Here is a 135,434-nt window from a genome sequence, read left to right on the forward strand (position 1 = left end):
GATGCCGCCTATGTGTTGCAGAGCAAAACAATTACTCATGTTTTCTCATCAAATCAAAGACCCAGGAAGAGGAATATAAACAGTTGGCATGTGGAACTCTCCCTCCATTCCGCTCTTTCTAGAGCTTTTCTCACAGTGCATTTTGAACATCTGGGTCTTGAGTCAGCCAGTTATATCAGATCATATGGCCCCCCCACGTCCATCCAATTTGCATTTGCCCCCGTGTTCTGTTGCAAGGTCTGGACCAAGAAAAGTCTACTGAATCAGGAAACTGTTTATTTAATTAATCAACTGTTAATTGGGGAAATAAGTCTTTGCATTTTGCTCTGAACCAGGATTTCTCAACCTCAGCACAATTGACGTTCGGGGCTGGCTCATCCGCAGATGGGGGAGGGGGGCTGTCCTGGGCATTGTGGGATGTTGAGCAACATGCCTGGTTTCCACCCACTAGACACCAATAGCACCCCTCGCCCGTCCTCTAAATGGTACCAACCAAAAATGTCTCATGACATTGAACTTGTCTCCTGGGGGGGGGGGAGGATGTGTATTAATTCTCTCCTTTTTTTCTGTGATTTTCATGCTTTGACATGTTGGGGTCTTGCTGACCCTGGAGGGAATGCCCATGTCAGGACTAGCTCATTCCTAGAGATAGCAAACAACCTGCCTTTGTGCATGCCTTTTGTATGCAAACCATCCAATCCAGAGCCTACCCCCTCAACCGCCTCCTTTATTAGGCTATTATACCCTGGGCCACTATTTCCCTGTCCTAGTCACCCCAGGGCCAGGTACCAGACAGCTAAGGGCTGTCCCTATGCCGTAGAGTCTGCTGCAGTTATTCAAACTAGACAATCCTAAATCTATTTACCCTGACTCACCCGTTTCTTCCCATGGAAACCACGGTAAGGGCACTTGCCCTGTCTTCCCCTTGCTCCCCTCTGCCTCCTGGTGGACCCTGGGGCTGCGGGCCCCCTCCTCTTGGGATCTGTGACTATAACCCTACTTTTTTTTAATATAAATTTGTTTATTTATTTATCTTGGTTGCATTGGGTTTTCGTCGCTGTGCACAGGCTTTCTCTAGTTGTGGCAAGATGGGCATACTCTTCCTTGCGGTGAGTGGGCTTCTCATTGTGGTGGCTTCTCTTGTTGCAGAGCATGGGCTCTAGGCACGCGGGCTTCAGTAGATGCGGCGTGTGGGCTCAGTAGTTGTGGCACATGGGCTCAGTAGTTGTGGCACATGGACTTCAGCAGTTGTGGCTTGGAAGATCTAGAGCACAGGCTCAGCAGTTGTGGCACACAGACTTAGTTGCTCTGTGGCATGTGGGATCTTCCCAGACCAGGGCTTGAACCTGTGTCCCCTGCATTGGCAGGTGGATTCTTAACCACTTTGCCACCTGGGAAGCCCCAGACCTCATTTTTTTTATTCCTCTTGCTCTTTTTTACTTTCCTCCAACCACACTGTCCATTTCACTCTTTTTAGAGCAAGCCAGTCCCACTCCCACCTGCACACATCTGAACTTCCTAGTCCGTTTCCCAGGAATTCTCTTCCTCAAGGCATTCAGGCCCCAGGTCAAGCATCATGTCTAAAAAGGCCTTTTCTGATCACCTGGCCTGCAGTTGCTGGTGACTTGGAATCCTAAGCCCCTCCTACTCTCCTAGGCTGCTTTATCTTTCTTCATTGCCTTTGTCACTGTCTGATGTCATGGGCTATGCCTACGTGCTCGTGTGGTTAATTATCAGCCTCCCCAGGACTTCCCTGGTGGTCCAGTGGTTAAGACCCTGAGCTGCCAATGCAAGGGGCCCAGGTTCGATCCCTGGTCGGGGAACTAGATCCCACATGCCGCAACTAAGACCCAGCACAGCCAGCTAAATGAATGAATGAATGAATGAATAAAAAAAATATATATATATCAGCCTCCCCTTGTAGAAGAGGAACCCCCAGGAGGACAGGGACTTTTTTCCCTTCATGGTTTTATCTGCAGTGCCCGTAACAGGGCACAATGGACTCTCTAAATATTGGCCGAGTGAAAGAATCTTCCATTACCTCTCCGTCCCCTGCAATCACCCACTGTAGATCACCCACATCTTTCCCTTAAGACCCCAAAGACATTCCCAAGGTCTGCTCTGGCCTCTTCACCTGGCTTTCTGGCTTCACTGTCACCACGTTGCTGTCTTTTCTCCATCCAGCAAGACTCTCTCAAGCACAGAAGTCAGATTATGTCATTTCCAGTTTAAAAAGCATCTAATCGCCTCCCCTTCCTCTCTGAACAAAAGCCAGAGTCTTTATCATGTTCTAAAAACTCCTTCGGTAATCTGGCTCCTGCTAACTGGGGCTGCTTCATTTCCTACATCCTGGCCCATTGTCTCTCTCCAGCGGCCCTGCTACAGTAGCACTGGGGCTGTTTTTCATCCACTTAGGTCGAATCCCTTTTATGTTGGGTTTTTATGCTAATTCTTCCCTGTGTCCAGACTCCCTTAGGATCTTTAGGGGACTGGTTCCTTCTTATCTTTCAGTTCTCAGCTCAGGCTTACTTCCTCAGACGTGGCCAGTGCCTGCCAGGTCAGTCTAAAGTAGGCTCCCCTCCCTCCCAGGACCCCCATACATACTTACGTTTATTGCACTTTTCACATTGGAAAGCGTTTTATTCCTGTCTTTGCCTCCGTATTGTCTGTCTCCTTAGAATGTGGCCTTTGATGGACCGTGTCTGTCTTTTTTTGTTTGTTTCTTGTTTTTGTTTTTTTGGGGTTTTTTGTTTGTTGTTTGGGTTTTTTTGGGGGGTTTGGGGTTTTTTTTTATTTGTTTGTTTGGCCACGCTGCGGGCTTGTGGGACCTTAGTTCCCTGACCAGGGATTGAACCCGTGCCCTCAGCAGTGAAAGTGTGGAGTCCTAACCATTGGACCACCTGGGGATTCCCCCGTGTCTGTCTTTTGAAAAAAATTTTCTTCCAGTTTTATTGAGATATAGTTACTACACGGCACAGTACAGGTTTAAGGTGGGCAGCCTCATGATTTGGTCTGCAAACGTCATGAAGTGATGATTCCAATAAGTTTCGTGAAATCTATCATCTCCTATAGATACAAAATTAAGGAAATAGAAAAAAAATTGTTCTTTGTGATGAAAACTCTTAGGATTTACCCAACAATTTTCATATATAATGTACAGCAGGGTTAATTATGTTTACCATGTTGTACATGACACCCTAGTACTTATTTATCCTATAAATGGAAGTTTGTACCTTTAGACCCCCTTCATCCGGTTCCCCCCCCTCCCCCCCCCATAACCAGAAGCCTGATCTCTTTTTCTCTGAGTCTGTTTATTTGTTTGTTTCTGAAGTATAATTGACCCACAACACAGTGTTAGTTCCTGTTACTCAACATAGTGATTCGATATTTCTATACATTTCAAAATGATCACAAGTTTCGTCACAATATGTCACCATACAAAGATATTATATAGTTACTAACCATATTCCCCACATTTCACATTTCATACCCATGACTCTTTTATTTGCAACTGGAAGGTATTTTGTACCTTTTTTTTTTTTTTTTTTACGGTATTTGTCTTTCTCTGACTTATTTCACTTAGGACAGTACCCTCTAGGTCTATCCATGTTGTCACAACTGACAAGATTTCATTCTTTTTTATGGCTGAGTAATATTCCCTTGTATACAGGACTGTGTCTGTCTGATCCCCTGCCATATCCCCGTGCCTATGACCATTATGCACAGTCAACAAATAATTGCTGGAGGAAAGAATTATTACATCTTTATCAATGTCTGGGATACATGCATTTTTCCATCACAGCCCCCTAGAGAGAGAACTCAGCATACAAGAGCCCTCACGGGACGCAGATTTGCACGTAAAACTTTGCCTTTCAGAATTTCCCTGGTGGTGCAGTGGTTGAGACTCCATGCTCCCAACGCAGGGGGCCCTGGTCAGGGGACTAGATCCCACATGCCGCAACTAAGAGTTTGCATGCCACGACTCAGGAGCCCAAGAGCTACAACTAAGGAGCCCGCCTGCAGCAACTAAGACCCAGCGCAACCAAATAAGTAAATAAATATTTAAAAAACAAACAACAACAACAAAAAACCTTCCCTTTCCTTCCTGTAAGTTTCTTTCCTGAAATAGCCTGCCCCAGACTCCTGCCCAGGAATATGCAGAGAGTGACCACAGAGGTGAGAGACCCCAGGGCCAGCCCTGTCTCTCACTCTCCAGGCCTAAGTTTATCTGGGAAATGACACCGTCATTCTGGAAACCTCCTAGGATCACCATTCCAGGAGAGGAACTGGGTGTGGTGCTAGCCCTGAAGCAGCTCCCGGTCTGCTGCGGTGGACACAGTCTGGCCCACAGAAACCAGATCCCAGTGATAGGTGCTGGGAGAGAGCCCAGATCTGGAGATGTGGACCCTTGGGTTCAAACTCTGGCCTTCCTTCCAGCTCTTCCTTTGCCACGTCAGCAATCACTTTGCTATCACTATTTCGGTCTTTGCGGTGAAGCTCGTGTTTTCTCCCCAGGGGTAAGCTCGCTAGGTCTCCTTCCAGACTCTGGGTGACAGAGAGGCATCTGCCCTCACTCCCAATCTTAAGGCTCCCTGCTGGCCAGATGAAATTATGAGCCATGGCCACTGAGCCTGCGCGTCCGGAGCCTGTGCTCCGCAACGGGAGAGGCCACAACAGTGAGAGGCCTGCGTACCGCAAAAACAGAAACAAAAACAAAAATACATATGCTATGGTGGCAATTTTATTGCAATATATCAATGTATCAATCAACACATTGTATACATTCGACTTACACAATGTTATACGCCAATTACATCTGAAAAAAAGTTTTAAGTCAAATAACTCCACCCCCCACCATCCCGGTTTTCCAGTTTCTCAATCTCCATCCCTTTTTACCACCTTCCTCTATCTTTTTTCCAGAAATTCGCTACATATACAAAAAATGGATTTAATAGTTAACAGGTAGAAAGATGTCACAATTTTCAGGCAGTGTTCTAAATGCTTTACTTGATCTGAGTCTCCTAATTAATATAGAACTGCTAAATGGGTAACACATCTAGGGGTTTAAGAAATCCCAAGAATATGAAAAGGTATACTTTTTAAAAGATCTCATCCCTGCTGCTACACCTAAATATTTGGTCTCCCTTTCTTCCTCAGATGCCACCATTTGATGGGTTTCTTATGCATTCTTCCAATGTTTACACAAAACCCAGGAAATATATTCCTATTTTTCAACCCTTCCTCACACAAACGACGGCGCAATCCTAAGTCACTCTGCATCTCGTTGATTTTACTGGACAACAGATCCTGGATATTTTCCTACACTCTGGTCACACCTTTGTAAATAAAGTTAAACTCTCCTCCAGTTACCCACTCAAGTCTGCTCTGTTTCCTGACTCAAAGGGTCATGGGACGTTGAGACATCTGAAAACCACACAACCTGTGTGGGATATACATAACCTGGAAGCCAGACCCATGTAGCCAAAACATATGTTCCCCCGGGAATGATAAGGCCAAGAAAATCTGTGCAGAGGATTTGGACATGAGAGGTCACTTTTTTTAAAAAAAATTATTTTTGGTTGCATTGGGTCTTCATTGCGCAGGCTTTCTCTAGTTGCAGTGAGCGGGCTTCTCATTGCAGTGGCTTCTCTTGTTGCGGAGCATGGGCTCTAGGCGCGCGGGCTTCAGTAGTTGTGGTGCGTGGGCTCAGTAGTTGTGGCTCACGGGCTTAGTTGCTCCGGGGCATGTGGGATCTTCCCGGACCAGGGCTGGAATCCAAGTCCCCTGCTTTGGCAGGCGGATTCTTAACGCCTGCATCACCAGGGAAACCCAAGAGGTGATTTTTAACTCACAGTTGCCACTCCCACATTCCTCTCAACAGTACCCTCAATCTCTACATTTCTCTGAAGCCTTCCAGATGCCCAGTGTCACTGTAACAGACTCTCCACATTTTCTCCTATTGGGAGAGACTCAGTTTCCTCACTGTCACAGCACCCGGAGATAAATCCCAATTCATGAGGCGGGTCCAGAGACAAAGTGGCTTCTTCTCTCCTTTTATAGCTTCTCACTTCTTCTTCAGCAGTTCCTTTGTGCCACAGTGATCTCCTGGCTCTCATCAAAAGTGACTTTTGGTGAAGACATATCTCAGTCCATTCCGGCTGCTATAATAGAATACCACAGACCGGGTAACTTATAAACAAGACATTTATTTCTCGCGGTTCTGGAGGCTGGAAGTCCAAGATCAAAGCACCAGCAGATTTGCCGACTGGTGAGGGCCTGCTTCCTGGTTCATAGATGGTTTTTTTCCCCTGTGTCCTCACATAGCATAGGGTCCAGGGGGCGCTCTGAGGGGGTCCTTTTTTTATTTTAAATTTTTGTTGGAGTATAGTTGCTTTACAATGTTGTGTTAGTTTCTGCTGTACAGCAAAGTGAATCAGTTATACATATACATGTATCCACTCTTTTTTAGATTCTTTTCCCTTATAGGCCATTACAGAGTATTGAGTAGAGTTCCCTGGTCCTTATCTATTTTATATATAGTAGTGTGAGGGGGTCTTTTATTTTTTTTAATTATTTTTTAATAGATTTATTTATTTATTTATTTATTTAATTTTGGCTGCCTTGGGTCTTCGTTGCTGCCCCCGGACTTTCTCTAGTTGCAGCGAGCGGGGGCTGCTCTTCATCTGCGGTGCGCGGGCTTCTCATTGCAGTGGCCTCTCTTGTTGCGGAGCACGGGCTCTAGGCGTGCGGGCTTCAGTAGTTGTCACGCGTGGGCTCAGTAGTTGTGGCTCGTGGGCTTAGTTGCTCCGTGGGATCTTTCCAGACCAGGGCTCGAACCCGTGTCCCCTGCATTGGCAGGCGGATTCTTAACTGCGCCACCAGGGAAGCCCAGAGGGGGTCTTTTATAATGGCATCCATTCCATTCATAAGGGCTCCACCTTCATGATCTAATCACCTGCCAAAGCCCCCCACCTCTAAATACCATCACATTGGGGGTTAGGATTTCAACATATGAATGGGTTGGGGGGGACATAAACATTCAATCTATAGCAATAGAAGTTCTAGTTCAATTTACTGCTTTTCATTTGTACATGATGCTTCCATGTCCTGGTTGAGAAATCGTTGCCAATCTCAATATCCCAAAAATGTCTGGTTCTTGAATATGTGCTGTTTTATCTTTCTCAGTTAGATCTAAAAACCATCTGGAAATTTATATGGGGATATGGTGTGGGGTAGGCGTCACTGGCTCAGCAGAACCCCCCACCAAAAAAAAAAAACCCAGAAAAAACAAGTTCATCCTTTCTCCACTGCAATGCTGCATGCATTTGTCCATAGATCAGGTGGCTTTCTATGTGCGTATGTGTCTCTGAAATCTGTATTCTGTTTCATCGGTTGGTGTATCTGTCTTTGTGACAATACCGCCTTATCTGCCTCATTTCCCACCACAGTTCTGCTGTCACTCTGGATCCATCCACATTGGCCTTCCTGCTGTTTCATAAACACACGGGTGGTGGTGGTGGGAGGGGTCCATCTCCCTCAAGGCATCTGCTCTTTCTTTTTTTTTTTTTTTTTTTTTGCTCTTTCCTTTTGTCTGGAATGTTCAGCCTTCCTTGGACTCTGGTTTCTCCTCATCCTTGAGCTCTCAGCTCAAATGTCACACCCTCCGAAGGCACTTCCACTCAGCCTGAAAGAGACCCCTCCATATCCTTTTATTGCCCTACGCAAAAAAAATCAAACTAGTGTGGGTGTTTGCTTACTCACTGTCTGCTTGAATATGTGCGCAGAGCAGCGAGCATCTTTTAGGTCTTGTCCACTTGCTCTACCACTGCCTGGAAAGGAAGACAAACGCCCCTGTTCCACTTCCAGGCTGAATGTGCTTAACCCTCACCGTCCGCTAGAAGGCGACCTAACACGGGTGCGCTCCGCCCCCCACCCCGCCCCTCAACCCCGGCAGGGCCCAGCTCTGCAGACCGTCTCGAGTTGTTTATGTGTGTTTTTGGCTGGCCAACGCCTTTTAACTACAGATTTAGAAAGAGAGACCGCAAGTGGTCAAAACTTGGGTTCAGCCCTAGATGACCTGAAACGACGTATTTTTACGGAAACCTCCTGTGTTCTGAGGTCCCACAGGGCCTGCAGAGGTTACCTGGGCCAGGTGGCCGTCCTGGAGGTGACCCCAGCCTCCTAGGGTCACAGAACTCTCTGACACCCCACCATACGTATGGGATAAATCCCATGCCTGAGGGTCATGGACACGGGGTTAAATCAATCTTGGCCTTCAAGCCTTCAAACTGTGGATGTCTGATCCCCACTATTTTTATCTGTGAAAGCGAACTGCGACATTTGTGGTGGGCTTCCTCCAGTCTCCTAGAAGCTCAGTAGAAAAAGGCATCTGTATTCATTTGTCATCATAAGGCTCCTTGCCTGGCAGATTATAAATAGCTCGTTAAAATGCATTCATCGTTATGTGGTTTGACTTGGTAATATATTTACCATGGTAGAGGATTCAGAATATATACCAAAAAGGGTAGACAGTGTTCCAGTTGCCCAGTCCTCCTTTCCCTCTGGTCTGAACCCATTTCTTTTGTATCTTCCCAGAACCTCCCATGGCATGTTTTATATCATATTAATGTGTATTATATATTTATAATAATTACCATGTACTGACATGGAGCCATTGTTCTAAGTATTTTCCATGCCTCATATAATCTATATATAGATATAATTTTAAGTAAGTAATATGTTAATGTGTTTAAAATTTATACACACACAGGAAGAAGTTTCAGTTCCACACCTACACCCTACATCTCGGGTGGTTTTGTTTGTGCAAACACAATAAAATCGGAATACCTATTCTTATTTTTATATTTTCTCACACAGAAGGTTAAATCCTCATACATGGTTCTGTATCTTTGCCTTTTTTACTTAAGACTGTATCCTGGGAAATTCTCCATTTAGGTAAACTAGAGCTTCCTAATTCTTTCTTTTTAGATACGCATATTGTCACATTATCTGGAGGTACCATAGTTTATTTATCCAGTCCTTTATAGATGGAGACTTGGTTTATTTCCATCTGATAAGTACATTTAGCAGGGGAGTTTTACAAATCAGATAGATTTCCTTCCTTCCTCATCCCCCCTCCCTCCCACCAAATGCAGCCTACGTCTTCAAAACAGAAGACTTCAGTCTATTTTGCTTAAGATATCACGATGAAAGTCACCATCTGTTAATCCAATCTGCATCAGGAGGAGAAAGAAAATCGTCTCATGGGCATGAAACCTCCTCTCAGGCCGCAGGGAGGGGAATTCCTGAGGGTCTCCTGCAGTGGTTCTGGTTTGCAAATGACAGGCCTTGCTTCCGGATCTAAGAAGCCAAGGAGGAATTTAACGGAAGGGCACTGAACTAAGAAAATCAGAGAGTGCATGGATGGGAAGGCTGGACATTGTAAGTTGGCAGGAAGCCAAGAATAGACAGCAGAGAGAATGTTCTTAAGTCCCACCCAGCCCACTGGTCACTCCCTCCACTCAACACCAAACCAGTGATTCCTTCGCCCCTTCAGTTGTGTTCTTAATTTCCAACGTCCTTGCCTCTTTCCTCCCTAATTCAAAGCCCCAGGAGGAAGCATTTGGTTGCCTACTCCATACCTTCCAGAGAGTGGGAAGTGCTCCCTTAGTTTTGCTAATAAATCAGACAATAGTGGGACTTCCCTGGAGGTCCAGTGGTTAAGACTCCGCTCTTCTGAGGCAGGGGGTGCGGGTTCGATCCCTGGTCTGGGAACTAAGATCCCACATGTCCCGCAGCAAAAAAAAAAAAAAAAAAAAAAATCGGACAACAATCCCCACCAGTGTGCTTACAGTGGGGAATTACCCCCCTGCAAATAAGCTGAGGGTTTAAATGCTGGAAAGTCCCCAAAACACCAGACCTGGACTATAGTGTTTATATGTGCTGTAGTCTGCAGAGGGTACATTCTGACAAGTAGCAGCTATAAAATTTATTCCAAATTTTTTTTTTTTTTTTTTTTTTTTTTTTTTTTTTTTGCCTCCCACTGTTGTGGCCTCTCCCGTTGCGGAGCACAGGCTCCGGACGCGCAGGCTCAGCGGCCATGGCTCACGGGCCCAGCCGCTCTGCGGCATGTGGGATCTTCCCAGACCGGGGCATGAACCCATTTCCCCTGCATCGGCAGGCGGACTCTCAACCACTGCGCCACCAGGGAAGCCCCCCAATTTTTTTTTTTTAATTAAATTTTGTCAAATACTCTTCTAGCACATATGGGATAGTCACATGATTTTTTTTCTACTTGGCTCTGTTCATAGCATAAATCTCATTAAAGGTGTCTGAATATTAGCCATCCTCCCATTCCTAAAATAAACCCCACTTAGTCACAAAGTATTATTTTTTAAAATACTGCTGGAATCTGTATGCTACTACAGGCTGGCACACTCTGAAAAACTGAGGGTTCCATTCTGAGCAAAAGGAATTAACACATTTTAATCCAATATGATGACCTCCTTGAGTGCTTGAAATGTGGCCAGTGGGACTAAGGAACTGAATTTTATTTATTTATTTTTAAAATAGATTTATTTTTATTTTTTAAAATATTTTATTTTTATTTATTTATTTTTGGCTGCGTTGAGTCTTCGTTGCTGCGCGCGGGCTTTCTCTAGTTGCGGCGAGCGGGGGCTACTGTTTGTTGTGGTGCGCGGGCTTCTCAGTGCGGTGGCTCTCTTGTTGCAAAGCACGGGCTCTAGGTGCGCGGGTTTCAGTAGTCGCGGCACGTGGGCTCAATAGTTGTGGCTCGTGGGTACTAGAGCGCAGCCTCAGTAGTTGTGGCGCACGGGCTTGGCTGCTCACGGGATGTGGGATATTCCCGGACCAGGGCTCGAACCTGTGTCCCCTGCATTGGCAGGATTCTTAACCACTGCACCACCAGGGACGTCCTGGAACTGAATTTTAAATTTTATTTAAGTTTAACTAATCTGTCTAAAAGTGGATACTCGGTTTAGTTAGTACCTTTTAAGTGTGTTTGGACAACTTGGCCGTGTGAATTCACCTTTTCAACTGTACATTTTATGAATTTTACGAACAGCTGCCACATTTCCCTTGAAACCTTAGCATCCGAATTGGGATGTACTCTAAGTACAAAATACCAGGACTTCCCTGGTGGTCCAGTGGTTGAGATTCCGAGCTTCCACTGCAGGGGTCACAGGAAACTAAGATCCCACATGCTGCTCGGCGTGGCCAAAAAAAAAAAAAAAAAAGCACAAAATACCCACTGAATTTTAAAGAGAGTACAGGCCACCACCATCATCATGGCCAACAAGTAGGTCTCATCGAGGAATTTTTTCCAAAAAAATCATGTAACACATATCAATAATTTGGGTTAAATATAATATGTGATTAAAGTTTACTTCGCCTGTCTCTTTATATTTTTAAATGTGGCTACTAGAGATGTGGACAGCGCTGCCCTAAGGGACACAGAAATCCATTCATCCTTTTGGTGCTTGGTGGTCTAAGAACCAGAGACGCCCAATCAGAGGAAGAGGGTTGCTTAGATACGGAAGATTCTAGAGATGTGCTTCTGAGGATGGGTTTTTTGAGGCACAGAGAACATAAGGAACTGAATCACTCTGAGGATTCCTTTTGTTCAGTCCAGCAAGCGTGGACCTGGCAAAAGTCCATCCCAGTGATATTTGGATAATTCCATTAACCATTCTCAAACATTCTAAAAAAAAAATTAAAAAGAGGTTCAGGGTATTAACAATCTTCTGTTTTCCTCTCCCTTTCCATTCTAATCTTTCCAGTCTGTTCCAAGGCTCTATCTGTCTAGCGTTGTGCCAGTACCAAGTCATTCAATTACTTGGCTTCATAAAGAAGTCTTTTTTTTTTTTTTTTTGGCTGCATTGGGTCTTCGTTGCTGCTCGCAGGCTTTCTCTAGTTGCAGCAAGCGGGGCCTACTCTTCCTTGTGGTGCGCGGGCTTATTGCAGTGGCTTCTCTTGCTGCGGAGCATGGGCTCTAGGTACGGGGGCTTCAGTAGTTGTGGCATGGGGGCTCAGTAGTTGTGACTTGCGGGCTCTAGAGCGCGGCTCAGTAGTTGTGGCGCAGGGGTTTAGTTGCTCTGCGGTGTGTGGGATCTTCCCAGACCAGGGCTCGAATCCATGTCCCCTGCATGGCAGACAAATTCTTAACCACTGCGCCACCAGGGAAGTCCCCATGAGTAATTCTTGAAACCAAATAGCCTAAGTCTTTCAGCTTCCTTATTCTACTTCGAGATTGGCCAGGTTCCTCTTTCTTTTAACTTTTGTGTTAAAAAACACATAACATAAAATTTACCATTTTAACCATTTTTGAGCATACAATTCAGTGGCATTAAGTACCTTCGCACGGTGGTGCAACCATCCCCACTATACACGTCCAGAACTTTTTCATCATCACAGACTAAAACTCTGGATCTCTTAAATACTAACTCCCATTCCCCCTGCCCCCAGCCCTGTGTAAATACTATTCTACTTTCTGTCTCTATGAATTTGACTACTCTAGGTAGCTCATGTAAGTGGCATCCTACCATATTTATCCTTATGCGTCTGGCTGATTTTACTAAGCATAATGTTTTCAAGGTTCGTCCATGCTGCAGCATGTATCGGAATTTCATTCCTTTGGGGAAATGTATTACCCAGCAACATGTGACTAAAAAGAGATGTATAGAAGTTGATGAATTTGAAAGAAAATATAGGGGACTTCCCCGGTGGTCCAGTGGTTAAGACTCTGCTTGCAATGCAGGGGGCAGGGGTTCGATCCCTGGTTGGGGAACTAAGATCCCGCATGCCACGTAGCATGGCCAAAAAAAAAAAAAGAGAGAAAGAATATAGGAGGTGATGGGACTCGGTGATAGACTGGATGTGGGAGGGTATGAGAAATGACAGTATCGATGACAAGTCTTAGAATTCTGGCTTATGCAACAGGATGGCAGGTAGTGACATTTACTGGTGATACACACAGTGCACTGGAGGAAAGATCCCCTGTTAATTTTGGATGTATGGAGTTTGGACCTTTGTGACATCCAAGTGGAGACTCAGTAAGCACCGGGATATGCATGTCTGGAGCTCAGAGGAGTAATCTGAGTTGCTATATATGCCTGTGAGTCATAGCAGAGGTTTCAGAGGTTACCAGGAGTTTCCCCCAGTTTCTTCCCTCTGTAATAGAAGATTTTTCTGGGTATCTGTTTCCCGAACTGAAGACTGTATTTCCTTTTTTTTTTGTTTTGTATTTCCTTTTTTTAAAAAATTTTTTATTTTATATTGGAGTATAGTTGATTAACAATGTTGTGTTAGTTTCAGGTGTACAACAGAGTGATTCAGTTATACATATACATGTAGCTATTCTTTTTCAAATCCTTTCCCATTTAGGTTGTTACAGAGTATTTAGCAAAGTTCCCTGTGCTATACAGTAGGTCCTTGTTGGTTATTCATTTTAAATATAGCAGTGTTTAAAAAAAAAAAAAAGACTGTATTTCCCAGTCTCCCTTACAGCTCTGTGTGGCCATGCAACTAAGTTCTGAACAGTAAGATACACAAGGAATATGTGTAGCTGCAGGATCACACACTTAAAAGGGAAGAAGCGTGCCAACCCCTTCCCCTGTCCTCTTCCTGTGTCTGCAACGACAATATAGTGGTTTGATCTGGGTCATATGCTAGAGCCCAAATGCAAGCCCTTGTCAAAGGTGACAACACAACAACAGAGAATGACTCCTTGAGACCGTGGAGGTATCATATCAACCTTGGATTGCCAACTCTTGGATTGCTACAAGAAAGAAAAATATACCATTACCTTTTCTAGACCTGCATTGTCCAATACGGTAGCCATGAGCCATGTGTGGCCATTGAGCATTTGAAATGCAGCTGGTATCACACACTGAAATGATAATATTTTGATATATTGGATTAAAATAAGGTACGTTATTAAAACTAGCTCACTTGTTTTACTTGTTTTACTCACAAGTGAGTTTTACTTGTGAGTTTTAATGTGGCTACTAGAAATTGCTCATGTGGCTCACGTTATTTTCCTATTGGTCAGCGCTGGTTTAGACCGGTGATATTTTGCCTTTGTTATAGCAGCTGGATGAGCATCTTCTCCAGTACATGGGTCATTTACTCATCAGGGCTCCCTGAAGCCAAGGGTGTATGGAATCCCCTAGCGAGAGTATGTCGTGAGAAGTATAGAAGTCCGGGAAAGAGCCTTGAGGAGCTCTAGTATTTAAAGGAACATGAGCTTGGGGGCTGCCCTGGTGATGCAGTGGTTGGGAGTCTGCCTACCGATGCAGGGGACACGGGTTCGTGCCCCGGTCCGGGAAGATCCCACATGCCGCGGAGCGGCTGGGCCCGTGAGCCACGGCCGCTGAGCCTGCGCGTGAGCCATGGCCGCTGAGCCTGCGCGTCCGGAGCCTGTGCTCCGCGGCGGGAAAGGCCACAACAGTGAGAGGCCCACGTACCGAGAGAAAAAAAAAAAAAAAGGAACATGAGCTTGTAAAGGAAGCTCAAAGAAGCAAAAGGAAAGCCAGGAGGATGACATGCCATACAATCCTAGAGGACAGTTTCAAGTTAGAAGGAGGGACTAACAGCATCAGTTACTTGCAAGGTCAAAAGGTTAAGAACTAAAAAATAGGGACTTCCCTGGTGGTCCAGTGGTTAAGAACCTTCCTTCCAATATATCTATTTTATATATATAAGGTATACACACACACACACACACACACACACACACACACAATGGAATACTACTCAGCCATAAGATAGAAGGAAATTTTGCCATTTGCAAAAACATGGATGGACTTGGAGGGCATTATCCTAAGTGAAATAGGTCAGACAGAGAAAGACAAACACTGTATGATATCACTTATATGCGGAATGTAAAAAATACAACAAACTAGTTAATATAGCAACAACAACAAAAAAGAAACAGACTCACAGATATAGAGAACAAACTAGTGGTTACCAGTGGGGAGTGTGTGTGTGGGGGCAGTATAGGGGTAGGAGATTAAGAGGTACAAGCTGTTATGTATAAAATAAGCTACAAGGATATATTGCACAGCACAGGGAATATAGCCAATATCCTATAATAACTATAAACGGAGTATAACCTTTAAAAATTATGAATCACCATATTGTACACCTGTAACTTATATAATATTGTACATCAACTATACTACAATTTCAAAAAAGAAAAAAATGCAAAAAAATGAAGACAAGAAGAAGGATTAGCATTAAAACGTCGCTGTTGTTCAAGAACAGCCCTGGAAATATAGTCACATTTGGGCTTCAGTATAAGAAAGTTGAGGGGCTTACCAGTGAACAGCTTCTGTTACCTCTCTAAATAAAGAAGTAGGTCATAGGCTGAGAATGGGGGCTGAGGGCAGAGGTCGAAGAGCATAAAAATAGTGTGCTTGTCACTATGGGAATGAGAATGAGTTTACCAGATGATTGCAGTGAGATTGTGGGCAGTACTGAGGACACATTTGAGTTTGGGCACCCTGTCTCTATGCCTTATAATATGACTTTCTCCAGTAATGCTTAATCGCTTAAGGGCAAGCACAGGAGGAAAAACAAAAGAAAACAAAACAAAACAAAAAACCCTGATAGATGTGCTTTTTCTTTTTTAAATTTTTTCTTTTTAAATTTATTTATATTTATTTATTTATTTATTTTTTGCGGTATGCGGGCCTCTCACTGCCGTGGCCTCTCCCATTGCGGAGCTCAGGCTCCGGATGCGCAGGCTCAGCGGCCATGGCTCACGGGCCCAGCCGCTCTGCGGCATGTGGGATCTTCCCGGACCGGGGCACGAACCCGTGTCCCCCGCATCGGCAGGTGGACTCTCAACCACTGCGCCACCAGGGGAGCCCGAATTTTTTCTTTTTTTAAAATTTTTATTTTATATTGGAGTATAGTTGATTTACAATGTTGTGTTAGTTTCAGGTGTACAGCAAAGTGATTTAGTTTTACATATACATATATCTATTCTTTTTTCAGATTCTTTCCCCATATAGGTTATTACAGAATATTGAGTAGAGTTCCCTGTGCTGTACAGTAGATCCTTGTTGATGATCTATTTTATATACAGTAGTGTGTATATGTCAATCCCAAACTCCTAATTTATCCCTATCCCCTTTCCCATATGGTAACCATACGTTTGTTTTTGAAGTCTGTCAGTCTGTTTCTGTTTTGTAAATAAGTTAATTTGTTACCATTTTTAGACTCCACATATAAGTGATATCATGTGATATTTGTCTTTATCTGTCTGCCTTCATTAGTATGATCATCTCTAGGTCCATCCATGTTGCTGTAAATGGCATTATTTCATTCTTTTTCGTGGCTAACAGTCCATTGTATATATGTGCCACATCTTCTTTACCCATTCATCTGTCGATGGGACATTTAGGTTGTTTCCACTTCTTGGCTACTGTGACTAATGCTGCAATGAACATTCCAATGCATGTATCTTTTCACATTATGGTTTTCTCCAGATGAATGCCCAGGAGTGGGATTGCTGCATCATGTGGTAGTTCTATTTAGTTTTTTAAGGAACCTCCACACTGTTCTCCATAGTGGGTGTACAAATTTACATTCCAAACAACAGTGTAGGAAGGTTCCCTTCTCTCCACACCCGCTCCAGCATTTATTGTTTGTAGACTTTTTTATGACGGCCATTCTGACCTGTGTGAGGTGATACCTCATCGTACTTTTGATTTGCATTTCTCTAATAATTAGCGATGTTGAGCAAATTTTCACATGCTTTTTGGCCATCTGTATGTCTTCTTTGGAGAAATGTCTATTTAGATCATCTATAGATGGGCTTTTTCTTTTCAAAGACTGGGGTGATACAAAGACAGAAGGGCAGAGGAGCGTTAGATATCCTAACATGAAAAGAGGGTCACTGAAATGATGGACCGTGGAATCATATCTGAAGAAAGAGGAAAGCAAAGAAAAGAGAGGGCTGATGGACTGGGGGTACCTATCAAGTTAAGAAAAGGTCGTAAGTGGCCATTGCTGAGAAAGTAAGATGGAAGGAGAAATGGTTGATGTCTGAGAGGCGTGCAGAACTGAGTGGATAGGTGACTGCTATGGTGTGGAGGGTAATGTTCACGTGGCAGGCCTTCTAAGTCAGTGCTTCCCAGCATTTTCACATCGTGGGGCAAATAAAAACATGATAATATTTTTTGTAGCTCATGGAGATGAACAGATGAGTCTGGCAACAGCCAGAGGCAACCAGGCCACTCTGAGGGCCGGGGGAAAACAATATGACCTGTTCATGGCATATCTGGTGGGATGCTCTCCATAGAATTTCAGGAAACCATGTGGAAAATGAGGGCAAGTGACCAGGAGGTCCATAGATAACAAAAAGGTGTTATGGCCGGAGAACGGATTAGGGGGAGACATCCACTTCAATACAGGCAAGGAAAGAAAGAATACAGACAGTCCCCCGCTTATGACAGTTTGACGTACAATTGTTTGATCTTACAATGGTGCAAAAACGATTTGCGTACAGTAGAAACTGTACTTCAAGTTTTGAATTTTGATCTTTTCCCAAGCTAGAGATATGCTGTATGATACGGTTCCAGAATCACCAAATTCTCCTATAAAAGCAACTTGTGCTTTCAGTACCCCATAGATTCCGTTCTGGTCAATTGCACGGATGACATCATACTGATAAGACCTTGAAAGCAGGAAAGAGCAGATAGATACACTGTATGTATTAATAAAACACACACACACACACATGCCAGAGCATGGAAGACAAACACCATAAAAATTGGGAAGCCTATCACTCAGGGACATTCCTGAGAATCCAATAGTCTGAGGACAGTGGGAATATCCCCTCCAAATAAAGGAGTTATTACATGTTGAACCCTTTACCACTACCAAATGAGATAAAATCTCCATTACAGCAGATATTCCTTAGCCTGTTTTGTTCTCACATAGGAGACACTCATAAATATATTTGTTGATAAATGCATGAAATTTTCCACTGGACCCAGAGTAAGGAAAGATCTGTGTGTTACAATGACATAAGATCTGTACATTGGGGCTTCCCTGGTGGCGCAGTGGTTAAGAATCTGCCTGCCAATGCAGGGGACACGGGTTCAAGCCCAGGTCTGGGAAGATCCCACATGCTGCGGAGCAGCTAAGCCCCTGTGCCACAACTATTGAGCCTGCGCTCTAGAGCCTGTGAGCCACAACTACTGAGCCCATGTGCCACAACTACTGAAGCCTGCGCACCTAGAGCCTGTGCTCCACAACAAGAGAAGCCACAGCAGTGAGAAGCCCACGCACTGCAATGAAGAGTAGCCCCCGCTCGCCGCAACTAGAGAAAGCCTGTGCGCAGCAATGAAGACCCAATGCAGCCAAAAATAAATAAATAAAATAAATAAATTAAAAAAAAAAAATCTGTATATTTGGTTTTTGTCCTCAGTTCCCTGCACCAAGTTCCTAAAACGCTTGTAATTTCCTGAGCGATAAGGGTGGGAGGGTTGTCTTTTGTTATTCATAATAAGCCCCCTTCAACCCTACCTGAGTTTATACTAATGAGATGACTCTTGATAGGCCCCTAGTTAGCTCTGGATGGGGGTTGGATGCACGAAGAACCAATCATGTGATTAGAGGATTGGAACTTTCAGCCCCACTCCCTGACCTGCAGAGAGGTTAGGGAGATTGAGCTTGTTCACTGATGGCCAGTGATTTAATCAACCATGCTTCCATAATGGAAATTCCGTAAACAGCCTGAACAACGGGATTCAGAGGGCTTCCAGCTTGGTAACTGCATCGCGGTGCTGGGAGGCGGTGAGCCCGGAGAGGGCATGGGAGCTTTGCATCCCTCCCCCATACCTTGCTCTGTGTCTCTCTTCTGTTTGGCTGTTCCCAAGTTGCATCCTTTATAACAAGTCAGTAGTACTAAATAAAGGGCCTTCTTGAGTTCTGCGAGCCATTCTAGCAAATTATGGAACCCAGGGTGGGAGTCCTGGGAACCCCAGTTTTCTAGCCAGTTGAAAATGAAAATTTCATTCATTTATCAACAAATATATTTATGAATGTCTCCTATGTGAGAACAAAACAGGCTAAGGAATATCTGCTGTAATGGAGATTTTATCTCATTTGGTAGTGGCAAAGGGTTCAACATGTAATAACTCCTTTATTTGGAGGGGATATTCCCACTGTCCTCAGAAGCATGGGAGGCCTGGGACTTGTGGCTGGAGTTTGAAGTGGGGGTGGCCTTGTGGGACTGAGCCCTTAACCTGTGGGGTCTGATGATAACTCCAAGTGGTTAGTATACCCAGATTCAGAATTGAACTGAGGACTTCCCTGGTGGCACAGTGGTTAAGAATCCGCCTGCCAATGCAGGGGACATGGGTTCGAGCCCTGGTCTGGGAAGATCCCACATGCCGCAGAGCAACTAAGCCCGTGTGCCACAACTACCCAGCGCACGCGCCTAGAGCCTGTGCTCTGCAATGAGAAGCCACCGCAATGAGTAGTCCCCCCGCTCAGCAACGAACACCCAATGCAGCCAAAAATAAATAAATAAATTTATTAAAAAAAAAAAAAGAATTGAATCATTGGACACTCATTTCGTGTCCAGAGTTAGAGAATTGGTGGTTGATGTGAAAACAAAAACAAAACAAAAAACCCAACACATACACACATTTGGTGTCAGAAATGTTGGGAGCAAAAACCAGTTCATAATCTGTACCCAGGTAAACTCTTCCCTCAAGACCCTCCATTACAGAGAGAGCTATTAAGACTTAAGTAGATCAGATGACTTCTGTGGCTCTCCGTCAGCTTCCCCAATCTCCCCAGTACCTGCTTAATGGGCTTTTGAACAAAGCAGCCATGGTGGGCTATGTATGGATTTGCTTCATCAAAGCTATGGAACTTTGTCACTGATGTCGGCCCACCTTGCTGCAAGCAGTGCTGGGCCCCCAGCGTGGTGCGGTTTCCTAGGGAGACCAGCCAAATACCTGGTCGCCCGAGGAGCACATTGGACCCTTTCCATCATGGATCGGACAATGACTTTTTCCTGCCTGGGTTGTAATTAACTCTGGGCTGTATTTGCTTTCCTTGCCTTCCTCGCTCCTGCCAATGGCAGCATCTGTGTACACGTTCAATGATCCTATTCACCGTCATGTTAACACACACAATATTGCTTCTGATCAAGGAACCCAGTTTATTAGGAAGTTAGGGGGCGGGGCCGTGTATTGATCGCCCGAAAGCAGCTACTCTCAGAGAACAGAGGCACGTCCTGTTTGAGACTGGGTTTCAGTGCCAGGTTGGAGACAGCATCTTTGGGGTTGGGTTGCTCTCCTGCAGGACGGGTAAGCACTCTGAACCAGTGGCACATACACGAGGCCAGATTACACAAGACCTGGGAACCCTACGGGGTCACAACTGATGACTCACTCTTTAAATGTTTGCTTCCTGTTCCTGCTACCCTGAACTCTGCTGTTTTGAAGTTTGAATGCCTTAAAGGGGGAACACTTCTACCGGCGAGCACAACTGCAGTAAACTGTGAGTGGTGATAGCCCCTTGACTATTTGGGGTATCTCAGGAGTGCCACTTCAGGGTCAAGCAAAGAGAGTGATTGATTTGGGCAAGAAGGGGGGCCTGACCCCCCGGGGGCGTCAAGGAGGTGTGTGAATAGAACCTGGGGTCGTCCTTGGAGAACCTCCAACGAATACCATGTCCTGACTCCTTCCACATCCTGATGCGGGGCTCATAGAGACCCCCCTCCCCTAAGCAGGGCACATAATGACAGAGAGGGTCTGTGTCTACCGCCTTTGCAGGGCACAAAAGTGGGCATACAGGCTCCACACCCCTCCCACCCCAACCATACCCCCCCAACTTCTGCAGAGCACACAGCGTCCAGGTGCCCCCCCCAGCCCCTCCCACCTCCGTAGGGCACGCAGCCGGGGACACAGAGCTCCCGCATCCCTTCGGACCCCTCCCTTCGCGACGCGAGAGTCTTCCACCCTGGGACTCGGCCTCAAAGCCTTCTCAGTAGTCGGCCTGGAAGACACCCAGCAGTAGCAACGCGGGCAGTTAACGGTCGCCGAGCCTCCGCGGCCGCCACGAGGCCCCGCCCAACGGCAGCCTAGAGCAAGGCCGCGCCGGGGACGACTGCAGAGCGCGGTGAGTAAGCCCGGCCAGCAGGGAGGGACCCAGGCGTCCCGGTCCCCGCCCCACCCCAGCCCCGGGCAGTGCCTCCCCACCTTCAGCTGCCGCTTGCTTCTTGGCTCGTCAATCCGTCTCAGGGCCCCAGAGCCGCCCCTAAAAAAGGACCCCCGTGCTCTGGGGCCCGGGCAGACCAGCCCCTTGGGCCCTCCCCTCTTGCAGGAACCAGGAATCTGGCACCCCCAGCCCCCAGTCTCGTCCTCATTAAGCTTCTGAGCCCCTCCCTCTTTTCAGGAGCCAGGATTGCAAGCCAAAAATATCTCTCCCTTACAGACCCAAGAGGCCTGGCTAGCAACCACATCTGCTCCGAAAACCCAGGAGCCTGAGCCGCAATTGCTCTTTTGAGCCAAGATTCTGGGCCCGCGGCCTCGGAGTCCATGCCCCCAACTCCTATGGCCTCGATCTCAGAAGTCCTGCTACCAACAACCCCCCTCCCCTGCCCCCATCGACAGGGACATATGGGACCTAGGGGTCTGGCCCATCAGTCCCTTACACCGCGAATCCCAGTGTAAATGGGCATTAGGAGACCCATTCTGCTCTTCCCTCAAATTCCTTACTTACAGGAATCGAACCACTGTTCTTTTGGGGAGCCAGGAGTCGGGGACCTCAGCCCAGAAACCCCCTAAAGCCTAGGGATCGGCACACCCTCAACTCTTTCCTATTTCAGGGACCCAGGAGACACAGACCCTAGCAAACAGACCCCATTAAATTGAGAGGCCCAGTCCCCCAACCCACCGCGACCTAGAAGTCCAAAATTTCGTCCATCCTGGAAGAGCAGGGCCAGGAAGGGAGAGGGAGAACGGACTGAGGTGAGACTGGGGTGGGGACCTGAGCTGGGGGGCTCTGTCCTAAACAAAGTCTAAATAGACGGGTTGCCATGGCAACGGCCTTCCCCGGGACTGCTCTGGAGACCTCCAGTGCTGTGTCGAGGAGGGCACCCCCAGGAGCATCCACTCCGCCAGCTGTTGTGTCTTCCTGTTTTGTTACCACGGAAACGGTGACCTCAGCCCTCCACCCCTACCGCTGGCGGGGGCGGGAGAGCTGCTGTGTATTTATCTCTGGGGATGTGGTCTTATCTTGGCCCCGCCCTCGGGGCGGGACTGGGATAGCCCTGGCAGGGGGTGTCCCTTACTCGGCTCCAGCCCAGAGCTCCGGCCCCGCCCCCAGCCCTGCCCGCGCTCACTCCCCGGCCCTCCAACCGCACCCAGACCGCAGACCCTCCTAGTCTGCAGCTGTCGCTTTTGCACCAGCCGCAGCCGCCACAGGCCCGTAAGGTGAGGCTGCAGGACCCCCCTAGAGTGGGAGCAGCGTCCAGGATTCTTGGGTGCAGAGGGATTCCAAATGTCTTCAGTCCCTAGAAAGATGGGCTGGGTCAGGACTCGGGTTCTGGAGAGGAGAGGGCTGAGGACATGAACTCATACGGGTCATACATCTGAAAAAGGAGGGGGGTTGGGGCCTGGACCCCTGGGTCTGAGGGAGGAGGGGCCGGGGGTCTGGACTCCTTGGTCTGAGGGGGGAGGGGCCGGGGGTCTGGATCCTGGGTCTGAGGGAGGAGGGGCGGGGGACCTGGACCCTTGGGTCTGAGGGAGGGGGGGGCTGGGGACCTGGACCCCTGGGTCTGAGGGAGGAGGGGCCGGGGGCCTGGAGAAGCTTGGAACTGGGAGTCCTGGGTTTGAGAAAGGGAGTGGCTGGGGTTCAGAATTACTGACCTCCTCCGCATCCAGGGGGCAGAATCCGAACTTTAGACTCAAAAGGCCAGAGATGGAGCTTCAGCACCCGTGGTCCCAAAGTGAAGATGGAGCTGGGCCCTTTGGTGCTGACAGCACGGGGCGCGCTTCTGAGTTTGCGGAGTGATGGGGTGTGGTGTCTGGCGTGGAGGTGGGGAGAGGACTGGGCGTGGCAGCGAAATCCTCAGCTTCTCCACGAAGCCAAAGGGTGTTTTCCTCTCCCTCCTCGGGTCTCTGGCAGTTCTTTCCTGAGCTCTGACCTCAGGCGACGGCTGGGGGCTCTGAGAGTGGAGACGGACTCCTCCTCTCCGGGTGGTCCGTGCGCTAACTTACCTTCCAGGGGAGACTTAACTGACTGTGGCCCGCCCTCTGCCTCCTGGGCCTGTCCCAACTTCCTCCTAACGGGTCGGGGGAAGCGGGAGGTGGCCCGGGAGGTCCAGCTGTACCTGGGAGACCAGCCTTACGGGAGGTGCTGGGAGGTGTGGCCACTCTCTCTGGACTGGATTCCAACACTGTGCACAGTTTCCCGCCGCGGGGCGGGAGGCGTCCGCAAGGCGAACCCAGGGGTCCGGGTACACAGCCACTCCTCTCTTAGAGACGCTCTTGTGGGGGGGGGGTCCAGGCTCCCGGCCCACTTTATGGGGACCCAGAACTCACATTTTGAAGGACCCAGAAATTCGAACGTGCAGGCTTCTCCTCCTGCGACCCGGCGCCCGGGCTCTGCCCCCCTTCCCCCGCCGGAATCCGCGAGCAGGGCGGGGGTCCCAGCACCGCCTCCCGGCCCCCGCCACATTCCAAATGGCTGGGCTGACTTGAATCCCTTATAAGGACGGAGACGCGGCGCCGCCCGGGCCGCCCGCCCCCTCAGCCACCGCCCAGGGCCCTCCGGCCGCCAGCCCCGCGGCTTTCCTGGCGGGGGCAGGGTTACGATCATACACGCCCACGCCGGCCCGCGGGGCGTGCACTTTGGCTAGGTTCCCTCCACTCCCGTCCTCGCAGTTTGCGGAAAGAGGAGGAAAGAAGGGGCGGGGCGGGGCTTCCCCGAGGTCACCATCCCCGACCTCTTAGGGGCTCCGGGCCAAATCCCCGCCCTGGCTGGGAGGCGCGCCCAGGGTCTGCAGAGCCTCACCGCGCGTTCTGGGCGAGCCCCGGGCAGTAGGCCGGCTGGTCGCCTGGGTCCCGGGAGGGTGGAGCCGGGTCTGAGCGGACGCTGACGTTGTTTCTCCCTCCTGTCCTCTGACTAGCCTTTTCCAGGTGTCTGACTTAATCCGCCTCCAGAGCCGGATCTTTCTCTGGTGGGGTCCTCAGCAAAGACCGCTGGTGAGTGGGCTGGGGGCTCTGACTCTTGGGTCTGAGGAGGGAGAGGTTCTGATGTCTGGACTCCTGGGTCTGAGGGAGAGGGACCTGAGGCCTGAGCTGCTCTGTCAGAGGAAGGAGCGGGCTGAGGGCCCTGAACATTGGGTTCTGAGATAAGAGTTGGGGAGTGCAGTGCTCCTGGGTCTTAAGGAGGAGGGGCTGGGAACTTGGACTCCTGGATCCTGAGACCTGGGACCTTGCGTTCCAAAGGGAGGGGCCCAGACACCTGTGGATATGAGGAAGAAGTATGTTCAGCAGCTGTGGCCTCCTGTGTCCCCAGGAAGCTATTGTACAGGGACAGCTGGGCTGTGACACTGCCCTCCTGACACTGGAAGGAGGGTGTTGCATTGTCTCGGGGCTGAGAGAGGCCTCCTGAGATTTTTAGAGGTGGCAACCAAGAGATCAGCTATTTTAGGGCCTGAGGGAGGACCTGGACACCTGGTCAGGAATTGAGGCCAGGCCTTCATTCCTGAGGGTGTTTAGGACAAGGACATCAAAGTCAAAGGTTCTAAAGGAATAGAAGAAAGAAGTTGATTTCCCTGAGTCTGGTGTGCTCACGGCTGAGGGCCCAGAGCCCTAGGGTCTGAAGCTGTATTTCTGAATGAGGGAGAACGAGAGATTTCAGTGGCACTGGGCCAGCTGAGAGAATCTGGGGAGCTGAGTTTCCCAGAAGTTGGGGAACTAGGGGGCTGGACCTCATGTTGGGGAAGGGGGAGAGGCTCCCTTTGGGTTGAAGTACTCCAGACCGAAATCCATTTGGCCATGGCAGGGGTGCTGCCGAGATTGGTAAGACCCAGTTCCAGAAGGGAGAGAGGGCTCTTGTCTTCCAGGAGCTGGGGCCAGCCTCCTGCTTGGTGAGAGGAGACAGGCTGGAAGGACGGAAGCTCTGATCAGATGTGGGTCCCTGAGAAGGTTTCCATGTAGAGGCTGGACTCCTGAATGTCTGGAGGCTGGCAATGTTTAGGACCCTTAGGTGAAAGAGAGGCTGGGCTGCAGCGTCCTGGGTACCCAAAGGGAGGAAGTGCAGAGATGGAGTTTCTGAGAGGTCACAGAAGACAGGGCCTCTTCTGCTGCTGCTGCTGTTTTTTTTTTTTAATATTTATTTATTTATTTGGCTGTGCTGGGTTTTAGTTGCGTCACGCGGGCTCTAGTTCCCTGACCAGGGATCAAACCTGGGCCCCCTGCATTGGGAGCTCTGAGTCTTAACCACTGGACTGCCAGGGAAGTCCCTAGAGCAGAATCTTGAGTGGTTGGGTTGCTGAGTCCCTGAGGGACGGAGGGCAGCTTTGTGTGTTTGGAGTGGGAAGAAAGATACGTGGTTTCACAGGAGTTGGCTTTTGGGGAGAGGAAAGGAGGGTCCTGGGAAGAAAAGAGATAGGGGACTACACTCCTCAGCTCTGACATGAGGCTGGAGGGAGGAGGAGGCTAGCACCGGGCGACCACCTCGTCCCTGGAGGGCTGGGACTGGCCCAGTATGAAAACTCACATCCTGGGTACGCCTCAGCTAGAGTCGAGATTACGTTGTCCACGCGCCCCCTCACTCCAGGGAGGCAAGTGCTGGGGGCCTGGATCCTCCAGTTTGGAACCTTCTTAGGACACCTTCTTTCCCCTCCACCCAGCCATGCCGGTGACGGTGACCCGCACCACCATCACGACCACGTCGTCCTCGGGCCCGGGCTTCCCGACCACCGTGGGGTCCCCTCGGGCCCTGACCCAGCCCCTGGGCCTCCTCCGCCTGCTGCAGCTGATCTCCACCTGCGTGGCCTTCTCGCTGGTGGCCAGTGTGGGTGCTTGGACGGGCGCCATGGGTAACTGGTCCATGTTTACCTGGTGCTTCTGCTTCGCCGTGACCCTGATCATCCTCATCGTTGAGTTAGGCGGGCTCCAGGCCCGCTTCCCCCTGTCCTGGCGCAACTTTCCCATCACCTACGCTTGCTACGCCGCCCTCTTCTGCCTCTCGGCCTCCATCATCTACCCTACCACATACGTCCAGTTTTTGTCTCACGGCCGCTCCCGGGACCACGCCATTGCCGCCACCACCTTCTCCTGCATCGCTTGCGTGGCTTATGCCACCGAAGTGGCCTGGACCCGGGCACGGCCCGGCGAGATCACTGGCTACATGGCCACCGTGCCAGGCCTGCTCAAGGTGCTGGAGACCTTCGTGGCCTGCGTCATCTTCGCCTTCATCAGCAACCCCTACCTGTACCAGCACCAGCCGGCCCTAGAGTGGTGCGTGGCCGTGTACTCCATCTGCTTCATCCTGGCGGCCGTGGCCATCCTGCTGAACCTGGGCGACTGCACCAACATGCTGCCCATCCCCTTCCCCAGTTTCCTGTCCGGGCTGGCCCTGCTCTCCGTCCTCTTCTACGCCACGGCTCTGATCATCTGGCCGCTCTACCAGTTCAACGAGAAGTACCACGGCCAGCCCTGGCGGTCCATGGATGTGAGCTGCAGCAACAGGCACACCTACTACGTGTGCTCCTGGGACCGCCGACTGGCTGTGGCCATCTTGACAGCCATCAACCTGCTGGCTTACGTGGCCGACCTGGTGTACTCGGCCCGCCTGGTTTTTGTCAGGGTCTGAGGCTCTGCCCTGGAGGGGCTACCGATTCCCTCTTCTCAGTGGAGGTTCTTTACCAAGTTCTGAGGCCCTCTGAGGTCCTCTTCCCGGCTCCCCTCTCTCCTGCGTTTCTCATACCCTTCCCAGCTCACCCTCCTCTCTTTTCTGTTTCTTTCACTCCTTCTGCTCTGTCTCCCTTCTGTTCTGTTTGGTTACCACATCCTGTTTGGCTTCCTTCTCTTTCTGCTCTCTTCTTTTCCACACGTTCTGCTTTGGGGCTTTTTTCTGGTCATCCTGTTTGTTTTCTCAACTGCCTGTTGTCTGACCAGCTCTTCCCACTTTCCTTCTGATCGATCAGGAGCCCTGAGACTTCGTCCTTCTCTGCCCCACAGCCCACTGCCACCTCCAAAGGTGCTGAGCCCCACATCACACACCCCTTTTGCAGCTGTTCATACCCTGGGCCTCCAGAGGGGCCTCATTGCCAAAGCATGCCTGCCCACCCTGGCTGTGCCTTAGTTGGTGTGTATGTGTGTGTGTCTGGGGGTGGGGGTGGGTAGCTAGGGATCGGGCCCCCTTTCTCCCAGTGGAGGCGGGGTGTACAGTGTACCTCCCCTTTAAGTTAAAAGAAAGAAAAAAACTCTGGAGGTCAATAATTTCTAGTGGGCGGGAGGCTTAAAACACAGACCCTCGGTCCCTAGATCCCGCCTGGTGCTCAGCCTCGCCTGAGATCGGCTCCAGAATTTTTGCCAGGCTTACTAAAAACCCACTGCCTAGAGGCCATCTTAAAGGAAGCAAGGGGTGTATGACTTCCATCCCAACTACTCCCTGGGGTATCAAAACACTGGCAAAAAAACTGCATTGTCTTGAAGACAACTGTCTGAAGCATTTGTAAGGGCCAGTGATGTGGCCCTCCCGCCTCAGTGTCAAAAACTGCATCTCCTGCCTTTGCAGGGAGGAGAAGAAAATGGCCACTGCCAGCCTTAAAGGTGATGTTAGCCTGTTTTTTTTTTTTTCTGGTCACGAGAGCAACAATCACTGGGTGGCCCTTTTCTTAAAAGGGAAGTTTCTTTTGAAAACAATTTTGGCGGGGTGGGAATTGCTACTGTGCCATAGTCAAAGGAAGTGCATTGCTTGAGTGTGTGGTGTACACACATGTGTGTTTGTGCGTGCTAGTTGCTTTCTGCTGCTGCTTCCTGCTGCTCTGGGACTCACATGCGTAACATGATCTATATAAATGTATAAATATATATTTTATTTTTTTTAAATTCCCTGGAGCTTCTGGTTCCCATCAGCCCCTGCTGTCAGTCATAGAGAGAAGCCTTGTCCCTTCTTCCACATCCATTATATTCTTTTTTTTAAAACCCCAATATAAAGATAAAAGAATGACTTGTGCTTGCTTTATTCATGGGGAGGGCTCCAAGAGAGAGGGCCAGGCCGAGGTTGCTGGGTCTGGTAGGAGAACGGGGCTGGGGTCAAGACAGCTTTGGCCCCATCAGAAAAAACTGAGTCTGGATCTTACACATTACTCTCTCTCAAATGAGGAGAGCTAGTTAGGATAGAAATGAACAAGACTTCTCCCTCCTTGGAGTCCCACGAGCACCTCAGAAATACCGTGTCCCATTCTGAGTGCAGCATCTTGCCTCCAAAATCAATGCTTTCAGGTTCCCATTTCTCACGGCGAGAACCCCTCCTCCAGGTTCCTTTCGTTTCACCTGAGCTACTGTCCCAGCCTCCTCCTTGGAGCATCCTACCTCCAGCCCACACTGGCCCCAGAGGGGTGCTTTCCTTTTCCGACATTCAGATCTGATCCTGTCCCCCTCTGCTCAAATCCTTCCGTATCCCACTCCACATTGCCTATAGGTAATACCAAAGGCCCTCAGTCAAGGCCTTTGGGATCTGACGCTGCCTATATTCCCACTCTCAGCTCCATTTTACCCTTAGTTCTAAGTTCTCTGACACACGTGGTCAATAAAACACTTCGATGAAGATCACATGAATTACTCCTGCCATGAATCTCTGTCCCACAGAAGGTCATCTTATCGGTTTCTCCAAGACAATCACAACTACATAAACACATGACTCTGGGAAAAATCAAGGATCATGCAACCCACTTTCTGCGTCTACACCCGCAAAAGCAATTGGCAAGATATATTGCAAGGGTCCCGCTGGGAGAGGGGGAAAGGCTAACTAGAGCAGGCGCACGTCTTTTTAGTGAGGAAAATCCTCCTTTCGATGTCTGCAGTGTCCATCCCAGAATTCTGACCTACACCAATCCCTACCTTGTCGAAGACCGTCTCGCACCCCCACCCCTCCCCCATCCCACGCTTAAACCCCTTCTAGAAGGCACCAGGCAGAACAGCTGTAGAACCTTGGGGTGATATGTTGGTGATGTGGTAAAGAACCCAAGCAGAACTAGAATAGAGCGCCGTGGGATTCCTAGGTCAGTTTTCGGGGCCACCCCCGCCCCCTATCCTCTCTCCTGGGGTACGGCGGACGCCTGGAGGTGGCTGGAAAGCCAGTGGACCCCATGTTTTGGGGTTTAGGAGAGTACTCGGATTCTCTTATCTCCCCTTCGGCTTCCAGAAGCTGGACCCCGACCCCCAAAAGTCACAGGATGTAGCGGCCGGCCCGAGTCCCCAGGCTCCGCCTCAGCGGACCATCCCGCTTCGCGGGGCATGCCGGGAGAGAAAGTTCTCGGTCGCGCTGCGAGAACAGCTGAACGGCAGGCCCAGACTACAAGTCCCAGAATACATTGCACCCCGCAGCCCCGGGCGGGCCGTGGTTGTCCTTGGCAACAGCGGGGGTCTACCTGTAGAGCCGGGACTAGGAAGCGCTCGGGAGCTGGGGGAGGGACCAGAGAGAGGCAGAGACTCAGGTGGGGCGACGGAGGGGAGAGACAGGAGGAGACCTGACCGGGCCAACGTTTGGAGAGACCCTCCCAATCACCGGACAGAGATGCACAGAGTATTCCAGAGCCAGCGGGGGAAAGAGGGAGAGAGAGAACTCCAGAGACGAGAGGGATTCACAGAGCCAGAGAGATAAATAGAGTGGGTGAGGAAGGGACAAAGATAGAGTTGGGGAGGGGAGAAGGAGAGGGAGAGGGAGAGAGAGCAACTTAAACATTCCGAGAGAGACCCCCAGCGATGGAGAGATTGACAGAGCCAGAGAGTGGGTCAGAGAGAGCGACAGGCACAGAGAGATACAGAAGGAGGAAGAGGCACGCACGAACGGAGAGCGAGATTCGTAGAGACACAGGAAGGGAGAGAGGCAGAGACAAAAGCATCTACAAAGACACGGACACGGGGAGGAGGGGAGAGAAATCGAGGGAAATAGAAGAGGACATAGAAAATGAGACAGGGAGAGAGACAGAGATTGACTCTCAGAGAGAAAGACACGGAGGGAGGGAGAGACAGATCCACAGAGCCAGAGAGACAAAGAGACAGGGAGAGGAAGAGATTCAGGGAGACAGAAATGCAAGAATTTATGAGATGGGGAGAGACAGAGGGAGACTGATTCACAGTGAGACAGACATGGAGTGAGAGAGACGCACACACCAGGACCCAGAGGGGGTCACAGGATGAGTGACAGACATAAATGGAGATACACAGCGAAGAAAACAGGAAAATAAAAACAGAAATTCTCAGAGATAAGGAAGGAACCCAGACCCACCCAGAGAGACAGAGAGAGCGCCAGGACTAGGGAAAGGAACAGAGACCCAGGGAAATGGACACTCCCAGAGGGAGACCTAGAAGTACAAATTCACAGAAGCCTAGAGAGAGAAATCAAGACTCGGGTGGCATCAGAAAAATTGAGACACCAAGCCTCCCTGCTCACCATTGGACCCCAGCACTAATACAAAGTTTGTGCAATGAAACAGAGTGACACAATCAGACACAGAGATCGGAGAGGAGCTGCAGTGGCCTAACAGGACTCACCGAGGCACCCTAGTCGGGGAGGAAGACGGGGCCGGGCGACAGATTGGGGAGGGGGCAGGGCACGGCTCGGAGGATGTCCCTTCCCTTCAGCCAGCCCCCGGCGTGGGTGTGCGCACGTGTGTGTGTGTTGGAGGGGACGGCATTTGTCCCAGGTCTCAAGGAGGGGGACGCCTTTAAGCCGAAACCCCGCCTCTCGGTCGTCATGGCAACGCCTCCCCCCACCCGGGGCTCCCACATTTCAGCAGGTGCCTGAGCTGGAGCTCCCACCACCGACGCCGCCCGTGCCTCCGGCTCCTCCGCGCCCTTGCCCTCGGCTCTCCGCCCCACTCGCCCGCTCCCCCTGGCGGAGCCGGCGCGCCCCGGGGTGCCGCTCCCTGTCCTGCGCGCTCCGCTTCCGGAGGTGCCTCGCCCCTCTCCTTCCCACCTCGGAATCTCCCGCCGGCTCTTTTGCTCTTCCGAGCTTTCGGCTCCTTGCCTTTCCACCTGTTTCCCGAGAAAGGCAGGATCCTGGTCCCTGCTACGTTACTGGGGCCATGGCAGGCCTGGGCCCCGGCGGAGGCGATTCAGAGGGGGGACCCCGGCCCCTGTTTTGCAGAAAGGGGGCTCTGAGGCAGAAGGTGGTCCACGAAGTCAAGAGCCACAAGTTCACCGCTCGCTTCTTCAAGCAGCCAACCTTCTGCAGCCACTGCACTGACTTCATATGGTGAGGGAAGGGGGCTGGGTCCCTGAGGGATAAGGAGACTAGTGCTAAAGACCCCTGACGCACCAGACCCCACAGTGACGAGGAAAGCGGGGGCTGCAGCCCTGGCTCCTGGCCCTAGGGTAGGTGGGGTCTAGGGGCCAGGGCCTGGACTCCTGGGTCAGAGAGAGGAGGGGCTGGGGCCCTGGACTTCTGGGTCTGAAGGAAGGGGCTGGGGGCCTGGGCTCCTGGGTCTGAGAGAAGAGAGACTGGGGGGCCAGAATTTCCGGGTTCTGGAAAGGAGAGGCAGCTGGGGCTCAGACTCCTGGGTCCTGCAGGAGGAGGATGGGAGGACGGAGGCCTCCTATGACTGGCAGAGGTGAGAGGTCCAGGTACCCTTTTCTGCACTGACCTCAGATCCTTGACTCTTACAGGGGGATTGGAAAACAGGGCCTGCAATGTCAAGGTAAGAGCTGGGGACCTGGACTCCCAGGACCCTCAGGAGGGTGGAGGCTGGGGCCCCACAGCCTAGGCTGCTTGACACACGTGTTCTCTGGTCCCCAGAGAGGCGCGGGGGAGCCCTGGGCGGGGGGGTGTGGCAGAGACACAACCTGCAGTGGGGAGGGTGCTCTGACGGCGGGGCCAACGCGGAGGTGGTGCTGGGGGCCCCTCCCTCGGCCGGCTCCAGGTGGGGACAGATATTTGGAGAATCTGTTGCCATGGGAACAGTGAGATTTTGGAAAAGGGGAGCTGAAGGGAGGGGGGCTGGAGATGCAAAGTCAGAGCCCCCCCTGCCGTTGCCATGACAACACCACCGTCCTAGGCAGGGGCCGGCCGGGTGGGGTCACCGATGGGCGATGGGCGGGTGGGGGCCGGGTGGGGCCGGCAGTTATGGGGGCCGGGAGAGGGGGCCGAGTCCTAAAGCACCAGCTGCTACTTGCTGAGAACTGAGTGAGTCAGGGAGGGGGGCGGACCGGCAGCGGCGCCCCCAGACTCACTTCTGCCCAAGTTGATGCTCTCTGTTCTGTTGGAGGACCTCTCTCTGTGTTTCCTCTCTTCTAGTTGGCCTGCCTCTCTCCTGGCTTTCTTATCGCAGTCTGTGGGTCTGTGTCAATGGGATCCTGTTTTCTCTCTGTCTCCATCTCTTTCTCTGTCTTCCTCTCTCTTTGTCTCTCTCTCTCTGTCTCTCTATCTCTGTGTCTCTGTCTCCCTTTGGCTGTGGGTATGCATTGGGCTCTCTGTGCTTTCTCTTTTTCTGTGATTCTCTGCATCTCTGTTTCTTTCTTTGGGTCCACGTTTTGAATTTCTGTCTCCCAGTGTCTCTGTCTCTGTCTCTCTGCATGTCAAGGTCTCTTTGATTTTCTCTGTATTGAACTCTATGGGGATCCTCCTCTCCTGGTCTTCTTTCTGTCTGGGTCTCCTCTGTTTCTGATTTTCTGTCCATTGGGGTCTCTCTCTGTCTCTGTGTCTCTATGATTCTCACCTTCAGTCTGCAGCTTTGTGGTTCATCGACGATGCCACGAATTTGTGACCTTCGAGTGTCCAGGCGCTGGGAAGGGCCCCCAGACAGACGTGAGTGCCCAGACACCTGGTTCTTCCTCCTCGGGCTGTGCCCCCGCCCTCACCCCCTCGGCGTCCGTCCCAATTTCTCCTGCTATTTTTAAGGCTGGGAGGGGAGGGGGGCTGGAGAGATAGGGAGAGCTAGTCTGGCCCAGATTCCCTGCCCTTGGCCTGGAAAGGGGGAATGAGAGGGGACCAAGACAGGCTGGGGACCCAGGCGGGGGACAAAGAGGAGGCGGGGTGAGGGGACCTCAGCACGGATGTGGACTGTGATCCAGGAGTCAAGAGATTAAAAAAATAGAGAGCTGAGGGACAGAGAGAGAGACAGAGAGACAGAGAGAGAAATCGATGCAAGCACCGAGATCCTGAGATGAGACAGAGAGAGAACCCAGAGGTGCAGAAAAAAACAGAGACCCAGACAGAGAGATTGGGGCAGAGAGAGTGAGAGCAATGGAACAGAGACAGTGACACAGGAGGAAGGAAAAGGGGACCCAGAAAGACTGGGAGAGACAGAGACACAGAAACTCAGAGACGGGGCGGTAGATACCCAGAAAGGGAAACTAGAATAGAAAATGGTAGATAAGGATAACTGCTTAGGAGGTGCTGAGAGAGGGAAGCCCAGAGAGATCCTGTCATACACATGCACATGTGCATTTTCAGACACCCTGCCCGTGTGTGCACACACACACACACACACACACACATATATATGCATATACAGACCCCTGTGTACACACACACACACACACACACACACACACACACACATATATGCATATTAGACCCCCGTGTATGGACACACACGTGCATGTACAGATCCCCCCATGTGCGCTCACACAGATACACACAACTGTTCTCTCCCTCCCCCCGCCCCCCAACATCAGGGGCTTACAAGAACTGCCCACCTTGCATGCCTACCCCTGATCCCTCCTTCACTTTCTTTCTGGCTGTGGGGCTCTTCTCCCTGAGCCTCAGTTTCCTCCTCTATATAATGAGGCTCACCGTCCAGTGTTGACCAATAGAACTTTCTGCAATGATGGAAGCGTTCTGTATCTTCGCCATCCAGCTGCCAGCCACCACAGCTAACTGCCGAGGGACAGAAATTTAAACCCCATTTAATTTGAATTGATTTCAATTTATTTATTTTTTTATTGAAGTATAGTCGATTTACAACGTTATGCCAATCTCTTGCTGTAACTCAGTTATACACATATATACATTCTTTTTTAATATTCTTTTCCATTATGGTTTATCGCAGGATATTGAATATAGTTCCCTTTGCTATACATTAGGAACTTGTTGTTTATCCACTGATTTCCATTTAAATAGCCACCTGTGGTTAGGGCTACCATGTGGGACAGCATGAGTCTAGATGCCCCCAGTCTTGTTTATTTTTAATTTATTTAATCTATTTATTTTTGGCTGCGTTGGGTCTTCGTTGCTGCGCGCGGACTTTCTCTAGTTGCAGCAAGCGGGGGCTACTCTTCATTGCGGTGTGCGGGCTTCTCATTGCGGTGGCTTCTCTTGTTGTGGAGCACGGGCTCTAGGCCCGCGGGCTTCAGTAGTTGTGGCATGTGGGCTCAGTAGCTGTGGCTCGTGGGCTCTAGAGCGCAGGCTCAGTAGTCGTGACACACGGCCTTAGTTGCTCTGCGGCATGTGGGATCTTCCCGGACCAGGGCTCGAACCCGTGTCCCCTGCATTGGCAGGGGGATTCTTAACCACTGCGCCACCAGGGAAGCCCGGGAAGCCCCCCACCCCCCCGCACCCCGCCCAGGCTTGTTTTCAGGGAAGTCAGGCAGGATAAGAGCCCGGGGTCTGACACAGGGCTGGAGGTGGTTTTATGATTAGCAGATGGAGAAAGGCAGAATGAGAGAGAGAGGGAGAGCACCACGGAAGTCCATGAGGCACTTTGCCAGCTTGTCAGGTCGAGAAAATTGAAGTTTACGTAGAGGATGTGACCTCTGAGAACACATATCGAGCACCACTGTCTACGAGCACCTATATACGTTATGATTTGGCTGCCTCGCCTGCCTCCACCACCAGCAAACACTACATCTGAGTCATCCAGGGCTCATTGCGTGCATGCATCAGGTATCTTGTATATAGTATAGGACTGAATCTGCTTAACAGCTTGTAAGGTTAGGTATTGTTCCTGTCCTCATCTGACCGAGGCTCCTGGGCCAGGACACCTGGGCTTGAATCCCACCTCCACCGCGTATTGGTTCTGTGACCTTCCAAAAGTTTATTTACCTCTCTGCATCTCTGGAGTTCCTTGTCTATAAAATGGGGATGGTAACCATGCCCTCATCTTGTAGGACCGTTTTAAGGACTAAATGAGTCAAATACTTGGGACAGCACCTGGTACATAGCCAGACACAAAGTATTAATTATTATCATTGTAAAATTATTACTATTACTGATGAGGAAACAGAGGACAAGGTCTTTCCTCTATATCACTCTGGCTTTCTTTTCCTTTGTGAAGCACTAAGCTTTTAATCTTGTTGTCAGCAACACAGATCAAGGGCTTAAGAAATGCTCAGGGCTCGACAAGCATGATTTCATTCAATCTTCACAAGAACCCTTTCAGGGAGGGCTCATGGCCCCATTTTATGGGGAGGAAACCTGAGTCTCTAAAAAGGGTGGTGTGGGGGGAGGCCACACAGCTGGGTGGTCGGGAGAGTCAAAAATCTGGACCCTAATCTTTCGAACTGGAGCCACAGTACTGTCTCCTCTTTAATAGCTACTTTCACCTTGAGGATAATCGCAACAGCTTCTGTGTCAGGTACCCTGCTGGGAATTTTCACCCACAGCATCTCATTTCATGCGGCAGGAACACTTTGAGCCAGGGTCAGATGAAGATCTTTAGAGGTCCAGCACATGCACCTGCCAACACCCTCCCTCCGTCCAAGTATAATTCAAAATAGAATCCCCACTAAACTGCAAAATAAGTGAAAGCCCAAGAATGTCCTGAATTTTCACCCTAGGGATAACTCTTGCAATGCATTCGTAGAAAAAGGCAAATATCAGATTATTTAACACTCAGACATTGCTGAGGGTGGAAGGAGGAATGCTTTTATTGGTGTCTTGAATTCTTGCTTAATTGGACTCGACATTTAGCATCTCTTCAAGATATACATTGTTTATTTCCACTGTGCAGAGGAGGGCGCTGAGCCTCAAAATTGGGCACTTACTTGTCTGAAATCACGCAGCTGGGAAATGGCCCAGCTCTTTTTTTTTTTTTTTTTTTTTTTTTTTTTTGCGGTACGCGGGCCTCTCACTGTTGTGGCTTCTCCCGTTGTGGAGCACAGGCTCCGGACACGCAGGCTCAGCGGCCATGGCTCACGGGCCTTAACCGCTCCGCGGCATGTGGGATCTTCCCGGACCGGGGCACGAACCCGTGTCCCCTGCATCGGCAGGCAGACTCTCAACCACTGCACCACCAGGGAAGCCCAGGCCCAGCTCTTGATTAAACCCAAGGGTATGTGGGGACTGCAATAAAATCACTAATAATAACCACGGCAGTAATGACAGCAGTAACGCTACTGAGCACATCTAACATGCCAGACACGGCTCTGTTGTTTACACGTAATGTTTCATTTAGGACACCTGGGTCCCTAAAACTGAGAGGTCATATTCTCCATCCCACAGGGGGCTCAGAGTAGGCAGCTCATCAGCGGGTAGACATTGACAGAGGCTGACAGTGAGTGATCTGAGGTTCATGGTGGCCCACAAGTCCTCGGGAGAACAGCTTGTGGAAGGTTGGGGATTAGGGACTATGGGACTTTGGAAGCCTACACTTCCTTCAGGTTCTTCCCAAATGCCACCTTCTTAGTGAAACCTTCCCTGATCACTCTATTTCACAGTCCCCTTCCCTACTTCATTTTTGTCCAGAGCACCTATTACCATCTGTAATACTATATATTTCACATATCGTGTTTATTTTCTCTCTCCCTCCATTAGAAAGTAAAGTCCACATGGACAGGAGTTTTCCTTTGTTTTGCTCAGGGCTGGGTCCCGGCACCAGGAACCGTGCTGGCACACAGGAGGTGCTCAATAAATATTGTAGAGTGAATGAGTGAGGTGGAGCCGCAGGAAGACGGGAGAGCAGGGCGGAAGAGAAAGAGTTCAGGGGGCTGTTCTTTTAGGACGCCCTGCAGACCCCTTCTGACCGGCTCCTCCCTACCCCCAGGATCCCCGGAACAAGCACAAGTTCCGTCTGCACAGCTACAGCAGCCCCACCTTCTGCGACCACTGTGGCTCCCTCCTTTACGGGCTGGTGCACCAGGGCATGAAGTGCTCCTGTGAGTCTACGCTTGCGGCGCCCGCCAGAACTTGGCGCTTCCGGGGCCCCTGCAAAAGTGCAGTGTCTGGGTTTCCGGTAAATGCTGGGGAATGGAGTCTGGGGTTAAGGGCGGGACCTGAAGTGCTACCCTCAGTTCTGTCCCCCCAGGCTGCGAGATGAACGTGCACCGGCGCTGTGTGCGCAGCGTGCCCTCTCTGTGCGGTGTGGACCACACGGAGCGCCGCGGCCGCCTGCAGCTGGAAATCCGAGCTCCCACTTCGGATGAGATCCACGTCACGGGTGAGACCCCGCCCCTTCGCCTGGCCCCGCCCCTTTACCGGAGCGTGAGGAACCGATTGAATTCCCCTGAGCTGCCCACCCCGCCCCGCCCCCCGACTCAGAAAGGCCACGCCCCTCGCGAAGGTCGCACCCACACTCCTGACCCCACCTGCAAAAGCTGAACACCACTCGGCCGCGCCCCTTCTAGCTCGAGGCCCCTTCTCCAGCCATGCCTCTGGCGCCTCTTAATGGCTGTTCTGGGCATCAAGGTCCTGGGGGTGGAGGGGTGGGGGGTGGGGAATGAGAGAAGAGCTGGTTCCGAAGGAGGTTCGGGTTTACTAGTGGTGATATGGCCAGGGTCCCGACTCCTGGGTCCTAATGGAGCCAGGGTCTTTGGGTTTGATTTCTGGGTCACTGGCTGGGGAAAGGGCTTCATGCCCTGTCTTCTGGGCACTGGAGAAGTAAAAGATCAAAAACACCTGGGTCTTGAGAGAGGCTGCGGAGAGATTGGAATTCTTGAGTGCTGGCTGGGGGAAGGCTCGGGGGCTTCTTCCTGGATCTCTAACCCCATCTACCCTCCTTCCCCTCCCCGCTCAGTTGGCGAGGCCCGTAACCTCATCCCAATGGACCCCAATGGTCTGTCTGATCCCTATGTGAAACTGAAGCTCATCCCAGATCCTCGGAATTTGACAAAACAGAAGACCCGGACGGTGAAAGCCACGCTAAACCCTGTGTGGAACGAGACCTTTGTGTTGTGAGCCTCGGGTGCAGGGGAGGCTGTAATTACTGATAGAGAATGATCTGAGGGTCCTGGTGGCCCAGAACACCCCAGAGAGCAGGTGTTAGCATTGGGGGAATCCCAAAAAGGGCAGAAGAAGGTGGTGGGAGAAGAAAATGAAGTGGTTGAGGGAGAGGGACAGAGATACAGAAGGCGAGAGACAGACATCTGTGTGTTTGATCTCCATCAAAGCTCACCGCTTTAGAATGAGACAGGGATCCGAGAGAGAGGTAGACAGACCCTGCAACTCAGAAGAAGAGACATAAACCCAAAGAGAAACACAGAAGGAATGGCGATGGGTGGGTGGCAGGGAGGGAAAGAGAAGCCAACTGACAGAAAGACAGACGGACAGATCTGGAGGGAGGAGAGGGGCCCCGTGAAAAGGAGAGGCCTGGAGAGAAAGGCCGGGAGACAGAGATGGGGAAGAGCCAGGGAGGGAGGGAGACTGAGAGCTGTCTAGGTTTACTTAGGGCCCAGACAGGGAGAGAGACGCTCTTCGGCAGGACCTGGGGTGGCAAAACAATTTACAGAGCAGGAAACAGGCCCCCCAGCTCCCCGGGTTTGCCTGCTCTTCCCCAGGGCGGAAAGGTGGGCAGCCAAGAGCCGGGCCCCTCATTGTGCCACTCCCTTCCCGCAGCAACCTGAAGCCGGGGGACGTGGAGCGCCGGCTCAGCGTGGAGGTGTGGGACTGGGACCGGACTTCCCGCAACGACTTCATGGGTGCCATGTCCTTTGGCGTCTCGGAGCTGCTCAAGGTTCCCGTGGACGGCTGGTGAGGGCGGGGGCGGGGCCGGGCGGGGCTGGGGGCGGGGCCCCTGCATCTGCATCAACTTCCTTGGGTGGTCCCTCTTCTCTAGGGCACTATCTTTTCTACCTCCCTGTGCTTCTTTCTCTCTTTCCCCCGCCCCTCTCTCCTTATCTCACTCTTTCTCTCTCCTTCTCCGTCTCTCTGTCTCTTCCCCCCGTCTGATGTCACTGCCGCTCCCGCGGGTACCCCCCTCCCCGTCCGTCTCCCCTCCTCCTGCCCGCCTCTGGTCTCCGTCTGTGTGTCAGGTACAAGTTACTGAACCAGGAGGAGGGCGAATATTACAATGTGCCAGTGGCTGATGCTGACAACTGCAGCCTCCTCCAGAAGTTTGAGGTACCCAGACCCCGGCTTCCCCACAAGGAGCCCAGCCCAGTCACCCACAGTTCAGAGCTGGCCTTTCCCAAACTCCATCGCTCGTTGCCCACTGGCCCTGGGACTAAAATTCCCAGAAAGCCCTGGAGTTCTTTCTGGTCTTCTAGGGCACTGCTGGAAATTAGAGCTCCTATCCATCCCCCTGGCTTGGGGGTCTGGGGACCCCCATCCCCTGCTTTAGGGCAATCTCCTACCTCTCTGGGGGCTCTGACTCTGGCTTTCTTCTCCCCCAGGCCTGTAACTACCCCCTGGAACTGTACGAGGTGAGCAGAGCTGGAGGCCTGGAATGGAGACAGTTTCCTTTCCTGTGGTCTGTATCCGTCCCCCCACCTCTCTCTCCTCCAACATCTGTCTTCATTTCCACACACATGGGTTGAGCACATACTTGGTGGCAGGTCTTGTGTTTGCTGAGTAATCCTAGCTCTCCAGAGCCGAATCTGACCCGCAGGCAACTCCTCAAGGTAGGGACACAGTCACAGATACTCAGATTCCAGGATGATGTGCTAAATTAGAGGTAGCCCAGGGAACAAAGAAGCATAGAGGAGGCACTAACCCCAGCCTGGGGCCAGGGGGTTGGGGTGGAGGTGGTCAGGGAGGACTTCCCTAAGGAGGTGACACCTGAATTGCTCCTTGAGTTTTTCTGCCTATTTATCACTGTGCCTTTCTCTCCTCCATTGGTTTTTTGACTTACTGAACACCTATTTCCTGAGGTTTTATGTAAACCAAGCCCTATTTTGGGAGTAGAATCAGGCCATTCCCTGGGGAGCTCCTCTTTTCAATATAGGAGAAAGTTACAGATAGAGAAGGAGTGTGTTTGATCATGGAGATGGCTTCAGGCACTAGGGAGTCCTAAGCCTCTGGCAGGACCTGGGGGAGTCAGAGAAAAGTTCGTAGACAGGAAGTGCAGGATTCCCCAGGCAAAGGACAGGGAGACGAGATTTCCAGGTCAAGGAAGGAATAATGCGCTCGTTCTCTCTCTCTCTCCCATTTATTCTTTAAAAAAACATTTTGTTGAGCCCTCTGTGTGCATGGTTCTAATCACTGGGGATAGAGCAGAAAACAAGAGAGAGAGAGAGAGAGAAAGAGAGAGAGAGAGAGGGGGAGAGAGAGAGAGAGAGAAAGACAACCTCCTGCCCTCGTGGGGCTTACACTTGGAAGGCATTCAACAAAATAAAGGAGTGAATGAGCCTATGTCAGAAGGTGATATGTGATTGTGGAGAAAAATAAATGCTAAAGAGGATAGGGAGTGCTGTTTTTTGAGATTTTTTTTTTTTTTTTGCGGTACGTGAGCCTCTCACCGTTGTGGCCTCTCCTGTTGCGGAGCACAGGCTCCGGACGCGCAGGCTCAGCGACCATGGCTCACGGGCCCAGCCGCTCCACGGCACGTGGGATCTTCCCGGACCGGGGCACCAACCCGTGTCCCCTGCATCAGCAGGCGGACTCTCAACCACTGCGCCACCAGGGAAGCCCTTTTGAGATTTTAGTAGCAATAAGCAGAGAAGCCTTCACTGAGAAAGTGACCTTTGGGCAAAGACATAAAGGAGATGAAATAGTGAGCTGTGAGGATAGTGGAAAGCCTTCCAGGTGGAGGGAAGATCACATGCAAAGGCCCTGAGGTGGGCCCAGACCAGCAGTGAGGCTGGAGCAGAGGGAGGGATGAGGGATGAGGGTGGGAAGAAGTAGGAGATGGAGTCAGAGAGAGAAGGGGTGGGGGTAGCCTCGTCATTTATTGGAAGGATTTTGGCTTTTAAACCAAGTGAGATGGGAGGGCATTGGAGGTGGCCTGAGATGATTTCTATTTGGGCAAGATAACTGCCTCTGTGTCAAGAAGAGATGGTGGAAGGGGGAAGAAGGCTATTGTGAAGGCCCAGAGGGGAGTTGCCAGTGGCTTCGCCCAGGGGACAATGATGGTAAAGGTGTTCAGGTTCTGGGTGTGCTCTGAACATAGAACAACAGGTTGTGCATTCAGCACTTATCTCCTGAGACCTTCATCCACTCAACACACTCCTGCTGAGACCCAAGTCATGTGCTGGGTGATGGTAGAAAAACAGAGAGGAGGGAGACACACTCTCTGACTTTAATGGACGTTGATTTCTGGCTCTGTTTTTTACCTGCTGTGTGACTTCGGGCAAGTTACTTAATGTCTCTGTGCCATCGTCTCTAAAATGGGGGGGTGGGGTGGGTGACAAGGGTCTCCTGGAGGATCAATGGCATATAGTAAGCTATCTAAGTGCTAGTTGAATAATAAACCCTCCAGGCTACGGGAAATCAGAGAAAGTTCTTAAGCCAGAGAGGGGGGTGGAGACAACTTTTTTTCTCTCTCCATCTTTCCATCTCTCCCCGTCCCTTTCGTTCTTGGGTGCTGTCTCTCTGAGGGGCACCTCCTTATCCCCTTCTGGGGCCTGACTAGCTTTGGATCTCTCCCCTTTCTCACAGAGGGTGCGGATGGGTCCTTCTTCCTCTCCCATCCCCTCCCCATCTCCTAGTCCCACTGACTCCAAGCGCTGTTTCTTCGGGGCAAGCCCTGGACGTCTGCACATCTCTGACTTCAGCTTCCTCATGGTTCTAGGAAAAGGCAGTTTTGGGAAGGTTGGATTCCTGGGGCTCTGGGAGAAGGGGGAGAATGTCTGGGGGTGGGGCTCAGGTTTCTGGTTCTTAGAGCTGAAGTGCAGGGGGGAGGGAACTAGGCTACTGAGTCCCCAAAGAGAGTTTGATGGGGTCTCTTGAGTTCCTGGAGAGGAGAGGCATAAAGATGTGGCTACTTTCTCTGAGGGAGTAGTTGGCAAAGTCAGGGCATCTGGTCCCCTGAGAGGGAGAGGGAGGACCTGGGACTCCCATTCGTTTGTGTCCTTGAAAGGGAGGGGTAGGGACCCGCACCTCTGGTTCCCAAGATGGACTGGGCCTTTCCCGCCTCTGCCCCTAGGTGATGCTGGCCGAGCGCAGGGGCTCCGATGAGCTCTATGCCATCAAGATCCTGAAGAAAGACGTGATTGTCCAGGATGACGACGTGGACTGCACCCTGGTGGAGAAACGCGTGTTAGCCCTGGGGGGTCGAGGCCCCGGAGGCCGGCCCCACTTTCTCACCCAGCTTCACTCCACTTTCCAGACCCCGGTAAGAAAGGAGGTGGCAGAGGCCGGCTCAGGAGCCCTGCCTCATCCCCACTGGATGTATCAAGCATTTGCTTTGAGATTCTGAGTTTTTGGCAAGGCGGAAGAACCCTGTGAACTCTGATTGGGTGTGGCGGGCTCCTCAGTGGGCGTGGCCAGAATGCAGGTGCCCCTGGAGGGCGTGGCCACGAGGCTAGGATCCTGCGTGGGAGTGGCCTGAATCCCCTAGGTCTTGAGTGGGTGTTTTTTGAGTTAGGGCTTCTGGAGTAAAAGAATTCGTGGAGAATGTCTTCTAAGTGAGCATGCCTGCAAGTGGGCTCTGAGTGGTGAGGTGGTCACTCTTGGATTCTGAGTTAAGGACTTGTCAGAAACAGGGTGTTTCCCGAAGGCTGTGGAATGGGACAACTGTCAGGGGTTAGAGAGAACGTGACTCTACTTCCAAGAGCTCTGAGTGGGCGTAGCCAGCTTCCTGGAGGTTTTGTTTTGTTTAAATTTTTATTCATTTATTTATTTATTTTTGGCTGCATTGGGTCTTCATTGCTGCACATGGGCTTTCTCTAGTTGCCGCGAGCGGGGGCCACTCTTCGTTGCGGTGCGCGGGCTTCTCATCGCGGTGGCTTCTTTTGTCGTGGAGCATGGGCTCTAGGTGCGCGGGCTTCAGCAGTTGTGGCACACAGGTTTAGTTGCTCCATGGCATGTGGGATCTTCCCGGACCAGGGCTCGAACCCGTGTCCCCTGCATTGGCAGGCAGATTCTTAACCACTGCGCTACCAGGGAAGTCCCCTTCCTGGAGTTTTTTAAAAATTAGTACTGTATCGGGAATTCCCTGGTGGTCCAGTGGTTAGGACTCCACGCTTCCACTGCAGGGGGCCCAGGTTCAATCCCCGGTCGGGGAGCCAAGATCCTGCAAGTGGCACGGCACGGCCAAAAAAATAAAAATAAAATAAATTAAAAATTACTATCATTTGCTAGTGAGGCCTGAACAACTTTGGTTCCTAACAGGTGGCCATGATTGCATATGCATGTGAGTGGGTGTGGAAAGAGGTTTCAGTATCCCAGGGATTTCAAGCAAATGGTGGGCCTCAATCCTAAATTCCGAGAATGGAGGACCGGAACACCCGACAGTTTGGAGTAACAGGGGATGGGGTGGGTGGAGATTCTGCGGTGGCCCGTTGAGAATCTTCGGGGCCTCCCTGTGGGCACAGACAGTTGCTCTGGATTTCTGATTGGGTGGATCCAGAGCCTTTGTCTCAAGTGGGCAGGGATGGACGTTTCCAACCCCTGGTGGGCGTGTCCTTGCCTCTAAGTCCCGTCCACTCCTCCCCAGGATCGCCTGTATTTTGTGATGGAGTATGTCACTGGGGGCGACTTGATGTACCACATTCAGCAGCTGGGCAAGTTTAAGGAGCCCCATGCAGCGTGAGTCTTGGCCAAGAGAGGAGGGTAGAGGGAAGGTGGAAGGGAGTGGGCTCCAGTCTCTGGCCTTCTGACTCCCCACCTCCACCTCCAGGTTCTACGCAGCAGAAATCGCCATCGGCCTCTTCTTCCTTCACAATCAGGGCATCATCTATCGGTGAGCAGTCCCAGGCCTTTCAGGGGAGGGAATCAGACCCCCAGAAGAGAAGGAATTTGAGCTTAAGGCTCCAGCCCGTTGAACTGTACCCTTCCCACCCCCAGGGACCTGAAACTGGACAACGTGATGCTGGATGCTGAAGGACACATCAAAATCACTGACTTTGGCATGTGTAAGGAGAACGTCTTCCCCGGGACCACAACTCGCACCTTCTGTGGGACCCCAGACTACATAGCCCCCGAGGTAATCCTGCCTCCACTGCTCTTGGTGCCCTCCCAATTCACTGAGTAGGTGTGGCTGGTCGTCCAGTATTCAGAGTATGGGGACTTGACCCTGGGGTCTTTACCTGGGTCGTGGGGGTTCCGACAGCAAGCAGCAAAGAGAGGCTCTGGCGGAGCGTTGTAAGTGGGCGGAGCGTTGTAAGTGGGCGGAGCTGAGTCTCTAAATAGGCAAAGTGGGGGGACCTGTGGGTGAATGTTCGAAAAGAGAAGGACCAGCTCTAGGGATTCTAGGAGAACAGGGCCTGTTACTGGACTGTTCTAAGAAGGTGGAGATGATTTCTGGTGTACTCTGAGTGGGTGGGCCCCATCCCCCAGAACATTAGGCATGTGGAGGGTGTCCCCTGAATATTTCAAGTGGGCAGAGTATGCTCTGATTTTGTTGCGGGGGGGTGAAGCTAATGATCTAACTGTATATACATAGACTGAGAGCACGTCCTGACCTCTCACTTGATGGAGGAGGTGGGGTTGGTGGTGCCCTTCCTGATCTTTCCTGGCGATTCTATGATAGTGCCCAAGTAACCAATGCCAGTGGTTTCAAAACATAGCTGGTAATCAGAATCACCTGGGGAGATTTTGAAACATACACACATCTTCCTGCCTCTGCCTCTGGCCTATTGTGGCTGGGATTCTTCAGGGCTGGGGACATCTCTCTTTAAACAGTCCCCTAGGAATTCCCTGGTGGCGCAGTGGTTAAGAATCCGCCTGCCAGGGCTTCCCTGGTGGCGCAGTGGGTAAGAATCGCCTGCCAATGCAGGGGGCACGGGTTCGAGCCCTGGTCCGAGAAGATTCCACATGCCACGGAGGAACTAAGCCCGTGTGCCTGCGCTCTAGAGCCCGTGTGCCACAACTACTGAAGCCCTCACACCTTAGAGCCCGTGCTCTGCAACGGGAGAGGCCACCGCAATGAGAAGCCCGCGCACTGAAAGGAAGAGTAGCCCCCACTCGCCGCAACTAGAGAAAGCTTGCGCACAGCAACGAAGACCCAACATAGCCAAAGAATCCGCCTGCCAATTCAGGGGACACGGGTTCGAGCCCTGGTCCGGGAAGATCCCTCGTGCCGCGGAGCAACTAAGCCCGTGCACCACAATTACTGAGCCTGTGCTCTAGAGCCCGCGAGCCACAACTACTGAGCCCACATGCCACAGCTACTGAAGCCCGTGCGCCTAGAGTCCATGCTGCACAACAAGAGAAGCCACCACAATGAGGAGCCTGCGCACCGCAACGAAGACCCAACACAGCCAAAATTAATTAATTAATTTTATTTTTTACAAAAACCAAAAAACAGTCCCCTAGAAGAATCTGATATGTGTCCAGATTTAAGACTCTCTGGTCTCTGAAATTCTGCCCTATGCACCTGATATTGTAAGGAGAGAGTCCAGTTACCTAGATATTCCGGATGCGTGGAACTTGCGACTTGGTCTTCAGATAGTCTTTATATTTGGGACCAAAGGAATGTTCCAAGTAGGTAGAGTTTGTTTCCCAAATTTTCCAGAGGATGGAGCCAAAGTATTCTGAATGGGAAAAGTTTGTGCTGAAAACATTTAAAGTGGGTAGGGTTCCCAGGCGGTGAAGCCAGAGGGGCCCTAGGTTTCTTGAATCACAAATCCTAATCCCTTGCCTTCCTTCCTCCCCTGCTAGATCATTGCCTACCAGCCATATGGGAAGTCTGTCGACTGGTGGTCCTTTGGGGTCCTGCTGTATGAGATGCTGGCGGGGCAGGTAAGGGAAGGTGGGGAGAGGCTGGTTTGACTAAAGGCAACATGGATGGGGTGCCACCTGTTACATGGCCATCATCTCAGGAGGAGCCGGTCAGGAAGGGATGTCCGTCTGTAGGCTAATAAGAAGCTGTGGGGAAGGTCAGCCAGATAGGAGAGCGCTCTCCGTGGTCCTGAAGCATTATCTTCCCACAGGCTAGGGGTTCCTCACTTTTCTTGTGTCACGGACCCCCTTCTCAGAACAATGTTTTTAAATGCATGAAGTAAGATAATAGCATTACAAAAGAAGCCAATCATGTTGAAATATGGTTATCAAAATGTTAAAGGTTTAATTGAGTAATTTAACCAACTAAATAAATTTAAATGTGTACGGTTGTCTAAACATATTAGAATATGGACCTATATGTGATATCCTACTAATGAAGTAAATGGTAATATCTCACAGGAATAGGAAGTAAATAGGAAGGTCTACCAGTAATTTTGAAGTAGAGATGACTGATTTTTTGAGATATTTGCAACTCTTAGGTGCTAAGAAAATATCTGTGATTTCCATTGGTGATGAAGTGACAGTTACCACTATTTGGGTTTGTTTCCTATAATTGCCATGAATGCTGAATTTGTTTTAGATTTTAAAGAATAAAGATGCATGTTTTTTCCCATCCAAATTCATGGCCCCCCTCAATGGTGTAAACAGACGCCCTAGACTTCACATTAAGAAGCTTTGCCTGGGTACTGCTTCTGCTAATCCCAGAAGACTGGAGGCCACTCATCCAACCGGGAGAATGCTTTTACAGCTTTTCCTGCAGTTTTTCTCTCTTCTATTTAAATGACACGTTGCCTAATTAATACCCTGCCAATTTACGTAGCAGAGAAAGAGAGACAGAACCTCAAAGAGGTGCAGAGAGCTGAAGCATCTGAGATAGAAAACAACAGAGTCTGAAAGTGTGAAAGATACAGCTTTTGCGGTTTGGTCAAATTTTTCCCTAGGAATTTGGGCGCCCAGGGGTGGGCTGTGTTCATGGTGGGCAGTGAGGGTGTGGAAGGTGCGGCCAGGTAGTTTGCCAAGTCTCTGACTACCCTCTCTACTTCCTTAGCCCCCATTTGATGGGGAAGACGAGGAGGAACTGTTCCAGTCCATCATGGAACAAACTGTCACCTACCCCAAGTCGCTTTCCCGGGAAGCTGTGGCCATCTGCAAGGGGGTGAGAGACCTAACTCCTAGATTCTCCAGACCCATAAGCCACACGCCCCACTGCTGCTGTCCAGGGCTGCCCACACATTGTCTACGTGCACCTTAGGAAAAGGCACCCGTTCCTCAAGTTGCTTTACTCCCGTCCGCTGAAAAAATTTATGTAATACAGAGATTTTGTTAGAACAATAACATACTGCCCTGCTGCCACCTGCAGTCCAAGGATGGCCTCTATCCTGTCCTCCTGTGCTAGCTCCTCTCCCCAGCTCATGGCAGGAAGTGCTGGAAGGCCAAGGCTTGCCTCTCCTGCACTGGCTGGGTCAGGTGAACCTAACTCCTGCCACTTTTCTTCCTGCGGGATCTCGGTTGGGCAAGTCACCAAAACTCTGGGAGCCTCAGTCTCCTTCTCTGGGGTCGTGGAGTTAAGGCAGGAGGAAGAGACTAGCCTATAGCAGCTGTTCAACAGATGTTAGGACATTTCTGCTTCTAGCTCCCGTCTCCACGTCTCTCTGACTATCTCTCTCTGGGCTTCTGTCTCATCCCGCTGCCTCCATCTACATATCATGGGGCTTTCTGTGTTGCTACCTTTTTTTCTGTGTCCTTCGGGAATCTCTGTCCCCCTTTTGCATCTTTGTTCTCCTCTCTCTGGGTCTCTGTCTCCCCTTTCTCTGAGTCTCCGCCCTCATATGGGGTCTTCATCCCTCTCTCTGGGCATTTGTCTCCTGGGTCTCCATCCTCTTCTCCTTCTGGACCTTTGTCTCCCCCCACCCCTGCCCCTGCTTGTCTCTTACCTTCTCTGGGTATCTGTCCTCCCTCTGAGTCTCCTCCTCTCTCTGGATCTCTATTCCCCCCTTTCTCTGGGTCTTCAATCTCCTCTCTCTCCCCGCTTCTCCCTCTCTGACACTTTCCCTCTTTCCTTCTCTCCCTCCATCCCCCATCTGGGATTCTTTCCGTTTCCCTTCCTCTCTTTCTGGGTTTCTCCGCCCCTCATACCCTCACACCCTAATTTTGCTTCTTTCTTTGTCTCTCCCTGGGTCTCTGGATCCGGGTTTCATCTACCCCATCTCATTTATTCCCCCTCTTCCTCTTTCTCTCTCCCTTTCTTCTTTCCACTCCCTCGCCCCATCTCTGTCCCATCTCCCCCCGCCCCCCCCCCCCCCCCATTCTTCTCTTTCTGGATCTCTATGCTTGTCTCTCTGTTCCTCCTTCCTTGTCTTCCTTTCTCTCTGTCGTTCTCTGGGCCTCCCTGTCCGGGACTCTGTATGTCTGTCCGTCTCTCTCTGTGTTTCCTACAGTTCCTAACCAAGCACCCAGCAAAGCGCCTGGGCTCGGGGCCAGATGGAGAACCCACCATCCGAGCTCATGGCTTTTTCCGTTGGATCGACTGGGAACGGCTGGAACGATTAGAGATCGCGCCTCCTTTCAGACCCCGCCCGGTCAGTCACCTTCTGGGAACGAAATCTTGGCCCCTAGAGGGTGGAATATCCATGAGCTCCAGTACTTCATGTTTCCCTCCCGGTGTTTCCCACAGTGTGGCCGCAGCGGCGAGAACTTCGACAAGTTCTTCACGCGGGCGGCGCCAGCGTTGACTCCCCCAGACCGCCTAGTTCTGGCCAGCATCGACCAAACCGAATTCCAAGGCTTCACCTATGTCAACCCGGATTTCGTGCACCCGGATGCCCGCAGCCCCATCAGCCCAGCACCTGTGCCAGTCATGTAATCTCACCTGCCGCCACTAGGTGTCCCCATGGCTCCCTCCGCCGCGCCAGCCTTACCCCTACCTCACGCGCCCCCTACTTCACCACCCCCTCTCCAATTCTAGATCTTGCTCCCCAACGTTCTGGCCTCTGCCCTCCCCCTCCCTGCCCCGGGTTCCAGATGCCCCTCCCAAGCGTTCTAAACTGCATACATTCTAAACTGCATACAATCTCTGGAGTCTTACCGTGTTCTAGATTCTGCTGGGCTGAGCCCTAGATTCTGACCTGCCTCAGTGTTCTGGATTCCGCTCCACCAAGTTACAGAGCCACCAACACCATCCCAACTCCAAGGAGTTCTAGACTCCATCTTGGTAGAATCTATGCCTCTTCTTCTTCTTCTTTCTTATTTCTGGGAAATAGCGTCACAGGGCGGGCTGTTTCAGACTGGGATTTCAGGACAACCCCCCCCCCCCCGAGGCCCCACCTACCTCCACTCCATTCTGGAGTAAGTGGGAAGCTGTGCCTCTGTGCTCCAGTGCCCCTCTTCTACACTCTGGGGATTCCTGGGATGTATGGAGGATTCTCTCCCCAGCTGTTCTCAGTCAGCTTTTGTCCTAGACTCCCCATCCTAAACCCACCACTGCATGGCTTCTCCAGTCCTGCTTGGAACCCAACCCCTACCCCAGTGCCTGCCACTCTCGGGGTCTCTCCCCACCCCCAATCCTCTGCCTCTCCCACCCTGCCACAGCTGCTGGAGAATAAATTTGGGATGCTGATGCTGAAGTGTTTGGATGTTTTCTTCTAAGCTTGGAGAATGAAGGGGGTGTGCAGGTGGGACAACGACTATACATAGAAACAAACAGAGACAGAGGCTGAGGAAGGGTCTGCAGAGAGAGAGGGAGAACGCAGAGGCCCATAAAGTGAGAGATGATACCCACAGCATGAGAGTAAAGAACAAAGATCTGGAGAAAGCAGAGAGAGAGCGAGAGAGCGAGAGAGCGAGAGAGCGAGAGAGCGAGAGAGCGAGAGCGAGAGAGAGAGAGCGCGCGCGCGAGCGAGCTACACACAGAGTGCCATAGAGAGGACCAAAGTGGACACGTGCAGGAAGAGGCAGCGGTGTACTCATAGACCACTGAGCGTGTCAGGTAGAGATCCCGGGCACAAAGACAAGCACGCACATATTCGCCCAGAGCAATAAAGCTCACACACTGGCACACTGAGACCCAGCGACTGGGAAGTCCTAAGAGGGAGGATGAAAGGCAAGCCTGCTATTGAGAGACCCTCCAAGACAGAGACACCCGTGAGCTTAAGAATCAGAGACTGAGGCAGAGGGCAGGCAGATGCGCCCTCCGGGCCTCTTTCCCCTGACCCACTTGTGAGTGAGGGGCGTGGAGAGGGCAGTCCAAATAGACTACACTTCCCAGCAGACACTGCGGCGGACCCTTCCCCCAAGTGCGGCTCCCGCCGCCAGGGCTGATGGGAAGTGTAGTCCCTGGACAGGGACAGGCCAATGGAATGGTGTGCCTCTGTCTGTATATTTGGAGGGGACTGAGCTTCAAAGCTTCGCAGGCTCCCTCGGGGAACCCCGGCGTCTCTTGGTCCCTGCAGGCTCTTGGGTTTCCGGGATTCGGCCCAGTTGGATGCTGGGGCTTCTCCTCTCTTTCCCAGCACCGCCGCGGTACCCCCATCCGGTGCCCGCGGCCCCCAGCCCCTGCTCCGACCCTCGGCGGGCGGCCTGCCCCTTTAAGAGTGGCCCCGCTGACATCACGGCGGGGGGGGTGGGTGCTGGCCCGGCTCCCGGCTCCGCGGCGGCTGCAGGACCCGGCTCCGCTCTGCGCCCGCCTGCTGCTCAGGGGACCCCGGCCCGGGACGCCCCCTCCAGCTTCTTCCAGCCGCCCAGACCCCAGGCTCCGCCCCACGCCTGGGCAGAGCCCCAGTCTTCATCAGGGTACCCCAGGATTGCCCCTGCTGTCTCTTCTTCTCAGGGTCTCTTCTCTCTCTCTCTCTCTCTCTTTCTCCCTATCTCAAGGTCTCTGGGTCTCAGCATCTCTCAGCCCAAAGGTCTTTGACGGTCTACCTGTCTCTCTCTCTGTCTGTGACCTCTCCACTTCCAGGACCCCAGAATCTCTGAGCCTGGAGGAAGAGGAGGGATCCTAGATCAGATCTCTGCCTCTCCATTTCTCTCTCTGTCTCTTTTAGGCCATCTCTGTGTCTTCTCCAGTCTCCAGACCTGCGAGTCTCAGAATTTCACAGCCTCGAGGTCTCGGTGTGACTCTGGATTCTCTGCTCTGTCTCTCTGCCGCTCTGTGTGCCCCTGCCCCTCTCGGGCTCTCTACCTCTGTTTCTATTCTCTCTCGCTCCCTGCCTCCCCCATTCTCGAGGCCCGTCTCCCTCCCTCCCCGCATCCTTTCCCCTCTCCTTCCCTGCCCCTCCCCTTCTCCTCAGTAGCCAATGAGCGGCCGCCGGTCCCAGCTCCCGGCGTCGTCCGCCGAGTGAGGCCGCGGGCGCGGGGGGTGGGGGGTGGGAGGCCGGGAGGGGGCCGGGACGCCGGGCTCCGGGGCGGGGGCGGGGGGCGCGGGCACCGGCGACCCCGGTGGCGGCGGCGGCGGCGGCGGCGGCGGCCGGGGGAAGCCGCGGGGCCGGTCATGCGGCTGCGGGGCCCGCGGCCCGGAGCGTCCGCCCAACCCTGAGCGAGGTGAGCGCGAGGGGAGGGTCCTGGAAGGAGGTGGGCGCGGGGGGTTCCTCTGGAGGTGGCTGGGGGACGGGGCTTGGGCTAAAAGGGGCCTGAGTGGCTCCGGGGGCTGACATTCTGGCGGTCGGACGCCCGAGTTCGGGGGCAATGGGGGATGGAGGGACATTTGGGCCTAAGGAATCTGGGAGGACGGGGTCCGAGGGTCCCAGAGTGGGGCAACTATACTCTTAATGTCCGAGTCTTGGAGACCGTGGGCACCGGGGAGGGTGCAGGCCAGGTCCTTGAGGGAGGCGGTCCTGGCTGAGCGGGGAGGGCCTGGGCCCAGTAAAGGCAGGCTGGAGTCTGAGAAGGGGTCCCCAGAAAGAGGGAGCACGTCTCCCAAGGTATTGAAGGGAGGTGGAGTTTGGACTTGGGGCTTGGAGAATGGGACCCCGGGGATCCAGAAGCCTATATCCAGGAAAGGCTGGGCTAAAGAAGGATAAGAAGGAGGCTCCGGGCCTGGGGGGGAGGGGGGGTCCCAAAGGAGGAAGGGCTGGAGGCTGGAGGAGAATGAGGAGATCTGGGCGGGCCATTTAGAGTGAGGAGGAATCAAGCAAGGAAGGAGGGGACCTCCAGAGGCGAAGTGAGAAGGGTGACGTTGGCAAGGTCCCAGCTGGGAGTCTGAGAAGCCAATGGGGGGAGCTGAGGTCACCTACCTGGGACTAAGACAGTCAGGGTGACAGGGTTTTTGATGCTGGTTTCCGAGGTGAGTGGACTGGAAGAGGAGCAGACAGCTAGCAGTCAAGCCCTGGAGCCATGGGACGGGGGATGGGAGGAAAAGCTGGTCGGAGCCCTGCCAGCCTCGGATTCCTGAATCCTCCAGGAGGCTGGGGGCGTGGCGGGTGGGCGGGGGGCGCTGGATGCTGCAAGGGGGGGGGGCAGGCGGGATGAAGATTGTCTCAAACTCCAGGGTTCTTATTGGGGTGGTGTCAAGTTTCAAGGCTACAAGAATTCTGGTTCAGGAGAGTGGGGTCTCAAGTCTTGGCTGCATTGTTGGGGGGCTGTTGATTCGGGGTCTTAACCTTCATAGTTAAAACGGTGATGGAGATTGTGGTATTCATGTAGGTTGAGGTCTCTGAGATAGGATGGGGATTGCAATTTGAGCCTCCCAAATCATGAGACTGTGTGGTTTAGGGAAATGTTCTTGATAAAGGGTGAGTGTGGCGGGTAAGGGATTAAGAGCTCCCTAGTTGGAGTCTCCAGACTTCTGACTGGAATTTTGGAGGCCACAGCCTTGAACTGAGGATTTCTTTTTTGAGGGTCCAGTGTTAGGGAGATCTGTGTTCCAGGTTGCATGTGGAAGAGGGTCTGTATTTGGAAATCCTAGTGTGGGAAGTTGGAGTCCAGAACCTCTGGTAGGGAATCTGGGGATCTTGTAATGGGGATGGGGGGAATGGGGATCCTGGGCTTCCTGATCCGGGTTTTAGAGCTCAGAGCACTGATCCCTAGTTTGAAGGAGGGTCACTTGTTTGACTGGAGTGCTCTGATTAGGGTGCTGAGATGGGGGACTCCCAGATCATGGTTTTGACGTTCTGGAGTCTCCAGCCAAAATCCTGGCTCCAGGTCTCTGGGCCCCAATATTCTGGGATCCAGCAACATGGGGTGGAGTTCTAGCATTCCAGGTTCAGGGGCCTGCGGGGATTTGGGATGGGGGGAGGGGGGAATTAAGGTTCTGGAATCTTGGATCTGGGTCGTGGTCCATGATCTCAGACTGGGATACCAAATTGAGGTCAAGACACCATATCAGAGTTAAAAGGTCAAGGTCTTGGTATTAGTATTGGATGTTAAGGGTTTAAACTTAGATGGGAGGTCTGAGGTCAAGGCCAGGGTATGGGGTTAGGGTCCTTGGCTAGCGACCCACTTGGGGGATTTCTAGTTGCTATTCAGAGACAGAGTCCAAAAGAAAGGGGTCAGGGTGTTAGGTCTGGGCCTGGAGTCAGGATTGGTGGCCTAGGTTAGGGTTTCTAGACAAGTTACTGGTTCAAATCCAGGGATGGAGTTGTAGGTCAGGACACAGAGGTCAGATTTTAGAGGGTTCAGTTTGGGGATTGTTGTTTCTGGCCTGGGTCCGATGTCCCATGTGGCTGCACGGGGTCTGGGGACTCTAGTGGTCCCATCAGGGCCCTCCACTGCAGCTTCCCGTCCCTCAGGCCCCGCAGGGCGCCCCCCGCCGCTGAGGATGAGTCACTGCAGTAGCCGCGCCCTGACCCTGCTGAGCAGCGTGTTTGGTGCGTGTGGCCTGCTGCTTGTGGGCATTGCGGTCAGCACGGACTACTGGCTGTACATGGAAGAGGGAACGGTGTTGCCACAGAACCAGACCACGGAGGTCAAGATGGCGCTGCATGCCGGCCTGTGGCGCGTCTGCTTCTTCGCAGGTACAGACCTCACCTGCCCACCAGTCAACTGTCCCTGCCTTGCTTGGGATCCGAGAGTCTTTATCCATAGTTCCATCCCATGGGTGCCAGAAATCCAGAAATCAGTCCTGTTTCTCTCCTGGAGAGTCAAATTTCTACCTGGAGATTCAATTTCTAGCCCTTTATTCCCTGGATCTAAGAACCTTAATGCTCACACAATCTCCAGGTCCCTAATCCCCGTAACCTCCTGGAGCCCCTGGCCCCTTAGAAGCAGCAGTCTAAGTTCAGAACTTGTCTCCTGGACAGTTCCAGAGCTGAATGGGAATAAAAAAACAACAACAAAACTGTGCCTCCCAGCTACCCCAGAGACCACTCCTTCTAGGAATCCTGTCCCACCTCAACCCCCAGACCTTACCTCTTTAGGGATCCAGGAGTCCTGGCCCATAGCCCCTCCTCACTTGGGACTCAGTCTTCCAGCCCTGTCCTCCATCCAAGGGACTCTAAGGCAGCTTGCAATAGGAGCTCTCGGACTCCTGCCCACCCCCTTCTGCGACCCCCTAAGAGTAGTACAGACCATGATCCTTGGGTTAAACCTCACATTCCCATCCTGGGGTCTCTCTACTGTGCGTCCTGCCCCTGACTGCCTCTCCAAAGCTCAGGAGCCTCTCATCCAGCCCTGCCTTCTTATCTTCCCCTCAGGCCGGGAAAAGGGTCGCTGCGTGGCCTCAGAATATTTCCTTGAACCGGAGATCAACTTGGTGACGGAAAACACGGAGAATATTCTGAGTGAGGGGAGGCAGGGGGTGGGGAGGGTCAGGCAACAAGGGTGCAGGGTGGCAGCGCGGGTCCTGGGAGAAAGGCTAGGACCAGAGAAGGGGTGGGGTGGGAGGGAAGGAGTGGAGGCTTGACAGCAGGCAGAGTGGTTGGGTAAGGAGGAGGGGCCAGGTTGAAGGGGTGGGGCCTGGGAAGTGGGTGGAGTCAATAGGCAAGGGGTGGGGTCAAACCAGAGGAGGTGTGGCCTGTGTGAAGGGGTGGTGCCAGCAGTGGAAGTTTCAGAAAGGGGAGGAACCACATAAAAGAGCGGGGTCAGGGCTGGGAGGTGGGGGGTGGAAGTGGAGGGGTCAGGAGAACGGGGAGGTGTCCTCGTGGAGAGTCCCCCCTCACCCCTGTCTTTCTTCTTACCCCTCCCCCAGAGACAGTGCGCACAGCCACCCCCTTCCCCATGGTCAGTCTCTTCCTCGTGTTCACCGCCTTCGTCATCAGCAACATCGGCCACATCCGCCCACAGAGGACCATTCTGGCCTTCGTTTCTGGCATCTTCTTCATCCTATCGGGTAAGCCCAAGGAAAAGACTTAAAGGCCGTGGGACTATTTTAGGTTCCAGGAACCTGGGGTTCCTCTTCCAATAGGAAAGCCACTTCCTTGCTGTGTAATCCTGGAGGAGTTGCAGAACCTCTCTGAGTCCCACTTCCCTCCTCTGTGAAATGGAGCTAGCCGCCAAATCGCAGCGAATGCCTGTTGGGTGCTAATTAGGTGCCAGGCTCTGTTCTGATACTCACAACAACCCTGTGAGATAAATGCTATTAATAGCCCCATTTTACAGATATGGAAACAAACACTCAGAGAAATGAAGTCATTTGCTCAGGGCCATACAACCAGTGAGAGGCAGAGATGGGATTCAAACTCACGCATTTCGCCTCCAGAGGCTGTATTTTTAACCACTCCTGATATTTGAGCAATTAACAGATTACAAGGCTCTTTATGTTCTGTGCATCATTTTACTTGAACATTTTTCAACCAGAAAAGTTGAAAGAACCCTGTGCCCACCACTTACGGTCGACCATTACCATACCACAGATGTGCTCTATCCTGTATCTGTCCATCTGTCTCTCTACCCATCCATCAGTCTATCTTATTATCATTTTAAAATGCATTTCCAAGTGAGTTGCAGGCATCAGTACACTTTGCCCTAAATTCTTCACCATGCGTGTCATTAGCTAGAGTTCAACGTTTGTTTATAGTTCTTGTTTCTTTTGAGATTCAGGGTTCTTTTGCATGAGTGATCTCATAACCTTCTCATAACATCTCTGCCCGGGAGTTATTATTAGCACTCATTTGATAAAACGGGGATACCGAGGCCTGCAGTTGTGCAGGGAGTTGCCTAAGATACCAACATAATGCTGGCTCCCCAGGGACCCAAGTGTCCTGAGCTCCAGAGTAGAGCTGTTTCTGAAGTGCTACCCTCCTCCAAATTTCAGCTCAGTCCAGTCCAATGTGGTCCAACTCAGCTCAGGTCAGCCCAGATCACCTCAGCTCTGACACACTTAACTCCATCAGTCTGGCCCAACTAACCCCAATCTATTCTGACTCATTTCTTCAGTTCAATTCGAATTAACTCAACGTGATTTAATTAAACCCCATTCGTGCCCTTTTAATTCAGTTGATACTTTATGAACAAACCCCGCTGTTGGTCTCGTTTCCGTTCTGTCCCTTTGGGCCCGCATTCGGCTGCCTCTTTTGAGTTGGCTCTGCAAATAGTTGAAGATAGATCTTCAAATATCCTCTCCCCCAGTCTCCTCCCTTTTCCTCACCCAGCTTTCTCCAGGCTAAACCTCCCCCGTGTTTCCAACCTAACCTGACGCGACCTCTTCCCAGGGAAACCAGGGTGCAACCTCTGTGCAAATTTGAATCACAGCATGTAGAGCCAGACACAGAGCTAAAATAAGACACGTAGAATATCTCCATCCCAGAGTGTCAGATGGAAAAATAGTGGCCTAGAGAGACAGAAAGTGGGGCAAGGGTAAGGAGCATGGGAACGTTTATTCAACCCACCTGAAACATTAGAAGAAGGAAGATCCCATTGTTCGTGGTTCACAGAAGTTGAAACAAAAGAGGTGACATAGCTGGTAAATGGCAGCGCTGGCATTAGAACCGAGGATATTCTCTTCCCAAAAGCCATGCTCGTGGACCTGATTTGCATCAGGACCTGACTTCCCAAGGTCAAGCTGAGGATCAATGGTGCCTTCAGGGCTGCAAGTCAGGCCTCTGATGTAATAATAGAGTAATGGGCGGGGATTGAACCCCGCTTCCTGAACTTCATTTCATAGACTATGACCTATGCACCCCACCCAAAGTATCCACTTGTGTGCTTTACAGGTTGTAGGGGGTAGTGGCTGAAGGCACCTGCTCCTGTGAACCTAGAAAGACCTGGGTTAAAATCCTACCACTTACTCGGTGTGTGAGTTACAGCCTTCCTTTCTGGAGCTGTTGAGAGGACCAGTCTTGTTCAGGGGTCAGCAAACTTTTTGCTTAGGGCAAAATAGTAAATATTTCAGGCTTTGTGAGCAAGCAGAGGGGAAGCAATGGGCCTGGCTGTGTTCCAATCATCCTATGTATGGACCCTGAAATTTGAATTCAGTGTAATTTTCATGGGTTATGAAATATTCTTCTTCTTTTGTTTTTTTTCCCCCACCATTAAAAAAAAGTAAAAACCACACTTAGCTCGCAAACCATACAAAGACAGGCAGCAGGACAAATAGTAGTTTTCTGACCCCTGCTCTAGATCACGGACGTGAAGGGCCAACCCAGTGCCTGGTCTATAGCAGTAAGTATTCAACACGTGGTAATTTTAAATAAATACATACACACATACATTCATAAATAGCTGTAGTAGCAACAACAACCGTGATAATAAACACTTTATTGAGTGCCATGGTTTGGGGAAGTTCTAAGTGCTTTGTGCAAAGTAAGTTACTTCTTTTTCTTCCCCTCATAAGGCAGATGCTATCATTATTCCCATTTTCCACTTGAGGAAACCGAAGCACTCGGAAGTTGCTCCATAGTGGAAGAAGGATTCCAAACCAGACTTTCACCCTGGCGCTCTGCTGCCCTACCACAGTTAAAAATCCTAAAGACAAAGGAGATTAAAAGAGAGGAAAGGGGGACTTCCCTGGTGGTCAGTGGTTAAGACTCTGCAGTTCCACTTTAGGGGGCACGGGTTCGATCCCTGGTCTGGGAAGCAAGATCCTGCATGCTCTGTGATGGGGCCCAAAAGACAGGGGAAAGAATGGAAATAGTACCAACAATATCTTAGATCTTGGAATGGAATGATCTAGTCCAACCACCTCATGCTCCCCATGAGGAAACTGAGACTTAGAAAGAGACGAGAGTTGCCCGAGGTCGGGGAAATGGTGAAGTTGGCATTCAATTTTGGAGAAAGTGGTGAGAGGGCTGGGGCAGGAAAGGGATAGGGTCACACCGGGACGTTAAAGATCCCTCAGGGACTTGTGTTTGGAATGCACTAGAAGGAAAGAGACTGGAACTGGGCAAACAGAGGAGGAGGCTTATGCATTGGTCCGGGCAATAGCAGATAAGGTTTGAGCTGGGAGGGGGTGTGGAAGGATAAAGGTGACTGGATGGCTTTGAGAGAGAGGGATATTGACAGAAGAATCAATAGAACCAGATGACTGACTGGATATGGTTGGTGAGAGAAGGGGAGGAGGCTGGAGTGACATTGATTTTCTTTTTCCAGGTCATAAGAGGCATGCTTCCCATGCATGGCTCATATTAACCCCTGATCCTCAATCATGCTCTATGCATCTGCTCATTCATTCATTCACTCATCAAACATTTACAGAGACATCTTACATGCCACGCCCTGTGCTGGGTGCTGGTGACATACTGAATCTTTTTTTTTTTTTAATGTGGTGAAAGTCACATAATATAACATACTATTTTAACCATATTAAACTGTGCAGTTCAGTGGCACTAAGTACATTCACATTGTTGTGCAGCTCTCACCGTCATCCATCTCCCAGAATTTTCACCTTCCTAAACTGAAACTCTGTCCCCATTAAACACTAACTCTCCATTCCCCCTCCCCAACCCCCGCCTGGTCCCTGGCATCAACCAATGTACTTTCTGATTCTATGAATTTGGCTATTCTAGGTACCTCGTATAAGTGGAATCAAACAGTATTTGTCTGCACCTAATGTATATTGGAATGCATGACAGTCTGCAGGCAGTCAGCCACAAAACAGCTCCCAGCTACATGTGCGTCAGTGCTTGTCACACAACGCTTAAATCCCTTTAATGGATTTCCATTGCACTTAGAATACATCCCAATTCCTCATGCTGGCTTACAAGGTCTTCCATGATTTGGCCACTGTTCAGACCTCTGGCCTTATTACCTAACTCACTAACACTCTCTCCATTGCTTGTAACTTCAGCTGCACTGGCCTCAGTCTATTCCTCAAAAATGATCATCTCAGCCTCACTTCCATGTTTGGAAGTCTCTTCCCCCTAATTCTCAAAGACTCCAACTTTCCCTCTTCAGAGTTTCTTTCTCTGACAGTGGTACCCCATGTTGCTTTGCCCCCACTATACTATCCATCACATTCCCTATTTTATATTTGTTTCATAGCACTTATTGCTATTGTCATCTTCATTTTCTGTCTCCTTCTACTGGAATGTAAACTCCAAAAGGCAGGAACACGCTCTTGCTTGTATCTTCAGGGCCTAGATGAGTTGCTGGCACAAAGTCCACAATGAATGTAGAAGGGATGCATGGTAAAGACAGCTCAGGGCATTCTGGGAAAAGCGAAGATGCATTAAGCTGACACAATAAGGTGGTGGGAAGGGTGGGAACGACCACAACTTCAGGAGCAGGTGACATCTAAGTTGACGATGCAGAAAGGGCGAGGGGAAGTTTTTCACGTGAAGAGAGAAAAGTGCCTTGTACAGAGATGGAATTCACAGCATGTGTTAAGACCCTAGAAAGCAGCTAAGACAAGTAGCCAGCTGTGTAGCTCTCCGTGGTCCTGAAACTCTTTGTTCTAAAGCAGCTTGTGCCTGTTGAGCTTGGAATGTAGGTGATTCTTGCCTACTGTGCTCTAAGTATTCTGAAGCAGATGTAGCGGAGGGGGGAGGGAGAGAGTTGGATTACAGAGCAGGGAAGGGGGAAGGGAGAGAGAAAAAGGGAGAAGGGGAAAAAAGGGAAAAGAACGTTATTTTTTAGAGAAGCAGAGCCACTGTAAAATGACCAGGAAGGAGAAAGAATGACAAGAATAACTTACCTTTTGACGTTGTTTTTAGACAACTTTCAATTACTAAAAACAAGGGTGAAAAACAACAACAAAAAGCTCTTTCTCTGTTTCTTTTTTTTTCTTATTTTTCTTCTCTTTGGAAATATTTGTCTCCTTCTCATCACCCCTGCTCCTGACTCTCTGTATGGAGAATGTTTGTTATTTACAACTGAAATGTGAAACATGGGACTTGAGGTGAGGCAGGAGTGGTTAGCAGGTATGGGCTTTAGAAAGAACCAGTATCTAAAACAGGGGGATAAAGATTTGTAGGCAGTGGAACAGGCATAGGGAATAAGCCTTAGCTGGGTCGGAGGACTTGGGGATGCAAAAAGGGGTTTAGATTTTGAGAGATTCAGGAAGTAACATAGACATTACTTGATGATGGACCATCCTTGGATGGGGGACTGGGAATCAAGGTATTGTTTCTTTCTTTTTTTTTTTTTAAAGGATCTTTAAGTATTGTTTCTTTCCTTTTTTTTTTTTTTTTTTTTTTAAGGATCCCGTTTAGAGTCACGCATTGCCTTTATTTTATTTTATTTTATTTTATTTTATTTTATTTATTTTTGGCCATGCCTCATGGCTTGTGGGCTCTTAATTCCCGGACTAGGGATTGAGCCCGGGTCCCTGGCAGTGAAAGCACCTACTCCTAACCATTGGACCGCTAGGGAATTCCCTAGGTATTCTTTTCCTATAAACCTGCCCATCTTTCAAGACCTATAGCAGATGCCTTCACCATGTAACACTTCATGGGCCCCCTCTTCTTGAACATCAAAATTATGGAATACCAGAAGTTGAAAGTGCTATGGAAGTTCAGCAAAAGCTAATGCTTAAAGGAGACAGAGGAATGGGGATTTAGAGTGGATTTAAAAGGGAAAAGCAGCTAACGAGCTCGAAGTTCCAGGTGCATGGCAAGTATATTCATCCATTCAACTAGTATTTATTATCTGCTGACTCTTGCACCAGGTGCTAGGAATGCAGTAGGAAACAAGGTAGACTAGTTTCAAGCATCCTAGAGGAAGTGGAGGAGATTCATGACTAAAAACTACAAATAGATAGAAAATATAATGTTAGGTAGTGACAAGTGCAACAAAGATAAATAAAGCAGTTAAGGGGAAGGAGATGGATGGGAACGTCATTATTTAATCTTGCCTCAATCACTCCAAATTTTTAAAGAAAACTCTGAAATCTGTAGAATAGTACAGTGAACACTGGTACTTCTTCCACCTAGAGCCACATAGATACTTGCATTTTGCTGAAGTTTTGCTATATTCCGTCTCTCTCCTTACACACAGTTTGGTTTTTGTTTGTTTGTGGCTTTACCGTTTGAAAGTAAGTTGCAGGCATCGTGATCGCTCATCTCTAACCATTTTAATATGCATCTCTTAAGAGTAATGACATTTTCTACATAACTACAACACCATTATCAAATCTAGAAATTTTACAGTAATTCCATAATATAATTCATTCCATTTTCAAACTGTCCCAGTTGTTCTAAGAATGCCTTTTATAGCTTTTCCCCCAGAACCAGGATTCAGTCTGTTTACGCGTAGCATTTAGTTAATTCTCTTTTAGTCTAGAATAGTTCCCATACTATATTTTTTTACAACACTGACTTTTAAGATATATTTCATTATAAAAATATACAAAGGATAGTATAGTTTGCCATGTACCCTTCACTCAGTTTCAACAATTATCAACATATGGTGAATCTTTTTTTAGTCATACTGCCACACCTCCCTTCTGTACTTCACTACATGATTTTAAAGTTGGTCTCAAACATTAAATCGTTTTATCCACAAATATTTCAGTATATCTCTGAGAAATCAGTACTTTGTTATTTAACTAGCCACAGTGCCACTGTCATGCCCAAACAATTAAGAATAGCTGCTTAATGTAAATTAATATCTAGTTAGTGTTCAACTTCCCCACTTGTCTCATAAATGCCTTTTTTTTTTTACCATTAGTTTCTTGCAGACCAGGATCCAAATTCCACTTGTGCATTTAGTTGATAGATCTCTGAAGCCTCTTTTAATCTATAACAGTCCTTCTCCTTCTATTTTTTTCCTTGCCGTTTATTTGTTGAAGAAATCTAGTCATTTGTCTCATAGAATTCCCACACTCTAGATCTTTCTAATTGTGTTTTTGTGATTTAATATGCTCCTCCATCCTGTGTTTTCTTGTAAAACTGTAGATCAGATCCAGGTTTGATTTTTTTGGGGGTGGGTGGTGGTGATAAAATACTTCATAGATAGGTGGTGCTATTATGTCCTACTGTATTGCATCAGGAGACCTAATACTATCTGGTTGTGTCGCTTTTTGAGATGTTAAGATCAGACACTTGCTTAAGTATTACAGCTTGGCTCATACCATTGTCATTTTGAAATCTGCAGGACAGGGTGTCTTGTAGAACACCCCACAAACCACATTTATTTGTTTCCTTGTGGCATCCTTTGATTTGTTCCTCTTTCTTTGTATTCTCTGTAGCCTGGAAGTTATGTCCAGGGTAGAGACTTGATTAGATTCTGGTTAAATATATTTGGCAAGATTTAGAGGTGGTACCATGTTCTTTACAGCCCATCCCTTCAGGTAGCAAATAACGTCAAGTTGTTCCTACCGGAGTGGAACAAAGTTTGAACCCTTGGTAAAGGGGGTGATCATTAGAGCTCTCCATTGAAAAGGTACATTTTTCTCTTTACAACGAATAAGTCATTTGCAGGGTAACATTTTGGCACCTTGGGGGAAAAATCCTGTTTGGGGATGTCCATTTTATTCAAAATGTGCTGCTCTGGAAAAATTTTAAACATACAGAAAAGTTGCAGGAGTTATATAAGGAACTCTCATATATTCTTCACTGGGACCAATTTATAACATTTTCCACATTTGTATTTCTGTTTCTTTGTATCTTATGTGTATATATCTATATATGTATATATTATGTAATTTATATTATATTATATTATTATATAACCACCTGAACATAAATTGCAAACACTTCACTCTTAAATACGTCAGCAATTATGTCCTAAGCACAAGTGCATTTTCTTTCCTAACCACAGTACAATCATCAAATTCAGGAAGTTTAACACTTATACAGTATTACAGCTGATACGCAGTTCATATTCAAATCTCACCAGTTGTCTCCACACTGCCTTTTATAGTCAGTTTTTCCCCTGATTCAGGATCCAGTTCTGTTTTTCCTTGCTGTGTCTCTTTCGCCTCCTTTCATCTTTTATATAGTTCCTGTACCTTAAAAAAAAAATCTTTCATGTTGATGTTTTTTTGAAGAATGCAGCCAGTGTTTTGTAGAACACCCCACAGTTTCCACAGGAGTGGATCCATGTTACAAATTACCAGTAGGGACACTACATAAACGAAGTAGTGTCACGATCACATCAGGAGGTCGGGGTGTCCGTTTGCCCCATTATTGGTGATGTTAGCTTTGGTTTCCTGGTTCAGATGGTATCTGTCAGGTTCCTTTATGATAAAGGAAGTTTTCAAAAATCTCTTTGTAATTAATAGATATTCCATGGGGAGATTCTGTCATACAGTGATTTAATGTCCACTGTCGACGATGCTTGCCTAAATCCTAATATTACTACAAGGGTTGCAAAATGGTGTTTTCTTAACTCTGTTGTTCTATCTACATGGATGTCACCGAAAAGAAGAATTTGTTTTTTTTTTTTTGGGCACGTGGCTTGTGGGATTCTAGCTCCCAGACCAGGGATTGAACCTGGCCCCTCAGCAGTGAAAGTGTGGAGTCTTAACCACTGGACTGCCAAGGAATTCCCAAATTTTCTCTTTTCTTTTATTATTTATTTCCTTAAAGAATATATCAGTATGGATTCACATTTTTTAAAAATTCAGTGTATTGTATGTCATTACTTTTAGTATTCATTTTGATGTTCAGATTGTCCCCAGTTGGGCTATCAGGGACCTCCTTCAGATGAGTTCCTGTGTCCTCTTTTGACATGTCTCCAACATTTTTTTTTTGAGTACTTCCTTATTTTGTGGTACCAGTACACCTTTATTGCCCCTGCCTCAGGCTTCAAATGAGCTGTTTCTTCCTAGCTCCTGATGTAGTGGGGGTGATAGTAGAGACCAAAATCTGGGTGCTAGGTGTGCTCATTGCTGCTGGGGTGTCACTGCTCCTAGGATGTTTCAGGATACGAGCTGGGAAATTACATATATTTGTAAAACAGGAGTTTATACTGACACCACGAGGGTCTTTCTTGACTTTACTCCATTCTGATTTGTATCTTCCTTCTTTCGGAATGAGATCTCCACCTCCCCAAAACATCAGTATATTTGCACATTTGCTCAACCCTACTATTCACACAGAATAACTTAAGTACTGCTACCCCTACACCACTCCCAATAAAAATTTATTAAATACAGTTCAAGATTTCTTCACAGACCTTTCTGTCTTTAAACTGAGATATATATTCAAAGTACTTTGTCCAAAAGTTACTTGGATTACTACTTTCCCCACTCCTGTGGTTGTATTATTCATCTGATATAAATTAGCTTCATTTATTTTTGTTTGTATTCAATTTGTTGTTTTCCCCATCCTTGTTTTTTTTTTTTAATACATTTATTTATTTTATTCTTGGCTGCGTTGGGTCTTCGTTGCTGCGCGTAGGCTTTTCTCTAGTTGCAGCAAGTGGGGGCTACTCTTTGTTGCGATGCACAGCCTTCTCATTGTGGTGGCTTCTCCTGTTGTGGAGCGCGGGCTCAGTGTTTGTGGCGCACGGGCTTAGTTGCTCTGTGGCATGTGGGATCTTCCCGGACCAGGGCTCGAACCCGTGTCCCCTGCATTGGCAGGCAGATTCTCAACCACTGCACCACCAGGGAAGCCCCAGATCCTTGTTGATTTTATCTTTTGAATATATAAAATATTAGCATAGTTCCAAAGGTCAAAATTATGCAAAAATATATACTCAGAGGAGTGCCACTTCCTTCCCATCTCTTCCTTCCTATTCTCACCTACCTAAAGTAATCAACTTCATGTTTGTTTCCCCTCCTATGTCTCTTTTTGTAAAAATAAGCAGACGCATATATGTATTTTATGTACCTTTTTTGGGCTTAAAAGCTAGCATTCTGTATAGCCTTTTTAAATAATTAGTGATATGGTCTGGAACTATCACTGAACTGCATATCTGTTCCTAGAGATCTTCCTCATCGCCCTTTCATAGTGGCACAGTACTCTGTTATGTGACGTTTTATAGTTTATTCCATTAATCTTCTATGTAAGGGCATCTAGGTCATTTTTAATGTTTTGCAATTATGAATAATGCTGCAGTGAATTAACTTGTACATATGTGCTTTCATATTGTTGGACAGGTATCTTCAGGGTCAATTTCTAGAAGCGGGATTGCTGGGTTAAAGGATAAATATATGTGTGGTATTGTTAGACATGGCCAAACTCCCCTCCATAGAGGTTGCACCATTCATTTTGCATCCCCACCAGCAATATATAAGAGCTTCCATTTCCCTGCCTCACAAAGAGTATGTTGTGAAGCTTTTTTTGACGATCTGATGGATGAGAAATGGTATGTCCTCATCGTTTTCACCTGCATTTCTCTAATTCTGAGTGAAGGGGCAATTTTTGAAAACAAGGAGAGCATAGAAGTCCTTTCTAAAGAGGTGACAAGGAATAAGAGATCTAAATGAAGTGACAGATACTGGGGGTTAGGATGCCGTGCTTCCACTGCAGGGGGAGCAAGTTCTATCCCTAGTCGGGGAACTAAGACCTCACATGCCATGCGGCCAAAATAATAATAATAATAAATGAAGTGACAGAGAGAGACATGTGGAAATCTGGGGGAAGAGCCTTCCAGTTCAAGGGAACAGGGAGAGCAAAGGCCCTGAGGCAGAAATGAGCTTGTGTTCAAGCAAGAGTGGGACCTAAGTAGCAGGTGGAAGGAGAAATGGCTGGAGATGAGTTTGGCAGGTGACCCTGTAGGCATTGCAGCCCAGGGGTCAGGTACATGTTTCTGTAAAATGCCGGATAACAAACATTTTCAGCTTTACTGGCCATACAGCCTCTGCCGCAGCTACTCAGTTTTGCCGGTACAGCCATAGGCTAAATGCAAACAAATGGGCGTGGCTGTGTCCCAACAAATGTGGACCCTGAAATTATAAATTCATATGCTTTTTAAATGGAGACATTATAATTCACATAACATAAAGTTCATATATTCAGCAGTTGTAGTCTATTCACAAGGTTGTGCAACCATCTGCATGACCTAATTTTACCACATTTTCATCACCCCAGAAAGAAACCTCACTCCCTTTAATTGCTAATCATGATCCCCCCTCCACCCCACCCCCTGGCAACCACTAATCCACCTTCTATCTCTATGGACTTGCCTGTTTTGGACATTTCATATAAATGGAACCATACAATATGTGCTCTTACGCATCTAGCTTCTCTCCCTTAGCACAGTTTCTAGGTTCATCCGTGTGGTAGTATAAATGCGTACTTCATTCCTTTCTTTGGCTGAATAATATTCCTTTATATGGCTATACCACATTCTGTTCGTCCATTCGGTTGATAGACGTTTGGGTTGTTTCCACTTTTTGGCTATTATGAATAGTGCCGCTGCAAACATTCATGCGCAAGTTTTTGTGTGAGCATATGTTTCCAGTTCTCTTGGGTAAATACCTAGGAGTGGAATCGCTGGGTCATATGGTAATTCTATCTTTAACACTTTGAGGAACTGCCAAATGAAATTCATATACTTTTTACGTGCCACAACATAGTCTTCTTTTGATTTTTTCAACCATTTAATTATATAAAAGCCATTCTTAGCTAGTAGGCCACACGAAAACAGGAGGTGGGCTGGATTTAGCCCTGGGCGGTCATTGTGTTTGCTAACCTCGTTTGTAGGCAGTGGAAGGAATTTAGATTTATTCTGGGTGCGACGGGGCACACGAATGTTTATTTGTAGGATTCTAGGGGAAGATGCTGATGAGGATTACTTGGATTAATTTGGGGGGAGGGATTTTTATAGCCTCTTTAAGCCACCCTACGTATGGCTATCGCTCTGCATGGCTACTGCTTAAAAGAAAGTTCAGCTTGAAGAAGTGATAGTTGCCTCTTAAAATTTTTCAAATCAGACCTCTCCTCTCCACCTTCTCCATGTGCCTCTATTTCCTCCGCTGTAAATGGAGATAAAAATGGTACCAATTTGAAAGTGTTGTGAGGTTTGAATGAGTTAATGCATATATAACACTGAGAATGGTGCGTAGCTTAGAGCAAGACCTATATAAGCAGTTGCTATTATTATTATTGTTATTGATGTTGTTGTTGTTGCTATTATGATCTATACAGCTTCAGCTCAGCTTCATCCTCCTTCCCTTGGAATATCACAATATCCAGTTTCTCCCTTCCAATCTCTTCCCAGAACCAATCAGCCCCACAAGGATCTTCTAACACTTCGATCTGGCCTTGTCCTTCCTCTGCTTCAGACCGTCCATGGCTCCCTAGTGCCCTTGGCATTGATGCCAAGCTCCTCAGCCTGGCATTCGAGCCTCGTCATGGCAATGCCCCTGTCCCCTTCTCTGGCCTCATTTCTTGTGGCTGTGTTTCATGTTTTAGCTACGTGGAGGGATCAGTTCATTGTTCCCCCTCCAACTCTTTGCCCATGCTGTCCCCTCTGCCCTGCCTGGAGTGGTGTAATGGTAAACCCTAATTCTTCCCTGGGCCTCATCCTTTAGGACTTCGACAAAGTCATGCTTCCAGGAAGCTTTCCTTGGCTCCCCCCACCCTTGCCCCAGGTGGGCTTGGTGCCTCTTCTGGACCCACAGAGCTCTGTGCTACTGTTTTCTTTACAGTACATGTCACCATGGATGTGACTGTTGATCAGTGTTCATGTTTGCCTGCCCCAATTGCATTGTGAGCTCCTGGATGGCAGATTAGGGGTGGGGGTGGGAGGGAGGAGGAGGCTGTTGATTTACCTCTGGGCTCCCTGCACCCAGCCGAGGCCCAGCACACAAGGAACTTCAACGGATGGAATTTAGTCCAGGGGAGAGCAGGGAGGAGAGGGGAGAGGATGGCGGTGAGATGCAGGGGGCCTGGGGCTGGGGAAAGGGGTCCACTGCTAATGGGCCAAGGGCACCCCTCTGCTCCCCACAGGCCTCTCCTTGGTGGTGGGCTTGGTTCTTTACATTTCCAGCATCAACGACGAGGTCATGAACAGGCCCAGCAGCTCTGAGCAGTATTTCCACTATCGCTACGGGTGGTCTTTTGCCTTCGCAGCTTCCTCCTTCCTACTCAAAGAGGTGATGTCTGTGGGGCCCAGACTCTAGAGTTTTGAATGGGGGGGGGGTTGGGGGGGAGGGCATGATTCCTGGGTCCAGGAGGAAGAGGAGGCTGTGGGTGTAGACTCTGAATTAAAAGGAGGTGGTGGCTGAGGTCCTAACCCCTGGGTCCTGGAGGAGGAGGGTCTGGGAGCTCCAACTCCTGGGATCCTGGGGAGGAGGTGACTGGGGCTCTACTTCCTGGGTTCTGGGAAAGGAGGAAGCTGGAGGCCTGGAATCTTGGGTCCTGGGAGAGGAGGGACTGGGGGTCTTGAGTTTTGGGGTCAGAGGGAGCCCGGGGCCAGCCTCTGCGACTCTGACGCTGCCTTGCCACAGGGAGCTGGCGTGATGTCCGTGTACCTGTTCACCAAGCGCTACGCGGAGGAGGAGATGTACCGTCCGCACCCGGCCTTCTACCGCCCGCGTCTCAGCGACTGCTCCGACTACTCGGGCCAGTTTCTGCAGCCCGAGGCGTGGCGCCGCGGCCGCAGTCCCTCCGACATCTCTAGCGACGTATCCATCCAGATGACGCAGAACTACCCTCCAGCCATCAAGTACCCGGACCACCTGCACATCTCCACCTCGCCCTGCTGAGGCCCCGCCCCCGGAGGGCCCCCCTTCCTCCTCTTCCTCCTCCTCTTCTTCCTCCTACTCCTCATGGGTCTCCCCACAACGCAGCTGCCCCTCAAGTCCTCGGGACTCCTCGTCCCACCCGTAGGACGCTGCGCACGCGTTAGCCCCGCCCTCTTCCCAGTGGCCCCGCCCCGTCACCATAACCCCTCCCTCTTTCCTGACCGCTCCACTTCATTGGTCCCTTCCACTTCCAGATGACACCTCCTTCTAGATGACCCGCCCCTTTTCCTTAGGCCACTCCCCTCCCGGCCTAGTACCGCCTCCCAGGTTCCTCTGCTCCTTGGGCAGAGCGGCCGAGCGCGCCCACCTCCGCGAGCCATCCCTCAGCCTTCCGCCTCGCTGCAGGGGCTGTGGGCAGGAGAGTAGGTTCCAGCTGCCGCCAGAAATGCCAAGCATCCTCTTCTGCTCTCTGCCCTGGCTTCTCTCTTTCCCGGCCCAGTCTCACCTCCGGACTTCCGTGGTCCTCGGGTGTAGTGCGGCCGGGGTGGGGCTGGAGGCCGCAGGTATGGTGTCCCCTCCCCCACTTCCCCACCCACGGGAGACCCCATTCTTTCTCACCTGCTGGACGCTCCTCGGCCTTTTGAAGGTTACCTGCCTTTTCGAGGGCTCTCTCTAACGGCTTTTCTTGCTCTCTCAGCTGACCTTGGCTTCTTTTCCTTCCTCTGTCTCCCGGCCTCCTCTTCACCCGCTCATCCAAAGCCCGTCGGTGCATCCAGCCCCACACACCACGCGACAAGAATGGAGACCCTAGGGTGGAGGGAATTCCTCCACGCCATTTCCACGCCTGTGCCCGCCTCTTCCCCCTCGAGGCCCCGTCGGGGGAGGGAGAGGCAGTAGCGGGGGTCGACGCCCCCCAAACCTCCAAGTCTTCCATTTTCTGGCCCTCCCCCTCATTGAAGTCCCCCTTCCCATCTCAGACCCCCAACTCTGGCCTCTTTCAAGGGTCCGTCCGCCCCCTTGGACAGATGGGGGGGTCACCAGAAACTCACCCACCCCCTTATTAGGGGAGGAGGGGCGAGGTAGCACAGTGTTGTACTCGGAACTAGAAAGGCCCCCTGGGTGGGGGGAGGGGGGCAGGGGAGGGACGGGGGCTTTTAGTTTGCATCTTAGGTGGGAGGGGGGAGGGGGGACCGCAGCAGTTAACCTGTCTTTACGCAGCGATTTTTAACGAGGCTGGGGGGAGGGGGACTTTGGGGGTGGGGAAGGGATGGGGTGGGGGGCCTGGCTCTGTTATTTACCGTGTATCATATGTAAATACCGACAGAAACTTCAATAAACTTTATTTCAAACACGTCTCTGCCTGCCCAGGGGGAGGGCATTGGATACCGAGGGCGGGTCCAGGTCTCCACCCTGGCGGGGTGGGGGAGAGGCTGTGGCTAGAGTGCTACAAAATAAGGTTAGATGGTTGTTTGTTAAATAGCTTAATCATTGTAATTAACAGCCTCACTTTATAATTCAGGCCATGTAAAGCGTGTAAGACAGCAAATGACACAGGTCCGGATCAATAAAAATTAACTCTTGGTATCACTATGACCACTTAGAGAACAGTTACTATTACTCACCTTCCTTGCTTCATTTATTTATTAAAAAAATTTTTTGTTTTTTCTTGGCTACGCTGCGCAGGCATGCAGGATCTTAGTTCCCCAACCAGGGATCGAACCTGTGTCCCCTGAAGTGGAAGGGCGGAGTCCTAACCACCAGACCGCCAGGGAAGTACCTGCTTCATTTAATTTTCTCCCCAAGCCTGCATGTTGAGTTTATTGGACTCATTTTGCAGCTAGGTCCATAGAGGTGAAATGACTCACCCAGGGTCACACAGGTGGAACTCGGCAGAGCTGTGAGTTGGGACTAGGTTCAGCTGGTTCCAGACCTTGAGCTTCCTTCCTTTTGTACCAGGGAGCAGCGGCTTCTCCTAATGCCTGGTCACTCTGTGAAGAGATAACTGCTACTATTTATTGCACCTACTATGAGCCACACACTTTCCTCCCATCCATGATCTCAGGAGATGTTCCCAGCAGCCCTGTAGGTAGGAATTATCACACACATTGAGCGAGCGCGCGCACATACACGTTTTACAGGTGAGGGATGGAGGCTCAAAGTGGTCTCTAAGATCTGTGATCTCACCTACCACACTGAGGGATTGAAAACGGCCTGAATGTTTGATAAACTTTTTTTTAAATTTATTTTATTGATTTTTTATTGCGTCAGGTCTTAGTTGCGGTAGGCGGGATCTTCCTTGAGGCATGCGGTATACTTCCTTGCGGCGAGAGGGCTTCTCTCTAGTTGTGGTGGTGGGTTTTCTCTAGTTGCGGGCATGCGGGCTCCAAAGCACATGGGCTCTGTAGTTTGCGGCAGGCGGGCTTTCTAGTTGAGGTGCCCGAGCTCAGTAGTTGTGGTGCGCGCGGGCTTAGTTGCCTGGTGGCATGTGAGATTTTAGTTCCCTGACCAAGGATCGAACCCGCCTCCCCTTCATTGGAAGGCAGATCCTTTACCACTGGACCAGCAGGGAAGTCCCAGATAAACTTATTCTTGAAATACATTAAAAAGGAAACACAGTGCTAGCTTGGATTCTACACCTCTTCTAGACTTAAGTCTCTTGGGGGCAATCAGAACAACGTCTGAAACCACTACCGCATCCTGTAATGGCCACGGACACATTGATCAAGCTGTTGTGAGGTGTCAGAGACTGCTGAGCCCTTTTCATTTATCAGCTCATTGGGTTCTCCCAAACATCCTCTGAGCTAGGCATTCCAAAGAGCCCCATTTTGTAGATGAGGAAACTGAGACTGGGAGGTAAGGTCACCCAGCTTGAAAGATGCAAAGAATTCACACCCATTCCTTTCTAATCCCAGAGTCTCCTCTCTCCTGCTGCTATATCTGACTTCGAATTTGATGCAAACTCATTCTGTGACCTTGAGCAAGTCTTTTAATCTCTGGAGTTTCAGTTTCTTTTTCTGTAAAAAAGGAGGGGGATGGGCTAGCAGGACTCCAAATCCCTCTGGAACAGGAAGAGAGGTGGGGATAGGTTAGCAGAAGAGAACTAAGAGTCAGCAGGATGAGATTCCCTGAGGGAAATACTCTGAGTCATTTTCAATGATTTCAGGAGTTTCTGTAGGTCATGCTCAAGAACTGGGATGGCAAACGTGTTTCAGCTTCTTTGTCAAGACTAACTGATTCCTAGTGGCTTCTTGGAGCACAGTGTTAAGAAGGATTTGAACATCTGCTCAGTGGGAAGGGATGTCCCCATCGACTGGTGCTGTCTGCCATTCTGATCATTTGGTGCTGTCTGTCTTGCGTGCAGGATGAGTAGTTGTGGTGCAAGTGCTGAGGTATTTGCTGATTTTGCCTGGAACTTAACAACTTAAAATCCTAAAGTCTGTGTTCTTTAAAAAAAAAATTAAGTTAGTGTTTTTAGTGGTTGTTTTGTTTTTTACATTTTGAAAATACAATGGGATTCCATAGTTAAAGATTTATCTTTTTTTTTTTTTGAAGGAATGCTGTGAAAAGTCTGTCCTACTTCTGACCTCCTGACATCCAGAAATACCCTTCGCCCTGAGGTATTATCTTTTAATTTATAATTTCAAGAATTCTATATGCATATCTAAGCATATGTGTATGTGTTTAAATCCACACTCAAGTGAATCTGTAGCACATACATGTTTATTTGACACAGCATTTATCATAGTATGCACATAGTTCCGTACCCTCCAATTTCACATGTGTTATGGAGATCATTTAGCATCAGTTATATAACTCTACCTTATGTTTTTGTTTTTTTTTTTTAATTTATTTATTTATGGTTGCGTTGGGTCTTCATTGCTGCAGGCGGGCTTTCTCTAGTTAGGGCGAGAGGCGGCTACTCTTCATTGCGGTGCATGGGCTTCTCATTGCAGTGGCTTCTCATTGAAGTGGCTTCTCTTGTTGCTGAGAACGGGCTCCAGGCGTGGGCTTCAGTAGTTGTGGCACACGGGCTTAGTTGCTCCGTGGCGTGTGGAATCTTCCGGGACCAGGGCTCAAACCCGTGTCCCCTGCATTGGCAGGCAGATTCTTAACCACTGCACCACCAGGGAAATCCCTACCTTATGTTTTTTAAAGCTACTTAATAATAATAGTTTGCATAAATTAATTGCATAGTGTACTGTTTTCTATGTGCCAGACACTTTGCATTCAAGTCTTGAGCACTTTACATTGAATAACCCAAGGAGGTCAGTGCTTTTATTATATTATCATCCCCATTTTACAAATGAGATCCTGAGGCACAGAGAGGTTAATTAACTTTCTCCTGGTCATACAGCTAGTAAGTGGTCAAGCTAAGATTTGAATCCTGGGAATCTCCTGAGCCTACTGATACTTAACCCTAAGCGTATACCTCCGTGTGTATTGAAGCCACGCAATCGCATCTTTTTATCTATCATCATGTTTACAAAGTATTTTGTACTCATTTCATTTACAGAATAGTACTATGCATCAGTGGTTCTCAAAGTGTGGCCACCACAAGGTCAAAACCATATTTATAATAATACTTAGATAGTATTTGCCTTTTTCACTCTTAGTCTCTCATGAGTACATGGAGTCCAGAGGCTTCTGGAGGCTTCACAATGGGCGAGAACACAATAGATTGAATGCAGAAGCAGATATGAGAACCTAACTTTCTTCTATTAGGCCAAACATTGAATAGATTTTCTTCTTTCTCCCCACTCCCCCACCCTGGCGCTGCGAGGCTTGCGGGGTCTTAGTTCCCTAACAGGGACCGAAGCCAGGCCCTCTGCAGTGGAAGCACGGAGTCCTAACCACTGGACCGCCAGGGAATTCCCGGAATAGATTTTCAAAAACATAAAGCGTACACCTGAAACTGACACAACAATGTTAATCAACTATACTCCAATATAACATATTAAAAAGTTAAAAAAATAAACCGATACCACTATATTTTGGGGGGAAATAGTTATTTTTCCACTAAAATAAGTCTGTTTATGCAAATATGCAATGAATTTATTATTTTACTTAAGTAATACATATTTTAAAATCTTCTCGGCTTCAATTTTGAATATGTTAAATACTGACAGACACAACACACATAAACAAAAGCTCTTTGGGGTCTGCTACAATTTTTAAGTGTATAGAGGGGTCTTGAGGGCAAGAGTTTGAATCATTGCTGCTGCATGCCCTGCAGGTAATGTATCAGATGTAGAGATTTGCCTGAGTTTTTCAATGGCTGTATAGTGGTCCCTTGAATGGAGGTAATTTATTTTAACAATAAACTCATTTTTATTATAAATGTAACACAGTCATGATTTTCAAATTTAAGCAGCAGAGAAGTGTAGAAAGAAAAAAATAACTTTCTTTTCGTTTTTCTCAATCCCAGGTTTGTTCCTCGAAGGGAAAAATTGTTATCAGTTTCTTCTTCTAGATGAGCGGTTCCCTGCTCAGGGTGATTTTGCCCCAAGGGGACATCGGGCAATGTCTGGGGACATTTTTGGATGTCACAACTGGGGAGGGGACGCTACTGGCATCTAGTGGGACCAGGGATGCCGCTAAACACCGTACAATGCACAGGGTGGCCCTCCACCACAAAGAACGATCTGGTCCAGGATGTGACTCATGCTGGGGTTGAGAAAAACCTGCTTCAGATATTACCTATGCATTTATATATTCTCCCTTGCTTTTTTTTTCTTTTTGGCCTTTATTTTTATTAACACAAATGAGATTTCGCTAAATCCATTTATACGAAGTAACTCTTAACTTGTAGGGGATTAGGGATCCCTTTGTGAATCAGATAAAAGCTATGAACCCCCAGAAAACAATACTCATATTCACAAAATTTTGTACATAATTTCAGGGGCTTCACAGGCACCAAAAGAGCCCTGCCAGAATTCCTTGGAAGTGTAGTTTCTGAATCACAGTCCTAGAGCATCCCATCCAGAGGGAGATCACTAACTGCACCCCTCCATCCCTTTTTAGACAAGAGGATGAAGGGTCAGAGAGAACAATGCTTTGGTTCTGGGTCCTTTAGGGAGGCAAGGCAAAGCAAAGATTGGAACTCAGGCCACCTGACTCACCAGAGCTGGAATATTTCCACTTCACCCTAAATGAGGACGTTTTAGAAACGCTGATCTTCCCTTCCTGGTACAGCGGGAAAACATGCCACCAGCACTCTGTTCCTCTCAAGAAGACACAAAGGCCCCAGCTGTTATTGATGAGAAACACTCAAGCACCTGGGAAAAAGCACATTCAGGATGTGAGGCGGGGAGAGTGGTTGGGCAGGGACTGCTGGGGGGTAAGGACCCTGGAATATGTATCCACTCATTCCCTGAGTCATTCATTCATTCCTTCACCCACCCATCCATCCATTCATTCAGCACCTGTAAACTGAAGCTTCCTGTCTACCAGGGCTGGGCTCTGGGGGACACCAAAGTGAACCAGACACATGCCCATCCTGAACAGCTCCTACTCTCCTGGGGGAGACCTACCGATGTGCTGATTGCAATACAGGGTGACTGTGCTCTAATGGGAACCCTATAGGGCATGGTGGAAGCACAGCTGTAATCCTTGATGCAGCCTTGGGGGGTCAGGGAAGACTTCCTGGAGGAGGAAGCATGTAAGCTGACTGTTCAAGAGCAGGTAGAGTGTTTGTCATATGGCTGGGAGATGGAAGAGTCCAGAAAGGGGATCCACACTAAGAAACCTCAAAAGCCTGAAGGAACTGGGCATAGAAGGGAAAAATAACTCCAGTTTGCTGGAGGCTGCAGTGCAGATGGCATAAGAGGAGACTGATGACCTTGACAGAAGGACACAGGTGAGGAGCTTAGATTTTTCTCCTGAGAGCAATAGGGAGCCATAGGAGAGTCTTGAGCAGAGGAAGGAAAAGGTCAGTTCTGAATGTTACAAAGGAGCCAAGTGAAAATTGGACAGTGGTGTGGGCTGCTGGCACAGTCCAAACAAGAGCAGGACAGAGAGGAGGAAATAGATACGAAAGTGATCCAGGAGGGAGAGGGGTCCACATATGGAGCCTGGCTGGTTGTCAGGAATGGGGGAGAGGAAGGCGTTGAGGAGGCATTAACGCAGTATAGCCTGAGTGGCCCCTGTGTGAACTTCAAGGTGCTGTGTGATTTATAGGGAGTATTAGCTATCTACTGCTGCTTTAAAAATTCCCACAAACACAGGGGCTTAAAACAACACGTATTTACTATCTCACAATTTATCGTGGATCAGGAATCCAGTACAGTGTAAGGGGGTCTTACAAGTCTGAAACCAAGATATCGGCTGGCTGGGTCCTCACCTGGAGGTTCAGTTATGGAGAGATTCACTTCTATGCTCCCTCAGGTTGAGTAGAATTCATTTCCTGTGGTTGTATGACTGAAGTTCCTGTGGGGACTGTTTGCTTTTTGTATTTTTTGGCTGTGCCGTGTGGCATGCAGGATCTTAGTTCCCCAACAGGAATTGAACCCCTGCCCCCTGTAGTGGAAGCACGGAGTCTTAACCACTGGACCGCCAGGGAAGTCCCAGAAGTCCCTGTGTTTTGCTAGCAGTTCCCACCCTTAGGTCTTGACCACGTGGGCCTCTTTAACAATGGGGCAATTGGCTCCTGCAGGACAGCAGGAGAATCTCTTGCTTTGAGTCTCTATGACTTCTTGACCCTCTTTTTAAAAATTGAAGTGTAGGACTTCCCTGGTGGCGCAGTGGGGAAGAATCCGCCTGCCAATGCAGGGGACACAGGTTCGAGCCCCGGTCCGGGAAGATCCCACATGCTGCGGAGCCACTAAGCCCGTGCGCCACAACTACTAAGCCCACGAGCCACAACCACTAGAGCCCGCGTGCCACAACTACTGAAGCCCGCATGCCTAGAGCCCGTGCTCCGCAACAAGAGAAGCCACTGCAATGAGAAGCCCGTGCACCGCAACGAAGAGTAGCCCCCGCTTGCCATAACTAGAGAAAGCCTGCACGCACAGCAACGAAGACCCAACACAGCCAAAAATAAATAAACTAATAAATTAAAAAAAAATTGAACTATAGTTGATTTACAATGTTGTGTTAGTTTCTGGTGTACAGCAAAGTGATTCAGATATATGTATATATCCACACACACACATATACACACACATATATGTATTACATATATATATACAATACATATATATTTTTTTCAGATTCTTTTCTATTATAGGTTATTACAAGACATTGAATATAGTTCCCTGTGCTACAGTAGGACCTTGTTGTTTATCTATTTCATATATAGTAGTGTGTATCTGTTAATCCCAAACTCCTAATTTATCCCTCCCCCACATCTTTCCCCTTTGTTAACCGTAAGTTTTTTTCTATGTCTGTGAGTCTGTTTCTGTTTTATGAATAAATTCATTTGTACCACTTTTTTAGGTTCCACATATAAGTGATATCATATGATATTTGTCTTTCTCTGTCCAAATTACTTCACTTGGTACGATAATCTCTAGGTCCATCCATGTTGCTGTAAATGGCACTATTTTATTCTTTTTTATGGCTGAGTAATATTCCATTGACTATATATACCACATCTTCTTTATCCATTCATCTGTCAGTGGGCACTTAGGTTGCTTCCATGCCTTGACTATTGTAAATAGTGCTGCTATGAACATAGGGGTGGATGTATTTTTTGACTTAGCATTTTCTCCAGATATATGCTCAGGAGTGGGATTACTGGATCATACAGTAGCTTTATTTTTAGTTTTTTAAGGAACCTCCATATTGTTCTCCATAATGGTTGTACCAGTTTACATTCCCACCAACAGTGTAGGAGGGTTCCCTTTTCTCCACATCCTCTCCAGCATTTATTATTTGTAGACTTTCCATTCTGACTGGTGTGAGGTGATTCTTGACCCTTTTAAAAGAGATCACCTGGGGCTTCCCTGGTGGCGCAGTGGTTGAGAGTCCGCCTGCCGATGCAGGGGACCACGGGTTCGTGCCCCAGTCCGGGAAGATCCCACATGCCACGGAGCGGCTGGGCCCGTGAGCCATGGCCACTGAGCCTGCGCGTCCGGAGCCTGTGCTCCGCAACGGGAGAGGCCACATCAGTGAGAGGCCCGCGTACTGCAAAAAAAAAAAAAAAAAAAAAAAATCACCTGATTAGGTCAGGCCCACCCAGGATAATCTTCCTTTTGACTAACTTCAAGTCAACTTATTAGGGACCTTAATTACACAAGCAAAATTCCTTCACCTTGCATATAATGTAACCTAATCATGGGGGTGGCACCCCATCCTATTCTCAAGTCTTGCCCACGTTCAAGGGGAGGGGATTGCACAAGCGGGTGGGAATATTGGGGGTCATGTTGGAGTTCTGCCTACCACATGGGGTCGGGGGAAGTGAGGGTGGAGGACCTTCTCAAGGTTAGGGGCTTAGCAGACTTGTCTCTGAGTCTACAGCCTCTAGGTCTCCAGGTTAACCCCCTGGGAGACCTCGGCTAATGTGAGATGAATTCATGAGCAAATTTAGAAATGAGAGCTGAAAGCGTCCATCACCTGCATCTTCTGGGACACCCCTTCTGAAGAGTCCGTCAGTGAGCTGAAGAGTTGTTCAGTGGGTCTAATATTTCTGTCTTGCAGAATGAAGTCCACAGATGCTGCCTCATTTCTCAAAAGGATAAACATGTGATCCAGACATTCCACTCCTAGGTATACATCCAACAGATGTGAAAACATACCTTCCCACAAAAATGTGTACACAAATGTTCACGGCAGCATTACTCATAGTAGCCAAATCTGGAAATAACCTAAATATCCAATAGTTAAATGTGGTATATCCATACAATGGAATATTATCCTGCAATAAGAGGAAATGAAGTATTGATTCATGCTACAACATGATGACCCTTGAAAACATTATGCTAAGCAAAAGAAGCCCATCACAAATGAACATATATTGTATGATTCCATTTATATGAAATGTCTAGAATTGGCAAACCTATACAGACAGAAAGTAGATTAGTGATTACCTAGCGCTGGGTGGGGAGACTGGGGGTGTGGGGAGATTGGGGGTGACTGGCTGAGGGCTGTGTGATATCTCCTTGGGCAAATGAGAATGTTCTATAATGGATCTAAGGTGGATGCTTGCACTATTTTATGATTATAGTTAAAGCCATTGAATTATACACTTTGAGTGAATTGCATGGTATGTGGGTTCTATCTCATAAAGCTGCTTAAAAAGGGAGAGAAAAGATATGCCCTCTGAAAGAAGAAATCATGATATAAGTCTATTAGTTAATGCCACAAAATTAACCAATAGAAGAATTAAAAATACTTATAGGGAGGAAAAATGAGGTCTCCATGAGTTAAATCCTTATCTATCAGAGAGAAGAATCTACAATGTATATTGCTGACACATCTAGAAGATAATTATTATTTAGGGATGCAAAGGCAAGTAAGAGAAGAAACAGCTGAAAATGTTAAAAGACTTCCAGTATGGAGCAGGATTTGAGGTGGAACAGACTGAATTCTTTTGATTATAATCCCTTGCTACTGGCATCTAGTGAGCAGAGTTCCTGGACGCTGCTGGATATCCTACAATGCACAGGACAGCGCCCTCCCCACGCCCCGCCCTGCGAACTATCCAGCCCAAATGTCAATGGTTCCGAGATTTAGAAACCTCAGCTTATTTTTATCAGCTTCATGCTGTTTTCGCCCTTTCAAAGTATTTGTTTTTCTGTTTGTTTATTTATAGTTCCCCCATTTAGGATATAAACACCCCCCTCCCCCCACCAAAGGACAGAGAAGCAGTGAAAATAGCACAGGTTCTGGAATCTGAAGGCTTGACTCTGATTTCCATTGTTATCGCTTCCTATGTGCAGGACGTGCTTACGTCTCTCAGCCTCGCATCTTTAAAATGGGGGCTAATAAGAGAACCTGGAAGACCTAGTCCGTGCAGGCAAATCACTTAAGAGTCTGTAACATTCAGCACTCAGTTTCTATCAATTACCATTATTGTCCCCAGCTGTATCCTTCTCTCTGGCAAAAGAACGGGGGGCTGAACAAATGTTTCTCAAATGAATGAATTCCAGGCCCCTTCCCTCGAGGCTGGCATTTCTTTGCTTCTAAACCAAGGGTGTCACAATGCTTCTCTAAACTCCTTTCCCCTGAAGAAATTCCAGTGGAAATCTGAGATGCTCCTTCAGGGGAGGTGATTGAATGTGTGGGGAACTCAGGTTTTTTCTGTCTTCTGTCAGAAGGGAGGAGCTGACACAGGAATGGTTAAGTGGCTCTGAAGTTCACCTATTGCTGACTGTTCCTGGCAACTCCCCACAAAGAGGCTGCTTCATCTCCAGTGCTGACTTTGTATTTCCCGGGTGATTGTGGGCAAATCACTGCCCATCTCCAAGCCTCAGTTTGTTCACCTATAATATGGGAATATCAGTGCCCACATTACAAGGATTCTGTAAGAATTCCGTGAGACAGTATGCAGACTCCCTAGCCCAAGTCTGTGGTTATGGCTAGCTTAATTTTTGATCATGTTCCCGTGAAGACACAGTCTTGAAATAACTGCTTGTCTAGAGCAGCATGCAAAGACCTTTTCTCACCAATGTTCCCGTTTAATTGCAGGCAGTTTTTGCACCCATTATAACTGAGTCTAGAAGAGAGGAAATGTTTTGCCCAAGGTCACACAGTGGCTACAGGCATCTCTGAGATTTGAACCCAAGACCAAACTTTCTGACTCTCATCTGAGATTTTCTCCCTGGAGTTGTCCCACCTTCTACCCACTGGCTAGTTCTAGAACTTGCAAATCCAGTCTTCTCAAAACTGTTGCATAGCCCTCCGACCCAACCCCAGACAGACTTCTTTAAAACTTATTTCCACTCAAGCTTTGCGCATCCTACTTTTCTCCTCACTCCCATCCCCATCTTGGGGGAATCTAACTCTTTGAGCTAGGGGTGGGTAGCTCGTAAGAAGAAAAAAAAATTCTTGGTGAGACGCAAAAGGCTTTCTATCCTTGTAAGTTTAGTATAATTTTATTTTCAGTGGCTCTTTGCCCTTGCCACTTGGTGGGGGGGAATGGTGGGAAGACTCGGGGAGGTGGAGCTTTCCCTTGGATTTTGGGAAAGGGGAGAGCTCCTGGGGTCCATTTTAAAAGGCCCTCCCCTCATTTCCGGCCGCTGCTGCCAGCCTTGGCTGGGCGCCTGGATCCTGTTGCTATGACGACAGGAAGAGGCGGTGGCGGCGGCAAGCGATGCTGTGGAGAGATGGAGGCTAGTGGGGGTGGGGGGGTGGCTTTGAAATGGGGGGGGGGGGAGGGGGCAGGGGCTGGGGAGGGGGGGGGGGGAGGAGGCAGGGGTATCCTTTATCTCCGACCTCCTTCATTCATCTGAGACTGGCCCCTCTCCTATTTTTCTCCGGCCTCCTTTTGATGCTTCCCCAGTTTCTACCTCTGTCTCGTTCCCTGGGTCTCTCTCTCTCCCAGTCTCAGTCTCTCCCCATCTTTCTCTCTCTTTGGGTCCCTCTCTTTCCTTCTGCATCTGCCTTTCTGTCTCCGGCACCTTCTGCCACTCAGACCCCTCTCCCCTAAATTTTTTAAAATTTCTCTCTCTTCTCTCTCTCTCTCTCTCATTCTTCTCTCTGTTAAGACCTTTGCCCCATCCCCAATTTCTCTCCCCACTTTTTCTTTCTTTCTCTCCCTCTCTCTCTCTCCCATCCTCGCAGTCTCTCTCTGTCTTTCTCTCCCCATCTGTCTCTCCTCCCCCTCTCTGGATGACTCTCTCTCTGTCCCTTCTTTCCTTCTGTTACCCAGATCCTGACCCCCATCCTCTCCCTCGCCCCAATCTTTCCCCATCCCCCATTTCTTCCCCAGTCTCTGCGTTTCTCTGTTTGCATCTCTGCCTCTGTCCCCTTCTGTCTCTGGATATTTCTCTGTGTGTGTGTGTGTCTCCCTCTCCAACTTCCTTCTGCTACCAGCCGCTGCCTCCCCCAAATTTCTCCCTCCCCCATTTCTGTTTCCCCGACTCTGGGTCTCTCTCTTTCCGCTTCTCCTGGCTCTGTCTCTCTCCCTCCCTCTCTGGGTCTCTCTCTTTTTCCCCAGCTTCTTTCTGCCACCCAGACCCTGCCCCCCATCACTTCCCTCCCCCCAATCCATCTCCTCTCCGTGGCTCCCCCATCCTCAGCGGCTCCCCTCCCCCTCCCTCCCTCCTCCTTCCCTCTCTCGTCCTCCCGCTCCGCACTTTACCCAGCGACACGGGAACCAAATTGTCTCCTCACCTTCTTTTCCCCCATCCCGACCCCCTCTCCCTCGGGGCCCGAGCTCAGAGCTGCCCCTCAGCCTCCCCTCCCACCTCAACACCCATTCCCCGGACGCCTCTTCATCTCCACCCCCCCAACCAGGTCGGACGCCTGGGTCCCTCGCTGCTGGGGGAGGGGGAGCAGTGAGAATTGGGAGCCACAAGGGTTTTCCTGGGGGGGGTTGCCGACGGGGGCTCAACGTCCCCTCCCCCGTGCATCGGAGAGTTGACCTATCGTTAACAGAGGTGAGAGAGATCTTTTTATTAATCGGAGGTGGGTGGATGTAAAATGAAGGCTCTGTGACCCCCCTAATTCTGGAGGAAGGAGCTGGTCCCCTTCAGAGGGAGAGGGGATGATGACCCCTCTCACATCCCGGAGCTTTCGAATTGGGGGTGTCCCCTGCTCCCTCCTTTGCTGCCGCTGACAGATGGACTAAAGGAAGAACCCCTAAAACCAAGCAGAGTGCCCCCCAAATCGACAAAATGAAAAGAGCTTCGAATCTTTATATGATGAAGAATTTCCATCCTTCGCCTCCCCTCTCCATCCCCTCCTTATCCCGGGTCCTAGGGGGCCCAGCAGGGGAATGGGTACATCCTGTGGTCACAGGCTCACCCTCCCACCCCCCTTGGAGGCAGAAATCTGCTAGGACAGTGGAGGTGGTGGTGCTGGTGGTGAGGGGGCACAGAAGCGGGGAGAAGAGGCCGAGAGATGGAGAGGAGAGGAAACTCAGCGTCTTTCTGGAGAGGAAAGACAGGAAGCGGCCAGAAGTGAGGCCAGGGAGGCCACAGGGATGTCAGTGTCCAGGGCACTGTTGAATGGGGCCAGGGCAGGGGCCGTGCGTGGGCAGGCAGGAGTGGAGGTGAGGAGAGAACACACGTGTGGGGCACTAGGCCCAGTTGCCATGGAGACACCCCCCCCCATAGACAACCTTTCCAACACCCCTCCTTGGAGCAGACCCAGTGAGGGCCAGCTGATGGGGGCGGAAGAGGCCAAGGTCACCCTGGTACTGGGACCCAGAATCAGGTTTGTTTGTTTGTTTGTTTCCTCCTCTAAGGCTTCCAGGCTCTTAACTAGAATAGGGGGTTTGGGGGAAGAAGTCTAGGATAGATAGAGTGGTGGAAGCTGGTAAGGGATGCATGCCTGGAAGGAGGGTTGGGGTAAGGTGGAAAAGGCAGGGCAGGGGGCGTGGTGATGGGGTGCTGTGGGAGAGGAAAATGAATGGACCCTTGGTGCCTGCAGAGTGGGAAATTATTCCCAACTGAAAGAGAGTTGTGGTCTTGTGGATCAAATTTTTCTAAGAGGCACTGTCTATGGAGGGGATCTTTTGAAATTTGGAAGAAAACTGAGTGTATGGTGTATGTTCCTGCACAGGTGAAATAGAAGGGGGAGTTCTGGGGGTGTTCCCAAGAAGGGAAGTCTGAGGGAGACATGAAGGGGATTCTCCTGAGCACAAGCGATGCTGGGAGCTAGAGTAGGTGGAGGAGGGTGGCAAGAGTGAAGGGGATTCTTTGTGATGTCAGAGAAGTCAGGGTGTGTGGGGGGGAGGTTCTTATAAGTTCAAGAGACAGCGGGATGTCGAAGTGAGCTGGGGAGATCTGGAATTGGGGGGTTCATCCCCATAACAAGGGCTACGGAGAGGAGATTTGGAGGTCGTGGGAGATGGTGGAAGGGCAGAGGAAGGGGGTGGGGGATGCTGGGTAGAGTGGGGGAATTTCCTTCCACAACAGTGAATATGCAGGTCAGAGCTTGGGAGATTTCTGAATGGAGAGGAACTTGGGGTCTAGAGAAAGGGATTCCTGTGAGTAGAAAATGCCCTGCAACTCACGGAAGAAATTTTTCTTAATGGAGGAGAAAGTGATGGCTATGATGAGTTTGTCTAAGTTGTAGAGATACTGAGGACCAGATTTGGAAGACTCCTATAAGCAAACGAAAGAGTGGAGTATTTTCCTTGAGTCAAAGACATAGTAGGGGATGGGAGAGTGGTCCAAGGAAGACAAGTGGGGCGGTTAGAGGGAATGTGATGGAGATGGGGGGCATTCTTCTAATCCAGGGGGTCCAGCGGCGTTGGATTCTTTAAAAGAATCCCCCGGGGAAGTTTTAAAAACCTAGATGCTCAGGGCCACACCCCAGACCAATGAAATCGGAATTTCTCAAGTATCAGTATCCTCTGGTGGTTTCAAGGTACAACCAAGGTTGAGAACCCTGGTCCAGAGACGTAGGGTTCTGAGTGGGGTAGGGGTTCCCATGCAGAGGAGACTGTGGAGGTGGGGTGGTAGTGATGACAACTGTGTGGTTTTCTGAGTTGTGCAAACTGTGGGGATGAGTTTGGAAGATCTGAGTGTTGTTGTGTTTGTTGTTTTTGTTTTTTCAGCTGAGGAGAGATTGAGAGATTTATTTTTCCTAAGTAGGGGCCATAGTAGGTGAAGTGGTGGGCCTTGCAGGGGAAGGTAGGGAGTGGGTAGAGCTTTATGAGAACATTTTATAAGAAATGAGGAACAGGACAGGGGTTCCTGGGGAGGAAGAGGCACTGGGGGCTGGAGTGAGGGACGCTTTCCCTGTGGGGAGGACGGTGAGACCAGGGGGGCGGAGCTGGAGGGGCCTGGAGGCGTGTCCTACGGCACTCAGGACATAGGTGGGGTATGTCTCAGAGTGGGATTAGTGGGAAGAATTTCTTGGACGCAGGGAGATTGTTTTTCAGAGAAGTGCCAGTGGCAAGCAGAGTGGAAGGAGTTTCTTCAACCGAGGAAAGAGTGGGGTTTCTTTGGGGGGCTGGGGTGCAGGTAAAGGGGTGTCCAGGGAGGTGAGCCCTCCTGTCTAATCCTTTATCTCGCTCCCTGCCCTCCACCAGCTGCCGACCATGGCTGCCTTCTGACCCCGTCCCCGGCCTCAGCCTCCTCCTCGCCGCCCCCTCCCCAGCCCCTGGCCCCGGGCCCCCCACTTCTGCCTGCGCTGTGACCCCCCCAGCCGCCGGCACGGCCCCGCCCCCGCTGCCCCGGTGGTGGCCCACGGCCCCCCGGCTGCCCGTGGTCAAACTGGAGTCGCTGAAGCGCTGGAACGAAGAGAGGGGCCTCTGGTGCGAGAAGGGGGTGCAGGTGTTGCTCACCACGGTGGGCGCCTTCGCAGCCTTCGGCCTCATGACCATTGCCATCAGCACGGACTACTGGCTCTACACGCGCGCCTTCATCTGCAACACCACCAACCTCACGGCTGGCGACGACGGGCCCCACCACCGCGGGGGCAGTGGCTCCTCGGAGAAGAAGGACCCCGGCGGACTCACCCACTCGGGCCTCTGGAGGATCTGCTGCCTGGAAGGTAGGGTGGAGGGGGCCCCAGCCTTGCGCCCCTCCATTTGCGGCCCGGCCCCTCGTCCCGTCCGCGGCCGGCTGGGCTTCCTCCCTGGGAAATCTCCCAGTTTCCTGTGGTCCCCACTGCGGCCTCCCGTCTCCTCCTGGGGCTCCTTGCCACGCCTGCCCACACACCTTCCCCCGTCCTTCTCACTCTTCTCTGCGTCCTGACCCTCTTCTGAATCCCGCCCCCCTCGCCTCGACCCTCCCCATCCACGCCTCTCCGTCACTCGGCACGTCCTGCGCCCCCTCCGCTCGGGACCCGCCTAATCTTATCTTTCCTTCATTCGTGGGGAAAGCCCCCTCTCCTCCCTCCCTCTCACCCCTGTGGGTGCCTGGCCTCCCTGCGTGAGGGGCTCCCTCTGCCTCGATTCCAGCACTGGCACGCTCTGCTTTGCCTCCCCGCTTCCCCGCTCACCCTTGAGCTGGGCCCCCCTCCTCCTTTTGCCCTTTGCATCTTCTCTCCCCCACGTCCTACCTCTGCCCTCTGAGCGCCCCTACCTCTTATGGACCCAGTCACAGCGTCTTCCCCATCTCCTCCGTCCCTTTGGCCTCACTTTGGCTGTTTCTCTCCTAAAACATCCTGCCCTAACTGCCCGTAACTCACGGCCCTCTCCTCTTTCCTCTCTGTGGCTTGTCCTCCGGCGGATCTTGTCTGCCCGCCTCTCCCTCCCCATCAGGCCTCCCAGCCTCCCCTGCGGGTCCTTGTCCTCCTTGGTCTTTAGAAGCTTCTGCCTCATCTTCCCTCCATTCATCCTCCCTTTGACGTCCTCCTTCCAGACCCTGTTTCTTGACGATGAGGCCACCGCCTCTTCTAATCTCCATCTTTGCTCTTTGCTTGGTCCTACTCTCCTTGCAGGCTCCCTCCCAGCTGGCTCCCTTGGCCTCCCATCTCCCCACGCCAGGCCTCTTCCTCTTAGCAACTCCTCTATTTGTTTTGCTCTCAGCTTTGCTATTTCTTTCCACATAGCGTGGAAGTGATGGGCTGGGAAGCAGGACACCTGGGTTCCAGTCCTCCTGTGCATCTATCCCCCTGTGTGCTCACTATCTTGTCACCTCCCTAAGCCTCAGGGCCCTGGTCTGCAACATGAAGGAGTGGGACCAGCCAATCCCCAATTTCCCCCTCCAGGGCCAAAAAGATCAAAATCCCTTCACTTCTCTTTTTATCCCTCTCTTTTCCCCATCTTTTCCTCCTCCGTTTTGCTGGGCACTCTTTTTTTTTTTTTTTTTTTTTTTAATTTTTGGCTGCGTTGGGTCTTCACTGCTGCGCGTGGGGCTTTCTCTAGTTGCGGCGAGCGGGGGCTACTCTTGGTTGTGGTGCGCGGGCTTCTCATTGAGGTGGCTTCTCTTGTTGCGGAGCACAGGCTCTAGGCGCGCGGGCTTCAGTAGTTGTGGCACGAGGACTCAGTAATTGTGGCTCACGGGCTCTAGAGCGCAGGCTCAATAGTTGTGGCAAAGGGACTTAGTTGCTCAGCGGCATGTGGGAATCCTCCCGGACCAGGGCTCGAACCCGCATCCCCTGCATTGGCAGGTGGACCCTTAACCGCTGCACCACCAGGGAAGTCCCTTGCTGGGTACTCTTGATGAGCAAGGAATGTTATTATCTCATTTAATCCTATGGGAGGGGGGCGGCAGGGCACCACCCTCCTGTTGAGGATGAGGAAACTGAGGCTCAGAGATGTTAAGCTACTTGCCCAAGGTAACCCAGCTGTGACTGGGGAAGAGCCAAGAGAACTCAGGTCTGATGGATGGGATTTGCAGATATGCTTTGTCTGGTGTGTGGAGTGCTTAAAACTGAAACCAAAATCTGAATCGGTTGCCAACATTTAAAAATAGGGAGATTGCACATTGAAAATCCGATTTCCAGCTTCTTTTGAACTAGTGGAAGATCTGACAACACGGGGCCAGTATCCTGCAGTGGCCACGGTTGGCTGGATCCGAGTAGCAGCTGCTTCCTCAGATCAGGCATGAGGGTCTCCCTTTCTCCCGTCACCTCTGGTCCCTATTGCCTCACACCCATCCAATTTTCTCATTATGTTATAATTTGACACCCAGTTTCTCATTATACACTGATGGACAGTGTACAGCAAGTAGCAGTCATTCCATGTATTCATCCCCTCCTCAACAACCGCTATTTATTGAGTTTATACTGTGTGCCAGACGCTGTTCATGATTCTGGAGCTATAGACGTGGAAGGAGAAAAAAACCAACAGCAAAGAAACCTGTTTTTTTTTTTTTTTAACTTTTTATTTTATATTGGAGTATAGCCAATTAACAATGTTGTGATAGTTTCAGATGCACAGCAAAGCAACTCAGCCATACATATACATGTATCCATTCTCCCCCAGACTCCCCTCCATCCAGGCTGCCACACAACATTGAGCAGAGTTCTCTGTGCTCTACAGTAGGTCCTTGTTGGTTACCCTTTTTTTTTTTTTTTTTTTTTTTTTTGAGGTACGCGGGTCTCTCACTGTTGCGGCCTCTCCCGTTGCGGGGCACAGGCTCCGGACGCGCAGGCTCAGCGGCCATGGCTCACGGGCCCAGCCGCTCTGCGGCATGTGGGATCTTCCTGGACTGGGGCACGAAACTGAGTCCCCTGCATCGGCAGGCGGACTCTCAACCACTGCGCCACCAGGGAAGCCCTTGGTTACCCATTTTAAATATAGCAGTGTGTACATGAAAGACTGCTGTTTTTATATGTCTTATATTCTAGCAGGAGAGACAGATAATAAGGGAGATAAGTAAATACAACACCTAGGGTGTTAGAGCTGAGTGCAAAGGAGGAAAAAGAGCAAGGGAGGGGATGGGAAGTGTTAGGGGCAAGGGTGTGAAACTGCAGAAATTGGAGATAAAGGGGACTGAGCAGGTGACATCCGAGGCGTAGGCTAAATGAGCCCAGAGATGGAGCCATGTGGCTTCTGGAGGGAAACGCTTCAGGCTGTAGAAACATTGCTCAGGCTCTGCAGTGGGAATGTGCCTTGTGTCTGACCATCATGGGAGGCCCGCGTGGCCCGGGCAGAGGTGGTGAGGAGGGACATGGTAGGAGGTGCAGTCAAGGCGATACCACGAGCTTCCAGGTCCTGGAATGTAATTTGCTTTCCACATCGGAGGGGGGGAGTGACAGGAGCTGGCTTGAAGGTTAAGGGCATCGCTCTTGCTGCTGTGTTGGGTATTTAGGAGGAAAGGAAAAGGGAGAATGGGAGGTGGCTTATCGGGGTGGGAGCCGTAGAGTTTGGGTTTCGACTGTGAGTATGTTCTGCCGCTACAGCGGGCAGGAATTGCTGGTGGGGCAGTTGTAGGATATGAGAGAGAAGTGTCGGGGCGTCTCAAAAGCGGGGTTTCCCAACCTCAGCGCTGTTGACATTTGGGGGTGGATAATTCCGTGTTGCGGCTGTGGGCTGGGGTTGGGGGGTGCGTCCTGCGTGTTGTAGGATGTGTGGCAGCATCCCTGGGCTCTACCTTTTAAACACCAGCAGCATCCACCGGTGTGGACACCAAAATTGTCAACTGTCTCCAGACTAGGAATAAAATCGCCCCTCATTGAGAGTCACTGCTCTAAGGCTGTGGCCTGAGCACCGGAGAATGTGGTCGGGTAGGGGTGGGGGAGGTTCATCTGCTGGAACAGCTGGTATTTTATTGTATTTGTTTTATTTTCTCTTACCCAATTTATTATAAGGAGGGCTATCATGAGCTCAGTTTTGGACATGTTAAATTGAGGTGCCTTTACCCAAAAAAATTACAAAAATAAATTGAGGGTGCCTATTTGAGATACTGTGTAGGACAGGAGTCAGTATAGGAAAGGACTCACAAAGTGCCGTACAGTCAGTTTCTTAGGCTTTGTGGGGCGTGTGATCTCTGTTGCTGCTACTCCTTAAAATAGCCAGAGATGATGCGTGAGTGGATGAGTGTGGCTGGGTTCCAATTAAACTTCCTTTACAGGCACTGACATTTGAATTTTATATCATTTTCACGTACCACGAGATAGTCTTCTCTGACAGCTTTTCAATCATTAAAAAAAAAAAAAATGTAAAACCCATTCTTTGCTGGATTTGGCAGGCTGGGTTCAGCCTGTGGGTCATAGTTTGCTGACCCCCTGATCTAGGATGTTAGCGATATGATATATGAGGTCAGAGTTCAGGGGAGAGTCTGGGCTGGTGGGCGGGTCATGGCATGTGGATGGATGAGCAGAGACAGAAACAAACCAAAAAATTAGTTGAAGGGCTGAAGCCTGAGCTAGTCCAGTATTCAAAGACAATCAGAAAGATGAGAAGAGCCAGCAAAGGGAGCTGAGAAAGGACTGACCACAGAGGTTTGGGGAAAATGAGGTAACTGGGTCCTGGGAGCCAAAGGAATTGTGTTAAGCAGGGGGTAAATGAAGGTAGACTTTATTGTTATTATAGTCATCACTCATGCGTCATTGGATGCTCACAATAATTCTGTGCGCTATGTACTACTATCACCCCCATCTCCTAGAAATGAATGCTTAAGGCTCAGAGAAGGAAAGCACCTTTCCCAAGGTCACACAGCTAATATGCAGTAGACTCTGGATCTGAATCCAGGTCTCTTTGGTTTCCCAGGAGTCAAAGCAATATAACCACTAGCCTCCATCCTATCGGGGATCCAGGGGTGTAGAAACTGCCCCCCCCCCGGGCCATTGCCCCCTGAAGACACTCTGTCCCCAGGAATTCTTAGGTCCCATCCTCCCTTGTCCCTCCGTCTTTCTGAGAAGTGCAGTAGAAAGTCGTGATTGGGACATAGACTCGAGAACAAGACTTATTGGGTTACTTCCTGTCTGCTGTGCACAGGAAGGTGACATTGAGCCATATATTCTACTTCTCTGTGCTTTATTTCCGTCATCGGTGAAATGGGGATTATAATGGCCCCTAACCCACAGGGCTGTGGAGCGAATTCAATGAGTTATTACATGTAAAGCATTCAAAAGGCCAGCAGGCACAGGGTAAAGGCTAGACGATGTCGTTTATATTCTGTTCTTCTTCTTCTCAGTATTATGAATTCAGATGACCAACCCCTGAGTGTCCCCTCCTTGATAACCCAGAAGTCCCCGCCTCCCAACCAGCACTGCCCAAGAGAAACATCACACAAGCTGTCTACATAACTTAAATGTTTCTAGCAGTGGCATTAAAACAAGTACAAAGGGGAAGGTTCAATGAATCTAATTTAATAAATACAATTCATACAATATAATACATTAATATAAACGTTAGTAATACATTTTATCTAACCAAGCGTAGCCAAACCATTATTTTAACATGTTAGCAACATAACGATTATTAATGGAATAGTATGCATTTTTCTTCATACCAAATCTGAAATCTGGTGCCCATTTTACACTCACACTCCATCTCAGTTGCCACATTTCAAGTGCCCCAGAACCAACCCCAGGGCTGGGGGATCCGTATGGGTCTAGCTCCCTTCTCAGGAATTTCAGCCTCCAGAATCTAGACCCACAGCCCGATTTATTCGAGCGGACTGTACAGAGCCCCTGTTCTCAGCACTTTGCGTGCCTTATCTCATTGAACCCTCCCAGTTGCTCCAGGGGGAAGGTATTATTATCACCCGAGTTTGTCAGAGCAGGAAGCTGAAGGCCAGAAAGGGGAAGTGAGTCAGCCACATGGCCACCCAGGTACGAGGGGCAGAGCCGTGGTCCTCGCCACAGTACACACCCCTACGCACCGCCCCCCATCCCGCTTCCCCACTCCCCCCCACCGCTGCCTGCCCGGGTCTGTGTTAGGCGGGCCCTGGGGAGACTCAGAGACGCATCACCACCATGCCTGCGCCTAAGGAGCTCCCAGCCCAGCTGGTCGGATAACACGCAGAGGCGTGCCGCATAACCCCCGTGCGGTCCGCGCTTGACTCTGTCATTCGTGGGTCACTGAGTGCTCGCAAACCGTATGTGGTCATTATCACCATCCGCATTCTCCAAACGAGGAAGCCGAGGCTCAGGGGTGTCCAAGTCCCCAAAGCCACCCAGCTGGGAAGTGGCAGCCCTGGCATGTGAGTCCAGAGAATGTGATTCCAAAGCCCGTGCTCGTGGCTAACATAACCACTACACTCTACTGCCACAAATATGCTCACCTCTGGGACCTCTCTGGCGGTCCAGTGGTTAGAACTCTGCGCTTCCACTGCACAGGGCTTGATCCCTGGTTGGGGAACTAAGACCCCCGCAAGCCGCATGGCTTGGCCAGGAAAAAAAGAAAAAGAAAAGAAAATGCTCACCTTAAAAAAAAAAAAAAAGCTCACCTTTGAGGCCCAGAGTCTCCTCCCCATGACTTACCATCTATAGAACTGAGCAATTTCTTCAACTCTATGCCTCAGTTTCCTCACCTGTAAAGCAGGGATACTATCACTGCCTGGTATTTCTAAGGGCTGGTCATGCATACCGTGTTAGTACCTACCTGTCAAATGCTTGGAGCCGTGCCTACTGTGTGGTTAGCCCTCAGTACGTACTAGTTATCATTACTGCCAGCATGACTAGTCTGTGGAGAGTCTGCACGCCGTGTACTCTCCGTGCTCAATCTCATTGAGTTATCATTCATGTTTTGAGAGAAGTACTATAATCCCACTCAAGAAAGGAGAGAACTTGACCCCCCGCCCCACCACACCATACTGGATGTGGTGATGGGTAAACATCTGCACTCAAAAGGTGTATCTTCATTCATTCATTCAGTGGCTTTTTTTTTTTTTTTAAGTAAAATGCACAGAATGTGAAATGTACCATCTTAACCATTTTTAAAAGCACAGTTCAGTAATGTTAAGTAGATTCACATTGGGTACCCAAGCTCCAAAACTTTTCATCTTTCAAAACTGAAACTCTGTACCTATTCTTCCCTGCTCCCAGCCCCTGGCAACCATCATTCTACTTTCTGTCTCTGTGAATTTGATGACTCTAGATATCGCACATGAGTGGAATCATACAGTATTTGTATTTTTGTGACTGACTTATTTCACTTGCAGAATATCTTCAAGGTTCATCCAGGTTGTAGCATGTGTCAGAATTCCCTTACTTTTAAAGGCTGAACAACATTCCATTCTACGTATATGCCACACTTTATCCGTTCATCCATTGATGGACACTTAGGTTGCTTTTGGCTGTTGTGAATAATGCTGCCACGAAAATGGATGTACAAATATTTCTTAGAGACCTTGCTTTCAGTTCTTTTGAGTATATACCCAGAAGGGACTTGCTGGATCATATAGTAATTTTAACTTTTTGAGGAACCTCCATACTATTTTCCATAGCGACTGCACCATTTTATATTCCCACCAACAGTGCACATGGGTTCCAATTTCCCCACATCCTCACCAACACTTATTTTCTGTTTTATTTTGTTTGCTTGTTTATAGTAGCCATCCTAATGGGATGGTATCTCATATCTATGAGAGGGTATTTCACTGTTGTTTTGATTTGCATTTCCCTAACGATTAGTGATATGGAGGATCTTTTCATGTGCTTGTTGCCCATTCAATCATTCGTACATAAAAATATTTATTAAGCACTTACTATGTGTTAGGCATTGCTCTAGATGTTGAAGAGTGGTGAACAGCCTATAAGCTTACATTCCAGTGGGGGCAAACCGCTGTGTGTTTGAATTCTGCTTCCACCACCCATCAGCTGTGAATTGATGAACCCTTGTTATGCCTCTGCTTCCTCATCTGGACAATGGGTATACGGCGTGGTATCAGCTGAACACCTAATTGTGTTCCAGGCAAAGTGCTAAATCTCTATACCTGGATTCAACCCTCACAACAACCCAGTGAGGTAGGTCCTAGTAGCCCCTTGTTATAGGAAAAGGGATCGAAGTAAATTGGCCCAAGTAAGGCCAACAAGGTCACAGAATAAGGACATGATGGATTCAGGCTTCATTATCAAGCAGTGCGACTCCAATTCTCAATGTTTGGTCACCGCACGACACCAATAACATTATCTATTTCGTGGATCTCCTGTGAGCTGTGGATGAGTTAATCCACCTAGGAAGCACTTAACAAATGGTAGCTCTTAGTGGAATTACTCACTGCCTTATAGTCCTTCTTTCCAGTCTTTTCCTTTACCCCCATTTCTTTCCGTGTCATCTTTTGCCTCGAATCTCCCCTTCTGTCATCCTTATATTCATTCATAACTTAATTCTTTCAACACTCATTTCTTGAGGCCTCCTTTGTGCCAGGCAATGCTAGGGACACACGGAGGAATCAGACCCCATGCCCTCCCCCTGCAGGAACTCCTAGCGTGCTGAAGAAGATCATAAATCAAACCAATGCATGCTAAGAAGGTGGTGGTGCAGGGAGCTGCTACACCCCAGAATGGGTGGGAGGGGTGTGTGTGTGTGTGTGTGTGTGTGTGTGTGTGTGTGTGTGTGAGCGAAAGCTTCCTCAAGCTGGTGTCCCGTGCACTGCTCGCTTGCAAGGTAAGTTTTTCGCCAGTGAAGAATGTAAGCAGAATGTTCTGCAGCATTGGGCAGTGGCCGGGAGGTTGGAAGGAGCCTGGAGAATTGAGGAAACAAAATGTATTTAAATTTATACTTATTTATACATCGGTCTGCAGCTGTGTAAGGAAGTGGGTTCTTAGGGGGAGGAAGGGGCTGAGACTGCAGGACCACTGGAGGCATATTGCACCCCTAGCGTGCCTCTGCTAGCTCCGACCTCTGCATCTCCTCCCAGAGGACCCCAGGTGCAGTGCGCAGAGAGCCGGGGAATCCCTCTCCCATATGGAGGATTGAAGAGACTACAACCCCGGTGATCCACTGGGGCTTCTCTCTCCTCACAATTGGACTCGAAGACTTCATAGGGCCTCATGGGAAATGTAGTCCTCCTGGCCCCCTGCCGCCTCTTCGTTTTCCCACGCATTTTCAACCGATTTTGAGTTGAAGAGTGACGACATGGCTGAAAGCAACGCCTTCTTTCTTACAGAGGTGGAAACAGAGGCCAGAGAGACTGTCCCCGTACAGGTTACAGGGCAAAAGTTCTTGTGGCCTTTTAGTGAGTGTTGGATGATTTCCTCCCTCCCTCCCTTCCTTTCTTTACTTTTTTTCTTTTTTTTAACTGGTAGGGAAACCGGGGCCGGGAGGTTGAAAGTTTGTCCCAGGTGCACAGACAGGATCAGGAGCCATTACTTCCTGTCTCCCAATCAGAAGGGGTTTGAGGAGGGTCTTTTCTTACCCGGGGTTTCCGCACTCTTAAGTGCCCACGACTATCACCTCCATTCCCCTCCAGGGTTGAAAAGAGGCGTCTGCGTGAAGATCAACCATTTCCCGGAGGACACGGACTACGACCATGACAGCGCGGAGTATCTGCTCCGTACGTGGGGGTCGGGGACAGAGTGGGGGGACTACCGGGCTTGGGCAAGTGCGAGGGGAGAGGGGGCTGTGCTTCGGCACTTAGAACCACACGCAGAGATGAACTTGTCAGCCAATCCAAGCCCAGATACTGAGATCCTCTGGTCACCGATTGGCTCAGTGGTCTCTCCCGCCCCCTCCTCTCACCTTGGGGCGGGCTGAGAAGGGATCCCGGGAGCTGATTGGCCGTCGTGATGGCCTGGGTACTCGAGGCAACTCAGTGCAGTGACTCTCTGGGTTGGGATTGGTCGCTGCGCCCTGGGGCCGTGAGGCAACCTGAGGCGCGGACGGCGCGGACGGGCCATTCTAGGGAGCTGGCTGGGGAAGCCTGTGGTGAGATTGGTTAGCTACCCCAAGAACGCGGCAAATCCAGAGTTATGATTGGCTGCGGCCTCAACCGGGCTCAGAAATCGCAGAATCTGGTTGCCTAGGGTTTGGGAGACGGTGGAAAGGACTGCAGAGAGAGGGGGAGAGAGAGAGAAGGGAGAAAGTAAGAGAAGAGAAACCCAGAGCTACAGATGAAGCCAGGCAGGAAGGGGTGGGGGGAGGGACAGAGAGGAGGAAGGGAAGAAGAGAGCGGGAGAGGGAGAGAGGGAGGGGGCAGGGGAAGAGAGAAGAGAAACCCAGAGAGATAGGTGAAGCCTGGCAGAAGGGGGGATGGGGGGGGAGGGAGAGAGGTATTTAGAGATTTGATTCAGAAAGATCTGGAAAAAATGCGCAGGAGAGGAAGGGAAAGAGCGTGCGAGAAGGAAAAAGAGAGAGGGAGAGGGTCCACAGAGAAATAGAGAAGTTCCGAGGGGAAAAAAAAGAGAGAGGGAGAGTGATTAGAGAAATAAAAGGGAAGAAAAATATGCCAGGAGAGAGAAAAATAGAGGAAGAAAGAAAAAGACACAGAAAAAGAGAGAGGCAATCAGATCGAGAAAGAGAGAAATTTTAAAGAGGAGAGAAAGTGAGACAATAACAGAAAATAACCAGGCAGAGAAGGAGAATTGGAGAGCCAGCGAGAGAGAAGCGGAGACGGAGGCAGCAGGAGGCGCGGGGCGCCAGGGGGCCAGGCGGCCGTGTCTGACGCCCTGGTTCCCACCCCCCATCTCTCCCCATACTCTCCTTTCTCCAGGAGTCGTCCGGGCCTCCAGCATTTTCCCCATCCTCAGCGCCATCCTGCTGCTGCTCGGGGGCGTGTGCGTGGCGGCCTCCCGGGTCTACAAGTCCAAGAGGAACATCATTCTGGGAGCAGGGATCCTGTTCGTGGCAGCAGGTGAGAGGCAGAGGGAGGGGGCGGCCCACCTGCGAGCGCGCACGTGTGTGTGTGAGCGCGCGCGCGCCTGCAAAGCTACCCTGCCCGGGCGCTCCCTGGGGCCCGGAGCCTTCCTAGGCTCTTCCCAAGCTCCATCGCCACCCGCTGGGCGAGGTAGGTGTCGCCTTCCGGTAGTCTTCTGGGCGAGTGAACCCAGCACAGACAGGTGTCTGTCTACCGCGTAATCCGGGATGCCAGGAGTTTAGATTCCAAAGCTTGCGGTCCAGGAGACGGAAGGGGAGGAGTTTGGGAGAGGGGGTGGGCCCTTGAGGCTGAATTGCGGTCTTGAAGACGGAGAAGACCGACCTGAGAGGGAGAAAGTGATTTGGATTCAGATGGGGAGGAGCCTGCTCTAGGGGGCGGGGTCTCGTGGGCTCCGGTGTACCCAAAAAGGGTCTGGTCCTGCGAAAGCATCCAGACCAACTCGGTAGTGAGGGAGGGCATTAAGGGGCAAGACCCCCTTTCTACTCGAAGTGAGTAGTATTGGGAAATTCGAGGAGTCAGCCTTTCTAAAGGGATGGAATCCAGAGGAGAAGGGGGAGGATTTAGCATAAACAGCAGGGGATGCTTTGGAGTTGGATCAAGATCTGCAGGGGGTGGGGCTTGGAGGATTTGAAAGACCGGGCTAACTACACCTGGGACGGGGGAGGAGCCTGACCGCGATCCTCAGGGGGCAGGGTTTAGCAAGCTGGAGGCGGGGCTTAGAGTAGATGGGAGACCTGCTTTAGTAAGAGTAGTGCGGGGGAGACCTGGAATAGAGGATAATCATGAAAGGGTTCAGATCAGCCAGAGTTAGGGCCTAGAGAGTCAGAGCGGGATTACCTCATTAACTAAACGAGCGGAGGGTGAGGCCTAGGGAACACCAAGATTTATAAAGTTAAGAGTGGAGTTAGACCAATCAGGGTAGGGCCAGGAAACCCCAGCCAGGGTCATCTTATCAAGGGCAGAGTTTAGGCCAGCGAGGAAAGGGCCTGAGCCATCTGGGGAGGAGTTTAGACCATCTGGGGCAGGGCTTGGGCCATCCCGGAGGGATCTGGACCATTAAGGGTGATCCTAAACCTTCTGGGGTGGGCCCTGGACGAACTGGGGCGGAGTTTAGACCGACCAGGGTGGGCTTTCGACCAACAGAGTAGGACCTGAATTAGCTGGGGATGGTGGACCATCCGAAGCAGGATTTGGGGCCCTTCGGGGCGGGGCCTGGGCCACCTGGGAAGAAATTTAGACCATCTGGGAAGGGGCTTGGACCATCTGACGGTGGAGCTTATGCCAACATGGGGCGGGGCCTGGGCTGGCCAGTGGGCGGGGCGGTCTGGACCATCTGGGGCGGGGCCTAGACCATCAGGGGTGGAGCTCAGAGCGGGGCTGGGCCTGGGCCGGCGGGGACAGGCCGGGGGCGGGGGCGGGGCCAGGGGTGGCCTCGAGGCTCCCGTCTGACCGTCCCCGCCCAGGCCTGAGCAACATCATCGGCGTGATCGTGTACATCTCGGCAAACGCGGGCGAGCCGGGCCCGAAGCGGGACGAGGAGAAGAAGAACCATTACTCGTACGGCTGGTCCTTCTACTTCGGCGGGCTGTCGTTCATCCTGGCCGAGGTGATCGGCGTGCTGGCCGTCAACATCTACATCGAGCGCAGCCGCGAGGCGCACTGCCAGTCTCGCTCGGACCTGCTCAAGGCCGGCGGGGGCGCGGGCGGCAGTGGCGGGAGCGGCCCCTCGGCCATCCTCCGTCTGCCCAGTTACCGCTTCCGCTACCGCCGCCGCTCCCGCTCTAGCTCCCGCTCCAGCGAGCCGTCGCCGTCGCGGGACGCGTCTCCCGGCGGCGCCGGGGGCCCGGGCTTCGCCTCCACGGACATCTCCATGTACACGCTCAGCCGCGACCCGTCCAAGGGCAGCGTGGCCGCGGGGCTGGCTAGCGCCGGTGCCGGCGGCGGGGCGTACGGCGGCGCGGCGGGGGGCGCGGGGGGGCGGCGGCGGCGGCGGCGGGGCGGGCTCAGAGCGGGACCGCGGGGGGGGCGTCCGGCTTCCTCACGCTGCACAACGCCTTCCCCAAGGAGGCGGGCGGCGGCGTCACGGTCACGGTCACCGGGCCGCCCGCCGCGCCTGCGCCCGCCGCGCCCGCGCCCGCCGCGCCAGCCCCCGGGACCCTGGCCAAGGAGGCCGCCGCCTCCAACGGCAACACGCTCAACAGGAAAACCACACCCGTGTAGGGGCGCGACGGGGGGCGCCGAGGGGGGCGTGTCCGGGGCGCGTGCGCGGGCGCGCGTGCAACGAGGCTGCCGGGGGTCGGGGGTGCCCCCCTCCTTCCCCGTGAGCGCGCTGGAGACTGCTTGGTGCTCCCCCGCGCCCCTCCCCACCTCTCGGGCGTGGGGGAGCGCCCGCCACCCTCCGAATCAGGGACCCTGAGGGAGGGGGAAGGGAAGGGAGGGGGCCGTTGGGAGGGAGCGTCGTGTTTTATTTATTTTTTGTGGGGGGGAGGGGGAGGGCTGTGGTGTTTTCTGCAGTTTTGAGATGTTTTCTTTTTAATGTTTTGCTGTGTGCATGTGGGGGCGGGGCACGGAGGAGGGACTCCCAGCCCAGCCCAACTCCTGGAGAGGGACCCATAACACACGACTATATAGTTATACCTGCAGACTATATATATGCTCTATGTAAAGAGACAGAAAGATAAAAGAGGGATGCAGAAAGGCAAAGTGACAAGGGACAGACGTGGGCATTCGTTCACTTCTTCACTCATCCTTCCACAAGGGCTTTAAAAGCACCTGCTATGTACCAGCATGGCGCTGGGGAGGGAACGTAAACAGTCCCAGAGACAGACTTGATCATTCATTACCAGCAATTTATTTGTGTACTTAAGTGCCAGGCATTGTGCCAAATGCTGAGCCTACAGAAGGAGGGAAGTCAGATAGGGTCCCCAACATCCTCATAGAGTTCACGTCTTGTGCATGAGACAGACATTAATCCAAGAAATGTGTACACCACAGTAAGCTACAGTTAGGGCAAAGGAGAAATGCAAAATGCTCCTTCAGGGAGGCTGAGCCCAGTTTAAAAGGAAGGGGTATTTTAGCTAACACAAAAGGATGACAAGAAGCCAGCCAGGTGAAGCTGGAGGGAAGTGTCTTAGCCAGAGAACAGCATATGCAAAGGCCCTGGGGCAGGAAGAGCTTCCGGAGAAGGCTAACATGTACTAGTGAGCCACACGCAGACGGAACAAGATGAGGCTGGAGACGAAGGCAGGGCCAGACTGCCCAGGGACTTGTAGGTCAGGTCAAGAGTTTAGATTTAATTTGAGGGCAGTGGGGAGACATGGAATGGCTTTAAACAGGATCATAACATGAATGGTACAGAAAGGGAGGAAGGAACTCAGAGATGAGAGTGAGAGGCAGAGACATGCTGAAATACAGCATCAGACACAGGCACTGGCCCTTCAAACTCTCACTCGTGGGAGGGAGCAGATAATCACACAAATACTGAAGCACAGGCATGGTGTCTGGTGTGCAGGAGAAACACTAGGACTTAGAGATTCATGTTTCACTCATCCATTAATTCAGCCATTCACTCCTTAACGTTTTTGAGCATCTGCTAATGTACCAGGCAGTGTATTAGTATCAGGATCCCCACTGGTGCTCTCAAGGAGTCAAAAACCGAACTCCAGGCAGGGCGATCGGTGCTGTAACAGGGACCAGGCTAGGCAGCTTGACCAGAGAAGAAGAGACAGAGTGACCAACTGACAAGAGTGGGTAGTACTTGGGGAAACTTCCTGGAGAACATTAGACCCAGGCTGGGTTTCAAAAAGATGAGTGATGAAGGGGGTGAGGAAAGCTTTCATGGGAAAAAAACAACTCGAGTCAGCTTGGGGGGGATATAAGAGCATGATGTATTGGGGACAGGGCTCATCCTTTGGGGAGATAAGACCAGAGAAGCAGCTAGAAGACAGAGTCTAAGGATGCTAGGGTTCCCGGCTGAGGAGTTTGGACTTTATTCTAAGGGTAGCAGGAGACACGGGAGAGCTTGGAGCAGGTGAAGGGCAGTATTAGACATGGGTGTCAGAAGGAGGCACCTGGGATGTGGGAAAGGGCTAGACAGGAGGCCAGTGCTGTGGGATAGATGAGAGAGGGTGGCAGCTGAGCTGGGAAAGGGCTCTGGGGGTAGAGGGATGGGGGGAATGGATTTGAAGGTCACTGAGGACACAGAAGGGACAGTGCTCAGTGGGTTTCCCTTCATTTGCTCAGCAAAGATTTCCCAAGGTCCCCCATCTGCCAGGTCTTGTGATGGACTAGAAGACTGGAGGGCAGGGGACCGGGGAGGGATTCCATGGGGGCAATGTTGGAAAGAGATGCTGGGAAACAGAGGGAAAGGAATACAACTAGCGGGACAGAGGGGAACTTAGTGTAGGGATGATAAACGGAGGGAAGAACAGGGAGAGACAAATTTGGTGGAAGACGGGTGCAGAGCTGGCTAGGGGGTAGTGGATTCTAGAGTCCAAAGGCCAAACATAAAGCAAGAAAGAGGTGGAGGATGGGCAGAAGGGAGAGCGGTGGGAAGGAGGGAAGGTGGGGGAGGAAGGAGGAGGGCAACAGAGACCAAAACTAGGTGAGTCACAGGGACAAAGGAAGAGGTCAAAGACACAGAAAGGTGATCCAGAAAGGAAAGGAAAACGGACAGGAGAGAGATTGCCACCAAGATACACAAGTCAAAACAGAGAAGTCGGGCTTCCCTGGTGGCGCAGTGGTTGAGAGTCCGCCTGCCGATGCAGGGGACACGGGTTCGTGCCCCGGTCCGGGAAGATCCCACATGCCGCGGAGCGGCTGGGCCCGTGAGCCATGGCCGCTGAGCCTGCGCGTCCGGAGCCAATGGGAGAGGCCACAACAGTGAGAGGCCCGCGTACTGCAAAAAAAAAAAAAAAAAAAAAGACCAGAGAAGTCTCAGAGATGCAAATATATATATACACACAGCAATGGCGGGGTAAAGCTGCAGAGAAAAACGCAGAGATGTGCCCAGAAAGAAATGTGGAGACTCAGAAGCACGCACAGGGTATAGGCTCCATCTATTTCTTTTGTTTGTTTTCTTTATTCAATAAAGTCATTGAGTCCCAACCTGTTCTAGACCAGTCTAGGTGCAAAGAATGTGGTATGGAACAGATAGCCAAGGTTTTGCTCTCCTGGAACTCACAGGAGAGACACAATAAACAATATATATAAGAATTTCAGTCGCAGAGAAGTGTTTTTCAAATGAAGCAGGAAAGAGAGTTCCCTGGTAGCCTGGTGGTTAGGATTCCGGGCTTTCCCTGCCATGGCCAGGTTCAATCCCTGGTGGGGGGAACTGAGATCCCGCAAGCCACACAGCACAGGTGGGGATGGGGTGGGGGGAAAGCAAAGCAGGATGTGGCGACTTTAGGGGAGGAGCCTGAGGAAGAACCCACTGCAGCAGTAACAGCTGTGGGTTGTGAGAAGTAAAGGCACGCGACAAGCGTTCTGGCCAAGCAGAGACGGCACAAAAGCCCTGAGGAGTCGCCGATTTTTGAGGAGGCCCCATGGCGAGCAGATGAACAAGGATGAGAAAATTGGGGTGAGGTCAGAAGCGTGCGCCGGGGGCCTGTCATGTGGGGGCTTGTAGCCCTGGGAAGAAATCGGAATTTTATTCTAGACCCCGTGGGATGGGCATAGGAATGACACGCTCCTGTTTTCATTTATAAAAACAAAACAAAATAACAGAACCGCGTCGCTGTGCTGAGAATAGATTTAGGAGTGAAGGTGGAAATAAGGAATTAAGAGGCTGTCGTCCTTGGCTAGTTGAGGCTGATGGTGGCCTGGACCAATGTGGAACTGGTGAGGGTGGAGAAAAATGGAAGAACAGGAAATGGGATTTTGGAGGCAAAGCCCATGGTGGTGGCGAACTGGATGTAACAGAGGAGGGAAAGAAAAACTGAGGAGAGAGAAGAGAAAAACTCTTTTAACTGTGTGAAGTTGGGTGGTGCTGCTATGTGTTGCCTGGAAAGGGGTCACTGGGGGAAGGGATCAGGTGGGAGGGGTCAAGCATCCTCCCCGGGCCATGACAAGTTAAGAGAGGCCTGTGAGAAATCCAAGCTGGGGTATCAGGTAGCCAGTTGGATATGTGAGACTGGAGCCTGGGGAAGAGGTCATGCTTGGAAATATAAGTTTTGGAAATGTCCGCATGTAGGAGACAGCGTATTTAAAGCCTCAGGACTGGATGAGGTGACCTAGGAGATGAGTGTGGATGACAGAGAAAGAACCCGGCCAGAGACTCGGGGCCATCTGCCTGGTGGGGGGCGGGGAGGAAGATGTAGTTGAGGGGGCAAGGAGTGACCATGAAGTAGGCAGAGACCAGTGCTGAGAACCAGAAAAGGATCCGTGGAGCAAAGATAACATGACCCTGACTCGAGGTCATCGCCGTGCAGTGGTAGGGACTGGAGTTTTGCCTGAGTGAGTGGAAGGCAGAGATTGTGGGAGGGGAGGTGGAGGGAAAGGGAGGCCAAGCCATCCTTTTGGTATGAAAGTGACAAGAACTTTGCCACCAAAGAAAGTTCATACCCTTTCTGTGAAAGGAGAGAAAGGAAGGCTGGCAGACAGGGAGATGCAAGAAAGAAAAATAACTCCCGAAAGGAGAGAGCCATTACAGCAGGCAAGATTGAGAAGGATGGGGAGGCCCAGGGCCGGGAGGGGAAGATGGATTCAGGAGGCAGGGCAGAGGCACTGCAGGAAGGTGTCTGATTTCTCAGAATGGAGACGCTGGTGGATGTCACCCAGCCCAACTCCCCTCTCACGTTGCTGCCAGCACCAGGCACTTTCTCCGATTCCCCTCTGAGTCCTGCCAAGGCCTGGGAATACCCGGTGAGGTGAAGGAAAGAACAGGTGTCACTCATTCATTTAAGAAACAGTTCCTGAGGCCTTCCAGGCACCAGGCCTTGCAATCTCAGAGCTGGGAACTCAGATCTGAAGACAGGCAGCGCGGCCAATCGGAGTGCAGAGGGAGGTGTGCTCTGAAGGGGGGCCCTTCCCTAGCTCGGGAGGCGATGTCTGTGTGTCACCATCTCCCTTCATCCGTCCATCCATTTGCTCATTCGTTCATTCACGCAGATCACCCACGCACACTTCCTAAGGCCTCCTGTGTAACATTTTGGGCTGGGTGGTGCTGAGGCCAATGAGATGGTTCTCTTGCACCCGAGCCCTGCCAGAGGCTTATGGGAGAGCCAGACACAGCTGTACACAATCGCAATCACATCCCAGGGCCACGCACGCTCCAACGGAAGCAGCACAGGGCGCCCGGTGGACAGAGAAGGTTAGGATGCACCGGGCCGGCTGGAGCCGTCAACCATGGGCAGAGGAGTTGGTGAAAGGTGGGTCCCCCCTGGGCCATCGCAGAGGGGCTGCGGGAGGGAGTGAAGGGGTAAAGATCAGGCCCTGCTGCCATTCCACACGGCTGTCCCCGTCCCTGTCCCTGGGGGAGCTGAAACTGCATGGAAGGTCCCCCGGGGGTGCCCCGTCTAATAAACTCGATGAAGAGGACTGTGGCTCTGGTTCCCACGCCCCTGACACCAGCTTCTCCCTGAGGCCTGCCCTTTCCACCTCCTGGGGAGCTGAGGACCCCAGCCCGGGACTCTCCCTTACCATCCTTCAAGATGCAAGGGATTTGGGCCCCAGTCTTCTCCTCCTCAGACTAGGGGTCCAGGCCCCCAGCCCCTCCTCCCTCAGACCCAGGGGTCCAGGCCCCCAGCCCCTCCCCCCTCAGACCCAGGGGTCCAGGCCCCCAGCCCCTCCCCCCTCAGACCCAGGGGTCCAGGCCTCCAGCCCCCTCCCTCCCGTCTCACGAGTTAAAGTCCCCAGTTTCTTCTCTTTCAGGGACCCAAGACCCCCGGCCCCAGCTTTCTCCTCCCTCATACCCAGGAGTCCTGCCTCCCCGCCCCTCTTCCCCTGGACCGAGCAGTTCGGGTTCCCAGCCAGGCCTGCTCCGGACCAAAACTCCTGGTTCCCCGCCCTGCCCCCTCTCCCGCCAGCTGGGAGATGGGACCCTCAGCTCCCGCCCTTGCCCCTTAAGGAAGTAAAAGTCCTTTCGGTCTCCAGCGGGTCAGGACCTGGCCCCCAGCCCCTCCTCCCAGGGCAGACGTCCTTCTCCCTGCCCCTCGTTCCCTTAAAATACCCGGGATCCCTATGGCAACAGGCGGCGGCAACAGGTGCGGGTGTTATTTACGGGTCGAGCCCGAAATAGCCGGCGATGGTGAAGGGGGTGGGCGGATGGGGGCGAGGCTGGGAGTGAGCGGAGCTGCCGGGCCGGCGGGCGGAGCGGGCAGTGGCGTGCAGAACCGACGGCTCGGAGGCATCGCGGAGCTGGGGTCGGCGCCGCGCAGAGGCAGGAGAGCGAGAGGGGTCCCTACCCAGGAGACGGGGGTGGGAGGCCTGAGGGAGGCGCCTGGCCTGGAGCTGAGCCTGGAGCCGTCCCGACCCGGCCGGCCCTGGGAGCCCGGGGGAGGGGAGCCGAGTGATCCCAAAGGGACACCGAGTCCCTTCCGGGTCCCAGTTGTCCTTTGAGCCGCGTGAGGGGACTTGGTCCCCATTTCCTGAGCCGCATTGCGGACCACAGCACCTTCGTCTGAGCCCCAGCAGGGACCCCCGGTCCCCCTCCTGAGCCTTGGGGGTGTCCCTCAGCCCCTTTCTCTCAGCCCCTAGGGCAGACCTTCTCTGGTCTTTTCTCTGAATGGCCAGGGAGACCCCCCTCCCCTCTTCCTGAATTCCAGCAGGTCCCCAGCCTCCTGTCTCTGAACCCCAGCCAGGACTCTGCTGGTCCCCCCTGTGAAAGTTGGGGGAATCCTACTGCCTCTCTGAGACTCCGAAGTAATTCTGACCTCCCCTTCTGAACTCCCTGCACCCCAATTTTTCCTCTTCTGAACCCCAGGGCGGACCCAACTTCTCCTTCACCAGACTCTGAGCCCCAAAGAAGCCAGGAAGCATCTCCTCTCAAACACAGAGAGGACCTCAGCTCCCCTTCCTGTGTATCCCAAACTTTGAGCCCTAGTGGGAAGCTCGGATTCCCTCCCCCCAAGGAAACACAGCTTCCCTTTGGTGATTCCCTCCAGTGGGGACCCCGGAGCAGCCCCTCAGAGCTTCAGCTGACACTCAGTTCTCCTGCTTCTGGAGCTCTCAGGCCCCCCTCCTGGGTGCCCAGGTTCTAGCCGTGAGGCTGGGGGAACCTAGCTTCATCTCTAGTCTCATCTTCTTTGCTGAGCTTCTGTGGGTACCCCAGGCTCTTCTCTGAACCTCAGAGGGTTCCCAGCAGAGGATCTAGGTCCCAGAAGTGACCTCGATTTCCTCATTTGAGGTTCCAGGGAGGATTCAGATCTTCCCATTTCACAGACCAGTGGAAACTGAGCCCCTCACCTGCTTCAAGACCCCAGGCGCTTCCCTCCCCACTCCCACCCCTCAGGAGCCCGCCTCAGCTCTGCCTCTTTCGCACCTGGGCCCTATCGCCCGCGACGAGGATGATGATGTGGTCCAACTTCTTCATGCACGAGGAGGACCGCCGGCGGCGAGCTCACGGGGCGCGCAAGGCCAGGATGACCCCTGAGCACGAGGGGAAGATTAAGCTGGCGCTGCTGCTGACCTCCGTGGGTGCCACGCTGGCAGTGCTGGCCGTGGGCACCGAGTTCTGGGTGGAACTCAACACCTACAGGGACAACGGCAGTGCCGTCTGTGATGCTGCCCACCTGGGGCTCTGGAAGATGTGCACCAAGCGACTGTGGCAGGCGGACGTGCCCGCCGGCAGAGACACCTGCGGCCCAGCGGAGCTGCCCGGAGGTGAGAGGCCGCCGCCCCCGCGCAGGGCTTGTATCCCGTGTCTGAGAAACCCGTGCCCGAGCCCCGAGGAGAGAGAGCTTGCACCCTCAGATGCGCCCCTACCCACATCAACCTGTGCTCCGGGGACAGCCTCTGCCCCAGGCACAAACTGTGCAGAGAGGGAGTCTGTACCCCCAAACTAGCCTGCACCCCCAGGCCAGTCTGTAGCTCTAGACCAGCCTCTGCCCCCAGAGCAGCCTGTTCCCCGAAACCCGTCTGTGCTCCTAGACCAGCCAGTGCCCTCAGACTGCCCTGTGACCTCCAGAGCTCCTATGCTCCCAGCACAGCGTGTGATCCCAGACATTTCTGTGTCCCCAGACCAGCCTGTACCCCCAGCAAGCGCATGTTCCTAGAGAAGCCTTGTGCCTCTGCACACAGCCTGTGCCCCCGGACCCAGCCGATGACTCCGTACGCAGCCGGTGCCCTCAGACAGCCTTTGTCTCCCAGAAACGCTCGCGCCCCTGAGACAGCCTGTACCCCCATCCTGTGGGCCCTGGGGAGAAAGACCACCTTGATGCCCACCCCAGAGTACGCTGTTCCCTCCTGCCGATTCCACCAAACAGCTCTCACCAAAGACCTCCCAACATCCCAGGGCAGACCTTGTGCTTCCTGGAAAATCGGCTTCCTTTCCTACCCATTTCACCTCAAATTCCCCAACTGGACACTCCAGCCCTTCTCATTTTCTCTTCCAGGCACCCCGACACCCGTCACTTCCCTACAGAGTGGCTGTTTCACCCCTACGCATGCCAGAGAGCTATCCCGTACCTCTCACTCTCCCAGACAGGCCACGCCATGCCCTAAACTTATACCAGAGAGACATCCTATATGCCTAGGGGACAGGAATGGGATCTCACTCCCTCTACTGACCCAGGGAAACTATCTGACACCCCTCAGAGCCCATTTAGGATGTCGCATGCTTGGTCACCCGTATGGCATCTGCAACACTCTTTCCTCTCCAAAGGATGTCCTATAATCTCAGTACCCCTCAAAGAAGATCTACCCCTCTGGGCTCCAGATGGGATTTCCCTCCTCCTTCGCTTTTCCAGATGTGATCTGTTACATCCCTAGGGTCCAAATAAGGATGTTGCAAGCCTTTGATAGCAAAGTGGGATGCAAAGCACCCTTGTTATCTGAGGTACCACCCAGTCAGCGTGCAGACCGGCTAATTCGCACCCCTCAGAGCCTCAAGCAGGAAGTTCCCCAATTTTTGACAAGTGGGATACTCTGGCAATAAAAAATATTAGATGCTAAGGTAGTGCCCGGCTCTGTTCTAAGTATTTCACTTGCATGAACTCATCAATCCTCATAGCAACCCTATGAGTAGTTATTATCGTCCCCAAAATGAGGAGCAAGAAATACAAATGTCACAGTCCATGCACCCAGGCTAGTCACATGGGGTTTGGACCCTGGTCATCTCTGTTCTTTCTTTTTCTTTTAAATTTTAAAAAATTTTTAAAAATGTATTGGAGTATAGTTGATTTACAATGTTGTGTTAGTTTCAGGTGTACAGCAAAGTGAACCAGTTATACATATACATATATCCACTTTTTTTAGATTCTTTTCCCATATAGGCCATTACAGAGTGTTGAGTAGAGTTCCCTGTGCTATACAGTAGGTTCTTATTATTTATTTGTCTTATATATAGTAGTGTGTATATCCCAGTTTATCCCTACCCCCCTATCCCCTGGTTACCATAAGTTATTTTTCTACATCTGTGACTCTACTTCTGTTTTGTAAATAAGTTCATTTGTACCCTTTTTTTAGATTCCACATATAAGCTATATCATATGATATTTGTCTTTCTGTGTTTGACTTATTTCACTCAGTATGGCAGTCTCTAGGTCCATCCATGTTGCTGCAAATGGCATTATTTTGTTCTTTTTTATGGCTGAGTAATATTCCACTGTATATATGTACCACATCTTCTTTATCCATTCCTCTGTTGACAGACATTTAGGTTGCTTTCGTGTCCTGACGATTGCAAACAGTGCTGCAACGAACATTGGGGTGCATGTATCTTTTTGAATTATGGTTTTCTCTGGATATATGCCCAGGAGTGGGATGACTGGGTCATATGGTAGTTCTATTTTTAGTTTTTTAAGGAACCTCCATACTGTTCTTCGTAGTGGCTGCACCAATTTACATTCCCACCAACAGTGTAGGAGGGTTCCTGGTCATCTCTGTTCTTAACAGCGACACTGTATTGCATCTCACTAGTCCATAAATATGTCCCAAAGGTTCTCACTGCACTGGGGGGGCTGTCCCGCCCCACCTGACTGCATAATATGGGGTCCCTCACGTCCCTTGATGTCTCCCTAATGGTCAGAAAGAGCTTCAGTCTCCTTAAAGGACCATCACCATCATCCCACAATCCTGACCCTTCAGAGGACATCTCCCAAATTGCAAGATTTCAGAAATATCCCACACATCCCATGGCCCATCAAAGGACATCCCAAAGGGGGGTGACCCATATCCTCCTCTTTTCCAAACGGGATATGCCATATCCTCTGGGATCAGAGACAAGATGCCCTAAATCATTAGTAGCCAAAATGGGATGCCAGACACCCCATACTCTCTCAGAAAGATGTATCACACCTTCTTATTCTCTAGTTGAGACTTCCCATTTCCCTTGTAGAGGAAGACCGCTTTCCCCCCACCGACTTGTGGCAGATAGCATCCTCGCCGTTTGTTCTGCTGCACAAAGCAGCCTTTACTTTTTGCTGCTGCGGGGTCAGGACTCACATTTCCCACTGCTCCTGCCAGGACACCTCATGCCCTTTTCTTCCCCCCACCGACTTGTGGCAGATAGCATCCTCGCCGTTTGTTCTGCTGCACAAAGCATCCTTTACTTTTTGCTGCTGCGGGGTCAGGACTCACATTTCCCACTGCTCCTGCCAGGACATCTCATGCCCTTTTCTTTCCTTGACAGTACCAGGTGGAGTGTCCCACACCACCTCACCTGTCTCTGGAGTTTATCCCTTATCCCTCAGCATCCCCCTTCAATTCGGAAAGTTCCTTTCCACTTCCCCAGACCACCTGACCTGTCTCCTATTTCTTAATACCCCTCTTATTCTCGACCTCTCTCCTCCCTTTCCCTCTGTTCTCTCCTCAGTTTCCCCATCTGTGGAATGAGAAAGTTGGAGTAGGTGAATTCTGTGGAAGTTCTGGTATTAAAATGCAATTTAGAAAGCACCTTTTTTTTTTTTTTTTTTTTTTTTTTAAGCGTGGGCTTTCTTGAACTTCAAGTACACAAATTTGGATGAATCATCCTTTTCAGTTTATGCCACAAAATCATTCCCAGCCTTTGCAAGATCCTTCATGTGCTTTATTTTACATTCTTATTCTTTTTTCCATTCTTTCCTAACTCATCTCTTTAATGCATTTGATATGCATCCATGGATATGTATTTTAACCTAGAAAAATAGTGTCTTTAATATATGTATGTATTTTAATTTCCATAAATGATATCGTGCTATAGATTTTTTCCTATTTTTGATGTTTTTCCTCAACACTGTTTCTCAGATCTTCCCGTGCTGCTTTCTGTCCGTCTAGTTTGTGGCTACTAGGTGCTGCAGAGACTTGCCCATCACATTTACTTGTCTATTCCAATAGCGATGGGCACCTAGGTTGATTCCAACTCCCTGTTTATTTATTTCTTTCTTTTTGGCTGTGCCGTGTGGCATTCGGGATCTTAGTTCCCGGACCAGGGATCGAGCCCAAGCCCACTGCAGTGGAAGCGCAGGGTCCTAACCACTGGACCCCCAGGGACGTCCCCCCGCCTCCCTATTATTATAAACAGTGTAGCAATGAACATGATGCAACCCATATATGTTCCTGCACGTGGTTTTTTTCTGAATGTATACCCAGAAGTGAAACTGTTGGGTTATAGGGATAAACATCTTTCACTTCATAAAGTATGTCAGAGTGCTTTCCAAAAAGGCTAGTACCCATTTACACCCCCAGCTGTTTCCTCTTATCCTTCCAATGCTTGATATTATCCTTTGAATATTTGCCCATCTAACTGATCTAAAGTGCCATGTCCTGCTGATGTAAGTTGCATTTCTGTGATCCCTGCTGAGGTGGAGCATCTCTTCATGTACTTGTGAGTAATCCACGCTTCCTCTTCTATGAATTGACTATTCATATCCTTTGCCCAGTTTTCAGTTGGGTTATCTCTCTTCTCTTGCTGATCTGGAAGAGTTCTTTGTGTAGTCTAGACATGAATCCTTTCTGAGATAAGAATCTCTTCTGAGGGCTTCCCTGGTGGTGCAGTGGTTGGGAGTACACCTGCCGATGCAGGGGACACAGGTTCGTGCCCCGGTCCGGGAAGATCCCACATGCCGCAGAGCGGCTGGGCCCGTGAGCCATGGCCGCTGAGCCTGCGCGTCCGGAGCCTGTGCTCCGCGACGGGAGAGGCCACAGCAGTGAGAGGCCCGCGCACCACAAAATAAAAAAAAAGAAAGAAATGGATAATCACTTTATTTAACAAAGCACCCCAAGATCCAGGCAGAAGACTCAGAAGAGATTCTTTTTTTTTTTTTTTTTTTTGGTACGCGGGCCTCTCACTGCTGTGGCCTCTCCCGTCGCGGAGCACAGGCTCCGGACGCGCAGGCTCAGCGGCCATGGGCCTAGCCGCTCCGTGGCCTGTGGGATCCTCCCGGACCGGGGCACGAACCCGTGTCCCCTGACTCGGCGGGCAGACTCTCAACCACTGCGCCACCAGGGAAGTCCATTCGTTTCTATTCTCACTGGACCCTACACAAACTCATAGGACAGAGCCAGGAAACAGACTATTAACTCACTTTATACAGGAAGAATTGGAAGCTCAGAGAGGTCAATAGCCCACTCAAGGCCGCAGACCTGGACCTCAGAGCTCTGGATTGGAATCCCAGCTCCTGTGATAGCAGGTGGTTTCACTTCTCTGAGCATGAGTTCTCTATCAGGGATGTCAATTTCATATTGCTAGCGTATTGTGGGCTCTGTTAAACGTCCAGCCCTGAGCTTACACTAGGGACCTCCATGTCATTACCTCTCTTTCTCTCTCCTGCTGCCACAGAAGCAAACTGCACTTATTTTAAATTCTTCACCACGGGAGAGGATGCTCACATCTTCCAGAGAACCACAAAGAAAGGTAAGAACTTTTTGCCCGGTGGAGGGGATATGCTGACCATGCTAAAGGATTCCTTTTCTTTCTTTTTCTTTTTTGTAAATTGAAGTATAGTTATTTCCAATATTGTGTTAGTTTCAGGTGTACAGCAAAGGGATTGTTATGTTTTTCAGATTATATTCCCTTATAGTTTATTAAAAGGTATTGATTATAATTCCCTGCGCTATACAGTAAGTCCTTGTTGCTTATCTATTTCATGTAGAGTAGTTTGTATCCATTAATCCCAGGGGGCTTCTTGATAGCATTGTACTCTTCTCTGCTTTGCCGCAGGATGAGCACAAGCTCCTAAATCCTGGCGAGGTCTCGTCTCTGGGGGAGAGGTGGTTCTCCAGAGCCCTGTGTCCAACATTCCCCCCTCAGCTCTGCTTTTGCCACATGCCGTGTTACTTTGGGCAAGTCCCAGCCCCTCTCTGTGGATAGTACATTAACATCTCACAAGTGTGCATCTCCCACATGCTAAACACAGCGCTGGGTGTTTCATTTATAAGAGTTCCAGTCCTTGCCATGACCCTGCAGGGCGGGGGCTCTATCTTAATCTTCCAGATGAGAAAACACAAGTCCATAAATGGTTTAATTTATTTCCCCAGGAAGTGGCAGAGGCAGAGGCAGGATTCGAACCCAAATAATTCCAAATGTAAAGTAGTGCTCTTCAATAAAATATTCCATGAGATTGGGAATGTTCTGTATCTGCACTGACCCGTATGGTAGCCACTGGCCACATGTGGCCGGTGCAACTAAGACACTGAGTTTTAAATTTTGTTCAATTTAAATCCATTTAAAATTAAAAGACCCTCCGTGGCTAGTGTCTACCATTCTGGACAATAAAACTTTTAAGGCTTTACCCTTTCTACTCTAACCACAGTCTCTCCATCACCCCAGTATGTCAGTATCCCCACCAGTAAAGGAATTGCGGTCAGTATGTCAATATCCCCACTAGTAAAAGAACTGTGGTATGTCATGAACCTTATCTGGTCTTTGTAAGGATTTAATGAAATGATGCAGCTAAAACATGCAGTATGGTGCCTGGCACATAGTAGGTCCTTCATAAGCAGTGGAGGACTCTTCATGGAGGACCTGCTTACCCTCTGTACTCCTTTCTTTCTTACCTTGGTGCTAAGCGAGCTTGGGCAAGTCGCTGTGCTCCCCTAGGAGAGCAAAATAATCACAGGGCACACATATGGAACAAGTGCTGTGTGCCCGCTGGTGCACTGGGGACATTACATATGTGATTTCTAATCCTCACAGCAGTCACGTAGAGATTTTGATCTTGATTTTCCGGAGGAGGAAACTGAAGTTCAGAGAGGTTCAGTGACTCTACCAGAATCTTCCAGCCAGGAAGTAGCTGGGGAGAGTTCTGACTTGGATCGTTCCGCTGTAATGTACCACCTTCTCTGTTGTCTCCCACACACCCCACTGCCTCAGTTTCCTCACCGGAAAACAAATGGTGACCAGATCGTAAGTAATACTTGGTAGTTCCCATCTCCTTCTAATCCTGGCTGTGTCCTTTCTTTGCTCTGTGACCTTAAGCAATTAACTGACCCTTTCTGAATCTTAGTTCTTCCTTCAACAGTATAAGTAAAACATTGAACTGGATGATCTTCTACTTGAAAATTCTTCTCTAGTCCTGGATCTTCTGGGTCCCTATATGGGAGTTCTCTCCACTCCCTACATCCTGTATTCTCTACTTCCCCTTCCCCTCCTCACAGAGGTAAATATGGCAGCTGCGGTGATAGCAGTGCTAGGCATGGCAGTCATGGCCCTGGGGTGCCTCTGTGTCATCATGGTGCTCAGCAAAGGGGCAGAGTTCCTGCTCCGGGTTGCAGCCATCTGCTTTGGCCTCTCAGGTGAGGGTTGAGAGCCTGCAGACTGAGAACATTGCATGCTGGGAGGTCGGGTCTCCAAACACCAATGCATGTTGGGAGGTCAGGTCTCCAAGCACTGTTGCATGCTGGGAAGTTGGGTTTCCAAGCACTGTTGCATGCTGGGAGGTCGAGGGAAGTCTCCAAGCCCCGTTGTAGGCTGGGAGGTTGGGTCTCCAAGCACTGTTGTGTGCTGGGAATTGGCGGAAGCTCAAAGGCTATAGAAGTCTCAAAGATGGGAGAGTTCTAGGTTCTGTTGTTGACTGGGAACTGGGGAGTCTCCAAAGACTTCTTTAGATTGGAATCTAGGGTCCCCAAGTGCTGTTGCCAGCTGGGACGTTGAGGGAGGTCCCCATGCACTGTTGTATGCTGTCAGGTTGAGGAAGGTCTCTTAAGTACCATTGCATGCTGGGAAGCACAAGACCTATAGTAGGCTCGAATATGAGGATGGTCCAAGCGCCGTTGTTGGCTGGGAATTGAAGGTTCTCCAAACACTCTTTTAGATTTGGACCTGGAGTCTGCAAGAACTGTCGCATTTTTGGAGTTGGGGGTCCAAAAGAATTCTGCATCTTGTGAAATGTAGCCCTCATTGGATCAAATGTTTTCTAAGGTGGATAGATAAGTCATAAACTATATAAGCTTCATTTATTTATCTTTCGTGTATCTACTGAGCACCTACTATGTTCCAGGCACTGAGCTAAGGGCTGGAGACATAAGATTAATAAGACAGACACTGTGTCTGCCCTCATAGAGCCTAGATTCTGACAGAGGTAGACAGTAACCAACAATTACACATATAATGATCCAACTATAATTGTGATGAGAGTTACGATAAAGCATATAAGGGGTACACACTGGGGTGGGGGGGCTTGTCGGAGAAACGTCCTGAGAAAGTGATATTTAAGCTGACCATCGAAGGAGGAACAGAAATTATCCAGTCAGACTGTGGAGTTGACGGTAGTGGTGGCCATGTTGGTGATGTTTGTTGTGGTGGTGGTAATGATGGTGATGCCCTTGATATGGCAATAGTGGTGATGGAATAGCATATATGTAGTCTGTGAAAGACTTGGCAAGTTTAAAAGAAGACGAATGAACAGAATGGAGATCAGAGCATAGGGCAGGGCAAAGTTTGCGCAAAGGTACATGGTAACCTTAGTCAACAGATGAGGTAGGGGCTCGGTGCAAGATGAGTCAAGGGAGGTCCCTGGTGGTCCAGTGGTCAGGACTCTGCGTTTTCACTGCAGAGGGCATGGGTTCAATGCAGAGGGCATGGGTTCAGTCCCCGGCTGGGGAACTAAGATCCTACAAGCTCCGCGCGGCCAAAACGAAAACAAAAATAAAGGAGACAGGGAGATATGAATGTTCAAGAGCACACTCGCATAGAAATTATTAGTAATCACATTCTTATTATTGTTTTGTGCCTTAGAGAGCTTCCTAAACGAAGGGGGAAATTCAGTCATTCCCTGTCTTTCATTTATTCATTAGAAAGGTGTCTGCCCTTAACGAGATTATCATCTGGTTAAGGACAGAGAAATGATACGAGTCATCCCACAATTACGAACTGCAGGAAGTGCTATGAAGGAAAAGTAGAGTTCTGTGAGGATGCGTAACGAGGGCACTTCATTTAAAGCAGAATTAGAGAAAGGCTCTCTGAGGAGATGACACTTAAAACATCCAAGTATGGGTAACCAAGCTAGAAAGAGCTCGGTGGATTTCGAGTCCTGAAAGAACGCCAGTGAGGCTGGAGCATGGACAGTAAGGAGGATACTGGTTTAAAAGACAAACCAAGAAATCAACAGGGAATCAACAGAGCTGGGTTGGAGTCCCAAATTCCAGCCCAGGGAGGAGATAGAAATTAGGCAAATAATAATGCTCCTATGAATTAATATATGTTAACAATTACCAATTGTGGTAAATGCTATAAATGAAAAGTAAAGAGTCTAACGAAAATGTATAACAGGGAGACCCAACAGAGACTTGACTGGTGGTGGTCAGGGAAGCCTTCTCAGAAGAAGTGTAATTCAAGTAAGGAATTCTGTAGAGAATGAGGATGTGTAAGGTGGGCTCAGGGAGGGGTAAGCAGACAGTTATTCCAAGCAGCACAAAGGTCTCCAGGCTTGAACAAATTTGGTGCATTTAAAGTCCTGAATGGGACTTCCCTGGCGCTCCAGTGGTTAGGCCGCCGCGCTTCCCCTGCAGGAGGCTCGGGTTCAGTCCCTGCTCCGGGTGACTAAGACCCCGCGTGCCACGCGGTACCGCCAAAAAGTAAAAATAAAACAAAAGTAAAGTCCTGAAAGAAGTCCTACGCCATACTGCTGTAGGATGGGAAGGGCAGCTTGAGAGGAGGCTGAAGAAACAGGCAGGGGCCAGGTCACGTGGGCCCTTCTAGGTCATTCGAGGGAAGTCAGGTTCGATCAGGGAGAAGGTAAAGTGATGTGCCTAAGAGAAGAGTCTTGGAGTAGGCCTGTCTGGGCTCAAACCCACATGGCTCTTTTCTAGGCTTCAATTTTCCCATCTGTGAAGTGGGGATAATAATAATAATACCCATTCATAAGGTCTAGTGGAAGAGGTGAGATGTGGGAGCATGTGGTTAGATTCTTGTTGCAAAGCTAGTGTGTCAAGGCCAGAGCTCCACAAACTACAGCCCATGGTCGAATCCTACCTGCCTCTTGTTTTGGAGTTAGTGACTTTTTTTTTTTTTTTTTTTTTTTGCGGTACACGGGCCCCTCACTGTTGTGGCCTCTCCCGTTGTGGAGCACAGGCTCCGGACGCGCAGGCTCAGCGGCCATGGCTCACGGGCCTAGCCGCTCCGCGGCATGTGGGATCCTCCCGGACCGGGGCACAAACCCGTGTCCCCTGCATCGGCAGGCAGACTCTCAACCACTGCGCCACCAGGGAAGCCCTGGAGTTAGTGACATTTTAAAACCATAAATCATATTGTGGTTCCTACCTAGATCGAAAGCCACGGATGAATTTCTACCACTAGAATAACGGGCCTCCGAGGTCTTATGTGGTCTGGCTCCTGATGTGGTCTGGCTCCTACGTGAGACTTCACCTCTTACCATTTGTTCTCCCTGTTCTGTCCATATCAACCTCTTTGCTGTTCTCAGACCCTCCAAGTTCATTCCCTCCTCAGAGCATTCTGCACTGCTGTCCCCTCAGCCTGGAATGCTCTTCCGCCAGCTCTTCCCATGTCTCATTTCTGCAGATCATTTCAGCCGCTGATCATATGTCACCGCCTCAGAAAGACCATTGTTGGCCACCTTGTCTAAAGTAGCCCCCTCCCCTGCTGTGTCCCTACCTTGCCTTATTTTTCTTCGTAGAATTGATCACTACCTGAAATTATGCATGTATGTATGCCTTTGTTTGCTAGGGCTGCCATAACAGAGTACCGCAGACAGGGTGCCTTACACACCGGAAATGTAGTTTCTCACAGTTCTGGAGGCTGGAAGTCTGAGATCAACATGTCAGCAGGTTCGGTTCCTTCTGAGGCCAATCTCCTGGGCATGTAGATGGCTGTCTTCTCCCAGTGTCCTCACGTGGTCCTTCCCCATGCTTGTCTGTGTCCTAATCTCCTCTTCTTATACGGGCACCGGACATACTGGATCAGGGCCCACCCTAGTGACCTCATTTTGAGTGAATTACCTCTTTAAAGACCCTAACTCCAAATATAGTCATATTCCAAGGCCCTGGGGATCAGGACCCCAATGTGTGAACTTTTGTGGGGATGCAGTTCAACCCACATCAATACATTTACCTGATTTTTGTCCATCTCCCCTTTTGGGGTGAATTTCCAGGAGGACAGCCCCTTCATTAGGTTTTTTTTTTTTCTGGGTCGTGCTATGTGGCATGCAGGATCTTAGTTCCCCGATCAGGGATCGAACCCGTGCCCCCTGCATTGGGAGCACGGAGTCTTAACCACTGGACCGCCAGGGAAGTCCCTAGTTTTGTTCTTGTATTTTATATATATTTTATAATGAGAGTTCAATTAAGATCTATTGACTGAATGAGAGAATGCATGAATTAGCAGTGGAATGAAGGGGACTGGATGGTGTCGCTCCCTCGTACAGATGCTTTTCCACCTCCAGTGCTCTGATGCTGACCTGCATGAGGTCAAGAAAGGATCACAGAGGGACCACTGAGCCATGTTACGCAGACTCCAGGCTGTATTCTCCAGGCCCCTGACTTAAAACCATGGGGGAGGGCTTCCCCGGTGGCACAGTGGTTAAGAATCCGCCTGCCAATGCAGGGGACACAGGTTCAATCCCTGGTCCGGGAAGATCCTACATGCCTCAGAGCAACTAAGCCTGCAAGCCACAACTACTGAGCCTGCAAGCCACAACTACTGAAGCCCGGGTGCCACAACTACCGAAGCCTGCACGCCTAGAGCCCGTGCTCCGCAACAAGAGAAGCCACCACAATGAGAAGCCCGCGCACTGTAACGAAGATAGCCCCGGCTCACCGCAACTAGGGAAAGCCCGCACGCAACAACGAAGACCCAACACAGCCAAAAATAAAAAATAAATAAAATGAAATAAATTAATTTTTTAAAAAAAGTTAAAAAACAAAACCATGGGGAAACTGGGAGTGTAGGGAGGAAGGAAGGTCAGAGATCAAAGTTGAAGTCAGACTCTGGGGTCTGAGAGGGGAGGCAGCCAGGATGCACGAGCCATGCATGACCATTGGAGGGTCCTACGTGATCTTACTCCGCCCACCTCTGTACTTCCGCTGCCCACCACCCCCCTCCCCTCCCCCATCCTCTTTGCTCCGCTGCACTGACTTTTCTTTTTTTCCCTCTAACACACTCTACTCCACCCTACCGCAAAGCCTTTGCACCAGCCATTCCTTCTGCCCAGAATAGCCATTGCTGTTTTGTGCATGGCTGGCTTCTTTTCGTCCATTTGGGTCTCAGCTCCAATGGCTTTTCTGATGACACCATGTAAAGCCCCAGCCCCACCCCTGGATGTCACGGCCCTTCCCACCACTCTGTTTTTATCTCCTTCCTAGCGTGCATCACTGTCTGAAATTATCCCGTCTTCTCACATGTTTACTTTGGCAGTTACAACCTGGTCGCCCGCAGGCCAGCGACGGCCCATAAATGTCCTTTGTTTGGCGGGCAGCGTCTACAGATTTCTCTGAGCCAATATTTAAGGGGTGGGTGAATTCCCGTAAAAATCATAATCGTTTAAAACAAATGCTAGCTGTTCTTGAAAACTCAGAAGATCTGGTCTACGAAGCCGCCGTTTCTGATGGGCTGCAGTTGGCTGGAGCCGGGTTTGGGCTGTGCTTTGTCATGGTCCCCACCGCGCCTGCCTGCTCACTTGTTTGGACTTTCTCATTGTCTACTGGAGACATTTGAGTTTTGCCAGCCTTGGTTTATTTGTGTACCATTTGTCTCCTCCAAGTAGAACATAGGTTCTGTCATGTTGGGGTTCTTTGGTCTGTCTTGTTCCTTTTTATTTCTTCAATCAAATTGCATTACATGACTGATTTTCTTTTCATTTTGTAATCCACCATCACTCTCTTTTCTTTTCAACTTTATTGGGATATGATTGACAAGTATAAATTGTGTGTGTGAGTATATATATGCACACACATATATGTATATATATATATGTATACACAATTGTATATAAGGTATATAAGCTTGCAGGATCTCAGTTCCCTGACCAGGGATTGAACCTGGGCCACGGCAGTGAAAGTGCTGAGTCCGAATCCCTAGACCGCTCGGGAAGTCCCCTACAACTTGATATATTTTGATACACATCATGAGGTGATCAACACAATCAGACAAGTTAACACATTCATCACCTCACATAGTAACTTGTTTTTTGCAGTGAGAACATTTAAGATCTACTCTCTTAGCAAATTATATGGACATGTTAGACCCTCGCGGTCTCCTAGGAGTTTCGACTCGCCCAGGAAACAACAAGAGTCGGAAGCCGATGCAAAACGCAAGAGGTTTATTGAAGGCCGGTGCACCGGGGTTCCTTGGTCCTCACGCAGGAGGTCGAAGAAGGAACCCTTTTGGGCGCGAATATGTCAGTTTTATAGGTTCCCACTGCCCCATATGTAAATTATAGATTTGGTTGTGTTCTCCTGCTGATTGGTCCCGGCTTAGGCTCGGACCAGAGAGGGAACTTGTCCCTAGCTGCCTGATTGGTCTTTGACAGACACCTTTTTTACATTTTGTTATCTCCCTCCTTCTCCCCAGCTGCCTGATTGGTCTTTGACAGACACCTTTTTTACATTTTGTTATCTCCCTCCTTCTCGGAAGGGGGCCGGACATCCTGGAAATTCACCCATTGTCTAAGAAGCCCCTATTGTCTGGAGAGTTCTTAATCATTAGCTGGAACAATGTCCCTCGAGCCCCACAGACACAGTATTATTAACTATCGTCACCATGCGGTACGTTAGACCTCCAGAATTCATTCCTCTTCAGGCTGGAAGTTTGTGCCCTTTGACCAGCATCTCCCCATTTTCCCCCTCCGCTCAGTCCCCGGCAGCCACCGTTCTGCTCTCTGCTTCTATGGTTTCAACTCAGATTCCATCATCACTCTTTACTCAAGTCTGAATGGAGTCTTAATTTGACTTTTGCGATTCTTGATTCCTTGGTTTGCTTTGTTCTTTTCTTAAGTGGTGAAAGACACATTAACATAAAACTTACCATTTGAACCATTTTTAAGTGTCCACGTCTGTGGCGTTAAGTCCATTCACGCAGTTGTGCAGCCGTCACCACCATCCATCGCCAGAACTTTTGCATCTTCACCAATTAAAACTCCGCCCCCATGAAACACCAACTCCCCATTGCTCTTCCCCACCCCCGCACCCACCTTCTACTTTCTGTCTCTATGAATTTGTGTCTTGTTCTTTCTTTCTCTCCAGCGTCTAAAATTGTGCCTGCTATAGGGTAGGTGCTTAATAAGCAGTTGTTGAGGAGGTGCTAGTGAAACTGCAGAAATGCATCTCGGGGGTCTCCGAGGAGCTCCGGTTCTTTATGTCTCAGCACAGAAAGAATTCAGCGAGAGGCCAAGTGATAGATAAGAAGTGATTTATTAGAATAAGATGCTCGTGCGCCTTACAAGCGGGTGAGCTAGAGGGCGCCACGCCGAGAACTTAGTGGGCTACAGTTTTATAATCAAAGGAGAGTGGGGAGGGGGAGAAGACCACCTCCTTCCTCATTCTTGAGTAGACGTCAAGCTTCCATCCTCAGCTCCGCCTCCAAGTCAGGCGGGAGGGTTTTCTTGTCCCTACGTGGTCAAACTGGGACTGTCATGGCCCAATGGAAATGAGCAAAAAGGTGGTAACATATACTAGAGTATGATGAATCATCTCAGCTTTCAGCATAATGTCAACTTTTCCTTATATTTTTGTTTCTGATGTGTGCAGAGGAGTGTTACCTTAGGAATCAAGCCTCTCTGGGCAGGATGTGGGTCTTATTTCACCATTGTTTCATTGTCTGGGGGCATGTCTCAGGCTTCTGTTGCATGGTTGTGTTGCTAAGCGAGCCTGCTTGGTTTTGTGGTTAAGCGAACCTGCTTTCTTGAGCGATCATTAACTTACAGGGGTCTCCCATGCTTTTTTTTCTTTACTTACAGTCCCCTAGTGGGATTAACTATGTAATCACCTACTTTGTCCCTTTACTCTGTTCCTATCACTAGGGGGTCCCCCAGGTTTCTTGTCTGAGTAAGCATGTGATGGGGTATACTGGGGGAGAGGCTCAGACCTCCTTTGGGGACCCCAGGGGCCTGAGGGCCACATCTGTTCTCCTCTCCCCACAGGCCTGCTGCTTCTGGTCAGCCTGGAGGTGTTCCGCCATTCCGTGCAAGCCTTGCTGCAGAGAGTTAGCCCTGAGCCTCCCCCGTCCCCGGCCCTGACCTATGAATACTCCTGGTCTCTGGGCTGTGGCGTGGGGGCCGGCTTGGTCCTGATCCTGGGGAGTGGCTTCTTTTTCCTGCTCACCCTGCCTCCCTGGCCCTGGGGCTCCATCTGTCCCAAGTGGGGGCACAGGGCCACCTAGGGTCACCATTGTGCTTTCTCTAAGCAACTCCCAAACCCTTCGCCTTTCTCCATTGTGCCCCTCAGAATCTTTTGTCCCATGTCCTAGAGAAACTGTGTTCTCCCTGCTCTAGGGGCCCATGCTGTTTGCACAGAACTGCCCCTCACGCCCTCATCTTTTTTTCTCTGTAAATATGTTTTTCTCGGGGGCTGAATTTGGGTTGCTTAGGAGTGGGATGGGGAGAGGATTTTTGCAAACGAGGATCCCCAGGGAAGGCTGGTGGGGACCTGATGGGGTAACTAGGGAGTGGGGGGAGGTGAGGTCAGGGGGTCTTGGGAGGGAGTTGGATCTATTTGTTCCACAGATTTGGATGTATTTGCTTGTGGGAGAGACTTCCTCCAGGGAAACAGGGGAATGGGGGAGGAGAGAATCTCTGGGTCTGACCTCACTGTGGCCTGATTTGGGATTAAAGGTTTGGAAATTTAACAACTTTGATTTGGAGTCCGTTGTGATGTGATTTGTGCACTCCAGGGTAGAGAAAAGGGGTCACTTGTGCTCTCCAGAAACCCACCACATGCTACTTGTCAGCCCCAAAGTCACATGTCAATGAACCCATAGAGAGTGACAGGAAACTCAACAGTTTGGAACACAAACACTGTTATGGGTTGAAGGGGTCCCTCCTGAAAGTATTTGTTGGGGTCCTAACCACTAGGACCTCATAATTGACTTCATTTGCAGGTAGGGTCTTTGCAGATGTGACCAAGTGAGAATGAGATCGTTAGGGTGGGCCCTAACCCAATAGGACTGGTGTACTTATATGGAGAGATTAGGACACTGATACATGCAGAGGGAAGATGAGACGAAGAGACACAGGGAGAAGATGACCGTCTGCAAGCCAAGGAGCGGTGCCTAGAACAGATTCTCCCTTGCAGCCCCCAGAAGGAACCAGCCCTGCAGACACCGTGATCTTGGACTTCCAGCCTCCAGAACCGTGAGACTGTGCATTTCTGTTGTTTAAGTCCCCCAGTCTGTGGTACTCTGTTAGGGCAGCCCTAGCAAGCTGATACACCTGTTAGTCCCTGCAAGTGGGGTTCTGCTGCAACAAGTACCTAAAAATGTAGAAGTGGCTTTGGAATTAGGGAATGGGTAGAAGCTGGAGGTGTTTTGAGGTGCCTGCTAGAAACAGCCATGATCGCCTTGACAACACTGTCGGTAGCAATATGGAAGTGAAAGGAAATTCCTAGGAGGGCTCAGGACTTGCTGTAGAGGAAGTGTACATCACCTTAGAGAATATACGTATCATTATGAACGGAATATTGGTAGAAGCTGTTCAACCACAACTAACAGTGACCAGGCCATGCAGACCTGGTGTCAAGGGTTGAAATCCTTCAGCCCAAGGGCCCAGCCTCCTCTCATGAAGACCAGTGTATGTATTTCACCTCAAAAATCACAACTCGAATGAATTCTTCAATTAGATAGGAATTGCTGAAGCTGATCTCAAAGGCCAAAGTCTCTTAAACGTTGAAAAATGTTTAAAATATGGAATATGTGCCATCTTATGAATGCAAATATTGTGAGTGTGATTCTCTTAAATGCTTCTATATTTAATTATAAATTACATGTGTAATTATATATATTATATATTACATAAAATATATATAATTTTAAATATTTACTATAAATTCAATTAATATATGTAATATTATAAAATTAATATATTTAATAAAATAGAAGATTTATATTATAATATAAAATTCTAACAGAATATACTATATTTTAATATAAAATTCTATATAATATTATACCAATAATACATGATTACATCATAATAAACAGATTATTATATTGATATTATAGATATTATAATATATTAATATATTCACATAAATGTTTATTTAATTATAAATACAACTATATGTTATATAATCATATATAATTATAACATATATTATAATCTTTATATAAAATATATTAATATTCTGTCATCTTATATAAATAGAGCATTCCTAGGATTACACCGATGTAATATAATATTTATACAATACAACATATTCTATAAATAATATAATACATATATATGTAACATTTATATAACTTATTATATAAATATAATGTATATGTAACATGATATTTATACAATATAACCTGTTATGTAAATATAATACTTATATATATAAAACATGATATTTATACAACATATTATACTGCATAAGTCTTGTAACATTTATAATGTAATTATGACTTGTCCCAGGGTTGGAAGCAGCTTCCTCCACGAGGAGATCATTTGTCATCCAAGAGGTGTGGGGTAACCCCTTCTTGATTAGCTGAGGCTGCACCCCATCTCAGATCCAGTGGGGCACTCTGGCAGGACATTCTCTTTATTTCTCTTTTTTTTTTTTGCGGCACGCGGGCCTCTCACTGCTGTGGCCTCTCCCGTTGCGGAGCACAAGCTCCAGACGCGCAGGCTCAGCGGCCATGGCTCAAGGGCCCAGCCGCTCCGCGGCATATGGGATCCTCCCGGACCGGGGCACGAACCCGTGTCCCCTGCATCGGCAGGCGGACTCTCAACCACTGCGCCACCAGGGAAGCCCCTCTTTATTTCTTTATGCACTGAACTCGGCATCATGCTAAGGATACTGAGCGGAGACCTGGGGGTGTGCATTCGCTTCTGATTCAAGGGGCAGAAGAAGTGTCCGGCTGTGGTTGAGAATGTGGGCTCTGGACCCGGACTGTCTGGTATGAAACCCTGGCCCCCTTTTCATAGCTTGAACAACTTGCTTACCCTCTCTGTTTCCTCATGCTCATTGCAGCGCTTACCTCCTAGAGTCCCTGTGTGGGAGGAGTGAACGCTGCAATAATCTCTGCAAAGCCCCTGGAAGACTGTCTGGCACAGGTCATAACTCCATCAGTCTTGCTGTCACTATTATTTATTGAGTGGCACTTTGGGCTGGGCATACAGTAGAGTGCATAGGGACCCCTGCTTGGCTGAAAGTCTGGTGATGGAAACAGATATTAATCACATAATCACACTAATGAAAGTATAATTATAAAGTGAGATAAGTGCTAGGAAAAGGGATCAGGAACAATTTTTCTTTACTACTTGACTTTGTGCCCAGTGGACTCAGGGAAGCCCCAAGATGTCTGCCTTGGGGATGGGATCCTCTGGTCTTGGGGGAATGACCCTTGGTCCAGTGGGGTCTTCACTCTGCACCCTCTTTCCCACTTGGGATATTTGTGGATTTTCCAAAAGTGGGAGAAGGAAATAGAGACCCCTCTGAGACAAATAACTGGAATCACATTATACTATGGGATAATTTATCAATTTGCATCTGGTCACCTCATTTTTTTTTTTTTTTTGCAGTACGCGGGCCTCTCACTGTTGTGGCCTCTCCCGCTGCGGAGCACAGGCTCCGGACGCACAGGCTCAGCGGCCATGGCTCACGGGCCAGACGCTCCGCAGTATGTGGGATCCTCCCGGACCGGGGCACGAACCCGCATCCCCTGCATCGGCAGGCGGACTCCCAACCACTGCGCCACCAGGGAAGCCCCCACCTCATATTTTTTGAAGTGAAGGAAAATAGAAGCTTCTTGAAATCTACCACCTTTTCTGTCCTTGTTGTTTACATTTACTTTTTTGAACATAATCTCAGACTTACAGAGAAGTTGCAAGAACCAGAATAGCGTATAGAAGACCCACGTACTCTATTCAGATTCACCTATTGCTGACATTTCACCCTACACCCAAATGTGTAGGTTTTTTTATTCAGCAAACATTTATTTTTAAATGTGAAGTGCACCATGTATGTGCTGACTTATGGATACAACTGTAAACAGTCTGAGTTTGATTCTCTTAAATGCAGACTCAACATCCCATTGAAAGAATTAAAATTAAAAGCACCCACTAATCTCAGAACCCAGGCTAAGGAAAAGAACTAGTATCTTGGAAACTGCTGGTACTTCCTTACTAATATCCCCACCTTAAGGCACAACTCTCACAGATAAACAGCCACACCCTGCATTTTGACTAAATCGTTCCTTATCTCTTCTTCATAGTTTTACAAACTAAAATTCTGTTCTTTTTAAAAAAAGCTTGTTTCATTTTGCTTAGGTTTGAACTTCATGTAAACGGAATCCTTTTGTATGTACTTTTCTGTGTAATTGTCTTTTTTTGTTTTTTTTTTAAAGCCCAAAGAAAAGGATTCAAACTCGTGGCCAGAAGGCTGGATAAGACCTACAGGCGCATTTTCTTGAGCCTTCAGGATGTTTACTAAGGTATTTATTTACAACCAAGTGGGGATCTAAAATACTTGGGGAAAAGATTCCAGAGTTCCAAAAAGCAAAACTTGAGTTCGCCAAGGCAGGCGACTATTTACATAACATTTACATTGTATTTACAACTATTTGCATAGCATTCACATTGTGTCAGGTAATATAAGTAATCTAGGGATTATTTAAAGTATAGGAGAGGATACGTGTAGGTTATGTGCAAATACTATGCCATTTAAATAAGGGACTTGAGCGTCCTTGAATTTTGGTACCGGCAGCAGGTCCTGGAACGAATTTCTCTCAGATATTGAGGGACAAGTGTATTTAACTGAGGTAAAATTCACATAACGTACAATTAACTATCAACCATTTTTTTTAAAGTCATACATTAAAAAAAATTTTTTTTTACTTTATTTTTATTTTTGGCTGTGTCGGGTCTTAGTTGTGGCACGTGGGATCTTTCCTTGTGGCACGTGGGCTTCTCTCTAGTTGTGGCGTGCAGGTTTTCTCTCTCAAGTTGTGGCCGGCAGGCTCCAGAGAGCGTAGGCTCTGTAGTTTGTGACAGGCGGGCACTCTAGTTGAGGCATGTGGGCTCAGTAGTTGTGGTATGCAGGCTTAGTTGCCCCGTGGCATGTGGGATCTTAGTTCCCCGCCCAGGGATCGAACCCACATCCCCTGCATTGGAAGGTGGATTCTTTACCACTGGACCACCGGGGAAGTCCCAACCATCAACCATTTTTAAGTGAACAATTCAGTGGCATTCATTACATTCCCAAAGTTGTGCAACCATCGCCTCTACCTAGTTCTAAGTCCCTGTGCCCAGATATTTGGCCAAACGTTATTCTGGGTGTTTCTGTGAGGGTGTTTCTAAAAGAAATTAATGTTTAAATGGATGCACTTTGGGGACTTCCCTGGTGGTCCATTGGTTAAGACTCTGTGCTTCCACTGCAGGGGGTGCGGGTTTGATCCCTATTTGGGAGACTAAGATTCTGCATGCCGAGCGGCGTGGCAGAAAAAAAAAAAAAAGGATGCACTTTGTGTTAAGCAGATTGCTTTCTCTATGATGGATGGGCCTCATCTAATCAGTTGAAGGACAAAAAAATAGAAGAAAAAGCCCAGCCTCCCCTGGGCAAGAGATCATTCCCCAGCAGACTGCCTTCACCCTGGAACTGCAACAGCAGCTCTCCCGGGTCCCTAGTCAGCTGGTACAGCCTCTAGAGATCTTGGACCTGCCAGCCTCCATAATCACGTGAGCCGATTCCTTATAATAAATCTTTTTCTGTATATGTTCCACATCTTATTGTTTCTATTTCCCTGAAGAACCCTGACTGACAGAACACCCTGTGTAGTGCCCTCCTACACTGCACTAGGATTGATTTGTGGGACCCATAGCATATGGCAGAAGTGATGGTATGTCACTTGCAAGGTTCGGTTATACAAGACACTGTGGGTCTCATCTTGGTTGTTCTTTTTTTTTTTTTTTTGCAGTATGCGGGCCTCTCACTGTTGTGGCCTCTCCCATTGGCTCCAGACGCGCAGGCTCAGCGGCCATGGCTCACGGGCCTCGGCAGGCGGACTCTCAACCACTGCGCCACCAGGGAAGCCCATCTTGGTTGTTCTTTTATTTTCTCTCTCTCTCTCTCTCTCGGACTCTGGGGGAAAACATGTCATGAGCAGCCCCATGGCGAGCCCACGGGGCTGGGGACCAAGGCCTGCTGCTAGCAGCTGTGGGAGTAGCTCCTCTGGCTCGCATCAGACCTTTGGACCCCGCATCCCTGACCAAGAAACAGCCTGTATGAAAACTCACGGGTGTCCCTGCACCAGCACCACCCAGCGAAACCGCGTGTAAGCTTGTACAAACCAGTCTTAGCTTGTGGCTGTATGAAAACAATCTGTAGGCTGCATCTGGGTGAGGGTTTTTTTTTTTTTTTTTTTTTTTGCCGTACGTGGGCCGCTCACTGTTGTGGCCTCTCCCGTTGCGGAGCACAGGCTCCGGACGCGCAGGCTCAGCGGCCATGGCTCACGGGCCCAGCCGCTCCGCGGCATGTGGGGTCTTCCCGGACCAGGGCACGAACCCGTGTCCCCTGCATCGGCAGGCGGACTCTCAACCACTGCGCCACCAGGGAAGCCCCTGGCTGAGGTTTTGACCTCTGGTCTTGTTTAGGGAGATTGGCTCCGGGGACAATGGCTCTGAGGGGCACATTCTAGTCCCAGCCTTTCTTGGGTCATGCCTGGCTCTGGCTCTGTCACCTCTGCAGTTGTCTTGGGGTTGTGCCTTTGTTTCTGTTGTGTGTACATGCCGTTTGTGTGTGCACATGTGCGAGGTGTTGTGTGTGTAAATTTCTCTGTGCACGCGCATCTCTGTTTCTGTATTTTTCTGTGTGTGTGTCTGTGTGTGTTTGTGGTGTACTGTCGTGTTGAAGACTCTCATTATGTTTTTGTGTAGCTGTTTCTCTGTGGGTTTCTATTTGTGTCTATGCAATTGTGTCCATCTGTGCTTTGGTGTATCTCTGTATTGGTGCCTGTCTACGGGTTTGCATCTAAATGATTTGTGTGATGTCTTTCTGCTTCTTTTTTGCATGTCAATTTATGCATGGCTTTGTGTTTCTTCACAGAGAGGGATTGGGAGAGAGGAGTTACCCTCTCTCTTGCAGAGAGACTTGTTCAGCCTTGTGGTGAGGAAACAAGAGGCACTGGTCCCAGCCTCGTGAAGGAGTCACGCTGCCTGGCTGTATGTTCTTGGGCAAGTTGCTTCACCTCACCGTGCCTCAGTTTTCTCATCTCTTAAGTAGGGATAATAACGTTACCTGCTTTATAGGGTTGTTGCGAGGATTCATGAGTTAATCCGTGTAAAGTTTTCAGTAGAAGACCTCTAAGTAGTATGTGTTCTGTAAATGTTAACTGTTGATGATAATAATGCATGGTGCTAATGTGTTTATATAGTAAGTATATAATAAGTGTTTAAGCAGTAGCTATTTTAATGTTATATAATAAGTGCTTAAGCAGCAGCTATTTTAATGTTACGATCTCTCATATAATCTCTCTTTCCTCACCTTGTCCTCCGACAGGCACCAGGCTCTGACTTGAGCCACGATTGACGGAGGCCCGATGCTCCATGAAAGTTGAGTGCTGGAGATGTAGTAGAAGGTTGCCTAGCAACAGAGGTGTTAGGGTAGATGGGAGCAAATCCCTCAGTGGTTCCTGAGAGGAGGAATGTGGGCAGGATTGGACCTATTTGAGGCAAAATGGGAGGAGACTGACACGGGCCACCCTGAGAGTCAGACTGAGGAATTTCTCAGTCCTGCTCCCAGAGCTTCTGGACATATTCCATGTCTTTCTTTTCTCTTCTGCTTCTCACCTTCTCTTCCTTCTTCTCCTTTTCCTCCTTCCCTCTTCCTCCTCCTCCTTCCTCTTCTTTTACTGTGACTATTATTACTGATAATAATAACAGCTAACCTTCTGAAGTGCCTCATCGGTGCCAGGCACTGTCCTAAGCGTTCTGCATGAACACACGTAAGCCTCACAACCCTAGGAGATGCTCCTACTACTATTCCACCTGACAGATGAGGAAATACCAAGAAGCCAGCTGGGATTCTGGGGTGGATATTTCTCCCTGAGAAGAACACAGACGGCAAGGAGGGATGCTCTTTTCTGCTCGAACGTGCTTGTGCCAGGACAAGATGCTTGGAGCTGCCCCAGCTATGATAAGGTCTGGAGGCGACGTCAGAGTGGTAAATAGAAAGGGCTTGGTCCTTACTGGCATGCCTCGAGTGTTTGCATAAAACCGTCCTGTTGGGCAAGATGATTAATTCTCTTTATTGCTTAAGCCAGAGTTAGGTAATCGGTTCCTTGCAGCTGAGCTCAGCCTAGCTGATAGAATTACCCTGCCAAGGGACAGAACGTGGCAAGGCACCAAAGCCCATGGGTACAGGTAAAGAGGATGCCTCTGAGAATACTCTTTCGTTTGCCACACTTACCTTTTGATAGCTTAGAGTCTTATTAGAGGAGAAGAGAGAATCAGGGGAAAGAAAAAAGCACGAGATGTCTGAAGGGGCCGAAGTTGACTGGGGGACTATGGTCTTCTCTAGGGCTCTGTAGCTGGAGAGACCGTATATCTCATCAATTACCTTGGAAGAAGGTAGACGCTTTGATATCCACTTTATCCCCCCAGGTGCCAATTTCCTTCCAGCATTCCAGCATCCCTCACCAGACTCTCTGTCTCCCTGGAGGAGCCCCGAGATGGTACCACAAGAACAAGTGAATATCCTGCCCCTTTATTGCCTGATTGACTAGTTCCTCAGGGAACATACTCCCTTTCTCAGCACCTAGAGGAAGGATAGTGGTACCGAGGATCATCTTTAGCAGAGCCTGTAGGTTGGTTCACTCGACCCCAGCCATAACTCTTACCTCCTTTATATTTCTCTATTGTAGAAGCTGGAAAGTGGAAGAGTAGAAAGATTAGAAGATGCAAGGTAAGAAACGGATCAGAAAAGATGCAAGGAAGGGAGGATCAGGATGGCTGGAGGGTGTTGCGCATTTCAGTAGGATAGCGTATAAGCTTCCGACTGCTGCTGTAACAAAGAGATACAAACTGAGTGACTTAAAGCATTCTTTCAGTCGTTCTGCCTTCTGGAGGGCACAAGTCCAAAGTGGGTCTCACTGGGCTAAACGCACAGTGCGGCCGGGCCGTGTTCCTTGTTGGAGGCTCGAGGGGAGAATTCATTCCTTGGCTTTTTCACTCTTTCGAGAGGCTGCTGCCATTCCTTGCCTCGTGGAAATCTAAAATCTTCTTTCGTTCTCACATCTCCTCCTCTGACTCTGACAGTCCTGCTTCTCTCTTACAAGGACTCTTGTGATTGCTTTGGGCCCTTCTGGATTATCCAGAATAACAGTCTCATCACAGGATTCTTCACCCAGGACTTCCCTGGTGGCGCAGCGGTTAAGAATCTGCCTGCCAGTGCAGGGCACATGGGTTCGAGCCCTGGTCCAGGAAGATCCCACATGCCGTGGAGCAACTAATCCCGTGCGACACAACGACTGAGCCTGCGCTCTAGAGCCTGCAAGCCACAACTACTGAGCCCACGTGCCACAACTACCAAAGCCCACTCGCTTAGAGCCCGTGCTCCACAACAAGAGAAGCCACCGCAATGAGAAGCCCGCGCACTGCAACGAAGAGTAGCCCCGGCTCGCTGCAACTAGAGAAAGCCCATGCGCAGCATCAAAGACCCAACGCAGCCAAAAATAATAAATAAATAAAATAAATTAAAAAAAACAAACAACATCTCAGGCAATGTACATCAGATACTGTTATCTTGGTACTTCAGAGAGGAGCTAAAGCAGAGGATATGGGGGAAGCCCTGTCCTGGGAAGGCCCCATAGCGTCCTGCTAGGTTACAACAGCTGAGCAAAGACTTGAAGGAAGTGAGAAAGTTAGTTATACCTTTATCTGGAGGCAGAACATTTTAGAAAGAGGAAACAGCCAGCTCAAAGACCAAAGGCAGAAATGCATCTTGTGTGTTTGAGGAGTGACCTAGGAGGTCACTGTGGTTGGAGAAGTAGGAGATGAGGCTGTAAGGAAAGAAAAAAAAAAGTGGGGAATGAGGCTTTTAACGATACTTTTATTCATTCTAAGGCCTTCGGGTGGTTCTTTTTCTCTGAGTAAAATAGGGAGCTGTTTCAGAGTTTGGGGCATGATCTGACTTAGGTTTTAAAATAGGGTTGCCCCAGGAATTCCCTGGCGGTCCAGTGGTTAGGACCCCATGCTTTCACTGCCGAGGGCCCAGGTTCAATCCCTGGTAGGGGAACTAAGACCCTGCAAGCCACTCAGCCTGGCCAAAATAAATAAATAACTTTTAAAAACTAGGGTTGCCTGATTAAATATAGGCTTCCCAGTTAATTTTTAATTAATTAATTTATTTATTTTTGGCTGCGTTGGGTCTTTGTTGCTATGCGCGGGCTTTCTTTTTTAGTTGTGGCGAGAGGGGGCTACTCTTCGTTGTGGTGCGCGGGCTTCTCATTGCGGTGGCTTCTCTTGTTGAGGAGCATGGGCTCTAGAGCGCAGGCTCCGTAGTTGTGGCGCACGGGCTTAGTTGCTCCGCGACATGTGGGATCTCCCCGGACCAGGGCTTGAACCCGTGTCCACTGCATTGGCAGGTGGATTCTTAACCACTGCGCCACCAGGGAAGACCCTCCTGGTTCATTTTGAATTTCAGGTAAACACTGAATATTTTTTTAGTATAAATATCTCCCTAAAACTACAAGGGACGTACTCATACCAAAATTTTGTTGCTGTTGATCTGAAATGTAAGTTTAACTGGGCATTCTGGATTTGAATGTGCTAAATCGGGCCATTCTATTTTTAAAGGATCCCTCTGTCTGCCGTGTTGAGACCACATGGTTGACGTGGTGCATGAGCCAGAAGCAGGGTCATCACTTAGGGGGTGATTGTGATAAGCTGGGTGAGGAATTTTGGTGGCTCAGGCTGGGGGATACCTGTGGAGGCCGAGGGCCGCCCCCTCCTCAGCCCTGCCCCTCTTCCTTGCTGTAACAGATGTTGCACAATCTTTGTGAAGAGGAGGGGAAACACTGCAGAATCTCACAACAGCAGCTGTAAAAAATATTCCCTGCCTACTCGTTTTTCACGTGCAAGGAAAAACACTGAAGTGAAAAGCCACAAGATAAGACGGGCTTAGGAGTTTGCGTGGCTCCCTCCTCAGTGTTGATGACTGCGTTTTCCACACTGCACTTCTTTTTTCCGCTAGACAAAACTTCAGATTTCTTATTGTGGCTTGCAAAGTTCTGTGAGGCCTGGCCTCTCTTTTCATGCTAAGTTATTATCATTATTTTTTTTTAATTTATTTTATTTTTGGCTGCGTTGGGTCTTCATTGCTGCACGCGGGCTTTTCTCTAGTTGTGACGAGCGGGGGCTACTCTTTGTTGCGGTGCGCGGGCTTCTCATTGCGGTGGCTTCTCTTGTTGTGGAGCACGGGCTCTAGGCACACGGGCTTCAGTAGTTGTGGCACGTGGGCTCAGTAGTTGTGGCTCGCAGCTCTAGAGCACAGGCTCAGTAGTTGTGGCTCACGGGCTTAGTTGCTCCGCGGCATGTGGGATCTTCCCAGACCAGGGCTGGAACCCGTGTCCCCGGCATTGGCAGGCAGATTCTTAACCACTGCGCCACCAGGGAAGCCCTCATGCTAAGTTCTGACCAGCCTTCTCTGCTCCAGCCACACTGACTGAGTGTCCCTTTTTAGAACTGGAACATGCCAAGCTCACTCCTGCCTCAGGGCCTTTTCACTGCCTGTATCTTCTGCCTGAAATGTCATCCCCTTTACATTTCTCACGGCTGGATAATTCACAGCCTTTAATTCTCAGCTGAAACACATTTTCTTCAAAGCGCTCCTTGACTGTTTCCTAAAGGTAAGACCTACCCTCCACACAATTATGTTATATAGCACCGCCCTGTTTATATGTAGCATAACGCTCATCACAATCTATAAATATTATTTGCTTGTTTGTGCCCATCTTTCCAAGTAGAATATAAGCTCCACGAAGGTGGGGATTCTGATTACTTCCCCCCAAATGCCCGGCACAGCGTACATGCTCAATAAATATTTCTTAAATAACTGGATAAATGAAAGAGTTCCAGAAATGAGCAGGACTTGCTTAACAGGATTCTGGTGCACCAGTATTCAGTCTCCTGTTTCCCCAACCAGGGTCTAATCCCTACAGATTCAATTCTCATACAGTGCAATGAAAGCCCCAAAGCTGGGGTTCATCCCAGGGTAGTCACTCAAGGTGCTTTGACCGACCACATCACTTGGTTAGAAGTTTTGCTCTCCTGCAGATTTGCTTTGCAGTTTTTTTGTGTTTTGTTTTGTTTTGTTTTGGTTTTGGCCACACCACGTGACTTGTGGGATCTTAGTTCCCTGACCAGAGATTGAACCTGAGCCCCCTGCAGAGTCCCTGCTTTGCAGTTTTCAATATTCATATCACAGGGTGCCCATAACTTCTCCATCTTACTCTGTCTGCTGCAGTGCCTAGGAATTTTCTGGTTAATCCATATGCATTAGAATTTTTTTTACCACGATAATCATTTTAAGGGTACATTTCAGTGGCTTTAAATCCATTCACGTTGTCATCAGTCTCCAGAACTTTTCTCATCTTCCCAAACTGAAACTCTGTATCTACTAAACAATAACTCCCATTCCCCTCTGCCTCAAGCCCCTGGCAACTATTTTCTGTATAAATTTGACTACTCTGGGTACTTCGTATAAGTGGAATCATTATACAGTACTTGTCTCTCTGTGACTGGCCTCTTTCACTTAGCATAATGTCTTCAAGTTTCATCCATGTTGTAGCGTGCATCAGAATTTCCTTCCTTTTTAAGACTGAATAATAGTTCATTGTATGGTGTTATGGACAGAATGGAATCTCCCCAAAATTCATATGTTGAAGCCCTAACCTCCAATGTGACTATATTTGGAGATAGGGCCTTTAAGGAGGTAAATAAGATTTAATGAGGTCCTAAGGATGGACCCTAATCCCATAGGACTGGTGTCCTTAGAAGAAGAGAAACCAGAGACTGATCTCTTTCCCTCTCTCTCTTTTCTCTCTCTCTCTCTCTCCCTCCCTCCCTTTGTCTCTTTCTCTCTCTCTTTCTCCCTCCACCACCCCCCCCCCCCCCACAGAGAAAAGGCCACGTGAGGACACAGTGAGAAAGCACTCATCTGTAAGCCAGAAAGCGAGCTTTCACGAGAAACCAACCTACCAGCACCTTGATCTTGGATTTCTAGCTTCCAGAATTATGGGAAATACATTTCTGTTGTTTAAGCTACCTTTTGGTTATCATGAATAACGCTGCTGTGAACACAGGTATACAGATATCTGATGCAAATATACATATCCGAGTCCCTGCTTCCAATTCTTCTGGGTATATACCCAGAAGTGGAATTGCTGAATCGTACGGTAATTCTATTTTATGACTTAGAATCTGATAGTGAATTTTTATTGTGTCAGTGGAGGACTCATGCCAAGAGAAGCTCAGTAGGGGATGGCTTTTAAGAGTACGATGTAGAAATAAACCACATCTCATTTCCTGTAGGGTCAGCAAAAGACAAACCAAACCGTGGGGCAGAAGACAGAAGCTGGGGAGAGGGAGTGACCTCCCCAGCTTTGCTCCCTTTCTCAAACTGCCGAACTGAACAAGGGTCTTTGGAACAGGACAAAGGGACCCCATGTGTCCAAACCCTTCTCTGCTTTGGGGAGTCTTACGGGGTTGGGCAAGCGGCTTGAGGCTGGAAATGAGAGTACATCACCCCTTGGTATCTGTGGGGGATTGGTTCCAGGATCCCCACAGATACCAAAATCCCACGGATGCTCAAGTCGTCCATATAAAATGGTGTAGTACAGCCGGCCCTTCCCACTGGCGCATTCTGCATTCGCAGTTGGCTGAATCCGCAGACGCAGAACCCATGGATACGGAGGTCCGAGTGTATTTCATGTAGGATGAGGTTGAGTTTCTGTAAGGAGATATTAATTACAGTTCTAAATGTTATTGTATTAGACTCTAGGCTTAGGGCAAGAGCAGCTGGTGAGCCTTGCTGCCCCGTCTGCATCCCCCTTGGGCTGAAGACAATCACTGGCTTCCTCCTAGTGACAAAAAATGGCAGCAGGGCTTCCCTGGCGGCGCAGTGGTTGAGCGTCCGCCTGCCGATGCAGGGGACACGGGTTCGTGCCCCGGTCCGGGAAGATCCCACATGCCGCGGAGTGACTGGGCCCGTGAGCCATGGCCACTGAGCCTGTGCGTCCGGAGCCTGTGCTCTGCAATGGGAGAGGCCACAGCAGTGAGAGGCCCGCGTACCGCAAAAAA

General features: G+C 49.9%; 5 protein-coding genes and 1 long non-coding RNA gene across 8 annotated transcripts; 5 read left to right on the forward strand and 1 right to left on the reverse strand.

Moving 5' to 3' along the window:
* The first annotated feature begins 20,346 nt into the window (after positions 1–20,346).
* Positions 20,347–28,236, forward strand: MYADM (myeloid associated differentiation marker). 2 transcript variants are annotated; one of them, XM_027080347.1, is made up of 4 exons: positions 20,347–20,544; positions 20,887–21,165; positions 24,179–24,254; positions 25,910–28,236. In XM_027080347.1, exon 4 carries the CDS (start codon positions 25,912–25,914, stop codon positions 26,872–26,874), a length of 963 nt encoding a protein of 320 aa, XP_026936148.1. In that variant the 5' UTR covers positions 20,347–20,544; positions 20,887–21,165; positions 24,179–24,254; positions 25,910–25,911; the 3' UTR covers positions 26,875–28,236. The 2 variants fall into 2 exon arrangements, with proteins under 2 accessions (XP_026936148.1, XP_026936149.1); XM_027080348.1 differs by lacking the exons at positions 20,347–20,544; positions 20,887–21,165 and adding an exon at positions 22,320–22,481.
* LOC113606230 (uncharacterized) lies at positions 21,411–23,860 on the reverse strand. The gene is made up of 2 exons (XR_003427469.1): positions 22,917–23,860; positions 21,411–22,561 (listed from the first exon to the last, which is right to left on the reverse strand). It is a non-coding gene; the product is annotated as an uncharacterized LOC113606230 (long non-coding RNA).
* A 2,663-nt stretch (positions 28,237–30,899) lies between the features above and the next one.
* PRKCG (protein kinase C gamma) lies at positions 30,900–49,889 on the forward strand. 2 transcript variants are annotated; one of them, XM_027080328.1, is made up of 18 exons: positions 30,900–31,488; positions 31,899–31,930; positions 32,954–33,036; positions 37,214–37,325; positions 37,475–37,606; positions 38,183–38,339; positions 39,001–39,135; positions 39,417–39,504; positions 39,777–39,806; positions 41,980–42,132; positions 42,467–42,655; positions 43,979–44,070; positions 44,162–44,224; positions 44,329–44,467; positions 46,144–46,224; positions 47,315–47,422; positions 48,705–48,845; positions 48,941–49,889. In XM_027080328.1, exons 1-18 carry the CDS (start codon positions 31,319–31,321, stop codon positions 49,127–49,129), a joined length of 2,094 nt encoding a protein of 697 aa, XP_026936129.1. In that variant the 5' UTR covers positions 30,900–31,318; the 3' UTR covers positions 49,130–49,889. The 2 variants fall into 2 exon arrangements, with proteins under 2 accessions (XP_026936129.1, XP_026936130.1); XM_027080329.1 differs by lacking the exon at positions 41,980–42,132 and having other exon boundaries at positions 31,131–31,488; positions 48,941–49,881.
* A 4,037-nt stretch (positions 49,890–53,926) lies between these two features.
* CACNG7 (calcium voltage-gated channel auxiliary subunit gamma 7) lies at positions 53,927–69,277 on the forward strand. The gene is made up of 5 exons (XM_027080350.1): positions 53,927–54,212; positions 54,891–54,977; positions 55,385–55,525; positions 68,412–68,557; positions 68,912–69,277. The coding sequence occupies exons 1-5, from the start codon at positions 54,017–54,019 to the stop codon at positions 69,167–69,169; spliced, it is 828 nt and encodes a 275-aa protein (XP_026936151.1). The 5' UTR covers positions 53,927–54,016; the 3' UTR covers positions 69,170–69,277.
* A 14,736-nt stretch (positions 69,278–84,013) lies between these two features.
* Positions 84,014–98,637, forward strand: CACNG8 (calcium voltage-gated channel auxiliary subunit gamma 8). The gene is given in 7 exon segments (XM_027080394.1): positions 84,014–84,021; positions 85,290–85,753; positions 95,014–95,097; positions 96,253–96,393; positions 97,881–98,388; positions 98,390–98,435; positions 98,437–98,637. Coding segments are annotated over 7 exon segments (1,452 nt in total).
* A 5,094-nt stretch (positions 98,638–103,731) lies between these two features.
* On the forward strand, positions 103,732–121,328 carry CACNG6 (calcium voltage-gated channel auxiliary subunit gamma 6). Its single transcript, XM_027080349.1, has 5 exons — positions 103,732–103,784; positions 105,866–106,236; positions 111,332–111,406; positions 113,149–113,286; positions 121,083–121,328. The coding sequence occupies exons 1-5, from the start codon at positions 103,762–103,764 to the stop codon at positions 121,319–121,321; spliced, it is 846 nt and encodes a 281-aa protein (XP_026936150.1). The 5' UTR covers positions 103,732–103,761; the 3' UTR covers positions 121,322–121,328.
* The last annotated feature ends 14,106 nt before the right edge of the window (positions 121,329–135,434 follow it).

Source organism: Aethalodelphis obliquidens, unplaced genomic scaffold (assembly GCF_003676395.1).
Source record: "Aethalodelphis obliquidens isolate GAN/ISIS:26980383/991018 unplaced genomic scaffold, ASM367639v1 scaffold43, whole genome shotgun sequence".
In the NCBI taxonomy this organism is placed as follows: Eukaryota; Metazoa; Chordata; class Mammalia; order Artiodactyla; family Delphinidae; genus Aethalodelphis; species Aethalodelphis obliquidens.

Bases quoted from the DNA above. Each gene is read 5' to 3' on its own strand.
- MYADM (XM_027080347.1), top strand. From the start codon at position 25,912: ATGCCGGTGACGGTGACCCGCACCACCATCACGACCACGTCGTCCTCG.
- PRKCG (XM_027080328.1), top strand. From the start codon at position 31,319: ATGGCAGGCCTGGGCCCCGGCGGAGGCGATTCAGAGGGGGGACCCCGG. The intron at 31,931-32,953 runs GTAAGAGCTGGG...TCTCACCTTCAG, and splicing joins ACAGGGCCTGCAATGTCAAG to TCTGCAGCTTTGTGGTTCAT. The intron at 42,656-43,978 runs GTAAGAAAGGAG...ACTCCTCCCCAG, and splicing joins ACTCCACTTTCCAGACCCCG to GATCGCCTGTATTTTGTGAT.
- CACNG7 (XM_027080350.1), top strand. From the start codon at position 54,017: ATGAGTCACTGCAGTAGCCGCGCCCTGACCCTGCTGAGCAGCGTGTTT. The intron at 54,978-55,384 runs GTGAGGGGAGGC...CCCCTCCCCCAG, and splicing joins AAACACGGAGAATATTCTGA to AGACAGTGCGCACAGCCACC. The intron at 55,526-68,411 runs GTAAGCCCAAGG...TGCTCCCCACAG, and splicing joins CATCTTCTTCATCCTATCGG to GCCTCTCCTTGGTGGTGGGC.
- CACNG6 (XM_027080349.1), top strand. From the start codon at position 103,762: ATGGGCAGAGGAGTTGGTGAAAG. The intron at 103,785-105,865 runs GTGGGTCCCCCC...CCCACCCCTCAG, and splicing joins GGCAGAGGAGTTGGTGAAAG to GAGCCCGCCTCAGCTCTGCC. The intron at 111,407-113,148 runs GTAAGAACTTTT...CCCTCCTCACAG, and splicing joins CCAGAGAACCACAAAGAAAG to AGGTAAATATGGCAGCTGCG.